At 39.2% G+C, this 144,179-nt stretch overlaps 1 protein-coding gene across 1 annotated transcript; it reads left to right on the forward strand.

Annotated features, from left to right (window-relative positions):
• Positions 1-10,838: 10,838 nt before the first annotated feature.
• Positions 10,839-103,233, forward strand: cntn3b (contactin 3b; the record flags this gene model as incomplete). Its single annotated transcript, XM_079840223.1, has 23 exons — positions 10,839-11,172; positions 33,071-33,208; positions 37,135-37,279; positions 47,765-47,940; positions 52,569-52,664; positions 57,794-57,997; positions 61,043-61,145; positions 63,424-63,608; positions 73,654-73,790; positions 76,314-76,443; positions 76,917-77,067; positions 77,165-77,292; positions 80,688-80,863; positions 88,167-88,284; positions 88,984-89,142; positions 91,319-91,468; positions 91,790-91,860; positions 92,928-93,162; positions 95,248-95,357; positions 98,094-98,280; positions 100,677-100,789; positions 102,249-102,414; positions 103,139-103,233. The coding sequence occupies exons 2-23, from the start codon at positions 33,154-33,156 to the stop codon at positions 103,231-103,233; spliced, it is 3,090 nt and encodes a 1,029-aa protein (XP_079696349.1). The 5' UTR covers positions 10,839-11,172; positions 33,071-33,153.
• Between the last annotated feature and the right edge of the window lie 40,946 nt (positions 103,234-144,179).

Here is a 144,179-nt window from a genome sequence, read left to right on the forward strand (position 1 = left end):
TTGAAATTATTTTACTTTGGAAACCATTCGTATTTACCTCTCAACCTGAATTTCGATTAATATTTTTCAATGCTCACAAATTCAGATACAAAAAAAACAATCAACTTGCAGAATTTCAGATAAAATAGATTCAGGTTGATTAAATTTGATTGCTCAAATTCAGATCTCAAATTTCAAGTTAATATTTTTCAAAGAAAACTTCAGTCTAATTCGACTGCCCAAATTCAGATAGAAAAATTCAAGTTAAATATTCACACGGTAACATCTGGGCTACCCAGGATAGGAAAAACAGTTGAGCGCCTATCAGAGCACGACGACCTGTCTGTCGTGATGACTCGTGATCCAATCATCCAAGAAGTCCATCGGCACGGAGGGTATTAAGATGTCTTCCAGGGAAAATGAAGTAAGTTTGTTGTTTATGTACAATCTGTCACATATCTGTGTTTCTGTCATGTTGTTTATTCTGGTCACATGTTCCTTTGTCTATGTTTCCCGCCACTTTCTCTGTTTCCTTAGTTACCCTCGTTAGTCTAGTTCTGTTCAGCTGTGTTTAGTTACCCTCATCTGTATCACCTGTGCCCCTCGTTAGTTAGTCATCTGTGTTTGTATTTAAGTTCCTCTTTGTTCATTCAGTCTTTGTCTGGTCACTGTTCATGTCTGTTTATGTAGAGCGGTTTATGTATGTTTATGTAAGGTGTGTTATACACTCTGTCAGTCTCCTGAGTATCCCAAGTATTAAACGTTGTTTGAGTATTCTACTTACCTGTCTTTGCCTTCCTGCCTGAGCACACCCGTAACACAATCAGACTCAGGGCTCGACAGAACAGAAGTATGTTGTTGCTAATTATGTTTGGAACACATAGCTATGGTTTGTCACTTCACGAGAATCTCACCAATTCTTTTGATAAAACTATCGTCATTCGTTTGTATCATATACACACCCGCTTCGGAGCTTTGGTGTCACTGTTAACATCACTTCAGTGTCCTGCAGGCTGTGTCCGAAACCTGGAAAATGCTGCCTTCGGAGGAAACATTTCAAGGCAGGAAGGCACCAAGGCACGTCCGAATCTAATGTTAGCTTCACTTCTTGTCTCCTGAGATACCTTCATCTGATCGATTTTTGAAGGCAGCATATTTGTATCCTTCGCTGCCTTTGATATCCCACAATCCTGTGCTTTCCATTCTGTGACAGTTGAACTGGAAAAAAAAGATGGCGTCCGGAAGTTGCGTTTGCTAGTCAGTTTGTGTGTAAATATACGGTTTCTTACCAACATTTTCCCCTTCTGATGTCATTTGTAGCCAGAAATGACTAATGTAGTAATTAAAAATGTTTAGTTCTCACCAAAGCTCTCTCTATTTTGCTGTAGATCATTAAACGGTTACACTGCCTAAGAAGTCTGTCCGAAATTAGTATTTTTTTCAGGGTTGGAGCTAAACTCTGCAAGAGAGTGGACCTCCAGCATCAGCATTCCCCACCCCTGCAATACTGACTACTCACCCGAGTTACTTGCCTGTTATTCGTCATCTTCAGTCTTCTGTCATCAGTCTTCCACCGCCATCCTCCTGGGTCTGGTTCTCCAGTTTCCAGTTCACGATCTCCATCTGCAAATACAAAGAACTCCATTATCCATCAGCTACGTCTTCTATGAACTATCCGACTGCTGATATACTCACCATTGCTTCAATGTCAATGTCTCTGCTTCAATAAAGAACTGTGATATTCACTTACCTTGTTTTTCTCCTTCAGTTGCATGGCAAAGAGTGTGCAAAGTAACATATTTAGCAACAGTGTTAAAGTGAAAAACACATAACAGACACAATACTGGTATAAACATGGGTGCAACGTGTCACATGACTAAAATTGCGTCATCGTTTTCAAATGCCTCAGTCCACACTACAATGCGAAAATTGCGTTTTCAGATGTATCCACTTTGGAGAACCTTTTCAAAAAGCGTTGTTTTCGTTGCCTCAATGTGGACGGAAGGCCAAAATGGAGAGAAAAAGAATGGTTTAATCAAACAATTTCAGACCTTTGTGCAAAACTGTTTGTCCATTTATATCATGGGTGGGCAATTCAGGCCCTCGAGATCAATTTTTTTTTTCTATTTAGTTCCAACACACCTGAAGCTAATCAAGGCCTGAATCCGAAATTGTCCCCTAAACCCTCAATCACTTTTCACTGTGTTAGTCCACTAATACAGTTCACTTGAAGGAGTGAATGAAAACGAGTGAGCAAATTCAGACAGCCGCAGAACGTACATTGGATGTACACTCATTATTGCGATGCAAATTGGGTATAGAACGAGTGCACTCGATAATGTCCATTATGGTTTCGGACACCACTACAAAGTGCTGTCCCTTCAAATAATGCCCTCTTTGAGGGTATAGGGGGGCAATTTTGGATTCAGCCATGGTCTTCTGGATTACAAGAAAGCTACAGGCAGGTGAGTTTAACCACGGTTGGAGCTAAACTTTGGGGCCAGATTTCGAGGGCCAGAGTTGCCCAACCCTGGATAAGATCAGTAGTGATTAATTTATGAATGTGGTATCACTGCTAGTTCCGATTCTAAACAGCTGATAGTAAATATGCATTTTTCTGAAATATTACAAAGGGAAATGATTCTACGGTCAGAATATATTAATCTCCAACATCAAACAGGAATTTTTTATCAGTAATATTCTACCGGCGTGCAGCGGTATTTCACTAAATGGCATATTGCTGAAGTATTTCAGTAAAAAGGATCTTGAGATTGTTTTATCTCAAGATGAAGTGGGATGCAATGGATTGAATAGCTGGCACTGGGTTTTTGAATGTGAACATGCTCAGTCAAGAGGAAAATTCATCTGCCAAAAGAACCAAACACAGACACTAAACAAGCTCAGACTGTGCAGAGATAAGATTGATATTGACAGCTGCTACACTCAAAAAGGCACAATGGATATTTCATATCTAAAAAACTCAACAAGCATTTTATGTGGCTTTGCTTATTGAGAGCCTGAGCCTGTTTATTTATTTCTTCCCCAGAAGGAACAGTCCGCCCAAAAATGAATGATCGGTCATAATTTACTCACCATCGTGTTTCAAACCTGTATGACTGACTTTGTTCTGTGGAACACATACACACATTTATTATTACAGCACTCGAGTCCATACTCTTCAGGTCCGAGTATGAGGAGTCAGATGATGCTGTATGGAGTCGGGAGGTGAACAAATAATTTATATTTTCTGTATTGGCTTTCACAGGACTAATGAATGAAAATCTGCTTGCACCAGAAGACTCTTCTTTTTACTGTTATTCTTTTTTTCTGAGAAATTGCACTTGGCTATGGTGAAATAATCACTCTCTGAAAAACAAAAAGCAGTTATTCCTGAGTGATATAAAACATTTCTTCAAAATTAAAGAATCATTCATGATTCATGATCAATCAATTAGAAAAAGCTGGAAAGATGCAGTTCCCATTCATTTTAATTGCACGGAAAAGAGCAATTAGCACAGTCTTTGAAATTTCTCCTTTTTGTCTTAAACAGAAGAAAGTGTGGAATCTTGGTTCTGCCACAGAATACCAAAAATGGTGCTTAATTGAGACTCTTTTTTCACAATTCTGCCTTTTTCCCTCTCAGAATTGTGTGATACAAGCAATTGCAAGAAAAGTTATAAACAGAATTGAGAAAAATAAAGTCCAAATTGCAAGAAATAAAAAAGCAAAAAAAAGGAAAAAAGTCGCAATTGCCTTTTAATTGCGGGAATATCACTCAAAATTATTTTTCACAGAACTGTCGCTATTCTGAGAAAAGGAACCCAATCTCACGAAAATGCGTATAAATAATACAAGTGCACGCAATGTCATGGAATGTATACGCCAAAATGAGTTTTGACGTGCATATGGTATGCCGTTTTTCACCTGCATGAACGCACTTTATGGCGTATTATGCGTACAAACCCCCACCCCACCACCCCCCTCCTACCCAAGAGTGTGTGATATACATGCTATAAAGTGCGTATCATATGCACGCGAAAAACTGCGAAGCATATGCACGCCAAAACTCATTTTGCCGTATACATTCCACGACATTGCACACTCGTACTATTGATACTCGTTGTCATGAGATCGTGTTGGAGAAAAAAGACTGAATTGTGAGATAAGTGAGATAAGTCGCAGCTGTCTTTTTTTTTTATTCCGTGTCGAAAAACAAGCTTCTGTAGTCACTGTTTACAACGTGGGGTAGAGTAAGATGTTTCAAGAGTCCACAGCCCTGCATTGTTAATAGTCATAACCACAGCCATGCTATAATTTACAACTTCAAATCATCACTCCGAAAACCATGTTGCCAAAAAGCCTTAGCCGAAGAGACTTTAGGAGGGCATCTAACTGGGAGCAATGTCTGTCGTGGGTCAGTGCTGAGCGGTAAAGATCTCCCTCTCTTTTTAATTAATACCAGTGGGCTGTCACAGCCTCCAAATGAGAAGTCATAAAAGATGAGTGTGCAGTCAACCATGCAGCCATTTTTAAGATAACCATATATTTTCTTAGTTTGAAGAATCGAAAGGATTTTTTTTTCGGTAAAAAGAACTGGTTACATTTTATATCAGGTGTCCTTAACTATGTACTGGCATCAAAACATGTACTTATTGCATACATCTTGTATTGCAAAACACTTTTGCTGCAATTGAGGTGGGATACGGGTAGGTTAGGATAGGTTTGGTGGTATGGGTATAGGTTTAAGGGTGGGTTAAAGTGTAAGAGAAGGGTCAACAGTGTAATTATAGATGTAAGTACAGAAATGAATTACAGCTGTAAGTACATGCATGTATTTTTAAATAAGTACATGCATGTATTTTTAAATAAGTACAATGTAAAAACATGTATGTACACAATAAGTGCATCATATCAAATGATTCATTTAAATGTTAGTACATAGTAGTTAAGGCCACCTTATATAAAGTAGGACCAAATAACCTATTGTGCAACGGAAAGCTTCCATGGATGTCAAAGGTTCTTTATGGAACCATAGATGCCAATAAAGAACCTTTATGCAACATAACCAAACATTGACCATCACGTCACTTCTTCATCATACCCGTGTCATTAAAGCTCAAGGCATAACAGTAAAACACAAAGGGTTAACATTTGATCACAAGATAAAAACCCCAGCTATCATTTTGGTTGACATTGTGTTGTTATCGAAACTGTTGAATGAATAAAATCATGCTGGGCTAAATCTTGAAAAACCCTAATTTTTGACTAGATGTTGATTAACATTCAACTTTACGCATTAGCAATGGTAAAATAATTGTTTATAATTGCGATTTACATAATATGGACCTCATTATTAAAATTCAATAACATTTTTGATAAATGGTGTATTCACTAACAGATGTTAATCATAGTTTTTGAGGGTGGGAATTTATTTTACTTTTTACAATTAAAATTTTTACATCCTTGACATGGTTCACCATGCCAGAAAAAGGTTTTAAAATGACCAACAGGATGTAATTTGACCAAGAAAATGCATTTAATCGGATTATACATTATAAACCACTTTATTGCCATTTAATGAGCTTGCAAAAGGGAAGGAAATGTGTTTGCTAACCTGAGGCAACATCATTCAGTAGAGGGTTAAAACTGAAGGATAATATGAACAGCAAGTTGTACTTTACTACAGCAGGGGCGTCCAAACTCAGTTCTGGAGGGCTACTGTCCTGCTGAGTTTAGCTCCAACTTGTCTCAAAACACCTGCCTGGAAGTTTCTAGTATGCCTTGATTAGCTGGTTCAGTTTTGAAGCTGAACTCTGCAGGACAGTGGCTCTCCAGGAGCAAGATTGGACACCCCTGACCCCTGTATATGATATAGTTTGAGGGGAGCACAGCACTCTGGAAATGAAGGTCAGTTACTTCAGTCGCCGCAGCCAACACGTGACACTAATGATTGCGTTTTTCTGATACTTTTAGTGTATTTCATCAAATTTAGCCTGAAAGAAAATTTGTGGTTGATGAGGGCCATAGGCAAAAATGTGAAAATTGAAACCATATATTAAATGGTTAAGATAAAATGGCACTTTTGCAAATGCATTTTCTTTTTTACAATATATTTTTAAATAAGATTTTTTTTTTTTTTATGAAAACTAACCAAATAAATAAATATATACAGTAGGTCAAGCATTCAGTTTAATTAAATTTCCCTCAACAGTTTGATTATGATTGATGGTTATGAAATTCATGATTGATGAAGTCATTAAAAGTTCCCTCAACTATTTGGTTATGATTAATGATGAGCCATGATTGACAGGTTATTCAGGAGTTCCATTACTAAATATATTTTTAAAAGCCAGAAATAACGATTTTCTTGGAATTCAGGGCATTGTAAAATGGCACTGCAAACAAATTAGCAGATGGAGATTAATGGATCCATTAATAAATAACACCAAAGCTAATACTCATCTTCTGATGAGATTGACTTTGATTTGGGGATTTATTCACCTCATTTAAACCCAATCCATTCATATGTGCGTTAAGAATAAACCATTTTAAAATCAACATCCACCTGGAAACAATGCATTCTAACAGTATTCATGTAGATTGAGCCGTAGATACCAGAAGAGAAATTGGAGCAAGCATATCTCAAGAAATTGAACAGCTCATGTGTTTCAAGAATGCCCAAGAAAGACATGCTGCACTGTCTAGAGACTACAATGAAAGAATCGTCATGCTGAATAAGCAGTGAGGTGCCCTTGATTTACTCAAAGCCTATAGGGGAACCAGATGGATCTGTGTCACCTGGCCAGCTTTGAAGTTCACAAACCCCTGCAGGATACCCACCAAATGAGGGATCAAATTCTGTTTGATGCCGTTTTTCCCTCTATTGGAAGATACAATAACGTGAGAAGATTTGTCTTTATTGCACATATCCAGTGTTGGATCATCAAGCCATGGATAATGAAATCTGAGGTTAGGGCTGCATTTAATAATAATGTTTGCTTAGATGTTTGGATTGCTGGTTCATCTAGGAGGCATCCTGTCTATTAAAGACCTACAATATTTATGTAAGCCAAAAAACAAATTGTACAAGTATTAATATCCTGCATCCTCGTTCATACTCATAAACCTTAAAGGAATAGTTACGGGTTGCACTTTATTTTAAGGTGCCGTAGATACACGATCAGGCATAACATTATGACAGGTGAAGTGAATAACACTGATTATCTCTTCATCACGGCACCTGTTAGTGGGTGGGATATAATAGGCAGCAAGTGAACATTTTGTCCTCATAGTTGATGTGTTAGAAGCGGGAAAAATGTAAGGATTTGAGCGAGTTTGACAAGGGCCAAATTGTGATGGCTAGATGACTGGGTCAGAGCATCTCCAAAACTGCATCTTTTGTGGGGTGTTCCCGGTCTGCAGAGGTCAGTATCTATCAAAAGTGGTCCAAGGAAGGAACAGTGGTGAACCGGCGACAGGGTCATGGGTGGCCAAGGCTCATTGATGCACATGGGGAGCGAAGGCTGGCCCGTTTGGTCCGATCAAACAGACGAGCTACTGGAGCTCAAACTGCTCAAGAACTTAATGCTGGTTCTGATAGAAAGGTGTCTGAATACACAGTGCATCACAGTTTGTTGCGTATGCGGCTACATAACCAAAGACCAGTCAGGGTGCCCATACTGACCCCTGTCCACCACCGAAATGGGAAGAAGGCAAGCCGGCAGAGGCAGTGTGATGCTTTGGGCAATGTTCTGCTGGGAAACCTTGGGTCCTGCCATCCATGTGGATGTTACTTTGACACGTACCACCTACCTAAGCATTGTTGCAGACCATGTTCACCCTTTCATGGAAACGGTATTCCCTGGTGGCTGTGACCTCTTTCAGCAGGATAATCCGCCCTGCCACAATGCAAAACTGGTTCAGGAATGGTTTGAGGAGCACAATGAGTTTGAGGTGTTGACTTGGCCTCCAAATTCCCCAGATCTCAATCCAATCAAGCATCTGTGGGATGTGCTGAACAAACAAGTCCGATCCATAGAGGCCCCACCTTGCAACTTACAGGATTTAAAAGGATCTGCTGCTAACATCTTGGTGCCAGATACCACAGCACACCTTCAGGGGTCTAGTGGAGTCCATGACTTGAAGGGCTGTTTTGGCAGCAAAAGGAGGACCAACACAATAGTAGGTCATAATGTTATGCCTGATTGGTGTATATTGTACTTACTCAAATAAGTAATATAAGTAATATTTCTTAATTATATTCTTAATAATAGTACTTCCTATAGAGTTATGGTTAGGGTTAGGGTTTGGTTTAGGTAATTATTCATCATTTACTATAGTAAGATGTAGTAACGTCACCTTAAAATAAAATGTTACCTAGTTCAGTCATTCAATTTCTCATGTATGTTATAATGTGTTTTTAAATGTTCACACAGCTCTTTTCTATGAACAAATCAAACGCTAAAAACAAAAGGTGTAGGATTTAACTTGAAACTGAAACTGTTATTACATTTCACAAATAATAAAAAAGTAGAAAAACTTGAATAGTGTTTTATATAATTTTTGTTTACAGCTTTTATTTTTACAGTGTACAAACTCCAAAAAGGACAAAGCACCAAAAAAAGTATTCCATGTGACCCATAGAGGATATTCCAAATCTTCTGAAACCATTTGATAACGTTGTGAGGAAAAGTCTTTATTCAATTATAATCACCCCCTTTTAAATAATATTTGTAAAATTGTGTTCCATTGAAATTGACATGACATGAGGGTGGGTGAGTTAAACAGACTTTTCATTATGGATGAATTATCCCTTTAATGTTTATGTGCTGTTAAATATCAGCTCATGCGCACCTCAAGCTAAATGTTGCGAGTGACATGCCATAACACTAGCCGGTGCAGTCAACCATTCGGCTTTACTGAGGGTCTCACAAAGCAACGGGTCATGCGGTTGTCAACCGAACATGTTTTCTTCCCTAGATGAGGAGCTCCTCAAGGTCCAGTGCACATAATTAAATGAAAAACTGCTATTATTTACCAGACATTTCTCAAAGACCTTTTGCTCCATATCTCATAACTGTCTCCTCTCTTTTTCGTTGATTCCTAGAAACCACGCTGCTCTTTGACACAGGGTCAAAGAAAAAAACGACATCTCTGTGCTACAAACCATGCCATGAATCAGTCTTCAGATACCTCATGCTTTATTGATTGACACTGTTAAGTGTTTGGTTCACTCTGTTCACTCATATGAGGTTTTATCCAGGTATTTTCAAAGAGTGTAAGAGTAACAGTAAATGGATTCTGCAATAGCTGCTGAGTTGTAGTAATAGTGCTGTAGTTATCGAGTCTGGACATAGACGCAAGTCCATATTTCAGGAGCATTTGGACTTAGACTCTAATAAATCGGTCTCAACTAGAAAATAAGGCCTTGGACTCAGGCTTAAGACGAACTTGATTCTAAGTCTGGACTTGATCAAAATCGAGTACTACTACAGCACTGCTTAGTTGGTTTTCAGTCTGGTTTAAGCTTGGTTCCCTGAGGTGGCCAAAACTCCCCAAAACCATTCAAACCAGTCTGGATAGCAGAAACCAGCCAGCTAGATCCAGCAAACCACCTCAGGCTGGATTAAGCTATTTTTTTCAGCGGTGTACAGCACTGAAGGACAAAGGTTGTGCAAGGTTCAGAAGAGGAAAAGTGACTGTGTTATGGAGGCATTCAGCAGTAGGGTGTGCTGTTTTGTAGCTGAATTCCAAATGACCTGGAATGGTAGGGTTATCTGACATTCACTGGTTTCATAGTCAGTTTAAATCATGGGAGACTGGGGCTAATTGTCACACATGGAAGTACTAAAGGGCTATACTGTATGTCAGTACCTATAAGGTTTTGGGGCAAAAGTCCAATTGTATCTTTGTATGTTGGTTTCATCTTGCAGTAAATTATAATAATTAAAGAATTATGTCATCCAAACAAAAATTACAATATCATCTTGTACACAAAATGAAAGCTCAAGGTTGGTTTTCGTTTTATTGGGGTAAGTTGTCACATATGTTTTACATGTTGTAATTTTATTATCTTTATTAATTAAAATGGCTGCTTTCAAGCCATTTTTTAATATATGAATTTTTGCTGTTTCTTAAATGTTTTTTTTTATAATGTGACAACCTGCCCCATCGGGTTGATTGATGTGTGTTCAATGAACTGTATCTTTTCATGGTGGGCATGTTTAATTGCTTTTCTATTTTTTTTTTTTCTTCTTTTTTTTTTTTTGCAACCAAGGCTTTAAGGTTTGTGTGTATAATTGATTTTCAAAAATAAACCTGCCCTGAGAAATAGTCACAGGAGTAAAACGTGAGACAACTAGCACCCATCTCAGTCGAGCTGTGAACTAACCGAAAATGCTACAGGGACGTTTTTTTTGTGGAACAAATTAATCTTTTTACATATTAGGTTTATCCTTAGCTGTCCTTGTCATATCTCAGCATAGCACACACACATACGCAAATGCAAATGTAAGGGGAATTTAAGCAGACCATTACTACAGTTCTAATATTGCAGGATTGCAAATGAAATTCTTAAGGGTCCAGTTTATGACATCCCATTTTTAATTACGATATCACAACGCAGAAACGGCACCGGGAGGTCAGGAGTTAGACAAGTGACGCAAAATGATCACTATCACATAAAAATCTTCCCTTTGAGGCACTTTGCTCATTGAATTTTGGGCGTGCTTACAGAGACACTCTCAGCTAGAGGTGCAGCAGCATGTTAGGTACCACAACTGCGCATTTCATCCACTGAGCGACTGCTGGAGGAGGAGATACGCATCGTATATACCTAACCAACCGTCTTTTGGATCACTCTGCTGGTCGGAACCGATCACGGGGCACGTGTGTGCAGTGGATAAGCCGGAGCGCTGTGATTCGTGGACTAATTGCGGGGCGCTTGCGGGAATACGAGGAGCATCTCTGTGCACGAGAGGGAATAAACCTCCTTCTCCTGACCGTCTCTACACAGTCTTCGATTTAGAGGGCATTTATTTGCTACTAAAAGTGAGAGAACGATATCAGGAAAGATGTTGCCGACGACATTAGGGGGTTAGAGGTGCCGAGGTTCATCCCATCACTGAATATGGAGTAAATTCCCACGTCTTCTCTAATTTTGACTCGGAATACAGTGAACGGGAGCGCATCACGGTGAGTTGATTCATTTGCTACACTTCTACAAGATTATTCAAAGTTAAACTGTATGCCCAAGTTTTATTCGAGAAGTCCCAATAATGTAAATTATGCATTATGGACATCGTTGTGAATAATGAAATAGCCTACATTAAATGCGAAAAGCAAGCGCAGTTTGACGACCCCAATGACTTCTAGTAGCCTATGAAATTTCACTGAAATGTCCAATTCCGAGATTTAGTAGCCTACTTTTAAGGAAAGCATGAGGGAAAAAAAAGAAAGAAATGCAACTATTAATGAATTTAGCCTACTCGGCAGTCGATGCGATCATTTCAGATTTCAAAAGAACAGATAATCTAAATATAAACAATACGTGCTATAGTCTATAATTATTTACAAGGCGTTTAAACGGATTTAGACTTCATAGCCTTTTTTTTAGAGTAATATCAAATATAAAACACAAAACGTGACATTTCATTCATTCAATCATTTGATACCACTAGAACATAACATATCTCATCAACAATGATTACATTTGAGCAGTGTTGCCACAGTTACTTTGAATAAGTAATCTGATTACTCCTTTAAAAAGTAACTTATACTTTACAGATTACTTGATTTTGAAAAAGCAACTGCAACTAAGTTAGATTACAAGTTACTTTATTAGTTACATTCAGCAGTTGCTGACAACACCCCTGCCGCCTCAACATACAAATGAAAACCATTTTTGCCAACACTCACTTTATTGGAAGTGCATTTTTAACAGTAACGTTCAAAAATGTATCTCCTGACATTTTAAGTTGAAATTAAAAAATATTTCCTGAAAAAAAAAAACGTTTTAATAAAAAATATAATAAAGACAGTCTTTCTTGACTTCACTTAACATAAATACTCTCCCCGAGACACAAGAAGAAAGCAAAAATATATAGCCTATTTTTACTAAGGAAAATGACAAAAATAGTAACCCTCAGTGACTTGGATAAATTACTTTAATCTGATTACTGGTTTGGAAAAGTAGTCAGATTAGAGTAACGCGTTACTGGCATCACTGCATTTGAGTCTCATACAACATAACAGTTCATAAAATGAATAACTTGCAAAGTTGCGATTCAGCGATTATAGTTCAACTCACGACAAAAGAATCAGATCATACGAGTCATTCGTTCAGGAATCAGACTACCCCGCTGCATGTTATTCACTGAAAAGAATGAATCTCTTTTGATTCACTAAAAAGACTGGACCACAAGAAAGTAATCTATTCAGGAATCATATACTACGCTCATCGCACGTTATGTTTTTGATTCACTAATCATAAACGCATCAAGTTCAAGAATAAATCAGACAACTGATCGTACACGTGTGTAGCTCTATTGCAGGACAATCTGTGTCCGAAACCTTCAAAGCAATACATTCAATAGAGGACTTCGCAGAGAGCAACATAGTGTCGGCCCAGATCTGGGCCACATCTGGTAAATGTGGATTACAAGTGTACCAGATGTGGGCCAGATATGGGTCGGATCCGGGCCGACACTATTTGCTGTCTGGGTTACTTCTGGATCGATGATGGGCGTTCTCCAGGTGCAGGTGTGTGGTAGCGATATATTCCCAGAGTACTATTCCTAGTAGCTACATCCGACATGTTGGCATGATGACCCATATGTTATTTGGCCTATGACATATCAACTACAGTGCAACATTTTTAAAATTGAATCAGCTGTTGTTTTATGTGAATTTTATTTTAATACTGAGCGCACCCTATGCTTCTGTAGTAGTTGCACATGTGATTTATTAGGTGAACTGCACACTGATCTCAGTCATGTAGGGCAGAAGATCACATGCGGCACAAACATCACTCTTACTGCAGATAACCTCATATCTCCTCAGTGTCAGGATACAATGCATAAGGGATAAAAATAAAAACTCCATTCTGATACTAGTCACCCGTAACAAAATTGTCTGAGCATCCCACACGGACGCAACATAGACCATGGAGAGAAATTTCAGAGAATAGTGCTTTCCAGGTCAAAAAAAAAAAAACTAAATCTAGTTTTGCTTTGTTCTAAATATGTAATTGGTTAGATATTGTTCTTTTTTTGTAAACAGTTGAATATAACTTGTCCGCAAGTCAGCATGAAACGTCTGTTGAGGGTCCTGTTTGGAGCCACTTGTACACTAGTTGTTTAATCGAATTCCATACAGTAACCAGGAATGACTGGAAACGTCAATGGAAATTAATTTGACAAAAAAATCTGAGAACCCTACATTTGTCAGTGAGGAGGTAAAAACACATACTTGTGTAATACTTTTATGATAGGGATCTGATCTGGGTTGGTTGTTTCTGAAGTAAACCCTCAAACAAGTGTTAGACGGATCAATAATCTATCAGGATCTCCTCAGACCAGGCAACACTGCCTCTATCGCCTGGTTTATAATCTCACAAAGGTGTGACTAAGCTCTGAGAACTTTAGTGCCATTATGTATCGCAGGAGTGAGACAGAGAGAGGAAGGACGCACAGGAGAAAATACACATTCGGCTCTCTATCCGCACCACATCTGCTATTCAGATAGGAATGGGCTCCTTCTCTCGTGTGTTCATGTTTATTTATGGATGCATCTGGGATGCATGGCTCATCTCATTTTGTTGCTAACAAGCATAGCCAAATTAGAGGTGAGAACACTGGGAAACAGCAGTGTGCAGAATTCAGTCGAACCACTCCACAGCACAGCTTGGCTTCCTCCGAGACTATCCATTTCACTCATTGTGGCGTATAAAGTTTATTTTAAAGACAGACTAAAGATAAATTTGAACATGTGGGAGGAATTCATTAGAGATGAAAGTAATGTTAGTTTATATAACAGTGTTTTTTTCCCCCCTTAATATTCTTAATATCCATCTTTCTTAATATCCATCTTTCAAATATGCTTTCTCCAGTCTGGATCACAAACTTCTATTTTTTTTTTCTCTCTTGTTATCTTTGTGCATTTTCCCTATCTTTTTTTGATCTCTCGTTGAGGCCTAAAGCAATAGTTCACCCCGAGAGGAAAAATGTCATCATGTTCTTCAAAGCTTTCTTACTTCTCTGGAAGTGAAATTTTCAGGAATTGACTTGTGGTCCATGTGACGCTGTATTCCAAGTCTTCTGAAGTCAAGTTAGTATTTTTTCACTAATAATCTTCCCCTCCAGTGAACTGTTAACTGATCAAATCATTGAGGTGAACTTCAGAACCGTATCAGTCTGAAAATCTTTTTTGTGAACCAGATCAAGCAATTAATTGATGATTTGACTCAAAAGAGCAATTTGTTTACAATTTAGATGTCACAAATTTTTTTTTCATGAAGAAGATTTTCAGCGAACAATCTTCGTTTCTTGCAAAGCTGCTGGAATGCACAATATATCGGTGCCTACCAAATGATCTGCCATTATATATTTACATATATTCAATGTTTAATTGTTTATGATAATTTCCTCAGTTTTTACAGTTAGACTACCTTTGCCATTATATATAATTAATCTTTAATCTCACTCATAATTTAATAACAGTGTTAAAAGTAATCTTTAGCCAATCTTAAAATGAATTTTTCATACTGTACATTATAAGATTGTGATACCTAAATTCACATGATTTTCATTTTTAATGCACTTTAACAAAATAGTAAATAATTTGAATGTCAGCTATTTTATGGCTCCCCTTCGAGGGAACTCGAACTGCATCATCGTGATGACACTTTGGGGAACGCCCCTCGCGTAAAGCGTCTGAAGAAACTGTAGAATCAGCCCAATCCGATTGGTGTTGCGTGATGACGTAGTATGTGACGGCATACACGGAAGATACAAAGAGACGTCTGAACGTAACAGAGATAGCTTTTTTGCTCTTCAGCGTTAGCGCTCTGTGTTACCAGTCTGAGAGTATTTGGTGTTGTTATCTACCAACGTTGTTTTCACAAGCATACAGGGCTCGCGAATTCCATTGATCTATCATGGACTCGCAGATGGGTCTGTCAGGGGAACTTGAGAGTGCTTATGCATCTTCTCCTTCCCGGTGACAGCTCCATTGTTCTCCTTCCCCGGGGTGGAGGACCCGATGCGTGAGCTGTCTGATTCTGAGGAATTAGATGGGCTCCGTATCGAGGCTCGCCTTTCCTAATGCAGATTCAACCTCGAGTTGCCGAGGCGGCGCGCAGGTTTGGGTCTGTTATTAGAGTGATACAACGTGACACGGTGAGAAGGGATACTGTGGGTGCGAGGCATGCAGTCAGCTCCTGAGGGGGCGGGCTGTTTTCATTCAGAAATATCTCGACGCGTACTGCCGTGCGCCTTCGGGTGTTTCAGCCTCGCGCCCGTTTGGCTTTTTTCTCGAGGGATGAAAGCCAGTTGTATTATAACGGCTTGAACCGCGTTGCTGAGGCAACGTGTGGTTTACGAGCCGTATATAATACAATTAAGCAGTATTGTCTGATAATTGTGGCTGCGTTTTATTCTGAGGAATTAAATGAAATATGATCTGACTTTGAGGAGTTAGATATTCAGCCTATTATTCAGACCTTGTTCACCGTATTTGTGAAATGTGATACTGTTTGGCTTTCTTCTCAAGGGAGGAAGGCCAATTGTATTATAACTGCTTGAGCCGCGTTGCTGAGGCAACGTGTGATTTTCGAGCAGTATACAATATAATCGAACAGTATTCGCTTTCACCTTACTATGGCTGCATTTAATTCCGAGGAATTAAATTAAAATATTATCTGACTATAGGAGTTAGATGTATTTTTTACTCAGCCTATCATTCAGACCAGGTTGCACGGTTTGGGTGATTATGATGACATTTAATTCTGAGGAATTGAGTGTCATGTTATCTGACTTTGTTAGTTAGATACTTAATCAGTCTGTCGCCCAAGCGTGTTTGACTTGTCTGGATATCCATCTAAGATTGGAGGTTGCGGCCCTGTCGAGCTGCTCCCTTAGATGAGGCCCCTGCTGGCCGGCCCCCTCTCCCGGGTAGGAGCGATCGAGGTCGCCTCCCCTGAGGAGCTTTTGGGAATCGATGTTGTGCTCCCGCCGTCTAGTACGTTTCGGGCCACATCGTTTCTCAGCGCACGCGCGCTGCACCAGCCGCCTCTACCAAGACCTGCGGCGGTCCAGCAAACGCGTACGCACACCGAAAATCTTCCTCGATTTCGCCCTGCCAGTTAGCCGCTTCAGGGGGTCGGGGAGGAGGCTCGGTTGACACCCGAGGCCGGCCTCGAGAGGCTGGTTCCCTTAGCAGATTATCTCGGCGCATGGTTATGCCTCTGAATATATCTGCATGGGCCCTGCGTACTGTAGAACGGGGTTACAGGCCGCAGTTCAGTTCCCTCCCCCGAAGTCTAACGGGGTGGTCTGGATTGTGGTCGGCCCAGAGCAGGTGCGGGTAATGGAAAAGGAAGTACACTCCCTGTCGGTTAAGGAGGCTTTGAACGTATTCCTCCACCAGTCAGGGAGTCCGGGTTCTACAGCCGGTACTTCATAGTTCCTAAGAAGGATGGCCAGTTGCGTCCAACTTTAGATCGGAGGTACTTGGATCGTTCTCCGAGGAGATTCAGATTCAAGATGCTTGAGTGTCGTGGTTCAGATCCAGTCTGAGGACTGGTCTGTCACGGTGGATCTAAAGAGGACACATACTTCCATGTTCCATCCTTCTGTGTCACGGGGGATTCCTGAGGTTCGCTTTCGGGGGCGAAGCGTATCATTGTCAGGTTCCTCCATTCGGGCATCACTGTACAGCAGTTTAGGACTGCTGGGACTTGCGGCAGCTGCGTCCAACAGAATTTCTCTTGGCCTGCTGCACGAGACCCCTACAGTGGTGGCTGGGAACCAGGGAGGTTTTCCTTGAGGGGAAGACCATTCTGTATGATCAGGGTAACGCGCAGATGCCTTAGTTCCCTCGTCATATGGAAGAGACCTTGGTTCCTGTCCCGGGGGCCAGTGCTGGGAGCATCATGTTGCCGGGAAACCGTTTCAACAGACGCATCCCTCACTGGTTGGGACACGGTCATGGAAGGCCGCTTTTTCAGAGGTCTGTTGGAGACCCGGCATTCTTCCTGGCACATCTACTGCCTGGAAATGCTGGCGGTCTACAAAGCTCTGAGGAGCTTCCTCCCGGACCTCCGCGGCCACCATGTCCTGATGCGGAAGTGAACCAGGGGGCTTTCCTTGAGGGGAAATTCATTCTGTATGATCAGGGTAACGCGCAGATGCCTTCGTTCCCTCGTCATATGGAAGAGACCTGGGTTCCTGTCCCGGGGGCCAGTGCTGGGAGCATCATGTTGCCGGGAAACCGTTTCAACAGACGCATCCCTCACTGGTTGGGACACGGTCATGGAAGGCCGCTTTTTCAGAGGTCTGTGGGAGACCCGGCATTCTTCCTGGCACATCAACTGCCTGGGAATGCTGGCGGTTTACTAAGCTCTGAGGAGCTTCCTCCCGGACCTCCGCGGCCACCATGTCCTGATGCGTAAGTGAACCAGGGGGCTTTCCTTGAGGGGAAATTCATTCTGTATGATCAGGGTAACGCGCAGATGCCTTCGTTCCCTTGTCATATGGAAGAGATCTTGGTTCCTGTCCCGGGGGCCAGTGCTGGGAGCATCATGTTGTCGGGAAACCATTTCAACAGACGCATCCCTCACTGGTTGGGACACGGTCATGGAAGGCCGCTTTTTCAGAGGTCTGTGGGAGACCCGGCATTTTTTCTGGCACATCAACTGCCTGGAAATGCTGGTGGTCTACAAAGCTCTGAGGAGCTTTCTCCCGGACCTCCGCGGCCACCATGTCCTGATACGATCCGACAATATGTCGGCAGTATCGTATCTAAACCACCAAGGGGGCCTGAGGTCGCGCCCTCTTTGCAGACTGGCGCATCAGGTTCTCCTGTGGTCCCAGGGGAGGTTGTCATCCCTCAGGGCGATGTACATCCCCGGGGACCAAAACTAGGGAGCAGACATCCTGTCGAGGCAGGGGCTGAGGCCCGGGGAATGGCGACTCCACCCCGAGGTGGTGGAGACTATGTGCAAGCGGTTGGGCCCGGTGGAAGTGGATCTATTCGCGTCTCAAGAGACGTCCCACTGCCCGCTGTGGTTCTCCCTCACTCATCCGGCCCTGCTGGGGCTGCATGCCATGGCACAGATGTGGCCGAGGCTACGTCTGTACGCTTTTCCCCCGATCACTCTGCTCCCGGGAGTACTGGAGCGTGTCCGCCGGGAGGGCATCAGCCTTCTCTTAGTAGCACCCACTTTAGTATGGTTCTCCGACATCATCTACCTGCGGGACGGTCCCCCATGGCAGGTCTCTCTGAGGAGGGACCTGCTATCTCAGGCCGAGGGCACGATTTAAGCCTACCCCCGGCCAGAGGTGTGGGGTCTCTGGGTCTGGCCCTTGAGGGGGCCCAGTACCTAGTAGAGGGCCTGTTGGCGGGTGTCGTAGAGACCCTACTCAGCTCCAGAGCTCCTTCCAGCAGGAGGTTGTACAGCCTGAAGTGGAATGCTTTCCACTTGGCGTAGAGAGCGGGAGGTGAACCCAGTTATCTGCCCGGTGGCTTCAGTGCTGGAGTTCCGTCAAGACCGCTTCTCCGCCGGTCTTTCCCCGTCCACACTTAAGGCGTATGTGGCTGCCATTGGGCTTTCCACGCACCTCTAAGTGATGGGCCATAGGGAAGGCACTATCTGGTTGTACGATTCCTCCGTGGGGCTCGGAGGATGAGGCCTGCGGCTCATTCCAGGGTCCCAACCTGGGACCTGGCGGTGGTGCTCGAGGGTTTGGCTGAGGCCTTTGAGCCGCCGGAGACGGCTGAGGCGAGAATACTGACCTTCAAGGTGGCTTTTTTCCTTGCCATCACTTCTCTGAGGAGAGTGGGGGACCTCCAGGCCTTGGCTATCACGCCGACTTGCCTGGAGTTTGCCCCTGGCATGGTAAAGGCCATCTTGCATCCCAGTCAGGGCTACGTGCCCAAGGTGCCATCTATTGTTGCACGGTCAGTGGTTCTCCAGGCTTTTCATCCTCCACCTCACGTGACGGCGGAAGAGAGCAGACTTCACCTCCTCTGCCCCGTGCGGGCATTGAGGATTTACTTGAAGAAGTCTGCTCAGTGGAGAAAGTCAGACCAGCTGTTGGTGTGTTTTGGTTCACCCAAGAAAGGGCTGCCTGCGTCAAAGCAGACGATCAGTAACTGGATTGTCCAGGCTATAGCCATGGCTTATCGGGTGCGCAACTTGCCTTCACCTTTAGCCGTGAGGGCCCATTCTATCAGGAGCATGTCCTCCTCGGTGGCCCTCCTTTCTGGAGCCTCTATGCAAAAGATCTGCGAGGCGGCTGGGAGGCCACCCCTCACACCTTCATTCGTTATTATAGTCTGCATCTCCCTGAGACGCCTGGCGCGAGAGTGCTCGCCCCCTAGTTGTGCCTGGTTTCCAGCTTCACACTGGGGTGGGTATGATTGGTGCGGGATAGTTGGTACTCGTTCCCCAAAGTGTCATCACAATGATGCAGTTCGAGTTCCCTCGAAGGGGAACGTCTCGGGTTATGACTATAACCCTTGTTCCCCGAGAAGGGAACGAGACACTGCGTCTCGTGTCCACCCAATCATCAGAGCGCTCGCTTCATCGCAAAGAACGCTATCTCTGTTACGTTCAGACGTCTCTTTGTATCTTCCGGGTATGCCGTCACATACTACGTCATCACGCAACACCAATCGGATTGGGCTGATCCTACAGTTTCTTCAGACGCTTTACGCGAGGGGCGTTCCCCAAAGTGTCATCACGATGATGCAGTGTCTCGTTCCCTTCTCGGGGAACAATGGTTATATTCATAACCCGAGACGTTATCATCAGCCAAAAAAATGTGAGAGTTTTATTATTGGTGGATCCCATCATTTATGTTGTTTTAGCAACCTCTTTGAAACTTCAAAGTTTGAGTCCCCCCATTCATTGTTTCACAACACAAAAAGAGAGACGTATTCTAGATTCATTCTATATTCTATATTCGGTGAAGTGCACTTTCTCTCCTTGCCCCACAAAATTGTTACTTAAAGGGAAACTTCAGGGATTTAACATTAGGCTTTGTATCAGTAGAAACCCGGTAATATAATCAAATCATGGTACTTTCCCCCCTCATATCCCCCTGAGACGAGAGAATTATGCATTTTATTTCTGGAAGAATTCCTCCGTTGACACAAATATCGTCATTTTGCGTCATCGGGTGATTTTTTGGCCAGAAGCTAAAGACTACAGGAGCTAGATGGAGCTGTTCCGCATGTTTTCAACCCGCCCATAGGGGAGAGATCTCACGCACAGAATGTAAGACACAGACAGACAATCATTCATAAAGGGGCGCGGTGCAGAGCAAAGTGAGTGTTTCAACTTTTCAATGAATTCCTGTAATAGTTTAGCTTCCGTATGCGATCTGAAAACGTGCCAGACTGGCGCTTAACGTTACCTCAGCTCTGCGTGAGCTCGAATGAAATCTGACACTACTGCGTGAATCTCGTTCTGCTCACTCACACTTTATTGAAAAGACACGTTCAGTTTTTAATTGTAGTGTTTATTCTCTAACTGAACGAAATGATTGTATTACTATGAAGATCAAAACGACGGTGTACGGTGTGGCCTCGTAGGGCAGCGAAGCAAGTGCATTCTGGGAGTTGTTGTCTTTCATCCACATGAGACAAAAATAAATTTTCTGTCTTTTCTCAGTCTAGAAGGCACCAAATTCAAAAATAATTTCACATTTCTACTGCATAAATGACCAGGTTCAAATACAAAGCTTAATGCTAAATCACTGAAGTTACCCTTTAAGTAAAAGTATTGCTACTTAAGAAATAATTCACTTAAGTAGACTTACTGAAAGTAGAAATTCAGTCAAGTAAGAGTAAGTAGTTTGTTAAAAAAACTACTCAAGTTACTACGTTACAAAGTACTTTAGTACTTAATGTGATTTTAAGCCACAAGAAGACTCAAAAGAGAACTAAATTTGCCACTTGTTCACTGTTTTGTTAGCTGCACACACATCCAAAGCAAGCATAGAGAGCCACCTCTCATATAGTGCGCAAATACTGAATTGATTTCTCTTTTACGTCTTCCTGCGATTGAACGGATCATAAATATACATAAAATTATTTACCCAGCACTTCATTTAGACCCTGGTCCCTGCGGTTGAAACCCACCGAGTACACACCAGAAGTCAATCCTAGCTTGCTTGGCAGTAAACAGCTGCCCAGAGCATTCACAGGTTTGCTGAAGCAAGAAATCCTGTATTTAAATGCAGAGACAAGTTTTTTTTACACATGGGAATGTATGAAGAAGCTCCATGTTTTTAGAGGTATATGCCAGGTATCCCTACAGTTAACCTGTGGCATCTCGGGGCTTTGCCTTCATTGATAAAAATAAGTCCTCTTCATCAGACTTTCACATCTCTGGGCCTGGGGCTCCTAGGGGGCACACAGCATGACATGTTGTCGAATTGTCTTATGTAAAATCCACAGATAACCTTATCAATTATTCTCAATCTTATTTAATACAAATATACTGTATGTAACATTGGGTTTAGTAAAAGAACAAGATTGAGAAGCTCACTGATGTGTACTGTAGACTATAACTAACTACAGAACCATGAAAAAGATATGCACAAGTTACAGATAGTCCCACAAAAGGTATTATACATAAATCATATTAGATATAAAAGTAACCTGAATATATTTAACATTTTGTTTTGTTAGTTATTCAAAGAGTAAAAATTAAGACCCTCCCCCCCTCCCTCCACACACACTTTAAATAAAAAAACACCATACAAACAAAAAAATGACCACCATACTGACTCATTTAATAAGTGTTTAGAGTGAAAGTTAAAAGAAAATGTGAGCAATGGTACAAACATGGTACACACTGTAACAAAGATCTAGCCTGGGGTGCGTTTCTCAAAAGCATCGTTAGCCAACTATGGTCGCAAGTTCCGTCGTTATCAACATAGTTCAACCAGTCGGTGTTTCCCGAAACCATCGTTCCAAAGAACGTACGCAAACAGCATCGCAAACTTGCGTGGTTGGAACGACAGCTCTCGACCTGTGGTTAGAAGCTTAGTTTCTTGTTTGCATGACATGTGGACTTAATAAATCCTTACCTTGAGCAAAGTAGGTACAACTCAGACACTCAGTACAACCTATATCTTTTATTTAGAATACATACAAATGTCAATTATGTCTTTTAGTTTGTCAAGAGATTTAAAGCACCGTTTTTGAAGAGTGCGCATGTGCGGACATGCTCTAGTATGTAAAATCGAGCTTGTGATTGAATCTGAAAATAAAGCAAAATAACTGAGAAAAAAAAGAATTCATCCTCAGATGCCATGTCTGTAATTTATAGCACAAAGTCTAGAATTAATTTGATCTCAAACTAATTAAATACAATAAGTTAATACTCCACCACCTGCGTGACATCATTAACCAACGTGGTTGAACGACAGATTTGCGACAATATGGTTTCGGGAAACAGTCGTGACTAGCTAGTTGATTTCTTCAACGATGCATCGTACTATGGTAGTTAAGCAGTGAGTTACATCGTTGTACGGGAAACGCACCCCTAGATGCCAGACGAACTTAGCCCCGCCCACAACATTTGAGGTCGGGAAGTTCGGTCTGGACTTGATCCGTTGTGGAGCAACTATGTTCGAATATCAACTATGCTCAGAGCTGTTCAGACCAATCAAATTGTCAGGGCGGTCTTTATGCGATGATGGACATGATAAACAGTAACATAATCATCCACGTCACCAAAGAGCGCTTGGGTTGAATTAATTCTAATCCTAAACGGAGAACTTGTTCGTATATGCATTCACCTTTACCATTTCTCTCAAAAATGATGATTGTGTTGGCAAGTGCTCCGTGTATCCTTAAATTCTTTTTTACAACACCAGCAAAGATCGTTTACACTCATCTTCTTCTTCTACTTCTTCCAGCGTGCGTGCAGTTGAGTTCTGTTGACAAATATGCGTCGCTCTGTTGCTCTGATTGGTTGTAAGTCTATCCAATTGAGAGCAGAGGCATTTTCTTTCCTGGTTCGGTTGAAACACGCCCCCATAATCACAGCCCAATGGAGCAGTATCAGACTCCTATTCTGACTAGAATCGGAGTATGACAACGTCAGGCTAACAAAGAACAGGCGCTAGGTGAAGTTATTGTAAAGTGCTGTTAGGTTATACCTGTAACAAAGAACAGGAGCTAGGTGAAGTTATTGTGAAGTGCTGTTAGGTTATCCTACCTCTTTCAATGATTTAGGTGTCAGATGTCCACGAAGTCTTGAATCTTGGCATAAGGATAGCAGCTGCGATTAGCTCAGGGTCATCCATCACTTCCCCAAATCTCAAGCATTACAAGGACTCTTTTGGAGTCCTTGTAATGCTTGCAGCAGTGACAATATAATTTACTGGAGGCCTCCATTCTCCTCAGCTTTGCCCTTAGTTGGAACTCAAACAACATCACATGTGGGTGTTGCTCTCAGACTGTAGGACAGTGAGAGCTGATGTCACAGGCTTCTTCACTGCTACATACTCAGCCAGAAAGGCAGTCTCAGCTGGATTCAACCTAAAAGATATAATATATTTATATGCAAACAAACCTCTAGTAATAACCTTGATTTATAAAGGCAAAATATTACGTAAAATAACTACAACGAGCACTTACATGTTTATTTTGAAGAACTTGGTATTATACGGACCACCCTTTCGACAGTCAGGTATAGTGAACATCATTGAGTTTGGTTTGTCTGAAGTGAAATTACCACTGCGGGTAGCACTCAGCGTCCACTACCTCAGAAGCTGTTGAAGATCTTGCAGTTTTGTTCCACATAGCAATGGCAAAAAGCAGAGTGTGATAGCTTTCTGTAGGTCACATTCTGAGTTTCAGCTGCAGAAGCATCTGCTGTTGCCACTATAGGTTTAACAGCTGACATGCACATCGCTGGTGTTTTGGAAGATGATATTCTAAACTCTGCTTCCTCTTCATGTTCAGTGTCATCATCAATGCCATCATCAGTCTCAGTGTCAGCTGCTGTCACGTCAGTATCTTCCTGAGCCCCAAAGACTCTGAAGGCCTTCCAAAGATTAGACCCCCTGTATGTAGTTGTTCTTACAATCTTGTCACGGATGTGATATTGGCTGTGGGTTTCATCAAGGGTAGATGCAAGTACATCAACTGTGTGGCTCCCTCTGATACATAGCAGATCTCCGGTCTAGTGTCTCCTCATCAAGCCAGTGAGCAGTGACCCTGATGTAGCTTCTCTCCCTCACACTCCAACAGTCTGTTGTTGTTGACACAAACTCACCGTTCCTAAGCTTAGCCGTTATGGCTTTTCTGACATTCATGCTTCCTGAATTCTCAAACTCACCGTTGGTCTTGACATCAAAGTCGCAGTGAAGTGAAGAGTGTTAAGCAGGGTCTTGAAGACAGTTTGTTCAACTACTGAGAATGGTCTTGAGACCGGTCGTGTCTGGCTTCCCCTGATAATGAAATGATCTGGTCAATACTGCATTGCTTACTTAGAAGATGGAGTCTCCTTTTTTCTCTTACTTCACTGAGCAATGCAGTTTTCCTAATCTTTCATTTTCTCTGGGTGCTTTCTCTGGAATGACACAAATAACTTTATTAAATTATATTATGTACATTTATAGCATGTTTCTCAATTAAGCTAATGATTTACAGGGAAACAATCATTTAAAATCTAGCCTACTTGTTGAAAGTTTTATTCCTCTGATTGATAACTAATAATAGTACAAGATAGGCTATTGCTTAAACTATGCTAGCTGTGTAGTTTTTCTTTTTCATTTCACACAAAATGCTGTGAAATTTGGCACATAGATAAAGGGCAGACATTAACCACAGCAATTTTGGAGTCTATACCTCAATCCCCCTAGCGCCACCAACTGTCCAAGGTCGCATTCTTGTTTATGCTAATAACTTTTGAAGCACAAGTTCTAGAAATTGATTACTCGTTTCCTTGGCTGAAGACGTTTCATTGCACCCTATGACGCCATTTTGCGTCAAAAAACATTTTTCAAACTCCTCCTAGACCATTGCTCTGATTTGCTCAAACCATGAAAAAAAAAAAAAAAAAACAATAACAAAAAACAAACAAACATGGAATTCAAGTTGATTAGTCAAACAAATTTCAAATAATGCGCAAATAAATTTGACAAAGAGCACGCCAGAATGAACTTGGGGCTATATTTCCACAATGCTTTAATGTATTTAGACCTAAATTGGTGTGTGTTATGACAACCATGACCTGATGATGCCTGCCCAGTTTCGGCACAGTGTCACTTAATGGTGAGGAGATTTGAAAAATAGCTATTTTTGTTTACAAAAATGTTATACGGTTTGGTCAAAAATCCCAAAGCTTCTCTTTAGATTGGGTGAAGAATGCCAAGTCAAACGATATCCTATTTTGGGCATTGGCCATTAGATTTTTGTTGTAAAATTCTATATTTTACGAACGCATTAGAATATCGTTACCAAACCGTGGTAAATGTCATTGACACCATGTCCTGATGGTACTCAAAATGTTTCGAGACAGTGCTACCTTGTCGTCAAAATTATAATTCACTAAAAATAAAGAAAATTCATTAAATTAGCCTATTTTATTGAAACTGGTTTTAATAGATTCCTTTGGTTATACTGAGAACATAGACGCAAATTCTGCCATAGTCGGCCAAACTTCCTGTCCACCATTTTAATTCTCTTTAAATAACTACTTTTTCAAACTCTTCCTAGACCATTTGTCCGATTTTCCCCAAATTCGAGTCAGATCATCCTCAGACCATGCTGGCAAAAAGTTATGGATTTCGTGTCGATAGATGATGTTTTCTTTTACTGCATCAACAAATTTGATGGTATAATTGCAAACTACATCTGAGGCTGTATCTCTGGAAAGATTTGACATATTGACACCAAACTCTGTGCGTAATTGTCACCCAGCACTGACCAGACTGGATCAATTTGGTGTCAGCGACACCTATTGATCAAAATTAATAAGCAATTATGTCACATTACAAGTGATTGTATTTATGGCCTTTAAACCAAGTTAGTATGATGCACACTGCTTTGATTTTTAGCTCTCCATTCTGCCTCTGTGGTGCTTGACCCTTAATTGCTGCCTGCAGCTATTTTATTAATATTTCAGTGTTTTAGTAACTTTAGTACTATAACAAACTTATTTTAGGCACTATTTTCTTTTCATGTAAGTTTTTTAAGTTAAAGTTTTTCATCTAATAGTTTTATTTTATTTTATTTCAGCTTTATTTAAATTAACTGAAACTGTTTTTAAATAGTTAACAATACCAACACTGGTTGTAGCAAATGGCTTTTCTATCTTGAATTGCTATGGCTTGATGGTCATGCATGGAACATGATTTATTACCATTGGCTTAAAGAAAATATACAGCCAACCACATTGTTACAAAAACTGATGATTTATAGCAGGAGTACTGTTACGACCCCTAAGATGGTCAATTAGCGGGGTACAAGGGGAGTAACATTAACGGAAAAGAATTCCACATCTGCTGGCATATAAAAAAACCAGTTGCGATGTAAAGGCACAAGTGACAACACCGAATGAATTTGCCAAGAGTTTATTTAGAAATGAAAACAAGTGAATAATAATAGTAATGATAACCCTAACAATAACAATAATTATGATAATATTAACAATAATAATAATAATAGAAATATGCACAAACTGAAACAAGCCAACAGAACAACTCGCAACCAAAATTCACAAAAAGACAAAGTGAGAGAATTGGAGAAGGAACGTGGGCGGTGTCCAAATAAACAAAATAAACAAAACAAAACACAATACTAACTTATGGCCCAGTCTCTAACCTAACTATCAAAAGGAAATATGACAAAAAATAACATCTTCACGTCTCAGACGCCTACCTGACCTATACTAGCTACCGAAACACAGAAATACAACGAGTGGAACTCGCCACTAACCTAGTGTGTCTAATACAGAGTAAATCCTATGTGCACAATGTATATTGCGCGACATTCTTACCTGTCCCTTTCTTCAACCTCGTACATATAGTACCAAAACAAAGGTAAAACCAATGGAGACGAGACAGAGGCCATGCTAAATCATTACACACGGGCAGTCACCACAAAACAACATTTCACGCGAATTGGGCCTCGCGAGTAGCGTCTTCTCTCCACTTTTATGCCACGGGCACCGGCCGGATTGGAGAGCTTGTCGGAGACGTCACAGGAACACGGGACCAGGTGAGCGTCGAGGGCCAATAGGACGGGACTAAGAAAGTGAAAGTAAAAAAGAAGAAAGACTCGGGAACAACAAACACAAGAACGTAACAAGTACGAAACCAGAACCTACACCAAATTTTACCACCAAGCAGTTGATCTACAGTAATTATAGTCTAAATGTACACATAAGGCAGGTTCAACTGACCCTTTTCCCCAAAGCATCTTAAAGCACACTTATTAAAGAGAAAATCCCCCTAGAGTAACCTGGGGTTAAGTGGCTTGCTCAAGAGCATGACGGCGATGGTTTCAGAACTTCAGTTTGTCAAGAGATGACTGAGTTTGCCAAGTAGGACATGTTCATTAATCAACATTAGTTTTTGGTTTTGGAACAACATTCCAGCCAAAAACCATAGTTTTCAGGGCTGTCTGAGTTGCAACTTAACAGTTGAGTACCACTAGCCTAAACCTAGCCCTAAAATCTGATGAACTAAAACTAATAAAATATTAATGTTAATAAAATGTTAATAAAATATTGTTCCAGGACCAACAAGGATGTGATCCAGGAACACACTAGGTCTTCCATTCTGCATCCTTCACATGTTGACAAGCTTTTTTTTTCTTAACACAAACCACTGAGCCATAACTCCGACCAAAGAGAGTATTTGGCAGAAGGACGAAGACAGCAATAAGACTATACATGAATTTTGTCTTATTTTATTATAAACTATCGTGAACCGGTTGAGTGAAGATCTGATGTGAGTACAGATTCATTATTGTTTTTATACTAAAGGTGGCTAATGTTATATAATACCCCTAGGCTAACTGTTAAAATTATTTTATTAATATATGTATGCACATACTGTTCAACAACAAAGATGAGGATGTTAAGGTTATAATGTTTCGCTATTTTACAACATGTTATTTTGCCTATGCTAAAAACAAAATGAAACCTGTTATGTCTTTCAATACGTTTAATAGACCTAATTGTTGCAAACATTGGGCTGTCAAATAATAAACACTTGTTTACACAAACTATTATTTTTATATGTCTTTTTTTTTAAACAGTAACATAAATCACAGGTATTCAGGTATTGAATCAGATTTACATGTAGAATTTATTGCATAACCAACCACAAAATCAACATCTATAGAATCTAGTTTATACTCAATGTATAGTTTTTATCATCAACCAGTGGGTTGCTAGCATATCATGCACCATAATGAGACCAACAGTGCTCTGCATATTTATCAACACACCCCATACCGTTGATCATCTATGGAATACATTGTGTTACCCGATTATATTTACATGTAGACCTCATGTTGCATGTTGGTCCAGTCCTCAGATCTTGACACGTATGAAATCAGCATGAATTACAATTCATTCTCTTGGGCAAAACATATGCCTTTATCCACTTTTTATATCAAATATATGCCAAAACAATATTCGTGCTATCCAAGAAGGGATCACATTTACTGGTGCAATAGAAGCATGCAATGGTTTGCAATTGCATAGCACTGTTGCTGAGGTGATGCCGCACTGCCTCATTACATTAGACAGTTGAATGCTCATCATTTTGCTTAATAAGATAGTTGGTGGAAGCTGGTGGAAAATGACACCACACAGCTCAGTTTTTGTGAAGCTCATGAGAGATTAGTTGTAATTGCAATTCATGCCCTCTCTCTTGTGTTGCTGGATGTGACGTGCACACAATTTGCAAAATACATTCATTTTTGTTAACCCACATTTTTCCAACAGAAATCTGTCCTTGAAAGCCTTGCTGTGGTGTGTGAGTCCTTTATTTTGTTGGTGTTCCTGTTAGCGTGCTTTTTTGTTGCATGCAGGCATAGGCGTAATTTGCACCCCACCACTTTTTGCCATGGTTCTATATTGTCCCCACCCCATTTTGAAACATCTTGCAGCACGGATGTTTGTAGTACAAAAGAAACATCTCTTGATTTGCAATTTGTCTGTTAGTGTTAAAAAAGAGGCGATCTGGCGCTGGAATGTGTTGTTTTTGAAATCATGCTGAGTGCTCGTTGCCGCTATTATCAGTGGCGGAAGATAACAGTGTTGTCTTGGCACTCGTGGACAGTCTTCACACAGACGAGTGCTTCAAACTATCGCTTAATGGCGTTGCGGAGACTCTCTACATCTTTGGTTTTAATGAGAAAAAATGTGAATGCAGAATCTCTGGCACGATACTGAAATTGAGTTTAATTTATCCCCCCTCCCCCGCCCCAGTCCCACACACACACACTCCTGTTCCACTCACTTTTTAAAACAAAGTAACGCCACTGCATTGAGGTTACATGCAGAGGTCACAATGAGAAACAATGACAACTGAAATGCTTTTCATGAGAGGACTATAGCTACGGTTTCTCTTCCCTCTTGTCCTGTGTAAAAAGCCGAGCTGTGTAATCCAATCTGACAGAGTTTCCTGCGGCATAATGCGCCCCCAAACTTAAAAGACACCAGGCAAATCCACCCAGAGACCCCCTGTCCCTGCAATTACGACAGACACCCAGCAGTTATCCCCACTAGGATACAGCGCTAAACAAGGGGCTCCTCTGAAGATTATGCAATTATTATGCATAGATAGCAGATTACCCTTCTTCTAAGCCTTCATGCGTTTATTGATGTAAAGGGCCAGGATACCAGAAATGAGTAAGCTTTATTAAACATAAGTATAAGAGATAAGTATGTATAGCTTCAACTGGTTTGAAACCTCAGGGTGTTTAATAAAGGCTGACTAACTGGTTCTGTAAAATGAATTTAAAAAAATCATATTGCCTCAGGCCATAGAGCTGGAACTGTGACAGTTAGGGATTTTCAAAGCAAAATAAAGCAAATAAAAGAAAATCTCCAATACTCGCAGGAGTGAGCTCCTTGTGAAATGTTATACAAATCCCAAAGTGCTTTCCAGCTTGTCTAGAAAACATCTATGAGTATTAATTAAACATAGTAAATGTAGCTTTTTGATCCAGAAGCCCATATGATAGCATATAAAAGGGCAGCATATAAAGCATCGCTACTGTACAGTGAACAATAAGTAAAAAAGATAAGTGATATACATTTTTAAATATAAAGGTTCTTTAGACATCTATGGTTCAATAAAGAACCTTTAACCCTCTGAAACCGAGAAACGTGCCCACGTTCAGCAACGTTCAGCAACGTTTTGCTGAATTTTTCCCCATGGCAGTGTAAAACAACTTCATTTTTGAAGTCATTCGTCATTTTTGGGCTCACAGACATGAACGATATGTCTTTACAAAGCTTAAATTGTCATTTTTTTAAGTACACTCAAAATAAAAACTAAATGCTGTGCTTTGGAAGCGTTCAATTTCACAAAGTTTTTTATAGTGAAAACAGGATTTTAAAATGATGAAATCACACTAAGAAAAATGGTTCTGTCAGGAACATCTGTTCGCCCATGGGCGTGCTGGTCTGAAAACAAGGTGTGTTCAGGCACATTGTTGGCATGTTGCTATGTTGAGGCAACTGTAAATGACTGTGCCATTGACCAACAAAAACCTGGTCTAAAGTCAATAGCGCAGTATTTTTTGTGTTACTTACACGTTAGTAATATGCGCCTATAGGCGGGTGCACAACACACGTACAGTCTGATTATTACACACACAGGGACGCGCAGCAGCACACAAACATTTTTAAATATTAAAAATAAAAGGATTCCTCTTCAAGCACAACTGGCTTTTAAAGGGAATGAGAGATTAGACTCTGAATGGTTTATTGCATGTTACGCCCAAAACATACCCATGACTCCTTAAGAGACCAGGTACAACCCTTTTGGACCATGCACCTGAATAAACATTGTGTCTTTTTGTTACATGTTACAGTCTTTTTTTTAAGGGATCATATAATGCCATTTTTACAAGTTAATATGATTCTTTAGTGTCTAAATGAAAAGTTTGTAATATACTTTAATTAAAAATTCTCATTAGTATTGTAAGAAAACACTAATTTTACCTGGTCAAAAACAGCTCTGTTTTCAGCAAGCCATTTCAGTGCATGTGACTTTAAATGATAATGAGCTTCGCTCACCCCACCCCTCTGTTCTGTGGGGCGTTCGACACAACACACGTGGAGTGTTGCCTTGACAATAGTTATAGGGTATATTTTTGAGAAAGAAAGGCAACGGGAGTCTCTGAGTCACATCTGTGCAACCGTATCAATTTGAACCAGAGTCTGACCTGGAACAAGATGACGGCCCCAACGAAGTTCGAACAGGACGTTTCTTATTGGTTGGTTAACGTAATGTCACTTTGATCTATCTTTGTATGTACTGGCATGGTAGCATAGTGAGATACGAATGCTATGTGTTTACTGATGTATAGTTAGTTCATTGTTACCATGTTAACTTTATCACCATTATAAACGTGGGATTATGAATTATATTGAGAATGTCATACATAGAGAGCATGCCGTAATGTAACTTAGCCTGTAAACTTTAGCCGCATTCATCGTGAAGCGTGCAAGCGTGCAAGCGGGCACTATGTGATGCCACACGGTCAGACGGCTCGATTTGAGACAGGGGAAAACATACTGTATAAGAAGATTTTTAAAAAATCATTAGATGGATTTTGTATCATTATAGGATGGTTGTGTACAGGCACTGCCAACACACATTTCCGTGCAATCAACTTGTAAAAGTGCATGTACCATTATATGACCCCTTTAATAGTTGGTTTTTGCACACATTGTGTCTTCAGCATCATGAAAGCAAAATTTTGATGATGTGTTAAGTTTAAAGTAGTTCAACTAAAAAAAATTAAAAAAATAGCACTTTGAGACCCCTGCTTTTTGTTCCATTTCGAATGCAAGAATATTTCCTGCAAGATGGCATCACATTGTAATTGAGATATGCATGAACCTCATATGTAAATGCCTGCATTTCTGGTAATCAAAATGAAAGGTCCTCTGAGAAGTCATTGCGAATTATTCTGTCAGATTCAACCCTACGCAGGGCCCCCGAAGATGTCATTTTGCCTGTATATGTGGGAGGAATGCTATGTGCTAGTGAAAGCGGCTAACAGTATTTAGGTTGGCTTCTAGCTCCTATTAATAGTCAAGAGAAAGTAGCTTTTGAGGTCAACAAATTCCAGCCCCCTGATTTCTCTGATGTTGCAGGTTTCTGTTTGTTTCTTCGGTATCATGAATAATAATGCATAATTTAGACTGCATCAGGCTACCCAACAAACTCAGACATTCTCAAAAGCAGTTGCTAGTTTCTTTTAAAATGTGGAATGAATATTTTGTTAGGAGTTAACAGTAGGGGGTTTCTAACTGTCTGCTTTCTTGTTTTATTCTTCCATCGGAGCGTCGCTTCCATCTGTCATTTACACTCAAAACATCATTGCATTGATTTTCTGCACATTTTGACTATAGTCTCCCAGGGCTTTTGTTTGCAGTGCTTTAATATTTTAGTTGCCGTCGGTCACATTGAAAACAACTCAGTTGTTAACTTTCTCTTTGATACAGCCACATTTTCCCAGCATTTGTCCCTACGGTCAAGGTGATCACTTCAAAAGGGGTGTAATATTTAAGATATGTCTATAGAAGCAGCGCATCTGTCATATTTGAATCAGAATGTCTTATTTTAATTATTTCTGTAATTACTTTCCCCCACAGATTATACGTCTCACATTCAAGGGAGAAATCATTCCATTCACAAGCAATTGGATGAGAGTCATACTTGCCCTTGGCAACTAAAGATGACGTTACTATGGAAACGACTTGTGGTGCTATCAATCATTGGCTGCCTCACAGGTAAATTATTGTCCTGCTGTTTTTTTCTTTCTTTCTGAATGTGTGCAATGGACTGTCATGAAAGAAACAATTTCATTATGATATTAAGCCCTTCGATTCATTCAGTCCTCGGTTGAGACAAGAAACTGAGGTTTGATGAGTATACACGCATTCATCTCGAGTATATTGTTGTTTTGAATATCATTGAATTGAATTATCATATTATGTCCAGAAAATAAATATACATATATTGAGAAAGTTATATTGTGCTTATTGTTTGAAGTATTAAAATCACCACTCATATAACAAAATTTAAATATAAATGAATAACACCTAACCCTAATTTTGAGCCCCAAGTTATTTGTCATTATATATGAAAATATTACTGTTCAAAAGTTTGGTGCTGATAAGAAACGTATTGTTTTTGTCTCCTTTGCTCACTTATTTAATTAAACATACAGTGATCACAGTAATATTAAGAAATATTATTACCATTTAAAGTTTTTCTATTCAAATACATTTTAAAATGCATTTGATTCTTATGATAGCAAAACTGAATGTTCAGCAGCCATTACTCCAGTCTTCAGTGTCACATGATCCTTCAGAAATCATTCATTATCGCTCAGAAATCAAACATTATTATCAATGTTGAAAACAATGCTTAATATTTTTGTGTAAATGTGATACATCTTTTTCAGGATTCTTTTTTAATACAAAGTTCAAATGTATTTATTTGAAATGTAATTTTTTTAACGTCTTTACGTTTACTTTTGATCATCTGAATAAAATATTAAAGGGGTCATGAACTGCACTTTTATTATTTTATAATGTTTTCTTGGGTGCACTCGTAATGTTAGTATGATTTTTACATTAAAAAAAAATCATAATATAGAAATAAAAGGCAATTTTCTACCCTGATTTGAGCCTTCTGATTTGAACTCTCTGGGCTGTGTTTGCTGTGAGATTTCAATGTAAATGCCCACTGCTGTGATTGGCTAACATCTTTGCATATAAAATAATTATTATATGTGGAACACATCGAAAACTTTTAACACGTTTTTACTAATACAGGCTGTTGAGATTAAAGGGGTCATGAATTGAGAAATCAACTTTTCATTCAGCCTTTGATATATAAAAGTTCATGGTGATATAAGAATATCCTGTAAGTTTCGGAGCTGAAAACTTCCTTGTTAGTCAAAGAAAAGCTTTTATTGACACCAGGCCCAGCAAACGCTCAATCTCAGAATGTGCCGACCTGCGACGTCAGAGTGTGGTGAAACGCCGCCTCAACAGAAGAAGATGTACGCCTGATTCTGTAGCCCCGCCCACCGATTTGTGCATGGCATGTTATAGATAAATAACATAGGCCTACGTGGAGCTAAACAGGATCGAACTTCCAAGCAATAAACATGCTGCATAAACTTCATTCGGATTCCAATATTATGAATGCATGGATGAACTTTATTTTGAATGAATATCCAGCTCACGTGGGGAAGACATTCCGCATTTGTTCCTTCATTTCACCACGGATTCGTTTGTAAACAAGAGACTGGATTTGCAGACAGGATGAGATTACATGAATGAATGAAGCAACACACTTTTGTGAGGAAAACTTTTTTTGTATGTGTCTAACTAAGCACGCTGTCACAGGGCTTGCAAAGCCTAATGTCCCGGGGCTATGTGTTTTCCAGACGGGCTACCAAAATGTATCACTGGCCTGCCGACGGGCTATCTTAAATAGTGATATAACATTCCGTTTTTGATGTGCGTGTTCACTCTCTTGACTTGATATTTGAAGGAAAAATACAATCGCGGAAGTTTTGATCATGCTGATTTGTCTGACTCTGCAGTAAGGCTTGTGCGTGCATGTGTGTGTGCGTGTGTGTTAGTGATACACAGTTCGCGGTTATATCCACCGATCGGGTGGGCCAAGAAACAAAAAATGACATTCCAATTAATTGTGGGTGGATGAGCGATAAATCTTTGTGTTTGTTTGATAAAGACATTTTGCGAGCCCTGTGGGCGAATCATCATTCCGGTTGCCGTTTTCCCACACGCTTTCAAAACAATTCTTCACGTGTACTCATGGGGGAGCTGATCGCTCATTATAATATGCAAAGCTTATCCAATCATAGCAGTGGGCGTTTACTTTCAAGTCTTCAATGCGGCATGCCCATAAAAACCGAGCCTTCCATGAGAGAGGCTCAAAACCAGGGTAAAAAATAGCCTTTTACTTATTCATTATGATGTTTTTGAATGTAAAAACCTTGCAAACGGCATAAGTTGACCTCAGACAACAGTATAAAAAAATTTAAAAAGCCAGTTCATGACCCCTTTAACTAATCGTTAAAAGTGTTGATTATAGCATTATGGGTGGGGCCAAAGATGCGATGATGTAGAAGTAGGTGTTGATCTAATTCTGCTTTCATTGCAATATTATGTTATAATGTGACAAAATCTACAGCGATTCGTCTTTGGAGCTTGGTTTCAATAAAAGCTGTTTTTAAACTAACAAGGAAGTTTTGAGTTTTGAAACTTACAGGATGTTTTTATAGTGCAATGATCTCTTACATGTCAAAAGATCAAGGGAAATTTTATTTCTCAATGCATGACCCCTTCAATTTCTCTTTACCCGGTCTTTTTATATCCATTTATGGTTGGTCTCAGCAAAGGCTGCAGTTAGGCTGTGGCCCAATACCTGTGTTTGTCAAAGATAAATATGGGATGGGAAGAGGCTTGTCTCATATTTGAAACTGCTGCCTCTTCCTTCCTCTCTGGATGCAGTGGATTACAAATGGAACACAGAGGCAACTTGTTCATTGATGGCAGAATTTATAACAGAAGGTTTGATTAATGAGAGTGCAGATGCTATTGTGTGGAGAAATAAAGACTAAATCATTTACTTTTCATCTTGTATTCATGAAACCGAAACACAGAACAATTATAACTGGTACATGCATCAAATAACCTATAGTAATGGTGTGTAATTTCAGAAATGAAACACACAACCTTTTTCGGTTGATATTTCCACAACAGCAGCTAACACAGGAGTGTATTTTCCTGTAGTATGGGGTTTCAGCATGTTTGCAGAATTCTCTGGCTGTCTCACAAAAATGGCTGCAGGGTGTATCCCTGTATAGTGTTAATTAATAGAGAAAAGAATGGCTGCAAGTGCTTTGAATCTATTTAGATAACATTATGACAATTGGGGTGTGATGTCACCTGAAGCACACTTCTAGAAAATATGTGTATGGAGCTGCAAAAGACGTGTGAATAATGGTATTTATTGCATATATAGTTCTGGATATTTTCAGTATTATCAAATGAAAGCAGCTGTCAAAACATGCACAATATAATCAAACAATATTGCCGTTTTGCATCAGTTTAAATTTAATATCTATTCAAGCACTATATTTTAGGCCAGGTTATGAAAATTTTAAGCTGTTGACCCTCTTTTGTAATATATATTATAATGCTTAGACCCCTGTTTTCACTTTGTGGTTAAAGACTAAAGTCGCAATGCACACCAGACTTGGATATTGAATGGATCATTGAGATCCATTTATGCATTGGATTGTTCACCCAAAAATGAAAATTCTGTTTTACTCACCCTCAAGTTGTTCCGAACCTGTATGATTGTATGAACACAAAATAAGATATTTTGAAGAATGACGCAAACCAGACAGTTGATGGGCCTCATTGACTTCCATAGTATTTTTTCCATACAATGGAAGTCAATGGGATCCATCAACTATTTAGTTACATCAATCATTTAGTGAGTAAATGATGACAGAATTTTCATTCTTGTGTGAACAATCCCTATACAATAAATGTATAAATAATCAACAATGCTAAACTTTATAATATACAGAGTAAAGTTGGACATTGGGGTCTAAAAGATGAACTTTTTAATTGAATGTAAAACAAATGGGATTCTTCTGTCTCAGTCTCAACAGCACAAGCAGAAGACACAAAGTTTCTTGGTCCGAGCTGGAAAACGGAACCAGAGGACCTGATACTACCCATCCATTCCACTGAACAGGAGGCTGTTTTAACCTGTGAGGCATCTGGAGTCCCTTCGCCTCAGTACAGGTAGGAATGAGCTCGATCTAGCATTCTATGCTAGCAGTTTATGCATCCTTTCATTGATATTACAAACCATTTAAGCAGTTGGTTTTGGCAAATTGGCAGCTTATTCCCGAAAGGATCAACTTGAAAAGGATTGGCACTGATTGCTATTGATTTTCCAGGTGAGAGGCAATTTATTTGTCCTTCGGGTTTGCCATTGCATAAATCCAGTAAACTACTGTATTTTTAGCAGCCTATCCTAGTGGCATCCGACTGTGACCCATTTTCATTTGCTTTCCAGAGTTTCACCAGTGTCAACCGTTTTAAATGTGCATCAGCAAGCTTCACTAAAGACTGATCTAAAAAGAAGTACAAAAAAGCAATTTAGCCTACTTACGAAGATACGTTCAAGATTCATTACTTCTGTGGTGTGTACACATCTCAGCAAGAGCTTTAGGAATTAGCATGCCAAATTTATCTTTCTGAGAGGGTAATGCATGCTACTGTAAGGACGGAAATTGGCTTTGAAAAGGGGAGGGGTCTAAGTGACTAATTTGTGCTAGCGATTCTGAGATACTGTCCCGCGTATTCCCCGGTGAGGAGTCTGCTCTGAAAATAGCAGCGTGCTCCAGCTCTGTGGTATATTGTGTTTCGTAGCTTGGGTCAGCATCATGTAAATGCTCAGGCAAGCACTAGGGAGGAAAGTAATAACCTTGTGAGTGACATTCGATTTAAACGCTTACATTTCCCTTTAGTGCATCTTTGAGGAAAACACCAGTTTAGCTGAACAATACGAGAGTATCAATGTACGTGAAGAAGAAGAGCACAGTGACAGTTTAAGTCATGATGCTTCCTCTCACTTTTGCACAAACAATACAGCGAGAGTCTCCAAGGTCAAATAAGTTTGACTTTCGACCCAGCTCTTGGTTTATTCATGCAGATATGTAACCATAAATAAATTCCGGTGGAAAGGAAATGAAGAGGCTTATGCATATATTCAACAACATGCAAAATGGTAATTTTCAGCTTTATCACTCTGAAATACACTGCACTCCCTTAATTCTTTAGTTCCTTTCTCACAAATATTAGGTATATTTGGTTTTGGATTGTCATGAAAATCATTTTCCTGAAACCAACTGACTGTGTGATTGCTTTTAAACATTGTACATGTAACTGTTTCATCCGTCCACGGTAAAAGAGAGGAAACAGCCTAGCAACCAGTGTTGGAAGCAGCTAAAAGTTGCAGCGCTACTAAATACAGTTGTCAGTAGCATGACAGTAGTTCAGTTGTTTTAACATAAAATCCTTTCTGGTAACAAAATACTTTTTTGAATGAGTAATAGTGTTGCACGACCAAATCTCTGATGGGAAATTCTATTTATTCTAGCAAATCAATTCACTCTCTCTCGTTGTCGGAAAGTTCAAATAAAAGTTATTCTCTCTTTTGATGTGTTGGAAAGTTGTAATAAATTAGTTCATATAGTTAAATGAAAAATTCACAGATGTTCCACCATTGTAGGTATTTTTAGTTCTTAATTTTTAAATCTTAATTAATTCTTAATTTAATATTTTTGCTTATTAATGCTATCTTTTCAACTTTCTCTGTATAGCCAGAAAAAAAAAAAAGTTTTTTTGAATTTAGTATTTTTTCATGTCATTACATTGTTTAGAGCATAAAAACCAAATGGAAAAAAAAAAACATTTTTGAAAATTTCTATTTTATTCATATATAATGATATGTCCTCTGTAGTTGACACCAGGACTCAGTTCTTTAAATATAAAATGACATGAAATTGCATGTATAGGCAAAAACAATGGGATTTATTTTTAATTTACCAATCAATTTTCAGGTTTCAGGATTTTTTTAACCAAGCTTTGTTTAAAGATGATTCTGAACTATTTTAAGAAAGATATAACGGTATGCATTGATAAACCATTTTACTTTATGCAATATGTGGGTAAAATGGCCATACTTGGATTTTCCCATTCAATACAATGTATCTACTGCATCTAATTTGCATATTAATGTGTTCTTGGTGCAACATGTAATGAAAATAGAAGTGTAATAATGGGAGTAATAATTGCTAACATTTTCATAATAATATCTAATATTTCATAGGAATATTGATATGTAATTTATTTCCCTATTCACTTGTTGTGTCTCCAAAATGCCTGATAAACATGATTTATGAAATCAATGCCCTGTTTTGTAACAGAAAGTCATATTTTGATTAGAAACCCCATAACATTCTCCTGAGATTATAACAGCCTATTTGAAAATTAATCCGATTTAAATTATAATTACAAAATATTATCATATTTCCATAAGAGTGCTAAACATTAATGTCAGCCATTTTTAAAGACCAAAAAGAAGTTGTCTTGGTGACCCCCCTAAACATTTGGTATCTCTGCAAAGCCTCGAATATGCTCTTTACAGGACATCCAGACTTAAAACTGTGACATATGGTGTCAGAGAAATTCACTAAAATATAATGTCCACTACAGTGGACAAAAGTCTATTCCTGGGTCCCAGGAGGATAGTATAACTTTTTAGCAGAATAAAAATTGAGATTTTTAATTGAGATGCCCTAATTTTTTGTACCATTTAAAAAAAAAATTGTTTATATTTTTAGTGTTTTTTTTTAAAGAACAGCGTTGCTATAGTTCAACTAATGTATTTATGAAAATATACTACATTTGGCAAGCTACCGTTTCAAAGTATTGTCTTGCTTTCTGGGGACATTTTCTCTTTCTGTGTTTGATAAAACCTACACCCATCATTCAGTGAACTTTACAACAATACATCCAGACACTGATACGATTGATAATACTCAAAAGATCATTTCTTGACCTAAAAAAAGAAACATTTGCTAAGTTCTCTCTGACAGTAAATGCTTCAAGGCTTGTCTTATAACATCCAATCTGGTCAAGAAGCCCCCGAAAAGTTCAGTCCACCCCAGCAGTCATTTCAAGTGTGTTAGCAAAGCAGTTGAGGCAGCTAATGTTGACTGAAGGGTGGCCAATTTTGCTGCAAAACAGTACGAGGAGGAAGAGTCTCCAAAGAACATCCCGCTACTTTCTTTGTCAAAAGAAATTGTCAGTGTTCCAACAGAGACTGGTGGTATTTCAGTGTCTGCAGGGGCCAGTGTGAACTTTGAGAACACAACGCGCCAGGCTATTTTGCATCTCGGTTTCAGATTCCATGGAAAAGTAACTCAGAGCTGAGTCAGAGAAGTGCACTTGGCTGGCTTCAGCTTTTGTCTCAAGGAAGCTTTTTAAAGAAAATTGAGTTGCTGTATTCTTTTACACTTATGGGATTATATCACTTACAAGAAATTATAAGTTTGGGTTGGTAAGATTTTTAAAAATGTTTTTGAAAGAAGTCCTTTATGCTCACCAAGGTTGCATTTATTTGATCAAAAATACAGTTAAAATCGTGTATAAATTGAGTAATATTGTGATTTTTTTTTTTTAAGTTAACGTATTCAAGTGATGGCAAAGCTGAATTTTCAGCATCATTAGCCTACTCAGTTTTCAGTGTCACATGATCTTTCAGTAATCATTCTAATATGCTTATTACATGCTGCTTAATATTTTTATTTAACCATTTCAGGATTCTTTGATGACTAGAAAGAACAGCATTTATTTGAAATAGAACTGTTCGTAACATTGTAAAAGTCTCTACTGTCACTTTTGATCAATTTAATGCTTAATAAAAGTATACATTTCCTTTAAAAAATCTTACTGACCCCAAAGTTTTGAACGGTAGTGTAGATTATGGTTATTAAGTTAAACCTAGTTCTGACTGTACCCTTGACTAGACCACAACTGAATTTGCTTCTAATGAAAATGTATGTTTTCCTGAAGGCCTAAAAGCTCCCCCCCCCCCCCCCCCCCCCCCCCTCTTAAATACCACAGTTCACAGTTGTAATACAAATGAAATAGATTTCCTCCTCATCCTAATAGACATTTCTGTAATAAACAGCACAGCTACTGTTACTAAGGTTAAAGCATGGCAAGTTTTTTTTTTAAGCGTGGTGATGTGTAGTTTGAAAAGCCTTCATTTCTGTTAGTGTTTCTCCACTTTTTTTTGACAGTGCTGTTTGCTAAGGCTGTCTAGCTGTTTGAGGTGTTTAGCAGAGTTGTTTGACTTCCCCAGTAACGCTTTAAAGATAACAATTCTCAGTGGAGCTCAAATGTGTCACACAGGTTTAGTGGCCTGTGTTGTGTTGCTCAAGTGATAATATTCTATCATATCTATAGAACATACTGCTGTGCTTCATGTGACACTTGCACGTAACAAGGCTTCATTCACCCCAGATTGGACCGTGCTGTGAAGAACATTTAGCGCTTATCATATAAAAGCACAGAGCAAAAGCATGCAACATTTAGCTGAAGAAAAAAAAAACTTGTATCACTCTAGTATTCTGTGGTTTGTTCTTTTTGGTCCAGCAAATGCGAATTTGCATTAATGTGGTAGTGTGGGTCCACAGGGAGGGATAAGGTAAGCTGTGAGGCAAATTGAGGCCATAGGACAGCCATGACTCCATTACACAATCCTGTGTGGGCTCTTGTGGTTGACAAGCACTCATACAGCAAGAATTTACTTGTAAGTTTTGCGTTAGTTTTAACAACTTGCATTCAGGGTATGCATTTTTATCGGCTTTCCTAGGGGAGTCAAACCCATGACCTTGGTGTTGTTAGTGCCAAAAAAAGTTCTGTTTTACTCACTTTAAGTCTCCCTTTGGTGCTGTTTTAAATCCTTTGAAAGAGCCCAGAATCTGTTTTCCCAACCTACACTTAACCTGACAGGATTTTCAACCTGCCTAGCGTGCTATTGAGATTGTAAGGATATGAAACCTGGTCCATGGAGCAGGCAGTCATCAGAGACGAGAATTTGAAGGAGAGCTGGTTAAAATGCGGAGATTACCCAGAGAAAAGTCAGAGGTGCTCCTGTGTCGGCCCTCATTAACTCGGCTCTAGCATGATCTTTGCAGGATGTAGGTTGCTTTCCCTGTTGTACGAAGCACTGCGGAGCATTCTTTTGGAAAGATAATTGGTGCTGACTGTTTCGTACATCACTGTTTTTATTTTTTTGCACTTTTCACGTCCCTTTTTTTCGTGATACTTTTTTTCCCTAATGACCAGGTGTAGGCTTTGTCTCTGGGCAGTTTGTTAATGTAGTCTGAAATAACATAGAGATTATGAGGATAATTACGATGAGGCGACGTTAATAGTGACAGTAATAATAGCAGTTAACGACAGTGATGCTGATGGAGGCTTGGACAGTTTGCTGTGCGGGGGCAGCATAATTGTCCATTAAACTTCTCAGAGAACTTTTTATACTCATTATCTGAAAATACTTTGGCTCCCTGTCACTACTAAGCCTTTTTGATTCTTGTTAAGGGGCTCCTTGGAGACTGGATTGTTTATAATGCTTTGTCTAGCCTTTAAAAACGATCATTCATGCACCAATTACCATCAGGCTGAATTCTGTTACCTTAACCTACCACTGTGATTGTGACCATTGCTGTCCTTTAGTATGACTTCAGATAGGGCTGAATACAAAAAGAGTACTTAGTACATGGAAAAGAAATAAATAATATTTGAGACTCAGAGTATATAAATGATGTTAGGGTATTTTGAATCTTTTAAGATAAACAAACTCAATGCACTGTGCATTCAAAAGGTACTGATTTGTACCCTTAAGGCAATGTGGACCCTTAAGGTACTAATATTCAATTCAAATTTATTTGTATAGCGCTTTTCATATATCGTTATATTTAGGAATTATTGATTTCTAACACGTGCTGAGATGTTGTATGAGTATGTAAGGTCACTTTTCAATGATGACAAATAATATAATGCTAATAAAAATATCATGCCCTCTTCCAAACTTTCTTCCCCCTTCTCTTCTTCTTATGTAAAGTGATCATATAAATCTTTTTTTTTTTTCAAAATTGCTACTCATTTTATTAACTATAAAAATTTTATTGATATCGATATGGCATTATAACGCTGTCCTTCTCCGCGCGTTACGCTGGCACCAAATATTGATATTTTAATTAACCCTCTATGGCATAGTGACTGGAGTATTATCCATACATATCGTTTCAAAGCAGCTTCACAGAAAATGCATCTACATTAAATTTAAATTGATTTGTACATGTTATGCATTTCTGAAATGCATATTATACAAAGCACACAGATTAGCTAACTATCTATTATTAATCAATATAATAACCCTTTACACAATAATATATACCCTTTATAGGTAGATATGAGAGTACTTTTGAGGTACTGCCCCAGCAACAATGTATTACCCTTGAAGTCTATTTTCTAAATTTTTTTATTTATTTTTTGTATCTTGTGGAGAAATGACAATCTTCTCTCTGGTAATGTGCTGGACTTATGTTTTTATCGTCATAAACCCCACCCTTTTATTACAAATTCATCTCTGTGTTTATCCAATTAACAACTGATGAATCAGGGCTGGGATTAGGGCTGGGCGTACAAACTATATCGAGTTTGTACGATATATCAATATATTTTTTAGAAACTATGGAATGAGGCAATACCGTTTATATCAACATACAGTAGATTAATATGAGTGAATCTGAAAAATTGTACGCAGAATGAGCTGATGCAGGGAAAATGCATGATACAATTTATCCTCAACATGACACATGCTTTATATTAAGGGCTTCGAAATAACTGGTAGGATATAGTTAACACATATAGTTTTAAGCAGCTTGCCCTGTCAGATGCTCTGAGAGATTGGGCTACTTGTGCTGACAGATAGATAAATACTTGCAGTGCGTTTGAAATGTGTGCGTTTTCCTCAGTGCATAACTTACATTTCACAGGTATATTCTCCATCTGTAAATGTTAGAAAGTCGTGCATGCGCGGCAAACAGAGCGCAATAAAATAGGAATGCAATAATCCTAACTAAAATATACTTATTTCTAAAATATTGGCTGTTGGACAATAAATGTGCCATCTAGAATTTTAAACCTACAGTACAAGTAAGTATATATTTATGAAAGTATTATAATCGGGTAATCAAATGTAGGCTAAATGCTTTTGTTTTTATTTTCATTTTTAGTTTAGTGAATTATTAATTTTGTTTTTGGATTGTAATGTTACAATGTTAGAATGTAATGTGATTTTAACCCCCTTTTTGCACATATTGCATAGCCTACAATACATTCACTGTACCTATTTGTTTATACCCTTCAATATCAACATCTATTTTAAGACATCATTGGGCAGGATGTGAATTTTTTTTTTTTATTATTCAAATAAATACAGTTTGTGTTTTTTTCAAATAGAAAAACATAGAAATTACCGGGATATATAATGTGTATCGCCATTCAACCAAAAAATACACAGATATGATTTTTGGCCATATCACACAGCCCTACGATGAATTGAAGTCCCCGACCCCAACTTTTTTTTTTTCGATAAACCGTTTCACACGGACACACTTTACAATACAGAATAAAAGATCTGACTCTACTTACATTGCATTGTGACTTTAAAGATACAACATTTTTCCAGAGTAAAGGTACACTATCATTTTCCCCTCAATTATAGGGGTGGGAATCACGATACGATACATGGCTCACGATACGATACATGGCTCACGATACAGCAATTCTGCGATAATCAATATATTGCTAGGCAGTCCTATGATGATACATCACGATATCTGTCTACCTAAGAAAACAAAATGCCATTTTTTTGGACTTTGGCTGGGGGATCTATTATTTTAGTCACACTGCTGTCCGCCATCCCGTTAAAAAACTCTTTTTCTTACGCTAATTAAAATATGTTCACGTTTCTCTCATTCATGTGTTGAGCGCCACCTCGAGGAGCCATGAAGTGGCGAAGCTGGGAGCAGGGAAATCTATTTAGAGGCCCTTATTTTATTAATTAAAATATCGATATTTGGTGCCAGCGTAACGCGCGGAGATGGACAGCGTTATTATGCCATATCGATATCAATAAAAATGTTATAGTTAATAAAATGAGTAGCAATTTTGAAAAAAAAAAGATTTATATGATCACTTTACATAAGAAGAAGAGAAGGGGGAAGAAAGTTTGGAAGAGGGCATGATATTTTTATTAGCATTATATTATTTGTCATCATTGAAAAGTGACCTTACATACTCATACATACATACATACTCATACAACATCTCAGCACGTGTTAGAAATCAATAATTCCTATTTATATATTATTCTAAAGCTATTGATCCATCAGAAGTCGCTCCCTTCTGATGGCTGAGATCTAAACAATCCTCTAGTTTGAAAAAATAAATAAATATTCAAACTGTTATAGCTGAGGCAATGAAACAAACAGAGCCAAGACTATACCACTTATAACGAGTGGAAAATTTGCATATGAAAACATGCACATGCATTATAATCCTTTATTAAATGTTAATATTGTTGCATATTGTGTTTTTGAAATGCTACTCTTGTAGGGTTCTTGCATATATCTGCAAAATGGCTGGTCAAGACACAAGTGACGGTTTTACAGCATCATAATTCATCTTAAATATTTATATTAGTTAAAATATGGTGTTTTGATGAAAAGCATTTCTTAAGTATGCGATGGCAAATATTCAGTTCCCTTTCAGTCGGTCACGTTCAACGTACGTCTCCGTTCCCTCCTTCAGGGAAAGAGGGTTACATACGTAACTGAGACGTTTTTGAAAGAATTAGAGAGATTGTTGTTGGTCTGTGAATGTTCTTGTTTGATCAAAGTTGCCTAAAATGTTTGCGAACCAAAGAAATAGATGACAACATAATTTGTGCAGGCGAATATCCACCAACACAGATGATATTAGATCGTATCAGGATAATAGACCGGTTATTTCATTCATTTTATACACAGAGGGCCCCACCGTATGTGGGATGCAAGAGCTTTGTTGATTTATCATGATATTGAAAGTGTAATAGAAAACTAGATTAGTTTGATGTTATAATGTAATATTTGACTACTTTGTGAGAACACAAATATTGTCTATTTACAACAAGCAGCCCCGCAGTAATCAACTGTGTAAGCCCGCAGGCCGAATGTCACATGAATGATATCAAATACAGTGGCTATGGTATTAGACTCACAAATGATGACTAAAGGAGGCAGATTAACTGGACTGCCACACTGAGATCAATAAATAATGCAGTAGAAATGGGCTTAGAAGAGCTGCAGTAGATCTACGCTTTGTTGTCTGTCAGATCTGGGAGAGACTTGAGTCAAAAGTTATTTTAAAACCGCGTTTTCCACCTCACTCATTATTTTTTCACACGAGTGGAATAATGTCAATCCTGATTTAGCACAACTATGGGTGATTTTTAAGGTTCTAGATATCGAATCACTTGAAAAGGTATGAATTGATAATTCTTTCAATGTTAGATAAGTTAATATACATTTTATGATTGCGTGCGTTGATTATTTTGGTTTTCTGATGGGAAACATGCCTCAGCTTACACTTTATTTTAAGGTGACGTAGTTACATTGTACTTATAAGTATGGAGTAATATTAATTAACTACATGTACTTACTTTAGAGTTATGGTTAGGGTTAGTTACTTGTAATTCTGCATAATTTACTGTTGTTATTATTATAGTATGTAGCATCTACATCACCTTAAATTAGTGTTAAGTGTTACTGAAAATCATATAAACCCACAAATTACACCCTTCTTGGATGTACAGTGGCCCAGAAAGTAGGAATGTCATTGCATTAGATGATACAATATTAAACCAATTGGCATTTATTTTAAAGAAATACCACTCAAGCATACTTTTCAAGCATATTATCTTAGAAAAAGATGTTGTTAAAAATGAACATGAAATGTATTTGTTTTCTGAATGTTTTAAATGTCCATAGTCCAACATGTCTGCTGCAATCGAGGGTGAACTAACTTTCAAAATTGGGATCAGATGGATAAGGGTTCATGCAGTTTGTGTGTCAAATGAAATAAAATAAAAATTATTCAGCAACCTGCAATGATTCCTGCATTCCGAATAAGTCTTAAGAGTTGCAGCCATCACATTATTATAAGTAGTCAGAGTTGCTAATTTGCCCTATTTCCTCACTATCCATGTTGAAAATGTTATATTACACATGCAAGTGAAGCTAATTAACTGAAATCCCAATTGAAAAAAAAATGAATCTTTCATAGTTGAGTGTGAAAGCTTTATTTTATAATTAGAGAGTGAAACCTACTCGTGACTACACATTGCACATCTTCAAGGTCAATAAATAATTAGGCATTTCTGATTCTTGAGTGCTGTTTTGTTTGCTTTCATCAGTTATTAGTCTGACTGTACTTCAGAAGAACAAAGAAGGAAAACAAATGTCAGCAATGAGCTTTGTTTCATGCTGAATCTGGCTGTATAATGAAGCTGGCTTCATCAGATCGATGCATGTGATGAATATTGGTTAGTTAGCTTCTCTGGAGACCACACTCCTGATTGTGTTTGCGTCTCTCCAGATGGTCTCTAAATGGAACGTTCATTGATCTTCATGGTGACGAGAGGCGTCGCCTGTCTGGAGGTAACCTGATCATTACTGGCCTGGATCGAGACCAAGACAGCGGTGTCTACCAATGCACTGCCTCCAACGCCCGGGGAACCATTCTCAGCCAGAGAGCCACACTGCAATTTGCATGTGAGTTATGTAAATGCATATTTCTTTTATTGTTCAAATAGGGTTGTCAGTCAAATGATCAGTTTATGTATTCAACAGATGCATTTTTCCAATGCCGCAATAAATAAATACATACAGGACAAACATACATACATACATACACTACCATTCAAAAGATTGGAGTCAGTTGTTATTTTCTTTAAGAAATTAAACTTTTATATTGATCAAAAGTGAATGAATGCCAACTTCTATTTATCAAGGAATCCTGAGAAAAACGTATCACAAATTCCGCAAACATTTTTAGCAGCACAACTGTTTTCAAATGTGTCTTGAACAGCAAATCTGTCACGCATATGAACACGTCTTGTCTGTATTAGTTCTCATTAGTTCCCATTGTGTCTGATTAGTCCAACTGTTCCTGTTTAGTGTCCTTATTTGCCACGTGTATTTATTCTCCCATTTCTGCTCAGTCCCTGGTCGGTTCTCGTTGATGTTTAACGTGGTTGTTTATGTTCTGCCTGGGTTTACTAAATAAAGACCCTCACCCTCACCTTCGTTGTGTGCTTTCCACAACCACCAGCGTTACAAAATCAGCATATTAGAATGATTTTCGAAGGATCATGTGACACTGAAGACTGGAGTAATGGCTGCTGAAAATTAAGCATTGCCATCACAGGAATAAATAATCATATTTTTCAAGTACAGAACATTTATTTTAAATTGTAATAATACTTCACATTCTTACTGTTTTTACTGTATTCAAATAATTAGGACATTTGTCAAGTAAAAATAAACAAAATAAGAACAAATAACCAAACTACAAGCAACAGCACAAATACATACTATGAATCGAAATAGCGCTTAATAGGGGAATCGCGCTTCAGAGTGCACACACACAAATATTCACTCTGCGCACGCAAGTTCTCTTTCGTGTCTTGCTCTTGAATGTTTAAATTGGCAAGGCTAAAATGAGTTTAGTTTAAACACAACGTGTGCTGTTCAGGTCTCACCTGCGCTTACGCGCTATCAACACCCGAGGATGCACGAGTGACTGTTTTGTCCACGCTTTTGATCATTGCTGTTATGTATTAGGAAGCCAGAATGTCTATCCTTTGACAGAAACATACATTAGCCGAACTCTGTCTGTCTGTTTTATTTATTTTCAACAAACCATATTATAGTTGCATTTTCAGATTTGAGATGAACCGTGGTCCAAGTGTGTGCCGAACCGTAGGTGGAGAACAGGATGATTTTTTTACCGAGAACTGTTACACCCCTAGTAAATGTGCTGTTCACACAAACAAGGGCATTCCATCTTTTTACCAGAAAGATACCATTCACACATCAATACCGAAATACAGGTAAACTCTGTGAAATTGACTCTGGATCGTCAGTATTTGAATCTCAATAGAACGCACGCTCCGTGGGCGTGGTCGCATTACCGGATAATGAAGTGGCTCGTGGGTGACTGACATGTATCTCTTTTTTAACAGATTACATAAACACAGAATATTTGTTTTCAATTTGGTTTACATGATTTAAAACCTGACATTTCAATGTTTCTTTAGACATATGTCTCATGTTTGTGAGACAAGTATTCACTAAGATAGAGGTCATATTCTGAAGACTGAATGAACATATCTGAATGAACGTCTTTGAGAGAGAGGCTACAGATCGCCCATCATGTTTGTTTTCTTTATTTTGCAAAAAGCAAAACGTGTTTTTATTGTGACTGTACACAAAAATTTTTTTTAAAAGAAACTTAACAGATTATAATGATGTATAACACTTGCCTGAATGATAAAAAACGACAGAGTTATTTGAGTCTTTTTGGCACTGATAAGAAAAAAGCATTGTACGCAATAGTAACTTAATAGAAGATTAATAGAAAAAATGGCAGAATCTCGAGAGGGAGATGCGGCGCAACAGTCCATCTTACCGTAAACAGCTCCGACAGAACATTATGATTGGCCCAAAGCAAGCTCCTTAAATCAGCGCGTTCTGACCTTGTAAGATACATGTTCATAATCCCGTTCTTTGTTCACACACACCATCTTAATTTACTGTTAATGTTACAACTTCTTATTCCGGGAAATTTCCAGAACTGTTTTACAGGTATTTTTTAAAAAGGTCCTGTTCACACATGATCTCTTAACAGTAATTTACCAGAAAAGACTGCATGTGTGAAAGGGGCTTATATACATTAGCTCAACCAATGCAATTTAGATGCAGGATTAACAATTTGTCCAAACAATGGCAAATGGGAGGAGCGCTTGGCTTGGCACTTGGCTGTATATAAACGACTTTGTAAAAGCACCCGCTTTGGTATTTGGTATTCACATGGCATTGCTGAAAAAAGAGCAATCAAACGAGCTGTCAAATGTGACAATTTCACAGGGTGAAGCGCCATTTCATCGACTTCAAACTCCATCACTCGTTCTCATTAGTCACCAGCTTCAACAGCATCTTTGTAGGCTACGTATTGACTAGCCATATTAATAGCCGTACTGTCTGCGCCACAAAGTAAACTGCCAAGGATGAGAATAGCCATCTTAGCCACCTGGCCTCTGTGCCGTTGATTTAAAACGCTGTCCTTGTGCATGCTCAAAGAAATCACATCCTCAAATCAGCTTTCCTCAAAGACGAGGGAAGGATTGTTTGAGATGAGAACACACCTGGCCATGGGCTTCTTTTGTCTGACGGTGAAGACTCTTCATTCTCACACCATCTACCTATTGATCCACACAGAGCATCATACGTCCCCCTAAGGAGACAGATTCCCATCTTTATGGGTGGGAGAATGAATCTCACTTTAGGGGACTGGTTAACAGGACTTGCTTGACATTTATTTCCTATATTGATCATTGGTTAGTCAAAGGGGAATTATGATTTTAATAAGATGATAATGCCGCTGGCTTTGATAATATGTCATTGTGGCATTTCTTATCTTTCAGACAGCTGTTGAAAACTGCATCCCATCGCGTTGCAAGCCAGTTTGAAATGCATGCTTAACTGTAAAATGTGTCTTTAGGAGATTTATTCCATGGTGGCTTTCTATTGGCTGTGTATTGGGGTAATCCTCTCCTGGGGCGAGTTTGGAATGAGTACCTTTCTCAAGGGTGCAATAGCAGCAGTGCAGATTTGTGACCTGACAAACCCTGGCTCACACAAGCACTCTAGAATTTAAAGCCTAGTTGTAACAACAGGGATTAGTCAGATCATTAACTAGTAGCCTCTCATTTATATTGTGATGGGGGATCATATACATGTTTAATTTGTGTTTTATCCATGCACATTTCGCTCCCCATTGACTACCCTACCATAGTATTTTTGTCTATGGTTTTCAATTTTTTCGAGATCTCTGGATACAAACATTCTTCCAAATATCTTCCTTTGTGTACTAAAGAAATGTATACAGGTTTGGAACAACTTGAGGGTGAGTAAATTATGACAGAATTAAAATTTTTGGGTGAGCTATTTAAATTAGTTATGTTGTTATGACTGGAATTACTGATGACTCGTTTCGGCAGTTCAGAATCGATTCTTTGAGAAGACAATAACTTTATTTGTAGTGAACTTTGATCTTTAAAACTTTGCAGACTTTTTACATTCACAAACAGCTATGTTACACACTGCATGAAAGGTAACATACGAAAAAGTATAATAGCGTCACTTTAAAAGGCTTCTCGATGTTGAATGTTCCACCATCTCATAAGAAAGTTCTGAAAATGAATCCACAAACACTCACATCCTTGACCTTCACATCCAGATATGAATGTTTTCCATTTATGAAGCAACGGCATTCACTGTGGACATACCACACAGTAGACTACAGCCATCACATGAGTCCAGCCTTATAGATTTTAACACAAGATACCATTAATCAGCATCTGTGGCTCTGCCACTCAGGCTCTAAAGCCATTCATCCTGTTACATTGAGCCGAGCAAGTCCTGCTCTTTCCTCTTCCACCACAGCTCAGTACTGTGTGAAACTTCTTTTCAGTTAGCGGGGAATCTCTCATTAATCTTCCCCACTGTTTTCCACCACCTCTCCCTAAACCTGATGTTTTCTTCTGCTTGTTTTGTTTATCAGTTTTTTTCCCCTACTCTGTAATTTGTATTATCGGTCACATTGACTCTGTATTCTTTGTGTTGGGAGCCTGGCTCTTGGCTTGTTTGCTTAAGGGTGTGGAATTGGCACAGCAGGCCACAGTTACAGAAGGCCTTCCCTGTCACGAAACAAGGAGAAGGTTTTTATCTTGCCAGGTATATGAGCTGGCTGCCAACTTCCTCTCCTCCTGTTAATTTGTGAGGATGAATCGTGTGGACATGTATTGACAGGGAAGCTAGCTTCTGCCTCAGTGGGTGAGATTAAGATATCTCTGGTAATGATGCTGGTAGGTAGAGGCAACCCTAGCATTCCTTTTTTTTCATACATCCTCATACTTTTTCACTAGACAGCATTGTTAGACACCCAATGTATGCTTTGGACTTTTCTCAAATGATTTGGTTTCCTTCTTTTTGGTTTCTCAAATATTACGTGCTACTAAACGATTGTTTTTCCATTTGTTTTTCTATGATAGGAAGTTCTGTTTTCATTAAGCGTGCAAAAACATGACCTCAGACAAATGTATTTTATTCTTTTACAGATCTGGAAAACTTCAAAACGCAGACAAGAAGTGCTGTCAATGTGAGGGAAGGCCAAGGGGTTGTTTTGTTATGTGGCACACCTTTGCATTCTGGAGGTAAGTCTCTATATCTTGCCATTTAAAGCTATTTGAACAATCTGTCTTATTGTGAACGTTTGATTGGTTAGTCAAGCAAAGGGTCTGTTTTCATAATCTTTAATCAAAATGCTCCTCCTTTTGCAATCACATTGCTTTTCCTTTGGCGTCACTTTTAGCATTATTTATATACTATAATAGTATTTATTAATATTTTCAGTTACTTCATAGTTTTGTAAAATGTTTGTATTTTTGTTATCTTGTTATATTTCTTACGGTGACGCATTGCTGCCACATACATATTTTTTCTACTCAATTATGTCGTAATAACGAGAAATGTCGTTTTAACGACATCTTTTCTAGAAATAACGAGATGTTATGTCGTTTTAACAACATCTTTTCTCGTAATAATGAGATGTTATGTCATTTTAACGACATCTTTTCTCGTAATAACGAGATGTTATGTCATTAAAACAACAACATTTTCTCGTAATAACGAGATGTTATGTCGTTAAAACGTATTTTCTCCTAATAAGGACGTGTTGTATAGTGATGTGTGTATATATGTCTTTATCCACATTAGAGAATTCATATAGCCTAGGTGCCTTTGTCACACTTCCATGTTTTAAAAGCAGAAGTAAGCTCAGCGTAAAATAGGCTCTTTCACTGCCTGTATCAATGGCAGTGCCCATAGCTTTTGGCCGTATAGCTTTTGGTCGTTTTAATGAGAAAAATATGTTGTTTTAACAACATAACATCTCATTATTACGAGGAAAGATGTCGTTAAAACGACATAACATCTCGTTATTATGACACTGGGTCGCACAGGTTATTAGAAAATATTTACCAATAGCCAAAAGGATTTTTAGGCCTTTTTTGGCCAAATCTGTCTGGCTACATTCTGGTGTGGGACATTCACTCACCATCCAATCAGTTCCTCATGCCTGATGCCATACATTTTTTTTCTCTCAATTTTTTTCTAAAATATCAAAATATGGAAGTAAAATGGATTGCAAATGGTAATTCGCTTTCGACTTTTAAAAAAGTAGTCAGAATCTGTGAAGTGCTGTGTGCATACATACACCGATTAGGCATACCATTATGACCACCTTCCTAATATTGTGTTGGTCCCCCTTTTGAATTTGGAGTCAACACCTCAAACCATTCCTGGACCATTTTTGCTTTGTGATAGGGTGCATTATCCTGCTGAAAGCATGAAAACATGAAAGGGTGTACATGGTCTGAAACAATGCTTAGGTAGGTGGTACGTGTCAAAGTAACATCCACGTGGATGGCATGACCCAAGGTTTCACTGCAGAACATTGCCCAAAGCATCACAGTGCCTTCACCGGCTTGCCTTCTTCCCATAGTGCATCCTGGTGCCATGTGTTCCACAAGTAAGCGATGCACACGCACCCGGCAATCCCTGTGATGCACCTACACCTTCTTCCATTGCTTCGTGGTCCAGTTCTGATACTCACTGTTGGCTCTTTTGATGGTAGACAGGGGTCAGCATGGGCACTCTGACTGGTCTGTGGCTATGCAGCCCTATACACAACAAACTGCGATGCACTGTGTATTGTGACACCTTTCTATCAGAACCAGCATTAACTTGAGCAATTCGAGCTACAGTAGCTCGTCTGTTGGATCGGACCACACAGGCCAGCCTTCTCTCCCCATGTGCATCAATGAGCCATGGCTGCCCATGACCCTGTAGCCGGTTCCCCACTGCTCCTTCCTTGGACCACTTTTGATAGATACTGACCACTGCAGACCGGGAACACCCCACACGAGCTGCAGTTTTGGAGATGCTCTGACCCAGTCTTCTAGCCATCACAATTTGGCCCTTGTCAGACTCGCTCAAATCCTTATGCTTGCCAATTTTTCCTGCTTCTAACACATGAACTTTGAGGACAAAATGTTTACTTGCTGCCTAATATATCCCACCCACTAACAGGTGCCGTGATGAAGAGATCATCAGTGTTATTCACTTCACCATAATATTATGCCTGATCGGTGTATGTACTTGCTTTTAAAAACATAAAATGCTTCCTTTCATCCCACTGAATAACAAGAAACCCTTTTTTTCCTTGTTTTATCAGCCCTGGGAGATTATATAAAACTTGTATAGGGCTTTTTTAGATGAACTATTGGTGATAAATAAAATGTTTTAAAAAAAAACTATTTGTTTCATGTTGCCTCCTTTGATACAGGCTGTTTTTACTTTTCTATTTGAGAAGTATAATACAATCCAGTAGAAACTCAAACTCCAATGTTGTTTGTTTCTGGAACCAGAAGTGGCGGAAATGCATGTTTGCATGGTAATTGTGCTTCACTTAGGCCTATATGCTCCTATCCTTAGACAAGGCTGAGGTTGTAATTCAACCAGCTGTAATTGGACAGAAGTCATTAGACCCCAAGTGCAAACAAGAACCAGGCAGTGAGAGACATCAATATCAATTAGAGGTCGTGACTATTACTGCGACAAATGAGATGTCAGAAATTAGAAGATGTGAATTTATTTGATAGGCTGGCAATTATAGTTTGCCGAGATAAATCTGTAATTAAGCATTTGTTTAATTAGAGAACCCCGAAGAAGAGCATTTCATATGAGAATACTCTAATGTTTGGCTTTAATGTCACAAGCGATTGAAAACATAGGCTAACTATGACTAAGAAGCCAGAAATAAATAATTCAAAAGAGCTGAAGAGCTAGAGAAGGAAGAAATTTAATCAACTCACTTTGTTGCGAAGCAGACCCGTTTCTGAACCACTGATGATCACTTTACTTGGAGTAAGCATGCTGGTTAGCATTAGGCCTTCTAAAGAAACTCATTTACTATGGATCGCAGATCTTGCCATTGTTTGTTTGGCTTCAATTTGTTTTTTTCATTTGGATCACTTTCTTTTCAATCAGACCTGAATCTGGAGGCAAATGGAAATAAAGACCTGAAATTGAAGTCTCAACCCAATTAGTAGGAAATATGTTTTTTTTTTTCTTAGATGAATGCATTTTCTGTACAGAGTAGGCAATCAATTGTTTATTACTGAAAAATGCAAACAAGAATGCTAAGCTTTGCAAATTTCCAACTGATTCTATTATAAAAGTTTTTGCTGTGCATAAGTTGAAGAATTACAATATAGCTGCTCTTTATCTGTTTAGATTTAGGCTGCGCATTGAACTCAAAAGACAAATGGGTTATTATTACCAACCTGTTTTATTGTGGAAGAAGCTATATTATTTTACACTAGTAATATTTGAAACATCTAAGCTATTTTCCCCAAGAGCAATGCTGAAGATTTTTATTGTTGTAAAAGCATGTGATCAAACACAGCATGTGATCAAACATTTTAAAAGCAAGTTATCTCTGCTCCACATTTGCAGTTTCCTGCTAGATCAAAATGCCTTGTTATCAAAGTAGCCGTGATCTAGCTGTCTATTGAGGTACTGAACTCAGAAAAACAAATGAGTTATTATTACCAACCTGTTTTATAATAGTGGAGAAAGCTTTATTGTTCTACACTAGTAATATTAAAATCACTTTTTTTCCCAGGGCAAGTGTTTTGTTTAAATTTAGTGTGTGATCAAACCATTTTCTCTGCTCTACATTTGCTAAATCAAATGGCACAATATCAATACACATACACTACCATGCAAATGCTCAAGGTCAGTAAGTTTTTCTTAACGAAATTGGTAATTTATTCAGCAATGTAAAAACTGCTCAAAAGTGGCAGTAAAAACAATGTTATAAAAGACTTCTCTTTCAAATAATTTTTTTTTTTTTTTTAGAACACAGGGGGGGTTCATGGTTTCCACAGAAATATTAAGCTGCACAACTGTTTTCAACATTGATAATAATAATGATGATAATAATAACAATATTTCTTGAGCACCAAATCAGCATATTAGAATAATCTCGGATGACTGGAGTAATGATGCTGAAAGTGAGAATTCAGCTTTGCCATCACAGCCATGAATTGCATTTTAATATATATTCAAATAGAAATCAGTAATTTCAAATTGTAATAATATTGGACAATATTGCTGTTTTTATTGTATATTTGATCAAATAAATTCCAAAAACATTCTTATCTACCTCAAACTTTTGAATGGTAGCATTCGATTTAGCTGTTTACGGATTGCTTATAAATTACATGTATAGACATACATATTTTGTATGAATATTAGAGCATTCAGAGCATGTATCTCTTGACTTTGACCTTGTCCGTCATTATTTTCAAGCTGTAGGCAATTTTTCCGGCATTTCTATTATGCCTCACTTCCTTACATTGTCAAAACAGAGCATAGACAGCTCTTATATTGTATATCAAAATGCAGAGGGCATGTTATGTTCCCCATGATTGCCTTATTTTTCCCAGTGGTGGGCTCCTCCATTGTAGTTCTGAACAGCATGTTTGTGTTTTAACTTACAAATATCTTTTTGAGAATTTCGAGATCAGCGCATTTGACAAAGGCTATCATTTATTATTAAGCTAACAGAGCTCTGATGCTAGGATTCCCGGGCCAACCTGATCATAAAGAATTTCCTTTAACTTCACAACAACCAGCCTGCCAGCGTGTTTCCCCGTCTTAGGATGGGTGGCGCGTTCTCGGGGGACACTTTTTGATTGGCAGCCGTCCTGTACACCTTTCCAACAGTTGCATCATGTGCACAAGCCTCTCTTTCCTATGTCCTTCCCCCTCTTAGTCTCCTGTAGATGACACGCTAATGCACTGTGGCAGGGCCTTCGGTCTTTTCTGGTTCAGCCTTTTTCAGTAAGAGCCAGCCATGCATGAATGACGCCAGAAGAGAAGCCTTTGTCCCCAGCCACGGTGAAGCCGGACAGGGCATGTGTCATAAGAGTGCCAGTGAGGCGCTTTAATCTAGTTTGTTTCGCTCCCTTTCCTGCCGCCTCACAAAGGAAGAGCTGCTCTGTTTAGTGAGCCTCACCTGCCCTAAGGAGGTCAGCCCGAGGCAAAGCGTGTGGTGTAATACAGACACTTTGTACGCCTTTCTAGCCAAGATTCTAGTTTACAGACACTTTGTACGCCTTTCTAGCCGAGATTGTAGTCAAAGTGACTCAACACCTTTCTGAAAATATAAATGTCTGTGTCAGAATCTAACGCTCTGTTTCTGACATCTTTCTAGACCTCACGTTCACCTGGGTCTTCAACGAGTACCCTCACTTCGTCCAGCAAGACAGCCGGCGCTTTGTGTCCCAGGAGACGGGGAATCTCTACATAGCTAAAGTGGAACCATCTGACGTAGGGAATTACACCTGCGTGGTTAATAACACCATTACCAAGGAGAGGGTGTTCAGTTCGCCGACACCTTTAGTGCTGAGAAACGATGGTAAGAGGGGTGTCTGTCAAATACTGTACAGTTACCTACAGGAGCATACTGTAAACATTTTTTGCAAGTTTTAACGATAAAAGACTCGACTACTCGAAACCCTGTTACTTGGTTAACGGTAAAGGACCCTATATATTTCAAGCGATATCAAAGAACGAACTGGTTTTAGGTAATTTCAAACAAAATCAGGCACAATCGATCGTTTGTTTCGGGAGTTTGAAAAAGCTTGCAGAAAAGTTTGCTACTGCTGGTAAACACCTTTGTACTACCATTGGTCCATGGCAATTATATTATGTTGGTGTGCCCTGAGGCTCCGCTTTCTTTGACATAGAAATCTTATCTGGTTCATTTGTTATAAGAAAGCTGCTCTATAGTAGAAAATGAAGATGCAATTCTAATTCAAAAGCAACACTGTCACAGTTTTTTCATGTTTAATACTGTAATGCTGCTTGCTTTAATCCAATCTATTGTATAAAGTGCTATATAAGTAGGCATGACGTGACTTGACTGGAGTGCCGAATTGCAGAGCTGGTGCAAACATATCCACATCGCTATGTTCAGATACTTTCTTAACTCACTGCTGTTGTTTTTGTTGTGTTCATTTTGTTATTGGGAGAAAAGCGCGCAGCATGTATTAACATTCATCTAAATCTCAGCAGCTTGGACAGCATAAGGATGCTCGCGGACATTATACCGCTGGTCACGTATTTCAAACTACTTTTTAACCCTAAAGGCTTGTTCCCAGACGATTATTGCGCACTTTTATTGCCTTGACTAAACAAAGGACAATGTGAGTGTGCACACCGACGTGCAAAAAAAAACGCATCTGTCTCCTTTTTTTAGTTTTTTTTTGTTAAAAACTGGCCTACCAATGAGATTGGCGCTTTTGTTCACGTGCCTGGATCTGCTGAAGTGACAGTAAAACACTACTTGGTGGCTCAAGCACAAAACGGTCTCGCCGAGCACACATTGATACGATGAAGAGGAAGTAAGGAGACAACAAAGAAGATGAGCTGCTAATCCTGCTTGCCAGTTAGCAAAAAGTGTGTGAATGGTTTTGGCAGGCACGTAAAAACTGTCTCTCTTCTTCTTCTGTGTGACAAGCAAGTGTCAAGCGTAAAGTGGCGCAGCCCCACCTTGTGTACCGGGAGCGCCATCTACTGAATTTGCAGGTTCACTCAGCGCAGCGCCAGTGGAAATCACTTGGGTGCGAACACAAAGACGCGTCGAAAAACGCCTCGAAAAATGCGCGATAATCGTCCTGGTGTGCACAGGCCTTACGGCTATGTGTCTGCCAAAGTGTTTTTTTTTTTTTCAGATCTTACCCAATTTTTCAATTGTTTTCGATGGGAGCGCCACGTTTTTTAAAATGGCAGGAGCGTAACAAGAAGTTGAGCGTCTATTTCATGCTGAATCGCAGAGAGTTGAAGAATGTTCAACTCTGGGCAAAACACAGTGCTCATCACTGTCACTTTTTACCCAGCTGACCAATCACAGTGGAGGAGGGGCGGGACAAATACAACACAGTCCAACCGCCACATTCTGCTTGTACAACGTCGACAGATGACAACAACAAGCATAATAACGGAGAAAAAAAGAAAAAGAAAAAAAAGAGCCAGGACAAATACTTTACATTTTATCAACATTTTTAGATAGAAACAATACAGAAACAAACTATCTGTGAAATGAGATACTAGTAACACTTCCATGGATATTCTGTATCATAGCTTGCTTGCAAAGAGTCTCAACAAAAAAAAAAAAACCTTGTGTTGCCAAAATGCTCTCAAGCACCAACAGCCATGCATTTTCAGCAGAGCGCCTAGCATTTTCAGCTGGCTAAAATCATTTTGGTGGACATGCGACCTAAACAAAAAACGATAAAGAACTTTGCCATATGTATCGGGCCTTAAGAACCCTTACTCTATATTGTGAAAAACTGTAATAGATATAATGGGACATTTCTTAGTTTTTGTCTTTCAGTTATGTACATTAAATGGATAGTTCAACCAAAAATGAAAATTCTGTCATCATTTACTCACCCTCTAGTTGTTTCAAACCTGTATGAATTTATTTCTTCTTATGAACACAAAAGAAGATATTTTTAAGAATATGGTTAAGCAAACAATTGATGGGCCCCCTTGACTTCCATAGTATGGATATTTTTTTTAAAAAGTACCATGGAAGTCAGTGGGGACCAGCAACTGTTTCTTCAAAATAACTTTTATGTTTATCAGAAGAAAGAAACTCATTCAGGTTTGAAACATATTGAGGGTGAGTAAATGATGACAGAATTTTCATTTATGGGTGAACTATCACTTTAAGGTCTTATGTTACATCTTCATATAAATTCATATTTATTGCATTATTTTAGTGTGTTACCATGATGACAATTTGTGTTAGAGTGTATGGCACTGTGCATCTTCTATATAAGTATTTACCTCAGCTTGTGGTGAAGCTTTCTCTTTACCACCTGTCTTTTAAGGTGGTTGGCAGTAGTTTATAAAGGTAAAAAACTGATTTTAGTATTTGGTATATCAACATTACTTCAGTTAATGAAACATAAGTTTTTTTAACGTATATTTGTTCAGTCTGTAAAACTTAAAATGTTGCTACCATGGTAAAGTTCTAGCAACCACAGATTTCACAGATTTTTTTTTTGCAGTATATCTTACTTGGGTCAAAGCAGCATGTGACATTTTTAGAGAGATCTTCATTCGTATATGTGAGAGGTGTATTTATGCCACTGTCTTGAAAGCTAAACTGCCTCTTTTAAGAACACTAACCTGCACCCTTGACAGTGCCTCAAAGGAGGCCACACTTCCATTTGAGATGGATCCTGTTTTTATTATGTGTGTTCCATAAATCTTTAATAACGTGTCTCTGTATTTTTGGCACAATCTTCTCGGCTCCCTAGCTCATTGACAGGTCTTTGTGTTTTGCCATTTGTTGTTGTTTTGCTTGTATTCTGAAGTACAAAGCTTGTATATCATAAATCATGAATGACAAAGCCGTTTGCATCTGTGGTGTATTGTCTGCCCATGGCAGGAGCGATGGGAGAGTACGAGCCCAAAATAGAGCTTCATTTCCCAGACACCATTCCAGCTGCTAAAGGATCCACGCTGAAGCTAGAATGCTTCGCCCTGGGAAAGTAAGTCCGACATGCACACACCTGCGTCTGTCTGTGTCCTCTCTCTGCAAACTGTTGCCCTGAGTTCACAGCCTTGCTTAGCGCTGTTTAATTTTATCCTGCGTTATAAAATACACTGCATTTGTGATCAGCACTTCAGGTTCATTCTTAATGCGATTTGCAATCTGTCACGGAAGCTTTTTACAGAGACCTTTTTCACTATAATGGCCTGCTTTGCAGAGAGCAATGACCTGCAAGATTTTGTCCTTAAATAGTGTGGAAATAGAGCTTCAAGCTTCTTTTCAAACGAAGAGCAGAAGGGTTGTCGTTTAGAAAGGGGGGTAATGCAGGTTTTCAAAAAGCGGGAGATGATGGCTTTTCACACTATACAAGGAGTGCGTCACCCTTGATTCAATTCTAAATCAGATCCATTCGCACTATATATCTTTGAAGAAGTGAGGGGGGAAATGGATTTTCTTTTGCCAAACATTATGGAATTTCACTTTTTCAAATGATGCTAGCAATGCCAGTGTTATTGAACTGATCAAAGATTCAATTGAGTTTAATATGGATAAAAGCATCTTCCAAATGCATATATGCCACTACCACTTTCCAAAGTTTGGGTTTGGTAAGATTTGTTAACATTTTTTGATTTTTTGATGGCTGAGGCCCCCTTCGAACCATTGGAGTCGGCTGGACCAAAGGATCGGACTCTTAAGGTGGCTTTTCTCCTTGCCATTACCTCTCTCAGGAGAGTGGGAGATCTCCAGGCCTTGGCGGTAACGCCGACCTGCCTGGAGTTTGCCCCGGGAGGAGTAAAGGCCATCTTACACCCTAGGCCGGGCTACGTGCCTAAGGTGCCATCAAGGGTGGTCAGGTCATTGGTCCTGCAGGCATTTCATCCTCCGCCTCATGTGACGGCGGAAGAGGGGAGACTTCACCTACTCTGCCCGGTTAGGGCGCTCAGAGTTTATTTGGCGAAGTCTGCACAGTGGAGGAGATCACAACAACTGTTGGTGTGTTTTGGCTCACCTAAGAAGGGATTGCCTGCGTCTACTCAGACAATCAGTAATTGGATTGTCCAGGCGATTACCATGGCCTATCAGGTGCGCAGTTTGCCTTCACCTGTGGCTGTGAGGGCTCATTCCACCAGAGGCATGGCCTCTTCGGTGGCCCTTCTTTCTGGGGTCCCCTTGCAGGATATCTGCGAGGCGGCCGGGTGGGCTACCCCACACACTTTTATCAGGTTTTATAGCCTGGATCTCCCTACGACGCCTGGTGCTAGGGTGCTCCAGTCCTAGCTGTGCCCGGTTTCCGGCTTCACACTAGGGCAGGCGCTACCCTTCGGTGTGGCCTAGTGGGTACTCGTTCCCCAAAGCGTCGTCCCGATGCAGTGCGAGTTCCCTCGAAAGGGAACTGCTCGGGTTATGTATATAACCCTTGTTCCCTGAGAAGGGGAACGAGCACTGCATCCCGACGCCACACCTCGGCGCGCCTGGAGCGCATGCTTCAGAGCAATTACTACCGCCATTACGTTCCAGCTCCCCTTTTATACTTCCGGGTATGCCGTCACAATGACGTCATCACGCACGCCAATCGGATTGGCCTAGTTGGCATTCTGGTTTCAGATTCGCTGATGCTAAGGGAGCATCCCCAAAGCGTCGTCCCGATGCAGTGCTCGTTCCCCTTCTCAGGGAACAAGGGTTATATACATAACCCGAGCAGTTTTTAGAGTGTAGAAACCATAATATTGTGCAATTGTATTACCATTTAAAACCATTGATTTCTATTTTAATATATTTTAAATTGTAGTTTATTCCTGTGATGGCAAAGCTGAATTTTCAGCAAAATCATTCTAATATGCTGATTTGGTGTTTAAGAGACATGGTGCTGCTTAATGTTAGGAAACCGTGATGCAGTTTTTAGGATTTTCTTTATGATAGTTCAAAAGAACAGAATTTATTCTAAATATAAATATTTTGTAACAATACAAAAGTCTTAATTGTTAGTTTTGATTAATTAATGCATCCTTGCTGAATAAAAGTAAAAAAAAAAAAACTTGCATACTGATAATAAATATTATTGCATTGCTAGAATTCATTTTATGACATTTTAGATAAAAGCATTTCACTTGTAGAAGATCGCTTGTTAGAAAGTTTTTCCATAGCAATGCCAAGGTCATGGATTTGATTTCCAGGGAATTAACATAATGATTAAAAAAGTATATTTGCTTTTGGTGAAAATACCTTTCAAATGAATGTGTCTAACTACTAATGATGGCTTTGTTCCGGTTTCACAGTCCAGTTCCTAAGATCAGCTGGAGAAGAACCAGTGACATTTCATTCCCAAACAAAGTCAAACTGAAAAATTCTAACGCCATTCTGGAGATTCCGAGTTTTCAACAAGAGGACACAGGGACGTATGAGTGCATAGCGGAAAACAGTCGTGGAAAGAATGCTGCAAGGGGTCGCGTGTCTTTCCATGGTGAGTTGATCTCATTCACCCTCGATTTCTAGTTATTCTTTATATGTATGTGTCATTTAATATTTCTTTCTCTTTTCATCATATCACATACTTTTCCTTAAATTTATTGTTATACATGTGTGTGTATTTTTTCTACCTCTTGAATTTGTTATGTGATAACGATAAATAGATGCGTCTGTTGACAGATCAACTATGCCTCATCAAGATTTACAGTAATTTGACAAAATATGACTATTGGCAGTTCTGTTCCACCTTGAAACTGCATTAATAAATCAGTAGACAGTGGCATCAGTTATACTGCAGTTATTAATTCATTTGGAGGTGTTTTAAGTATAATTATATTCATGCAATTAGAACATTATGATTTATGTTTCACCTTTTTTTGAGAAAAATTAACACAGGATAAATTATTATGGTTCACTTAATTTGAGTTTGTAGGAGATATTGTTTACAACTTTATTTATTTAAAATAATTTATTTGTATTTTATTTAAAAAAATCTTTACTTTTGTTATTGGAGCTATTTTAAGGCAACAACAAAAATATCAAATGTAACAATTTTAACCAGAAAGAAAGCAAAGCTATTGTAAGTTTGATATGATTCTATAACCGTTTTATAAGGTTCTATACTACCTGGAGTGGCATAATTATGACATTTTCCACCGTCATTATGGCACGTTAAACTGTACACAACCTCGCTATGCCATATATGTCATAACTCACAGTGAAGACATGTCATAACAAGTGTCTCATTTGACTTGTGGCCTTGAGAGACATGACATTTCATGATTCATGTGATTGTGACCTTCTGCAATGAGCACCTCATTGTAGAAGGGCGCAGTGGTATTCCATGAAAAGTCAAGCTTAATTTGAAATGTATGGCATTGTTGTATTAATAATTGTATACCCTTTACCTTCACCCTCTCCTTGGGTCATTTTGACCTGAAATTCATTTTCTTTCAATAAAAACAAAATAAAAAAATGAGTGTTCACCGAAGTGGTACAAGACCTCATCAGTTTTGTCACACTTCAAGTTGAAATACACAAAATTGACTGGATTCAAGGAGTTTTTGTGGTTGTAATAAAAATAGTAACAAATCCTTCCCCCTGACCCCCATAGGAACGATTGGGAAATGGGGAAAATGTTTTTTTATTTGTAAAAAAAAAAAAGTTCACTATCTAGAATACACACACTATGGGTTGCACAGACTAGTCGACTTTAATGCTCTGTCGTGACGTTTTAAGCTTGAAGTTGACTAGTCGCTGGCCTATAGAGGGATAAGCCATTTCCTGACACGCACGCTCCCTTTCCAAACAGTTAAAATGACAAATAAATGCATAGCCTACTCCGACAGCTCTCCACAAGACATGTTTGATTATGCCATCTGGATGCTAAAAATTGATCGGGAGAATGCACGCTTATTGTACACGTTAATCAATGTTCTAAACTAATGCGTGCTGCATAACGCGCACACATAGCTCGCACATCTCACGGAGATCGCGTGTGCCTCACACAAAATCATAGAGTAGTGAAGAAATGTATTGTCAGCACTGTTCTGTGATTTATCAATAAAATAGCGTAGAAAAAGTTGACATATATTTCTTAGTAACTAAAACTCACAGCTTCACTATTAGTAGAGACACTGACAGGTAGAATTAATTCACACGCAAATGCTCTCTCACTGATGCATTCATATAAATGTAATCTTTACTGTGCTACTTTATCTGTATCTGATTCAGAACCAGCAGAAATCTGTGAGAAATTTAACGACCCGAAGAGATCTGATAAAAAAAGCTGTTATGTAGGAGCGTCTCAGCTCGAGGTTCAGGCTTATTTGGTAATTGATGACGTCATCAGCAACTAGTCGACGTCGACTCGCCTTTCAGCACAAAAATGTTGACTTTAAAAAATCTGAAGTCGTTTAACCCCTGACACACACAAATACATACACAAGTGAAGGGATAAGACCATAGAAAAGCCCAAATGCAGAACACACTCCCATTTTCTCAGAACTGTAAGATATAAACTCGCAATTGCGAGTTATAAAGTCAAATTCTGAGGGGAAAAACTCAGCTCACAATTCTGTCATTTTCTCGCAATTGTGAGTTTTTATTGCGAGTTTTGTGAGTTTAAATCTTGCAATTATCCGAAAGAAAAGTCGGAATTGGGAGATATAAACTCACAATTGTGAGGAAAAAAGTTATAAAGTCCAAATTGCAAGATATAAACTCGCAATTCTGAGAAATAAAGTTAAATAAAATAAAAGTTATAGAAATAAAATTGCGAGTTAATATCCTAATTCTGACTATAACTTGCAATTGCAAGTTTATATCTCACAATTCTGAAAAAAAGTCATAATTGTGAGATAAAAAGTGCAATTACCTTTAGCATTTTTTTATTCCGTGGCAGAAAGAAGCTTCCATAGGTCACACACTCTGAAGTCTTTTTGGATTTTCTGTCTTTGTAATAACTGCATGAATGTATGCATCTGAATGTATGATGTGAAACTGAAATACAATTCTGTAGGATAAATGAAAACGGGAGTTTGCCTTGCCAAAGAAGATTTTCTGTTCCACTATTTGACTTTGTGCAGAAAACAAGCAGTTTGAAAAGCACTGGATTGGTGTCGGTCTTAAAGGATTCGTAGGTCTTATCCTGGGTTTTTTAAATTAACATTTGTGGAGAGAAATACAATCATACAAATTTGTTAATTGAACTCAAGACTCTGCATGGCACTGGAGTGTTTGCCAGACGAAAGGATAATAAAGCTTCCAGAACGAGGTCAAAGGATTTGTAGCACGGAACGGAGCATGTGCCCGTTGTGTGATTGAATTGACTTATTCACTGCGCATCCCACTTCAGTAGTTAGATTCATATTCACATGGCTCTTGTGAAATGGGTCGTCTATTGTTTGTTTTTATAGGAGCGTCAGGCATGCAGTCAGTATTATACAGACTAGCGAATGGGTGTGTGATGAGCCTTTTTGGAGGCGGTGAAGCGGCTTACGTGATTCTCATATTGCAGCCTTTTCTGATAATGATAATTAATAATTGAGGGGTCACACTGTGTGATTCGAGGAATCACACAATAGAATGGGATTTACTGGCTGTAAGTCAACAAACTTTGAAGGAATAGATCCTAAAATTATGGCACACAAAATGAGTTATATCCTTGTATACATCGGTAGATTATATACACTACCATTTAGGGTTTCAGGGTCATTTTTTTTTAAAGAATTGAACACTTTTTTTCAGACATAATGCATTACATTTATCCAAAATGAATACGAAAAAAAAATGCTGTTCTTTTAAACTTTCTATTTATCAAAATAATCCACAAAAATATTAAGCAGCACAATTGTTTTCAACATTTTTTTAAATAATAATAAATTAGCATATTAGAACTATTTCTGAAGGATCATCTGACACTGAAGACTAGAGTAATGATGCTGAAAATTCAGCTTTTCCATCACAGGAATACATTTACATTTTAAAATATATTAAAATAGAAAACAGTTAATTTAAATTGCAATAATATTTCACAATATTACAGTTTTTACTGTATTTTTGATCAAATGACTTCTTTCAAAACAACCTTAAACTTTTGAACGGTAGTGTATATTTGGTTCCCATTCAGTCGGTCACGTTCGACGTACGTCGGACGTACCGACGAATTGGGATCACTTCAGGGAGCCCCTATCAGCTTCGAGATATAGAGAACAGGCCAATGGGCCATTGGCGTGCGAGATTTGCATCTCGCGCTCCGCCCCGCGCCGCGGGTATAAACAGGAAGCGAGAGCGAATGCACGCTGTCATTCACTTCGGAGCCGAACGGCGTTGATGAAGCAAGACTGCTTTTCTAAAAGAGAGCCTATCTGCAAGAGAGATGCTCCAGAGAACGAAAAGGACGCTCTGTGTTGGCGAAAAGGCACAATCAGCGCGACCGCATGTTCACCGCTGCATCAGCATAACAAACTGCTGTTCTCACAGCAACTGTCGGTTTGGTGAGGGCGTTTGTTTCAGTGAGTGCACCATAGGACTGCACTTACCACCTGTGTGTTGCCGCGGTCTTCCCCTGGGTGCTTCAGCACTGTTTAAAGAGCGTTTCCTCACAAAAGAGCAACACGGGTGTGACACTGCGTCTTTTTCAAGACGTCATTCCACTCGTGCGTTTCTGGATGCGGTTGTTTCCTGTCCTGACAGCCACGATCCCTCTCGCATAAACATGTTGAGACTGTGTCGTGGGTGATCCATGTTCTCTCAGGGGAACGGGATCACGTCGACGCGCTGGTCATCTCACCTTCCGCGTGAGGGTTTGAGTGTTCAGCGCGCTGTGTGCCGTCTGGCTGCCGGGTGACAGCGCGGGTTGCCACGGCAACTCTGCGCGCGTCACTCGGCGCCTCCGATGCGCGGTCGAGACTATGATGCCTCAAACGGGGTTGAGTCCCTTCGCTTATACCCCGATCTAGTCTCTTTTCTGGTGCACCAGAGGGGGGACTATTTTGGCTGATAAGCCTGGGTGGCCTGAGGATTACAGTGAGGCTTCCCCGCCGCGTACATCTCTGTGGGCCCCTCACTCCTCTATCGCATCGCAAGCATGTTGAGACTGTGTTCGTGGGTGGTCTATGCTCTCTCATGAGAGCATAACCACATCGGCGCGCTGTTCGTCTTGCCTTTTTCATAAGGGCTTGAGTGTTCAGCGCGCCGTGTGCCGTCTCACGGCCACGCCCACTGTCTCACGTGTCTGCTGGTAGCTTACAGATGGGATTGCTGGTCCTTGAAAGGGGACCTAGCGTTTCATTTGGGGCTCTAGCAGAGGACAGATGTCAATCGCTGCATCGGAGAGAGGGCTGTTATGTGTTGAAAATGAAGATGATGCTGAGATTCCCACCGTAATAGTGGGCGCTCGTGCTGAATCAGATTCATACTTGACAGCCATGCTTTCCCGGATGGCTGAGGCATAGTGCAACGCGTAAATCGCCTTGCCTGCCCCTTGCCTTTTTTCGGATGTGCATTGGAAGGCTTTGGCATTGTGGAACTATTGGTGCCAAAATATGGAACACCAATAGGGCCATAATCTGTATAAAGTTTTCCTCTCTCTCACTACCCTCATCGGTGGGGTGGCAGTGCCACTGGCAGGCCACCTCCGCCCTGCTTAGTGCACGAGGGTAGTTCTGAGCCGAGGTTGAGCTGCGCACAGCGCTGGCCCTTGGCTAGACAATGTCCACCCTGGTCCAGAAACACAATTGACCCGGATTTGGTCTGGAACTGTTCTTCCTCGGAGGAGGGCCGGGTGGAAAACCATTAGTAATTCTGTTCCGCCACTGATGTTAAAAATAGCCAGTGGTACCCAAAAAAAAAAAAAAAAAAAAGAGCAGTTCCAATACCTCTGGGTCTCGGGAGTTCAGGAATGGCAGTGTGTGACGCTACAGAGCCTCGCCGCTTTCATTCCCCTCCCCACAAGAGGGCGAGAATGGCAGTGTGTGACGCTACAAAGCCTCGCCACTCTCATTCCCCTCTTCTCAGCGGTGCGTGGACAACAGTGCGCGACGCTATGCCTCGCCACTCTTGTTCCCCGCTGAGGAAGGAGGTGAGGCAGACCGTGCGCAACGCCACAAAGCCTAGCCACGCTCAGCCCCTCCTTCATTTGGGAGCGGTGGTCGAATCTCCCATGCCTCGCCACCCTCAGACGCCTCTCCCTTCGCCAGCAGGGGGCGCCGGCTGTGGGAACGCACTCAAGCGGCCTCCCCACACTCGCACGCCCCCTCCGCGGACGCAGGTAAGTGTTGCACAGCACACTCAGATCCCACTTTGGGCCGCTCCATGCCGTCCGAGTCGGATCCCTGCATTCCGCGTCGCTGCCCCGCTGCGGGTACGTCTGTGGTTAATCCCCTTGCTCGGTGTCTGGAAGCCTGGCTAGAGCTTCCCAGCTCGTCTCGGGGCCGTACCATCAGACTCGGCAATGCGATTCAGTTCGCCAGGCGTCCCCCTAAGTTTGGGGGCGTTCACTTCCCAGTAGCGAAGGAGAACGCCCCCGTGCTCCGGGCGGAGATCGCAGTCCTACTGGCGAAGGACGCGATGGAGCCGGTCCCTCCAGCCGATATGAGGTCCGGGTTCTACAGCCCGTACTTCATTGTACCCAAGAAAGGCGGCGGGTTATGGCCGGTCTTGGACCTGCGATTCTTGAACCGGTCCCTTCACAGGCTGCCGTTCAGAATGCTAACGCAGAAGCACATCTTCAGGTGCGTCCGTCCCCAAGATTGGTTTGCAGCGATCGACCTGAAGGACGCGTACTTTCATTCTCGTTTCCCCTCGACCGGCCCTTTCTGCGCTTCGTGTTCGAGGGACGGACATGTCAGTACCGCGTCTTGCCCTTCGGCCGGTCCCTGTCGCCCGCGTCTTTACGAAGGTTGCGGAGGTGGCCATTGCCCCCATGAGAGAGCATGGTGTTCGCATTCTCAACTACCTCGACGACTGGCTGATCCTTGCCCAGTCGTGAGAGCAGTTGTGCGAACACAGGGACAAGGTGCTTAGTCACCTCAGCCAGTTGGGACTTCGGGTCAACTGGGAGAAGAGCAAACTCTGTCCCACACAGAGGATCTCTTTTCTCGGTATGGAGATAGACTCGGTCGCCATGACAGCGCGCCTCACCGAGCGCGCGTCCAGTCAGTGTTGAACTGCTTGAATTCGTTCAAAGGCAGGACAGCGGTACCACTGAAACATTTTCAGAGGCTCCTGGGGCATATGGCATCCGCAGCCGCAGTAACGCCGCTCGGATTGCTTCATATGAGACCGCTTCAACGCTGGCTACACGATCGAGTCCTGAGATGGGCGTGGCACAGCGGTTCCCTCCGTGTCCAAGTGACTCCGAGGTGCCGCCAAACCTTCGGCCCATGGTCGGACCCTTTGTTTCTACGGGCGGGAGTTCCCCTAGAACAAGTGTCCAGGCACTCCGTTGTCTCCACGGATGCCTCATCCACGGGTTGGGGTGCCACGTACAACGTGCTTGCAGTTTCAGGTCTGTGGACGGGGCCTCAACTGCAATGGCATATCAATTGCCTCGAGTTGTTTGCAGTTCGTCTTGCACTCAGCCGCTTCAAAGTTCCGCTCAGAGGCAAGCATGTTCTGGTCCGTACGGACAACACTGCGACCGTTGCGTACGTCAAAAAACAGGGTGGTCTATGCTCTCGTCGCATATCACAACTCGCCTGCCATCTCCCCTTATGAAGTCAGAAGCATCTGAGGTCGCTTCGTGCCATTCACATTCCGGGCCTGCTCAATCATGCAGCCGACGAGCTGTCACGTCAGCCGGTGCTTCCGGGAGAATGGCGACTCCATCCCCAGGCGGTCCAGCTAATCTGGAGTCATTTCGGGGCCGCACAGGTAGACCTGTTTGCCTCCCCAGAGACGACCCACTGTCAGTGGTTTTATTCCTTGACCGAGGGAACCCTCGGGTCGGATGCCCTGGCCCACAGCTGGCCCCGGGAAGAACGCAAGTATGCGTTTCCCCCAGTGAGCCTTCTTGCGCAGACACTGTGCAAAGTCAGGGAGGACAAGGAGCAAGTCCTGTTGGTCGCTCTATATTGGCCCAACCGGACTTGGTTCCCGGAACTAGTGCTCCTTGCGACAGCACCTCCCTGGCCCATTCCTCTGAGGAAGGACCTCCTGACTCAGAGACGGGGCACCCTATGGCACCTGCGTCCAGACCTCTGGAAATTCCATGTCTGGTCCCTGGACGGGACGCAGAGGTTCTAGGTGACCTACCGCAAGCGGTAGTTGACACCATCACTTCCGCTAGAGCCCCCCTACGAGGCGCCTCTATGCGTTGAAGTGGAACCTGTTCGTCGATTGGTGCTCTTCTCGCCGAGAAGACCCCCGAAGATGTTCGATCGGATCTGTGCTTGCCTTTCTACAAGATGGGTTGGAGTGAAGGCTGTCTCCCTCCACCCTCAAAGTCTATGTTGCCGCTATCGCCGCTAATCATGAGCTAGTAGATGAAAAATCTCTAGGTAAGCACGATCTGGTCGACAGGTTCCTTAGGGGGGCGAGGATGTTAAATCCGCCTCGTCCTCCCTCCATACCCTCTTGGGACTTAACTCTGGTGCTAACTGCACTACAGAGAGAACCCTTTGAGCCTCTGCAGTCAGCTGAGTTGAAAATTCTGTCGTTAAAGACAATACTCCTGACTGCGTTGGCCTCCATCAAGAGGGTAGGGGACCTGCAGGCATTTTCGGTCGACGAATCGTGCCTGGAAGTCGGGCCCGGTAACTCTCATGTGATCATGAGACCCCGGCCTGGATATGTGCCCAAAGTTCCCACTACTCCCTTCCGGGACCAAGTGGTGAGCCTGCAAGCGCTGCCTTCGGAGGAGGCAGATCCAGCCCTAGCTTTTCTCTGTCCCGTCCGTGCTCTCCGGACTTACGTGGATAGAACGCAAAGCTTCAGGACCTCAGAGCAGCTCTTCGTCTGTTACGGAGGACAGCAGAAGGGAAAGGCTGTCTCCAAGCAGAGGATGGCCCACTGGATAGTGGATGCCATCGTCTTGGCTTATCAGTCCCAAGACGTGCCCTGCCCGCTCGGGTTAAGAGCCCACTCCACTAGGGGTGTTGCCTCTTCCTGGGCGCTGGCTCGTGGCGCCTCGCTGACAGATATTTGTAGAGCTGTGGGCTGGGCGACACCTAACACGTTTGCTAGATTCTATAGCCTCCGTGTAGAGCCGGTTTCTTCCTGTGTGCTCACTTCCCATAGTCAGTAACACCGAAGTGCCCATTCTAGTGTCGGCTTGCTGCGCCATTCCCTCCCCTATGGTAGACGGATGCGTGCGCTTATTCTGCTCCAGTCGAGTTCCCCGGATCGGCGAACCCTGTTGAGTCCTCCGCAACCCGCGGCAGTCGGACGTGGCGGAGCGTTCGACGCCAGGTCTAACACTCGTATGCATTGGTGGAACTTGTGTTAGGCTGGGTTCCATATGTAGTGACCCCCACGGCGGTCCCATGTGTGTATTCTTCCACGGTACGGCTCCCTACGGCGAGCCCGTGTCTTTCCCTCGGCAGAGTGTCCTCTGCCGTTCCAGGTACGTGTTGTCCCCCTCCACGAATTGGCCGGGGCCACCCCTGGGACTTCCGTATGTTGTGCTGCCCACGGCCAGCCCATACGTGTATTCTCCACATGTTAACTCCCTCTGGGCATGATGTGGCTTCCGCAGCTGCCTTCACAGGCACGCTTTCCCAGCGTTATCCAATACAGTCAGCTGAATGGGTCTTGCGGAACAGCAGCTTGGACTCTCCCTGCGTGAACTTTCCCGCCCGCATCAGATCGGGGTCTGAGGGGCTCATCGCTGGGCGCTGGAAGTGGTAGTAACTGTGGCGTTTTCCATAGGGGATCCCAATTCGTCGGTACGTCCGACGTACGTCGAACGTGACTGACTGAATGGGAACGTCTCGGTTACGTATGGTAACCCTCGTTCCCTGAAGGAGGGAACGGAGACGTACGTCCCGTCGCCACAGTTGCTGTACCATCACTGCAGGTTGAGCCACTAAGTTCGGCTCCTCAGTGAAAAACAGCGTGCATTCGCTCTCGCTTCCTGTTTATACCTGCGGTGCGGGGCGGAGCGCGAGATGCAAATCTCGCACGCCAATGGCCCATTGGCCTGTTCTCTATATCTCGAAGCTGATAGGGGCTCCCTGAAGTGATCCCAATTCGTCGGTACGTCCGACGTACGTCTCCGTTCCCTCCTTCAGGGAACGAGGGTTACCATACGTAACAGAGACGTTCTATACTTTCTTTGTATGGAAAAAAAGCGCCCAGGAGCTTTTTGTGCAGACGAAAGAAAGTCATACAAGTTTGAAATGACCTGTAGGGTGAGAAAAAGATGATGCATTTTTATTGAATTGTCTCTGTCATCAAGGCCTTTGAATTCATCAGCCTTGGGGAATGTGGGTGGTTTTAATATGCAAGTGTAACATTTCATTGATGTGTATTGTTGAATATGCCCATCATGACCCTTTATCCATTATATGATTTATCAATGTGCTCTCTTTCCACAGCCACACCTCATTGGCTGCAAACGATGACAGACACAGCATTGTCCATTGAGCAGAATCTGTTTTGGGAGTGCAAAGCCAATGGGAAACCAAAGCCCTCCTACAGCTGGCTGAAGAACGGAGAAACTCTTATATCTGAGGTACTTTAGGTCTTCTGAAAGACCCCTAATGAGACTGAAAGCTTTATCTGCTCTTACTGTGCCGTAGTTCAAGGTCAATGCAAACATAAATTCTCAATGCTGACATAAAAGCCAGGTATAAAAAAGCCAACGTCTGTTTAAGTAGGAGAGACTCCCATCAACACACACAAGCAGTTATAAGGCAGCAGAGAGACTCCATTAGATGTGACCTGCATTCAAGCCGAGAGTGACCCGCACCTCCTCCCCTCCCTTCCATCACACATCACGTCAATCTCTCCTTGTGACTCTTTGTGCTGAGTTCAGCCCTTAAAAACAGCCGATAGGCTTAAATGTCTGCTATGCCATTAGCAGAACCATCAGCTCAACACCTCCCTTCCTGTCTCACATACTTTTCCGACTGGGCACCCATGCCAAATGAATTGGCCATTAGTATTTTACTGTTATGTTCAACGTTTCTTTTCTGTTCATTGGAGCAGAGGGTCAGCATTTTTTTCCTCTTTCTCCTTTGTAACCTCCTCCACCCTCTCCAAACACATCGGATGTAAAAACCCATCCGACTTTCAGCGTTAAACTGCAGCAATGTTGTAAAAAAGCCATCATTCAAGTCAATGACATTGTAGGGATGCACAATATATTGGTTACTGGTCAATATTAGAGTTTTTTTTTATTATTGGTTGATATTAATATACATTGGCTGATATTGGATTTGTCTTGCTCAAATTAGCCCAGCCTCCACTCAGTCACAAGAGCTCAGAATATCTGATCCACTCAGTCAACTTTATTTTAGTAAACGCTGCACAATGGCAAGTGGAAATACTGGTTTAATTCAGCCATCTGTTGGAACCAGAGACTGATTCAGAAGAAGTGGAAGAGTGAATTATACGAGTCGTCTACAAGTTGATGAATCAGAATGGTAATGTGTTTTATGTATTGCGTTCTCTCTACAACGTCGGACTCATAACGGTAATTAATATGATTAGCCGTTTGCTTGATTACATAATCAAACAGCTAATAATGTGTTGCTAATGCTACACAAACCATGTTCCCGTTCTCCATCTCAGTCTGGCTTCTAAAAATCAGTATCCTTAGAAACGTTTTGAACAACTTCAGTGGAGAAAGGCATATAGTTCATCACAACATCGTAATATACATCATATACATAATTCATTATTGCTAAATGTACAAGATTTTACATATAAACAGAAATATATATCAGGATAACCTGGCTTTTCTTGTGACGTAAGAAACACCAGAGATTTCAAACCGCGTTTCAAACCACTTTTTTTCACTGTAGTTTGTAGTTGGAGTTGACTTATGAATTTGCACATGGTTTGTCTTAAAGCATATTAAATACAACACATAGACATATAAACAACATTAAAAACATGATTTTCACCACAAGGGGTCTTTAATTTTTAGTTTTACTTATTTTAGTACCTGAAAATGAAAGGTTTCATTTGCAATTAGTTTAATTTTTTCAGTTAATGTTTGTTTCATTCCTAGTAGTATTTTTTTTAAATGGTTTTAGTTAAAGGATTAGTTCACTTTTAAATAAACTTTTGCTTATAATTTACTCACCCCATGTCATCCAAGATGTCCATGTCTTTCTTTCTTCAGTCAAAAAGAAATTAAGGTTTTGAATGAAAACATTCCAGGATTTTTCTCCATATAATGGACTTCAAGGGGGTCCAAATGGTTCAAGGTCCAAATGACAGTTTCAGTACAGCTACAAAGGACTTTAAACGATACCAAACAATACCAGACGATGAATAAGGGTCTTATCTAGCGAAACGATTACTTTCTGCGAGAAACCTAGCAGTATTTATGCTATCATTTTACCTCTTAACAGACAAATGTGATCGTCTCTGAGCTCTGCCATAACTTCCGCTGAGTGAGGTCAAAATACGAGCATGGTCATAGATGTATACGTAGATGCCTCATTAGCGCCTGCACGGATCAGTAGAATGAGGCATCTATGATCAATATATCTATGACCACGTTCGTATTTTGACCTCACTTAGCGGAAGTTATGGCGGAGCTCAGCGAAGATTACGTTCATCTGATAAGAGGTAAAATAATAGCATAAATACTGCTCGATTTCTCACAGAAACTGATCGTTTCGCTAGATAAGACCCTTATTCATCATTTGGTATCGTTTAAAGCCCTTTGAAGCTGTACTGAAACTGTCATTTGGACCTTGAACCGTTTGGGGCCCATTGAAGTCCATTATATGGAGAAAAACCCTGTAATGTTTTCATCCAAAAGCTTAATTTCTTTTCGACTGCAGAAAGAAAGAAAATCTTGGATGACTTGGGGGTGAGTAAATTATAAGCAAAAGTTTATTTAAAAGTGAACTAATCCTTTAACTGTAATATCCCTGCTTTGAAGGAGGGACCCAAACCATATCTAGCGACCCGAATATCAGAATCTTTTGACTTGGGCTAGTAAGAAACCATGCAATCAAGCAACCCAGCGACCACATAGCAACCATTTTACTGTGATTGTTTGTGTTTGTGTCTACAGGACCGAGTGCAAATAGAGAACGGCGCTCTCTCCATCTCCTCGCTAAACCTCTCAGATGGCGGGATGTATCAGTGTGTGGCAGAGAACAAGCACGGCATCATTTATTCCTGCGCCGAACTGATGGTGCTTGGTACGACCTCTGCGTTTCCACTGCCTGCTCTCCATCCTTCATTTGAATGATAAAACTTTGTGTAGTCACAGCCCAAGCTCCAATTACGAGGCGGCACTGAAAACATCCGTGTGATTAAGTGCTCCATTGTAACACTCATATTTCTCCTATATTGATTCTGAAATTTATCCATTTTAGTCAGAACACATTGGTCAGTATTGTTCGTACAAGGCCAGTGTAAAATAAATGCCTTATTTTGATTATACAGCACAGAATAGCACAGTAAAATGTAGGTTTAGTTAAAGACAAATGGCCTGGAAGCAGCCAGTAGAAGCAGACAGCTTGATTTGTTAAGTCCTTCAGACTTTTCAAAAAGGCTTTCTTTCTTCCTTTTTTTTTTTTTTTTTGCCAGAGGCTTTTTGAACGTCAATTGCTGTTCATCACAGATTCTATTGAGTGTGAGTTTGAGGACCAAATCTCTCTGTCTCCTACAGCCTCTGCTCCCAGCTTCTCCCAGAATCCTTTGAGCCGAGTGCTTAAAGCTCGCTCGGGTAGTGACGTTAGCCTAGATTGCAGACCACATGCTTCGCCCAGAGCCATTAGCCTGTGGAAAAAAGGGACTGAGATACTGCAAAGGAACGAACGGTATTTAACTTTAGAGTTTATATTTTATCACATTGAAGACTTTGGCCATGTGATTTTTTGTGTGTGTGATGTTAATCAATTATCCATTACTCCCAAGGATTTCCCTCTTCCCCAATGGAACTCTTAAGATTGCCAACGTAACTAAGCGAGATGGAGGCAGTTACACGTGCATCGCTAAAAATCAGTTTGGCACAGCTAGCACAACAGGAAAACTGATAATCACAGGTGAGTCGTTGTATTTTATATTCTAGATCAAAGATCTAGATCATTTTCCAGATCCGGTTTCTCCACCGTTTCACTTGCCCTACTATTTACTGCCCCATTTCTATTCTCCATTACAATAAAAAAAATAGCCAAAAAAGGCCAAAAAAGCAAAGACATAATGTAATTTATTTGTTGTAAAAAAAAAAAACAAAGAAAAGCTGATTCATTTCTCTCAACATGTTGCAGGGTTCTTTTGATAAGCATACATTTAGTTTTGGACTCTAAAGTAGCTTTGGATGAGTAACAGCTTTATTTTTGCTGTGCAGACAAAACACAGTCCAGTTCACTCTTATTGTTGACTCAGATACTGTATTCTTGATCGTTTAACTATGATTGGCTTTGAATGAAATGCCACATCTGGCACATATCATGATGCATTGCTTCAGCTGTTTCAAGCAATGTATTAGCCAACTGACAACTCCATTCTTCTAAGTTTCCATTGTCACCGCTGTCAGCCTTTCAAGTCAAAAAATCACAAAGCATAAGATTTGTTTTATATAATCAAGCAGACTGAGAAGTCTTACACAATGCTGGCTATACTGTATTTCAAGACAAATAGCTTTTGTTATCAAGTCTCTATATCTAAAAGTTTTAAGAGATCTTTGAATTGTCCTATTTAAAGAAGTAGTTCACCCAAAAATGTTAATTCTATCATCATTTACTCATCGTCATGTTGTTCAGAACTCGTAGGACTTACGAGTGTATGTCGACAGTATGTACGACAGTATGTCTTTCACAACTGATCTTCCCCTACATTGAGCTATGAACTGCCAAACAGGTAATTGACTGTTGAGTCGAACTCGAGAGAGTTTGGTTTTGTGAACTGCATAAACTGATTAATTGATAAGATTTGTCTCAAAAGAATCATTCATTCACAAATCGAACATCGATACTTGAATGAATCATTTAAAGTAGAGTTCCAGTAGAGCATGGTGCTGACAACACCAAATGTATGAGTTCGATTTCTAAGTCATATACACCACTTAAAGGTGCAGTCAGCGATTTCTGAGAAACGCTGTTGAAAGTGGATTAGACAGAGCACCACAACACACTTGTAGCCAATCAGTAGTAGGGAGGCATGTACACTCTTGCTTTGCGTGCCCATGGATTTTGGGGGCGGAGCAATGAAGGGAAGGGTGTGTTTGTTTGGGTTGATTTCAAACAGTGTTTCTCAAATCACTTACTGTACCTTTAATGCTTTTGTGGCCTTTCCTTGTTTACTGTAATTGCATGAAAATTAAATGGATGTCTTGATTTCTTCAGTCAATCACAGAAGGAGAAATTAAGTCATACAGGTTTGGAACAACATGCAGCTGAATATATTAAATGTTCTGTTTTGGGTGATCTGGCCCAAAGAGTAGATCACTTGCAGAATTAAAAACCCCTTGTCATCCAAGAAGATCATGTCTTTCTTTATTCAGTCGAAAAGAAATGAAGGTTTTTGAGGAAACCATCCCAGGATTTTTCTCCATGTAGTGGACTTCAATGGGGTACAATGGGTTGAAGGTCCAAATTCCAGTTTCAGTGTAGCTTCAAAGGGCTCGACACGATCCCAGCCGAGTCTTATCTAGCGAAATGATTGGTCATTTAAAAAAATATATATATATACTTTTTTTTAACAACAAATGTTTGTCTCTGCGATGCGCCATGTATTACGTTATAATGTTGGAAAAAGTAGGTGAAAGTACCGCAGAGAAAAATCATGGAATATTTTTCCTCAAAAACCTTAATTTCTTTTTGACCGAAGAAAGAAAGACATGTACATCTTGGATGATGTGGGGATGAGTAAATTATTAGGAAATTGTAATTCTGAAGTGAACTACTCCTTTAAGGTTGCCATCTATATTGTGGAGGTATTTCATTCTCTTCTCTAGCATATTTCATATGTCCTCTAGCTTCAATCTTCTGCACAGTCCTGTCCATGTTACGCTAATTGCTCATTGTTAAGGTCCTCCTTAATTGCTGTGGCCATTATCCATGTGGATTGTTATCTCCTCATTAAGCTATAGGATGAATGTTATTTCTCCCTTTTGTTCTTCGTTACATAGGTTACGGGTTTAATCAGCAGTATTTTCATGGCAAATCAGAAGAAACTCATTAGCTATGTACCATTGAGACCTCTGTGTGAGCCCATACGTCTTTTGTAGGGTTTTTCTTTCTTCTCCACTTGTATTTTTCTCTCATTATGTTTTTGTCATGCACCAGCAGTTGACCCCTTAATGTAATTTAATTAAAATGACCTTTCCCTTACAAAGTGACTTCACCCAACTGTATTCTGCTCATAGTAGACATGCTGCCAATTCATTTGGCTCTTATTAAAATTCACTTTATGTTCTTCTCAAATTAATAGTCCCCATATGGAAAGACAGCAGCCAAAAATCTAAGTATAGCACCTAGAAATTAAGATTATTTATTACAGCAATAAACCACCGCAGGCTGTGGTAAAATTGCTAACCCCCAGCCTCGAGTGCATGGCTTACTGCTCATCAGGACAATAGCAATGTACACTGATGTTCAATTCACACTGTATATTAATAATAATAATCATAATAGAGTCATTCTTACCATGCAGATCATTTTTATGTCCACATCATACGGTATTTAAATTAATAATATTATATAGGTAAATATTGTAACAATTTAATCACAACATATTATCATTTCATAAATAATGTTGGTGTCTCATTTTTTCAATTTCTAAATGGCAAAAACTGAAGATTTAAGATTTTTTCTCCTTTCTGTAGATTAAATGTTTATGCATATGTATGGAAGCTCACAGAATAAAACATTTTAAAAGATAATTGTGACTTTTTATCTCACAATTGTGAGTTTACATTTTGCAATTCTGACTTAAGTGCGAGTTATAAAGTCAGAATTCTGACTTCTATACTTTTTATTCTTTTGAACAGTTCAAATGTGGCTCATCCAATAAAGCCTTGTAATATAAATTAAGGAATTTATAAGTGTATTATTTGCATACAATGTTTGGTTAACTACTTTAAACTATTATTTATTGATGCATTTCATTATTTTGTGAAATATAAGTATATTTATAATTGACATTTGTCTCAATTCGTTCAGCATCTTGAAATTATTATTTTTATTATTATTTTTACAGAGACTGTTGCAGTGCATTTTAGTGTTTATAATGCAGAATAATTATGCAGCCTACCCTTTTGGAACAGCCTTTGGGTTGGAAGCATGATGCCTAAAAATGCTGCTTTCAGAGGCAGCTCACTAGGTTTTTGGAAATGAGTGATTGTCTTGTTATTTGCCTAGTCACAGAAGAAGCTTTCTCTCTTTAGTTTGTGTCCCAGAGCTAAACTGACAGACTGTGTTGGCAATCTAACTAACAGAGCCTACGAGGATCAGCCAGGGCCCCAGCAGCACGGAAATTACTGTGGGGGAGAGCATCGTGCTGCCCTGCCAGGTGACTACCGATCCAGCCTTGGACGTGGCCTTCTCCTGGGCCTTCAACGGTCAGCCCATCGATTTCCATCAAGACGTGGACCACTTTGAACGAGTGGGAGGGGTGAGTATTGTGGTTTTAGGGCATTATTGCAACCTCAGCAACCTCATCCCACACCACCACCTCCAAGCATGAAACATTTATAGGGAACATATCTTGGAAAACAGGATTTTCCTTGCTTGTTTTGAAAAAAAGGGTTTGAGACTGTGTAGACATAATCTAACATTCACAAATCATTTATGGAGACTTGACTGCAGAAAAGTCTTAAAGGTACAACAGCAAACGGGTCTTTTCCGAAATTCCGAGAATTTCAAAGATGAAATTCTGTCTAAGTGTATTTCATAAAAAATAAATATGTGTAGAATGGTGTCCTTTTAATAAAGTCCAAGGAATTTGGCATGAGAAATCTATACAATAAATTGTTCTGTAATTTCTTAACAAATTCGAAGTAAGATGAGTTTGATCGTTTATTTGAGTAGGAGGAGAAAAATTTGTTTTAAAAATATTTGTGTGTGTGTGCTCATCAGTTGAATCAAACCAAAGAACTCAGCATGTAATGCAGTCCATTGTATTGAATATATCTCAAACACAAGCACTTGGACTACTGTAACTGGGTTTTAATCTAATCATTGTGCTGGACAGGAACAAGCTATTGGGACTTCGAATGCTCTCTCTCAAAGAGATTTGCCAGCCATTATGTCTGTAGTTTGAAATTGGATTCTTGAGATGAATTTTGCCTTCTTGTTCTGGGTCATTCTGTTGTTGACCTACATTGAATGTGAATGATTCAACATGTATAATACAAAACAGCTGGTCTTTACAAACTGAAACAGGGAAAGAGGCCAGATCAATTTAGAGTCTCATTCCCATTTTACCCTTCCAGTTTCACAAGACGTTTTACATCTCAGGGGAGACAATTCCTTATTGCATCAGGACTCCAATGAATTAAAATCCTGCCTTATAAGAAATGCTTTATGTTGTGTCACATTCCATTTTGCTGTTTTAGTTTAGATTTTTCCTTGGTTGGCTAGAGGTTTGAACAGAATAATAAACAGATTTTCTTTCAAGGATTTGAAATGAGTGACTAAGGTTCTTGAAAGCTTGTCCGAGAGGGCTTTGGTTCATAACTTCCTGAATTATATTATATTATATTAATTATATTATATTATATTATATTATATTATATTATATTATATTATATTATATTATATTATATTATATTATATTATATTATATTATATTATATTATATTAATTATATTAATTATATTATATTATATTATATTATATTATATTATATTATATTAATTATATAATATTAATTATATAGGGCTGGAAAGATTTTACCTAAAATCTAAATCTCGATTAATTGAACATTTTACCTCGATTACGAATAATGAACGATTACTGATTTTGGTTTTATTTTATTTTATGCTTTTAATTTTTTGCCCTCATAGTTCACTAATAAGGTTTGGACTGTAAATATGTTCAACTATTAAAGGTGGGTTATTTTTTTTTTTCGAATGAAAAAGTGCATTTCTTTGTGATTTTAAAATACTTGAAGGAAACAGCTCACTTTCAGCAGTTATTGTCTATGGGTCGTAACATTTCTTTCAGATTTCTGTTTGTTGTACATTAGATACAGATCAATTAGCACAGTAGGCCTACATTTCATTTATTTGAATGCATTAATGAGAGAGTGACTGTGTGTGTGAATTAGTCATACCATCGCTATTAATTATGAAGCTGTGGTTTGTAGTTACTTCAAAGGTCTTCACGTGATGTGCAGTGCGAGCTACTGTCTGTATGAGTGTTTGTGTGTCACATAAGCACATTCGTTCAATATAATGACATACATCCGATGGTCTAAAATTGCTTGAATGTTCAAACTGGCAGGCCTTAAAACACATAAAATTGACAAAGGCCGCATTTACACTGCAGGTCTTGATGCACAATTCCGATTTGGTGACTATATATCCAATGTTTTTGACGCCTCGCTTACATCATCTTTTAAAAGCGACACGTATCCGATATGTGCTTTACACCAGTGTTTCCCAGGGTGCCGTCTGACGAGAGCAGGGGTGCCATGTAAAAGTCCTTCAAATATATATATGAAGACTTCAGATGCAAAAGCCTCTAAGTCCGTCTGACGTTTTTCTTTAAAATAAGCATTTTTGTCAGGGTTCTATGTATAGGTATCTGCCTAAGTACTGGTACTTCTGAATGGGCTGAGGCTGGGATTTAGTGGGTCTGAAGTGAAAGTATTTTATGAACGTATACTATATGCGGAGAGCATTCACTCAGTATCGCTATCTCATTTTTGACCGAAGTGGCTTTTAGAGGCTTTTGCATCTGAACTCTTCATATATATATTTTTTTCTCAAATTTTTCAAATAATTCTCTCTTTGTAAACTTTGTTCAATGCATGCGAGTGCTGCCGTATGTTCGAATATGACCCGTCATTTTCGCCGTCATCACCCGGGTGTAGTGCCAGAAGACACGAATGAGAAGTCGTGCACGCTGTGAGACACATTTTCTCACAGCGCGCAAATATTGAGTTCTCTTTCAAGTCTTGCTCTTGAACGGACAAACTCACACAAAAAGTATGTCAACATGTCCATCTTGATGAGTATTCTAGCAGACATAGTCTGTATATGCCTTGAGTAAACTTTATACAGTCGAGAAAGACGACTTAAAGGTCTTAAAGGGGCAGTAGCCTTTACTGCTGTCTGTTTAATGTCAAACAACAAAAGACAAGGACATCACTCACTGCTCTTAAATGAATAGTTTTTGTAAGTTTAATAGGATTAATCTTTAATTTATACAGTCAAATATGCAATGTTATTTTACATTTGATCAATTTCTGTACCTGAAAACTAATGTTAGATGTACCTGAAAAACCTGAAAAGCATAGTTTATTTTATTAGTATCTTTGCTCAATAGTATTTATTTGTGCTGCTGCTTGTATTTAAATTATGTGTTCTTATTATTTTCTTTATTTTTATTTGACAGTAGTCATTTTTTCCCTGAACATAGCAAATACTGAACTGTACCGAAACGGTGAACCTAAAACAGTGATATAAACCGAACTGTGAGCAATCTGTAGCGTTACACCCCTAGCGTAATGTATGCGAGGGGGTGCCACAAAATGGAGAACATTTTCAAAGGGTGCCATGACTGAAAAAAGGTTGGGAAACACTGCTTTACACTATACACTGGTGAAACAGCCCAAGACGTTCTGACCCGGAAAAGGAAGTAAAACGGCGCAAAATGCAATGGACGCAGACGAAATGATTATTCAATGTTTTGCTTTCCGCACTATCTTTAAAGGTCAGCAAAACATTGCTCTCGTCTTCCATCGCGCCATTAGTGTCATGTGATCGCGGTTTGTGTCCACCTGAGTTGACGTCATTCGCCTCCGTCCCTTTTTCAATGATGTGCGACTCGTATTTATTGGGGAATATCCGATTTGACCGCTTACATGGCAGACGCAAATGCACGTATCCGAATTATATCAGATTTATTACCACATGAGTGAGGCCTGAATTCGATCGGAGGATATCCGAATTCATGCGGTTTTTTTTCCTGCTTACACGTTCACATGTAATATCCGATCTGTGCCAAATGAGAGGGAAAAATCGGAATTGGGTCACTTGAACCATGCAGTGTAAATGGGGCCATAATAGTGTTGTGAGGACGCAAGTAAAAGTGATCTGGCTTCAGGGCTCTCTGTGTCACAGAAAAAAGCTCATGAACAAAAAAGCACTGAACGGAGATGTTTTCCATATTGTTGTTCTTGAATAGTGCACAATCACTTGAATGTTCAAACTGGCAAGCCTTTAAACGGATTTAATTGACAAACTTGTATCTGATCTTGAGTGATCTGGCTTCGGGGCTTGCGCGTGCCGTCTGTGTGTGTGTATCAGCGCATATAAGAGTTGCGATTAACTTACCTATAAACTGTGTAAAACATGCAATTACCATAGTAATACTGAGCATCTAGATTGTATAAACAAAGATAACTGCTCCTGAATCTTTCCGTGTGCCTGCAAACTGCACTTGATGTGACTGACGGGGCGGAGTCACGTGACTAAAACCGAAATAACCATCATGGGAAAATTATGTCGGATAGAGGTTCTGAATTTCGGTTTCGATTACTTTTCGATTAATCGTCCAGCCCTAATATTATATTATATTATATTATATTATATTATATTATATTATATTATATTATATTATATTATATTATATTATATTATATTATATTATATTATATTATATTATATTATATTATATTAATTATATTATATTAATTATATTATATTATATTAATTATTATTTTATGGTTCTATAACTTATTAAACTTATTCAAATGATATGTTAATTTTTAAATGTTAAATATTATAAAAATAAATGATTAAATATTATTATTTATTATAAAATAAATACAAAAATAAAATATTGGGTTTCAATGCTTTTCTCTTTTTTTTTCACATCCCTTGGGTCCATTATCGTGATCTTGATTAGGGCACCTCAAACCCACAGCCAGGCCCTTCCTTTCATTGTCATGTGATGGTGACTGGGTAAAGTTCATACATGGGCTTCTCTCAAGGGCAATTACAAATGACATTGACATATGCAGATTGTGGGTTATAATGAGATATGGCTTTCACGGATTCACACTTTCTCTACTCCCAAAGATTACGCCTTCCATCTCAGCAGCCTCTGATGAGTGCATTACCATAATTAAACATAACCCGCTCTGCAGTCTTCCCATCCATTCCTGAAATTGTGGAGTGCAACCATTGAATGGACTCTCTTGTTGATATTGGTTGAGTTTAAGTTATTTGATTTTTTTTTCATTGGCATTGAACTTGGTTGAAAGGAAACCACAGTCAAACATAAGTGCTGGTCCTGTTTTGAAAGCGTGGAGTGCATCAGACACCTTCATGTACTATTACAGTAGAGTAGTGGTCTGTGGTTTGGGAATGGTAGACCAGTAGGGACATCAATGTGATATGCAGGATTTAGCTTCTATGAACTTCTGGGCATACTTTATTTAAAAGTCAGGGAGAAACACAGAGATAAATTGTTTCTGCAGTCTTGGGCAAGCGTGAGAGCGCAATTCCAAAAAAGCGCCGATGGGAGTGGAAAGTTTTGCATGTGATCTACTGACAAGCAAATGAAAGAACACAGACGCAGCCGGATCATTTACATAATAACCAACGCAATCTACATGTTTTTTTGGGGTGGTGAATAATACCAGTAAATTGACTAGTGCAATCCTTAGTAAATCACCTTGCATGATTCATTTAAATACTCTCCTCCCATAAATTTTGAGTCTTAAAGGGAAACTCCTACAATTGCAAATGCAATAAGGTCAGGTGCAAAAATAACCCTGCATGTCTTTAATAAATCTTGACAGTAGTTCTAGTTTTAACACCCAAAGAGAGTTCGCGCTGGCTCAAGCTGTTAGTAAATTTGGCCCTTGGAGTTTTGTCTTTTTTTTGTCTTTTTTTTTTATTGTTTTATTTTATTTTAAAGCTGCTGTCCGTAACTTTTTTTGTGTTCAAGATTTACAAAAATTATATAATGAGAATGTATAACATAATTCCGTTTTCCAAACCGTGTTTTTGTCTTACCCTGAATCATTATGGTACACTTATAATAAGTGTTTATATTGGGACTATTTCAGACCAGACTGGTAGGAACTGCCGCGGAGGAGCACAGTCCCTGCGTTATTAACCGCTAGAGTGCAAAAAGTTACGGACTGCAGCTTTAAATATCAAGCATACTGCGTTAGTTCAGGCAGGCCACGTAGTCAAGCGCCGCTATCAGCTGATTGGAAAAATTCCAACTCCGCCCCTATCAGCTGATCCGGTTCCTATGCACTCAATTGGCAACTCTCAAACAGGGCGCCTTACTTAGGCGTAGCTTCACTTCAATTTGCCTACTTGGCCGCTTCTGCTGCACGCTGCTTTGCAACCTACCTCCTCCCCAGCTCCTCCTTAAACTGTGTTTAACTTAATCAATGTCATTCTGTTGTCATTGATGCATACTCTGTTCTAAATGGGGGATTTACTCTGCCCTCCCAGTTTAAAATGGGAGGTTGTCCCCAGAATCTGCTGCTGTCCCCTGTCTTGGCTTTTCATGGAGCTCATGAAAAGGATGGGGAATTTAGAACAGAACCATATCGCCAAAAGTAAATTTTTGCTAAATATGCCAATACAAAGTTGACTAAAAGTTTGTCTATGGTGTTTTTGACTTAAGTGGACCTGACTGAAATATAGTTATTATCATATTAAACAGGAAAAATAGTAAATCAAATGTAAAAAAAAAAATATTGTATTATTATTATTATTATTTAATTTAATGTCGGTTCATCAAAACCACAGCATTCAATCAGAAAACCCTGTTCTTTAAGTCTTAATTTAATTTGCTTCTTTCGCACACTTCTTTGCTGTGTCTGTACCAGAAATGCAGTCTTTATGACTTTAATGTGCCGTATGCTTATCTGGAACAATATTCACTCTCACTCTGCATGTGCTTTGTTCATTTACCTGGTCCTGGCTTATGTAACTGTGGAATAATTAGTATCGTCTTGCCAATTAGCCACAGTGTGTGTGTTTTACTGAGCTCCTGTGTGGCTGAGCGAGCTGGATCTGAGTGAATCCCGAGGGCTAGTCAACGAGACTGTTTATGTAGGTCCACACGTATCTCAACAGCACAGCAGCCATTTTAAAGGGATGGACGAGTGTCTGAGTATGCAGAAATCTGCAGATAGCATGACAGGAAACTTTCGTACACCTGCCTCAGCTTTATTTTGGTGATAATAATAAAATGGTAGCACATATTGCTGTTGTACTCAAGCTATGATAACACTGCAGTTGCAAGTGTCCCAAATATGTGTGTGACGCAGATCTGTTTTGTTGGATGACCTTGTAAACAGTAAAATCACTAGACAAGACTTTTTGTCTTCTTTTATTTGCAGTTTGACTTTAGTGTGAACACTTGGTTCATGCATTGTTTACTTTGTTTGATCAATCTAATGGCAATTTCAACTTTATTTTATGCTTGATTTACCTTTGGTGTGAATCATAAAATGATGTATATTGAATCTTGTTTTATTTGTAATACCTGCTCCCTTTCTCTCATTTTTGGAAATAGTGCCATGATTTAATGATAAAAATTTAAGTGTTTTAGGTTATGTTTTGAATCATGAAATACAGTATGTTATGAATAATAATGCACCACACTTTTAGAAACTAGTTTCATCAGTAGAGAGTGGATTTAGTGTCTTGTGCTATAACAACATGATTAATTATTAAAGCTGTGATCTTTAAATTGTGTTTCCACTTTTCCAACAGAGTTTTTCCGGTGATCTTATGATTAGAAACATCCAGCTTAATCATGGTGGGAAATACGTTTGCCTTGTTGACACAGATGTCGAGAGCTTGTCTGCTGACGCAATATTGGTTGTTAAAGGTAGGAACAAACTGTCTTCGGTTTATATGTCTACATGCACAATATTTGCCTTCTGCACGTATTGTTTTATACAGTATATTTACTACAGTCTTCCACAGTGAAGCGTTTCCTGCGAGGTGTGTATTTCAATGAAAGGGCACTGCTAATGTAGCAAGAGTTCAGAGAGTGCTAAATGTGTCACTTGGGATGTTTTATGGAGCCTCGTCTTCGCTGCTGCGTTTTTTGTGAGTCACATTGGTATTCATGGTCATTACACATCACGGTTCTGTCCCAGGTGTTTGGAGAGGAGCTGTTTATCATAGAGGATGTCTTTAATTGGCTCATTTACACATCGGCTAAGCAGCACGACGGGCCCCAGAATGCAGTGCAAATGAAGAGAAAACATTTAAATGGCAAAGAGTTATTTGGAGCAGAAATGTGAATCATTTAGTTGTGCATATACAAGCGTACACACATACAGACAACTTGTTGCCCTTGCTAAAACTCGTGCAAACATGCACAAGCACAAACCGCTTGCCATGTCTAACACCTTAGAGCACACAATCCTAAGCAAATAGTCTTCTTCTTATTAGAGTGAGGCGGTTTCTAAGTCATCAATATGCACAGTGCATGCGCTGAATGTAACATTTGAGCAGGTGTGGAGTATAATCAAATGCTCTTAATTAATTCAATTCCTTATGGGCTATGTGATTGAGTCAGGTCCCCCCAGCCCCCCTGACTTGGTTGTGGTGGAGGAGGTCACAGACAGCACAGCCCAGCTGTCCTGGAGCCCAGGCCAGGACAACGGAAGTCCCATTACAGGATATGTCATCCAGGGCAGGACTCCCTTTACTGTCGGCTGGCAAGCTGTCGACACAGGTACATCGCCCATCTCAGACACATGCCATTGTGTTTGTGCGTGAGCTGCTGATCAGCACAGATCTTGACCAAATAATGATGCACCTCTTGATGGAAATAACATCATTTATAATAACATACGTTTTTGGTCAAGATCTTGTATTGACAATGCAAGAGTCAAGCACTCTCTCAAGTCTTTTCCAGCACATCCCAGAGACTTTCAATGAATTTAAGGTCTGAACTCAGAGGTGCCAATTCATGTGTGAAAATGATTCTTCATGCTCGATCCCAATCATTCATTCACAATTGATGTGCCCATGATGTGTCTTCCTACATGGTTGTTTAAGAAATGAAAGGCTACACACTCCATCAATTAGGGCTAGAAGAACTGTTGCCAAACATATAACATGCTAGAAATTAATGAAATTAATGATCCAATCGTTGACTCTTAGGGTGCATTCACACTTGTCATGTTTGGTTCGATTAAAACGATTCATTTGAACATATGTGAACGCTGCTATCCGAACCCTGGTGCGCACCAAACAAGTGGACCGAGACCGCTAAAAAGATGGATCTCGGTCCGCTTCCAAACGAACTCTGGTGCGGTTCGATTGATATATGAACGCAACACGGACCAAAGACATGTAAACGAACCAAAAACAGGACGTGATGTCACAAGATGTGATGCTACAAGTCAGCTGATTTGATGATGCGGAAAGATTGGTGTATCCAAAATGAGTAGAGGGCAAACGTGGAGCAACGAAAAGTGCCTCATCAATATATGCAGACCTTCGTTTCTGCATACAATGGAGGAAATCCTGGTGCTGTTTTGAATGTTTTGAATATTTTATGAGCTCTTCGTGAGTTCTCAGCTGGTAAAAATAAAACCATATGTACACGCATAAAATGATCGCGTTTAATCCAGCACACAGCATTGCTTTGAATGTTTGGTAAGCAAGCTCCATCATGAAATATATGTCATAAAAGGTTGTGACCGTATGCCTTTGGTTCGGTAACTTTAGGTTCGCTGTTAAAAATGCCAGTGTGAATGCTAAGTGGACCAGGGGCCTATACTATGAAGCCGGTTTAGCTGGCTAGCCAGATATGTTTAAGCTTAGTTTGTGCCAATCCTGGGTTTAAGGTACCATTAAAGTGGTTTGGCTTTTAGCAGTGTTCATCTCCATAGTAACTTACGCTCCACGGCTAACCTGCTCCAGGGCAGGTTATGTTCTGGATAAGAGATCTCCAACTGAAATTGGACCAATCAGCTGTGAGCAAAGTGTCACATATCTGATGCAATAAAGTCACTCCCCCTTTTTCTACTCCAAATTAAAGGTCACTACATAGCAAATGGCTATTAAAGACTTAAACCTCTGGCTTTTAACAATGCTTATTTATAATAATAATAATTTTGAATTATTTAAAAATAATTTATGTAGTTATTATACCCTTAATCAATTACACATGTATAATTTTAGTAAATCAATCATTAATATGCATTTTGTTAATATTAAAATAAATAGCCTATATAAAGGTCATACAAATAAGCTTTAAATTCAATAACTAAATCTATAAAAAAATACAAGTGAGCATAAATGTTCAATTCTCTCTATATGTCAACTAAACTAACTTCATAACTTTTACTTGCATAGACGTATAAGATTTTTCTTAAAGTTGTCCTCGACAGCTCTTTTCTTCTGTGTAAATTTGTTTAAATTCTTAATATTTTTCAATCATGTATATTCTGCAGAAGAGTGAAGTGAATCACACTGCTTCTCTCGTGAGAAGTGAATCTCAGTTTTACTGATCCACAGCATGTGATTGGCTGTTCACTGCTGATGTCACAGCTAAACTCCTAAACTCAGGATCAAAGCCTGAGTTGACAGAGAAAGTTGATGATCAGCATCATGGGACCAGCAAAGCCTAAATAGATTGGTTTGGTTTTGTCAACTCGAAACTAATCCTGTAACCCTGAGTTTGTTAAACTACCATCATGGTACAGGCCCCAGGACTATATGTTTTGGTTTTGTTTTTTGGTCCGGACCAAACGAACCGAACTACAAGTGTGAATGCACCCTTAAGCATTTGCCTATTTAAATCCAAACAGTGACTTTAATTTATGTTAGTAATTTTAGTGCTTAAACTTATTTTACTTCAGTTAGTTGGTATTGTATTTTACTGTTCTTCTTATCCTTAGTTCCTGAGGTGATCAATGGGAACACTTTGACTGCAACCGTTGTGGGTTTGAACGCCTGGGTGGAATATGAGTTCAGAGTGCTGGCCAGTAACAGTGTCGGGATGGGAGAGCCCAGTCCCCCATCTACCAAGATCAGAACAGAAGATGCTAGTGAGTATGCTAGAGTGAGACTCCACTGGATCTCTTTGCCTTATTTCAGACAGGCACTGAAATCGAAAGCACTGGAGCAAACCATACATCCTCAATTCTCCCGTCATCTGTCACATCCATCACTTTTATTCCACACGCAACACTCATTCACAAATTTCTGAGGGATGGTTTAAAGAAGGTAGAACCTCTGTAAGAGTGAAAGTTTAGAGTCTTTATGTGATGAAAATGTAAATACACTTTTAATGCTCAATCTTGCAATGAAAAATCCCAATCAGAGCTCTGCGCAACGTTTTAATCTCTTCCTTGGGTTTTTGCCCTCAGTGCCTGACACAGCTCCCACTGATGTCGGAGGCGGAGGAGGTACCAAATCGGAATTAGTGATAACATGGGAGGTAAGTCATTTGTCAGATTTTACTGCTACCTCGGCCAGCCTGGGCTAAATGCCGGTGCTTAATTGTGTAGAATGAAATGTAGCCATTTTATGATCGTTGCTGCACACTTCCCCCTCCTTCCTGGCCTCTGGACTCCAGACTTTACTACTTCTCCTCCAAATGGAAGTTAAATCAGGGCCAGAGAGTTTCTTTGAAGTTTATTTCATCTGCAAAAAGGCTTCATTCTGTTCAGATACATCATGGAGGAAGTAAGGGTTTAGCAGCGGAAAAGTCTGACATTATTTTGCTGTTGGGCATTTGAAATTCTGCAGGAATTTTCTTCTGCATTTGACTTTCATTTGCATTTAAGTGCATTTAAGCTAACCTAAATACTAACACATGTTGGAGGGCCATTTTTGCATACTTTTCTGTAACTATTCTGGTCCAACAGTGAGTGGAGTGGCTCAATAGCAGTTTTGGCAAAAGTGGAGTAGTACAAACAGTAAAACACATTTGGAATGCTGCTTAACCAATCAAGTTAGACATCTAAATGTTGTTGAATACGTTTTTCAAAAGTCAGTAAGATTAATAATTTTTAGATTAAGAAAGAAGTTAATACTTTTATTCAGCAAAGGATGCATTAAATCGAAAGTGACAGTAATAAATTCATAATGTAAAAAAAATATTTAAAATAAATTATGTTCTTTGATCTTTCTATTCAACAAATAACCCTAAAAAAAAGTGATGTGATGTGATGATACACACGGCAACTTTTTGAGCAATGTTGCCGAGCGATGTTGCTTGGGCACTTTCCCATTGAGAATGGGAAACAAATTTCTATCTGGAGACTTTAGGAGGCCCTGTGTCTCACCTGGTTGCCCGTTAACAGCAACATTGCCCAGCAAAATTGCTCAAAAAGTTGCCAGTGTATCACCACCATATGAGGTCACGCAACTTTACAATCAATACTTGAGAAAGAAAGTGCTCTTTAAACTGAGTGCTAATAAAGCCCTGTTGTCATGTGGGTCAGCTGGTGTGTTGATCTCAATTTGTTTTAATATCACTATAGTTTTGTGTTCCACTTTAAGCCTGTTCCAGAGGAGTTGCAGAATGGAGAGGGTTTCGGTTATATCATTGCTTTCCGGCCAGTGGGCATGGTGACTTGGACCCGCGCCGTCATCTCGGCACCCAGCGTCACCCGCTACGTTTTCCGCAATGACACCATTCCACCATTCTCGCCATTCAATGTCAAAGTGGGAGCGTTCAACAACCGCGGAGAAGGACCTTTCAGCACAATTGCAACAGTGTTCTCCGCAGAAGAAGGTAGAGCTGGATATGTGTTTACACTCACAAACACGTGCATGGAATAACTTCATTCTTAACCATATTTTTACAGATGTGAAGTGATAAAAACTGATAATTACTTATAAGGTATTTTAATTATATATTAATGACTGATAACAATGTAATGGGCAATATTATAATTATTATTTGTCCAGCCTCTTTTACAGAGAATAGTGTTTACATTACGTAGAATTTACTTAAAGGGTTAGTTCACCCAAAAACCTGTCACTTATTACCCTCATGTTGTTCCAAACCCATAAGACTTTCGTTCATCTTCGGAACACAAATGAAGATCTTTTTGATGAAATCTGAGAACTTTCTGTCCCTCCATTGACAGCTACGCAACTTACACTTTCATAAAGAGATTGTAAAACTAATCCATATGAGACTTTCTGAAGAGACTTGGTAGCTTTATATGATAAACAGATTCAATTTAGGCTTTAATTAACATTTAACCCTTTGACACATACACCGTTGTGATCAGTCTTGGCTGGTCCCTGGAGCATATGATCACACCGGTGTGATTAGAACGTTCAGTGCATCGCATGAACAACTGCTCAATTCAAATGTGCTTTCACACTTTGGCTGGCACTGAGTCAGAGACGATTGCGCTCAGCTTTGTCATATATCACAACTATTCAGTGTTTTCAACTACATAAGGTTTATTTTAGGTTTCAGACATCTAAATACACACAAATGCTAGCAAAACAATGCATTTGTAGTTGTAAAATACACACTGATGTCTATGGAAGCGTCAATAATAATCCTTTGTATTATAATTTGACAAAGTGTTTTAGTTTGTATCAGATACACATTGTATAGGTAACTATATAGTTTACTCTATTCTTTTCCCAGTTCACTGGTCACTTACTTTCATGTATTTCGGTGAGAAATGGATGAATTTACATGATGTAAATCTGACAGATATGATTCTCTAAAGTGGCGCCCAGAATATAATATCGTAATATCAGTTATGGGAAACGGAAGCTCAAGCTTGTTCGCTTGACGTTTGAGCTTCAGCAAGAACCAATGAGGTTTGTTCTCGTCTGTCAAGCTGGTTAGGTTGAGCTTCTGTTTATGTTAGCTGATGTTTAAATGTGAATAAAAGCAAAATAGCTAAATTCAATCTGTTCATCATATGAAATTTTGGATTAAACCGCTCCATATGTATTATTTTTGCTATCTCTTTATGAACTTTTTGAAGTGTCAAAGTGGTAGTTGCGTAGCTGTCTATGGAGGGATAGAAAGTGCTCAGATTTCATCAAAAAGATCTTAATTTGTGTTCTGAAGATGAACAAAAGTACAAAATTGGAAAGACATGAGGGTGGGTAATTAATAACAGAATTAAAATTTTGGGGTGAACTATCCCTTTAAGGTAAAATTGTAAATTGAAACATTTACCAACAGCAGTAAGCTAAGAGAGGAAGTGTATTACATTAATTCTACCATTATTTAAATAGTAAATAGTAATATTTACTGTAGAAAATAAAAGCAAAATGGTACAACTAGCCCAAATCTCTAGTCCTACATATAAGCCGTAGTCTAAACCCTGATGTTATCTGCTTTCAATACTGGCCTAATCAACCGGAAATAGTAATATAGGCCGTACATCAACTGAACATTGTGTGGGCCTGTGGAGCTAAAATATTAGGAACACATTCTGACTCAGCAGTAGTCCCTTCACGTTCTCAAACACTCTCAGTTCCCTCCCTTCGTGCATACAGGTGTGACCTTGAATGAGAATGATGGAATAAGTTGATTGAGACAGCTTTCGCCCCTCCTCCCTCGTTCAAGCTGCGAATGACAACCTTATATTAGTTATTGCTGCAATAGGTTACAACAAATCCTGCTAGACACTTACAGGCCTATTCATGTGCTAGAGTGTTAATTGAATTTTCCTAGCAGATTGTCTCCTTCTCTGTCAGTCACAGTTCCCATTAAAATGAAGTAGGGCCTCTCTCAGGTGAGACCAGGGCTTCATTCTCTGACTTAATCCAATTTTACCTTGTTGGCTGTGTAAAGCTTTTTGAATAAGAGCCTCAGTATTTCTCTGTGCCTTCGCAGTGCCGAGCGTAGCGCCAGAGAGAGTGTCAGCAAAAAGTCTGTCTGCGGCCGACATCGAAGTTACCTGGGAGCCGATTCCATCCACCCCTGAAAGAGTTCTCGGATATGAGGTTTGATTCAATTGTTTTGCCGTTCTCTACGTTGAATGTCATGTTTTTCCTGTAATAATGCAATCCGGATCTCAAGCAATTACTAAAAGTGCTTCTCACCTCTCCCATGCCACCTCAAACATTGAGAATGCCAGTGTTTAGACAGCGTCGCCGCTTTGTTAAATGTCTGCGTCTCTCAGAAGCTGGATGAAAGCTCTCCACTGGCCTTTCAAGAATGCAAAGAGAGTCTCGCTTTCTCACAAGCAACTCTCTCCATCTCTGTCACCCATGCCCTGAGGCACAAAACCGCCACGTTGCCATGGTAGCTGCCATATTGTCTGGAAAGAATAGAACTATCATGTCACTGGATTCTTGATGAGGGGCGGGGGGGGGAGAGAAAACTTTTTAGGTTTTATTTTTGTCTCTTCTTTGGTTAGTGAGGACTGAAAGACCAAATCAAAGCAGTATGGATCAAGGAACTGCGCTGCACGTATATACCATTTATTTGTGCTCACAGTCCTTTGAAGCACCTGCAATATTTGAAATGGAAAATTCCTGTTTAAACCATCACTGCATTTTCTCTTTCACAAAACCAAACAGTGAGCTCCAAAAGTCTGAGACCACTAATGCAAATGTATCTATTTTTTCATTTAATGCTACTTTTCAATTCATGACTTCATTAATTTCAGTCACACCCACAGGAAGCTAAATTGGAATTTACTTTGTAAACTTTGATTTACTTTGAATCGCAAATCAGTAATTCAACAAAGGAAATGCATTCTAGGAAGTGTTCTTCTTCCCTGATCTACAAAAATGTATGAAATATGATAAAATATATACTCCACCGTTCCAATTATTGGGGTCAGTTTTTTTTTTTTTTGAAAGTTTACAAACGCCTAAAAAAAGCACCCAAAGTAAATTGCATGCTGTTCTTGAACCATTTAGAGTATATTCATAGTTGTGGTCTCTTTTGGAAGGTGACAATCTAAGGTTTGTTCCTGAACAGTCATCACTGTATCACTGTAAGTCATACTGGTATTGAGTAATAGAACGTTAAACGTTAGAAAATTCCGGCAACATTTTTTTTGTAAAAAGATGGCTGCAGATGACTATAGTGAAGTGAAGTGACGTGTGGCCAAGTATGGTGGCCCATACTTGGAATTTGTGCTCTGCATTTAACCCATCCAAGTGCACACACACACACCGTGAACACACACCCAGAGCAGTGGGCAGCCATATTGCTGCGGCGCCCAGGGAGCAGTTGGGGGTTCGGTGCCTTGCTCAAGGGTCTCACCTCAGTCGTGGTATTGAGGGTGGAGGAGAGCGCTGGTTATTTGCTCCCCCCACCGACAATTCCTGCCGGACCTGAGACCCGAACCCGCAACCTCGGGTTACAAGTCTGACTCTCTAACCATTAGGCCACGACTAATGGAGAGATAGCTGGGAGGTATTAGCTGGAAATCACAATGGGATCACAGCATGAAGCCTTACCAAGTCCAATTTCACATTTGATAACTATACCTTTAGAAAATGAGTGTTTTGCACAACCCTAGCCTGACAGGCCAGACCCACATCAAGATGTTGGGTCTGGGAACATACCATTGGCAACCCTCAATCCGAGGGGCGGGATAAATGGTTGACTTGGTTGAAGGTGAAGCGGAGCTAGTTGATAGATTAAACTTTTGTCCGATCGGCAAAATTCTGAACACATATTCCTTTCTTAAGAATTACTTCAGTGCTGTTCTTTGGTCTTTACTCAAAGAAAAGCTTAACTCCAAGTCTTCCAGAGTCGCGGCCAAAGCCGATTCGAAAGATCACTGTTCGCCAGCATTTTTGTTTACAAGTAGCACTCGGAACCGCGTAAACTCTGCCGCCATTGTGTTAAGCCCGCCAACCGACTCTATACACGATATGATTGGCCTTTTTTCCAGCTTGCACGCCAACAGCTAGACTACCCTGGCTGCAAATTAGATTTGCTGCCGCTAGGGTGCGTCTAGATTTCTAGGCTAGCACAACCGTGCTGGATGTACAACATTCTGCAAATACACTTCTAGAGAGCAAAAAGTAGAAAATAAATCATTTAGAAAAATTCCTCCCTTGGCTGGATCTCATTATTATCTAATCAAATACTTAATGCCTCAATATTGATATTACATATGACTCGAGGTTAATAATTGATTATTTCATTTCCACTGTCTAATTGTTTTTCACCTAGCACACAGCTAAAAGTTAATTGAAATTTCATATCCTCAAGAGAATCTCCATACAATTTTACAAAAATATCATATTTCCAGACAGCCAGAGATATGTTCACAAGCTTGTAAGCTGCAGACAAGACGCAAATGATCAGCTGAAAGAAGTGAATGGTGAAGATCAAATATCGTGAAGTCTCGTAAAAACCATGTCATGTTGAAAGACTCATTAGAAATCTCATGCCAAGTGTAATTACTGTAATGAATTTTGTGCACATCACGTCTCACCTTTTTTGGCAGCAGATTAAAAAAATAGTGGCATTTACATTTTCCTCAAATATTTAACACTGTAAACCCAATTAACATATTTCAGGTTATAATTTAGCAATCGTTTGAGTTAAACGAACATGCCAAAAACCTGCGTAGTTGCACTTTGTGAAAAATCTGCATGTTTAGGGTCACAGTGCTGCAAGAGTGAGTAACTGTATTGGCAGAGAGCTGTTAACATGTAAAATCATAGTCAAGGATACATAAAAATGCCCTTGTTGTGTGTCCTGGCAAACAGGTGGTGTACTGGGAAGATGACACCAAGCCGGATACAGTGGGTAAAGTGCGGATCACTGGAAATTACACAGCATTGAATGTCAGCGGCCTGCAGGGGAACACTCAGTATTATCTAGCGGTGTGTGCCTTCAATACTGCAGGAACCGGCCCCCAGTCTGTACCTGTCAATGTTACCACCAAAAAACCACGTGAGTACTCTGTCCATCTCAAACACTTTTAGACATTTATTCAATGTATGTGTTTTTAATTGGAAGATGTAATGTACTCGTAAAATGTTGCATGTTCAATGGAAGCCTGTTTCGATCTCAGAATAAAAACAATGGTCAACACTTTAGTTTAGAGTCCAATCCTCTCTATTAACTAACTATTAACTACGAATTTGCCTCAATAAACTCCTAATTATGGCTTATTAATAGTAAGTAAGGTAGTTGTTACATTTAGGTATTGGGTAGGATTAAGGGATGTAGAATATGGTCAAGCAGAATAAGGCATTAATATGTGCTTTATAAGTAGGGCTTGGCATTAACACCCTCCAAATGTGGGTGGATTTCGGCATTGGCGTGTAACGCAGTTACTCCTACTAGCCACTTTGGCGAGTTGAATTTATATAATATACATTTTTCAATTGTAATCTTTAAAAAAGGCATCTGAAATAATAAACTAAATGCAATGTAGTGTTGTCAAAAATATACAAAAAAATTATACATATCGATACTGAAATATCTGAAACTTTTCCAATACTCACTTTCCGCAGAAAACACGATACCAGCTGCACACCAAAAGCGAGTTGACACACAAACCCCCCTCCCCTCACTCACTCATTTCATCTGCTCTGGATGAATATTTTTGGTGTTACAGGGCTTGAATTTCGACATGGGATTGCGTGTATTGTGCATCATTTTACTCATTCCCGCAAATGTTGAACTCACAGCCAAAGTGTGCACACATAAAGCCACCTCTCAGTAATAAATTGAATTCTTTTTCGCTGCTTATTGCGCTTAACAGTCAAATACACACAAAATAATGTCAAAATGTCAGTCTTAGCGAGTATTCGCAGAAACACAGTCAGTTTTGTTTTACGTGAACGTAAACAGTTGAGAAAGAAAATGCACGTGTAACAGTATAATGGATCCATGTGTCAGGTCTTTAAGTGACAGCGGCCTAATATACCTGCTGCCAAATTATGAGATAATATAAATATATCTATAGGCCTATAGCTGATTTTCCCCATGGTATAAATGTCAAAATTGTAACCATTGAAAATGCTGAGTGGCTAGTAACTTTGGAAAACCACTAGCCACAGTGGCCGGTGAGCAAGAAAGTTAATGTCAAGCCCTGTTTATAAGTAATAATAAACAGCTAATATCATAGTAATATGTATGCTAACTAGTTAATAGTGAGAATTGGACCCTAAAATAGTTACAGAGTTACAATCTTTATATCAGTGTGCACTGTTTCTGAATTGTAGTTTTGAGTTTTCTTCCAGAAACATATACGTCACACCATTCTTCATTTAAATAATACCCGCCAAAGACATACGGAAAAAGGCGTGACATTTCTGAAACACGCTCAAAGCAGTTGACCAATCCCAGCACTGGGATTGGTCAGACACTGGTCCAGCCAACCAATCAGAGCATAGCGCTTTTCAGAAGGAGGGGCTTCATAGAGACAAGAACTAAATGGAGCGTTACTTACAGACTGGGAAGTGAGGTGCAACAATGAAATAAGCTGTTTTTTTGAACATTCAAGCATGAAAACCTATTCAGTAGAACCAAAAAACTAAATCAAGACTTCGAAAAGGGGGCATAATAGGTCCCCTTTTTAAACTTCTCACAATTAACTTTTTATTTATTTACTCTGCTGCTGGAAAGAACTCCCATAACATTCAACAGAACTTTTTTTAAGCATCATCAAATCTTTTAAACTTGTCAAAGACATTTTTGCCTGAGGCACCGAGTAGTAGATAAACTAGCAATTCTGTTATGTTTGTGAAATATTCATAACTTATAACTTTTAGACAGATCACTGTATTCACTTTATTTTGTGCTGTTGTTGAAACCGTTCACAGAAACTGATTTGACATGACTTGAAGGTGTTTTTTTCCCAACTGAAGGGGTTTTCAACCATCTATTTTTGTAGTAGTCAAATTAAGTCAAGTCATGTTTATTTATAAATCATTTAAAAGCAGCAGAAATTGACCCAAAGGGCTGAACAGCTCTCTCAAAACTTGGAAGCTAAATTAAAACCAGTAGTAGACAATAGGAAGAACATACAAAAAAAAAAAAAAAAATATATATATATATATATATATATATATATATATATATATATATATATATATATCTCAGACAGTATCAAACTGTTTAGGCTTAAAATTAAAATCAATTATATCTAATTGGTATGAATCAATCTGTCTATGAAAGAAACTGTTTTAACTTAGCAATGGATTTGGGCTGAAATAACTTCCCTTGCTGAAGGTACTAATCTGTTTGTCAAACATTTTTATGTTATGGAATGCAATAACACAATTGATTGCACATTGTGAACCTTTTTGTTCTCCTTCTGTCCATATCTTTCACCTCAGCGCCTGGACAGCCCCCTCAGAATGTAGAGTGGAACCTGATTGGCTCTCAGCTTGTACTTCAGTGGGATCCCGTCATCGCACTCGAAACTGAATCTGAGGTCACCGGATACATAGTGAGTGACATTATCCCTTTGCACCTGAAAAAAATGCATTAGGATATTTGATGAGAGTTTTACTGGAGGTAATTCATTGCTTTCCCTTTAGCATGCAGGCATCTCCTTTGGTACATTGTGAGCTAAACAATAACGGCAGGAAGTACAATGCCTATTTGCATCTGATACTATTGATATACATAATAAGGGTTGTTGGGTGCAGTAATTTAGCTACAAAGATATGGCGGTTACATGCCCTAAAACCATTCATTTGTGTGTTTTTATAGATAAGGGCACAGCCTATGCTATTTCATGTCTCATTCCACCTCTCTCTTAATTACACATGCATGCAATTAACAGCTCTCACAGTGCTAATTTCCCCACAAGGGAAAACAGTCATGAAGCTCAGAGGAAAAGCACTAGCCATTAGCATCAGTAAACATTATCTAGAATAACAGGGCATCACCTATGTTTAACTCCTTTCATGGCAAACATCACTGCTATTGATTATACTTGGGGATAGAGATTTGAACGAACCACTAAATATTAAACTGCATGATTTTGATGCCTCAAATCATGCAGCTTTTTGATAAGCAAGCAACTCATTTTTAAAGTCATGTAATTTAAGTTGAAATCACTTAAACATCCAAGTTGATTGTACTTAAAAATTTGAGGTGTTCAAAGCGATCTGATTATGTCAGTGATGAAATAGGCTTGCATTTTTGGGACCAAAATATACAGGTGTGGGTGTGTGTTGCATGGGAAAGCACTATATTATCCAGATAATTCACCCTTCGCCGGAGTTTGATTGACAGGCGATCTGACCAATCACAATCCGCTGATTCCGGCATTTTTGTCCGACAAAGCAGACAAGAGAGTTCGTAGATTAACGTCGATGGACTTGAACTTAAAAACAGTGTACACTGACATATTTCCACGGTTAAAACCACATTCTTTCTGAAGTTGATTCATGTTTATTTGATACTATAAATTAACTAGAATGAAGAGATGATCGGTTCACGAGCAGCTTTAACTGAAGCACTATAGCGACCTGTCACCACACATTAAAGAGCGACAAAACGCTATTTATTGTTTACATTTCATACTCTGCAATGTTTTTTTCACTGCGTGAGAACATGATGTGTGGTGTGAGAGCGCGGCTTGTCGGACATAGCAACAGTAACTAAAGGGGGCGGGTCTGTGCGAACTGTCAATACATTTTTTTTTTTACATTTTTATTACAACTTTCTAGTTGATGCATTAATTCAGTATAATTAATTAAAAAATAAGCACTTTTATAAGTTTGGAATGTCTGTTATAATGCCACAATAATGTAATATCTTAGAATTATATTCATTTGGGGCTTTTCTCAGCAAATATGTGACTAAATGCAATAGATGTAATTGATGGGCATAACGTAATTAATTTTTTTTTTTAAAAAGATTACACTTTGATTGATTGGGGTTGCCATCATCTGCAGGTGCTGTACAGAAGACACCGGAATAACGACATGTACTCTGTCATCACCAACAAAACCTCGGTTGAGTTGACCCTCAATCCAAATGACAACTACGTCATTCAGATCAAGACCCTCAGTGAAGGGGGCTTGGGAGAAGGAAGCGAGCCTATCCACATCCACCAACTCAGTAAGTCTCTTTTTTCCTGTTGCCGTCTTTTATTTCGTCTTCCGCTGCCATTGATAAGCTCTTAATGGGGATTCAGTCGGTTTGGACGCCTAAATATTTTGCTCTGTTCGCTTCAGTCTTTCATTGTGTCATAGAATCTGACCTTTTAAGAAATGCACACTCCTCTGCTATCTATCTCTGTCACTGCAGAGCCCAGGCGGCATATAAATGAGTGAGAATCCCCCAATTCCTTCCTTCCCTCAAATGGGCAGCAATCAAAACTGCTCTACTTCCCTTCCCCTTCTTACAGAGATCTGCTTTCAGATTCAATTCAAGCATTACCATCATTTTCCTCAATAATGGCTCTTTCCATGAACAGGGTATGAATTGATATGATGAGCATTAGAGGCAGCAATCTTGTGTTTTTATTGTTGTGGTTAGAAATATTAGATATGCTAGATAAACTATCATCTAGATAAAGTATCATGTTTCATTTAATTTGTCATGGTCAACCATTCAATCCAACTATTATTATATATATTATATTATTATATATAATGGACTGTCAGAACGTATTTTGTTCTTGAAAATAGTCTAATAATTTAAATAGTGGAGCTGACCTTATATACAATTGCTCTTTGATACAGGAAGGAGCTGTCAGAGAATTGAAGCAACAATGCTCTCTTTCTCTCCTTTGGGAGGTTAAATAGCGTTTCTTAATGGTTGTGTTTGCATTTGCTTACAGGCATGGGTGCACGTGGATCCAGAGCGGGAAGGCTGTGCACACTTTCTCTCTCTCCGCTCCTAATCTGCGCTCTGTCGACGCTCAGTGCCTCCTGATGTTCGCCTCCCATGAGCACCAGACCCAGCTGCACCAAGAAAAACATAATTTCTGCTCTTCGCTCGTACACGGCTTTTGTTTCCCATCACAGTCTGACTTGATGGGATTCCCCAGCTCCGGCAACATGTATGAAAGAGCCGGATATTGAAATGTCATGGGAATCTTGGGAAATTCATCATTAGTAAACATGGCAGAGCTCTGCAAGAGAGTCATAAGGGTTTTTGGGATAAGCAAACAGCAAAAAAACATTTTCTTAATGATTTTTTTTGTTGGGGGGGGGGGGGGGGGTCCCCTGTAAAAATATCTAAACATACTTCAAAAGATAAATTAATCAGAGAAAAAACTACATCAAATATTAAGACTTGTTTTCAGAGAATATAGCTTGTTTATTTGAATTTTTTTACCCCCACTGGCAATTTTTTTTAATGCTATCATAATTTAAATATTTTATGGTGGTAAGAAAAGAGTGTTTTTTTTTTAATTATTATATTAATTATATTATATTAATGCAATGTAATTAATATTATGATATTATACTTGTTGTTTTAAACAACTAAAATAATCTTGTTTTCAGAGTGTTTAGATATCTTTATAATTGGACAAAAGATACAGTTTAAGAAAATGATTTTTTGCATATAATATGATATGTTTCTTTGGCACTCTGCAACCAGGAAAAAAAAAAACACAAAATGCTTTTGTTTTTTGTATAAAACGCTTCTTTATGCAGTGTGCCAATGTGTGCAACATCTTTTCCTCTGATCTTTAAGAACAATCAATGCCTTAAATCCATGTACACACCAAAGTAGATGAAAATAGTTTTGCAGTTGAGGACAAGGGCTAAGAACCCCGTGTTGGTGGAAGTTGCTCTAATATAATGCAGATTTTCGGATCTGTTTGTGGCTTCTTTTGTGCTAACTAAGTTCTGGGTCTGGGTTAACAAAGCTGTGCATTGATTTGTCCTAATGGAAATACTCCATTAGTAAAGAAATGAGCGTGGCTGTCCCGCCCCGATTACAGTGCCATCGACTCCAAAGGCTCCCTCTCAGTCTCTTTGATGGGTATTAGCATTTTGTTCGACACTTCATGACAGTTAAATTATTGATGCATTAAGCATTAGACACTCTGCACGATTAAGGCTTGCTTTTCCTATGAGAATTTGCTTTGTATACGTCATCCAGCTGAACCAGTTTCACACTTTAATTTCCTTTTGTTAGTGCCGCCACACTACATCATGCTATTCGCAACCCATTCATGCCTTTTGAAGTGTCCCTATTATGCTATTTTAAGGTTCCTAATTTTGTTTTGGAGGTCTCCTACAATAGGTTTACATGTCTCCAAGGTCAAAAAAACACTTTCATTTTCTCATAATATACACTGTAGCATCACCTCTTTCCTCACAGTGTCTGAAATGGTTCGATAAAGGATTCTGTCTCTTCCACCTTTCTGCTCTGATTGGTTAGTTGGCCTAGTAAGTTGTGATTGATCTACAGCTTGCAGTGCGTGTCGGAAATGAAACAACAATTATCTGAATTTCTGAGCCGGAGGCTTCCGCTACACTTGTATACACAGTTATAGGAACAGTAATGATGGGGTCTGTTTTACCGTATCTATTCGAGCCCGAGTCCTGATCCTTTTTGAAGTGGATTTGCTTTCACAAAAAAAACTTTTCCAGGCTTCAGCTACAACTATAGTGTTTGAGGACAGGTTAAAGTAGATGTTGTTCACGGGCAGCCAATGAAGACAATAGGCTGGGATTATGCAAAATTGTTAAGGAAGTAAGACTGGAATTACTGGCGACTCGTTTCAGTCGGTTCAGAATCGTTTCTGTTTTTCGGGGGAGACAATAACTCCATTTATCCTGCACTTTTTACATTCACAAACAGCTATATAACACAATACACGAAAGGTAATATGGGAACTTTAATATATACTGTAACAAATTGCAAAAAAAATAGTGAAAAGCAAGCTTTTGAAAGGCACTCATACATGTCTGTACTTGTGTCTGTGCATGTTAGTAAACTGGCACATAAACTGCAAAACAAGTTGGCGAAAAAAACTAAGTGACAAGATGTGGAACACTGCTGGAAGTGGGACTCGTATCAAATTTTTATAGCTCTAATGGCCTTGCGGATGTGAAAAGATTGTAAACAAGTACAATGTGTGATAGCCTCCAGAGGTCCCTACCAAGGTGGTTCTCCTTCCTGAGCCTGTATTATTGTTCAAAAGTCACATTATGATATTGCATTACCAATATATGGAGATCATATCTCATGTTGATGCCCATATAATGCGCCTTGAATTCTGAATATTTCATTTTTTACCCTCAATGAGACGAAGGGTGACCTTTTAATGCAGAGGAATAGTGCCTTCGCTGGACATTATGTTCCTGGCTCTGTCATGGCGGTTTCAGGCTGTAGAGTCCATAATTTGCACTTGTTCTTCTCAAAGTCAGAAGAAAGCACAAGGTAGTGAACCAAGGTGACACAGCCTTCCTGTCCAAGACTCCAGAACAGGTGCGGAACAGCCAATGAAGACATGTTTAAAAAGTTAGCGAGGGAGATTAAAAAAAAAAGAAAAAAGGCTGAGTCCAAATCAGGACAGCCTATCTGTTCTCCTTCAAGCTTTCATAAAGGTCTGGGCACCTTGATTAGGCTGCAGCGGCCCAGTCAATGGGATATTGATTTTTCTGCTCTGTCACAATGCAGACTCTTGATTGACTGATGTCGGTGTTCCTGTCAGCCATCTTGTGTGGAGTTTGAGCTTTGAGTGTCTGAGATGTCCTTGCTCTCTTCTCCCATTCAGTGCTTGGATTGACTGAATGAGAGACGGAAATTTAGCAAAAAGTGCTAAAGAGAAAGAGAAAAGTAAAGATATGCAGACATACACTACCATTCAAAAGTTTGGGTTTTTGAAAGACGATCACCAAGGCTGTATTTAGTTGACCAGAAAATACAGTAAAAACAGTAATATTGTGAAATGTTATTACAATTTAAAATAACTCTTTATTATTGTAATATATTTTGAAATGTAAATGATTCCGGTGATAGCTGAATTTTCAGTAGCCATTACTCCTGTCTTCAGTGACACATGATCCTTCAGAAATCATTCTAATATGCTGATTTGATGTTCAAGATACATGTCTTATCTATGTTGAAAACAGTTGTGCTGCTTAATATTTTTGTTGAAACCGTGATACGTTTTTTTTTAATGAATTAGAAAGTTCAAAATAAATATTTTGTAAGTTTTGATCAATGTAATGCATCCTTGCTGAATATTATTTCTTTAAAAAAAAAAACTACTGACACCAAACGTTTGAATGGCAGTATACATTTAAGCATTTCTTAATACACATTCCTGGTTTCATTGTAACTTATTTTCAAATGGGCTCTGCCCCGAAACAACTTTCCATTTCGATTGGTCACCAAGTTCTCTTATTCTTCAAGATCTTTCATATGAGATAGCTTTTGGTCTAAGTTATCCCGGTTGGATAAATGCCATACAATTCTACCCTATGTTACATTACAGAAGTAAAGTGGGTTACAAACACTTTTCGTTTTAAACCCAGTATCATGAACAGTTTTACATTTATTTTATGGTCAAGTGTTCTTTATAGTTCAGAGTTCTCTTTGGAATTACGATTGTCTATTATTTCAGACATAGCATTCATTGTTCTTTTTTTCAGCATAGGAAAATGAAAATAGATATTTGAAATGTACTATAAGTATTTCATATTAGAGCAATTAAAAAAAAATAACGATGCTTATGACACCCTCTTCACAAATAACATGCTAGTTTTTCCATTCACTGTTTTTCTCCAACTATGTTCTAATGTGCCCCATCAACCCTCAGTTACAGTATCTGCGTAATGATGCATATAAACACTGAAACAATAATTGTTGTTTAATAGCATTGATATTCTTTGGTACTCTTAAAATTGTGACGTCTAATTTGCCTAATTTTGTGTACGCCGTATAATCAGTGAGTTGTGTTTCTTCACATTATGGTTTCCCTTTGGCAAAACTTTGATATGATATGAAAATCTGAGCTGTTAATGACAGATCTTATCGCTTCAATCCAATTATGTTTCTAAGTAATCTGAAATGAAAAATGACGATACCTTGGCCTGATGTAAATAGTGACTATATATTTTTAGAGTCGGCCAGCATTGATAACCTGACGTTTCTACTGCACACGGCCCTGGGAATTTAATACTGATGTATTAGTGAATAATCTCTGTGAGATGACTTACATATACTGTAACATGACGTTTTCATATTGAAAAGTAACCGTTTTGTCTTGTATACTAAAACTGTGCATGTGGAAAAATGTTTGGTGCATATGTGTTGAATTTTATAATCCTGTTAAAAACTTAATAAAAATGTCAAAAGCCTGGCTCGCTGACATATCTCATTGGGGGCTTTAAGCGGCTAGAATTACATTGCAAGGCAAGAAGATGGTGTAGTTTTACAAGCCACAAAAAATGTCAAACTAATGTTTCGAAAGAACAGTTTCTAGTTTGTAGCTTGTAGTGTACAGTACTGTAGCCACTGTACTTTTTCACAACAGTAGCTCAACTGAGTTCACCCAAAAAATTATTACTCACCTTTATGTCGTTCCAAACCCGTAAGACTTTCGTTCATCTTCAAAACACAAATGAAGATCTTTTTAATAAAATCTGAGAGCTTTCTGTCCCTCGATTGACAGCCTATGCAACTGCCACTTTCAAGCCATAGAAAGTTAGTAAAGACATCGTAAAAGTAATCCATGTGACTCCAGTGGTTTAACCTCCAATTTATGAAGCAAAAAAACATATTTTACCACTTTATTTAAAAAATACGAATCTCCAACACACGCAATGGCTGCTCTCGCGTCAACACATCACACATGCGTTGTGGTGCTCTCATGAACGTGCACTGGAGATTAATATTTTGTTAATAAAGTGGTCAATTATGTTGTTGTTTTTTTGCACACACGAAGCACACTTCATAAAATTGTGGTTAAGCCAGTGAAGTCTCATGGATTACTTTAATGATGTCTTAACTACATTTCTGGGCCTTGAAAATAGTAGTCAAGTCAACTTTATTTATATAGCGCTTTTTTACAATGCAGATTGTGTCAAAACAGCTTCACAGTGTTAAACAGGAAAATAATGCAACAGAATTTGATGCAATAAGGCAACTTTACAGGTCAGAGGTCATATTAGATCGAAATATTCTAAAGATCGGCGTCATCATGCCGGAGACGGGTTTATTGAGGATGACGTGTCGATTAAACAATTATTAAATAGGAATATTCGAAAGATCGGAGTCATCACGCCGGAGACGGGTTTATTGAGGATGACATGTCGATTAAACAATTATTAAATAGGAATATTCGAAAGATCGGAGTCATCACGCCGGAGAATGGTTTATTGAGGATGACATGTTGATTAAACATTTATTAAATAGGAATATTCGAAAGATCAGGGTCATCACGCCGGAGAATAGTTTATTGAGGATGACGCGTTGATTAAACAATTATTAAATAGGAATATTCGAAAGATCGGAGTCATCACGCCGGAGACAGGTTTATTGAGGATGACATGTCGATTAAACAATTATTAAATAGGAATATTCGAAAGATCGGAGTCATCACGCCGGAGAATGGTTTATTGAGGATGACGTGTTGATTAAACATTTATTAAATAGGAATATTCGAAAGATCAGGGTCATCACGCCGGAGAATGGTTTATTGAGGATGACGTGTTGATTAAACAATTATTAAATAGGAATATTCGAAAGATCGGAGTCATCACGCCGGAGACGGGTTTATTGATGATGTCGATTAAACAATTGTGAAATAGGAATATTCGAAAGATCGGAGTCATCACGCCGGAGACAGGTTTATTGAGGATGACATGTCGATTAAACATTTATTAAATAGGAATATCGAAAGATCAGAGTCATCACGCCGGAGACGGGTTTATATAGGATAACGTGTCGATTAAACAATTATTAAATAGGAATATTTGAAAGATCGGAGTCATCACGCCGGAGACGGGTTTATTGATGATGTCGATTAAACAATTATTAAATAGGAATATTCGAAAGATCAGGGTCATCACGCCGGAGAATGGTTTATTGAGGATGACGTGTTGGTTAAACATTTATTAAATAGGAATATTCGAAAGATCAGGGTCATCACGCTGGAGAATGGTTTATTGAGGATGACGTGTTGATTAAACAATTATTAAATAGGAATATTTGAAAGATCGGAGTCATCACGCCGGAGACGGGTTTATTGATGATGTCGATTAAACAATTATTAAATAGGAATATTCGAAAGATCAGGGTCATCACGCCGGAGAATGGTTTATTGAGGATGACGTGTTGGTTAAACATTTATTAAATAGGAATATTCGAAAGATCAGGGTCATCACGCCGGAGAATGGTTTATTGAGGATGACGTGTTGGTTAAACATTTATTAAATAGGAATATTCGAAAGATCAGGGTCATCACGCCGGAGACGGGTTTATTGAGGATGACATGTCGATTAAACAATTATTAAATAGGAATATCGAAAGATCAGAGTCATCACGCCAGAGACGGGTTTATTGATGATGTCGATTAAACAATTGTTAAATAGGAATATTCGAAAGATCGGAGTCATCACGCCGGAGACAGGTTTATTGAGGATGACATGTCGATTAAACAATTATTAAATAGGAATATCGAAATATCAGAGTCATCACGCCGGAGACGGGTTTATTGAGGATAACGTGTCGATTAAACAATTATTAAATAGGAATATTTGAAAGATCGGAGTCATCACGCCGGAGACGGGTTTATTGATAATGTCGATTAAACAATTATTAAATAGGAATATTCGAAAGATCAGAGTCATCACGCCGGAGAATGGTTTATTGAGGATGATGTGTCGATTAAACAGTTATTAAATAGGAATATTCAAAAGATCAGAGTCATCACGCCGGAGATGGTTTATTGAGGATGACGTGTCGATTAAAATATTATTAAACAGGAATATTCGAAAGATCAGAGTCATCACGCCAGAGACGGGTTTATTGAGGATGACATGTCGATTAAACAATTATTAAATAGGAATATTCGAAAGATCGGAGTCATCCCCCCGGAGATGGGTTTATTGAGGATGACATGTCGATTAAACAATTATTAGGAATATTCGAAAGATCGAGTCATCATGCCGGAGACGGGTTTATTGATGATGTCGATTAAACAATTATTAAATATGAATATTTGTTAGTAGTTGCAAAGGCTGTCAATGAAGGGACTGAAAGCTCTCAGATATCATTAAAAAAAGATCTTCATTTTGTTCCGAAGATGAACAAAAGTTTTACGGGTTTTGAACAATATGAGGGTAATTAATGACAGAATTAAATTTTCGGGTGAACTAAGATGATTGGTTCCTGCTGTATCAGCAGCCAATGAGCCCTCTGCTCAACATTTGCTTTCAGTGCTTTCAGAAACCCTCCACCTTCCCTAGCTCCACCTGTATAGATCTGTTACTGGTAATTCATATACAGCAGCAGCGGGTCGTGTATGTATTGGCAGTAGCAAGTCCAGTATTTGCTCTGCAGCAGCAGCGTACATGGTCCTCTTTTTTAAAAGAGGATTTCATTTAATTGGTTATTATATCCATTATTTTGCAATCAGAACAGTATATCTTGCATAAATACAATGAGGATCTCAATACAACCAATAAAACAGATAACTATAATTTACCTGAAACAGTAACTACAAGCAACATTTGATTTAATATTCTATTATTTTTTTAAATAATAATAATGTATAATATTATTTGTTACATTTTAATTTTAAAATTATTTTGTATATTCCTACAAAAAAAAGACATACAATTTTGAGTATACATTCAAATAATACAACAATTATTTTTAATTGAAAAGTAAAACATTTCATCAAGGGAAAATCCATTCAAGTGCTGATGTCATGTCTGTATTCGCCCTATTTCCTTTGCAGGACAGAGAAATCAATGTCTAATTATCTCATATGTAGCTTCTTAGATGTAATCTAATGCAAGATTGTTTAATTCAGAGCGTCTTTGCTGGGCCAGCCTCGAATTCCACATGAATAATCACTGGCCGTTTTTTAATCTGCGGGATTTAAACTGGATTAAGTTTTGCAATGGCTGCTTGTACAACATAGTAGAACAAAGAGTCATGTGATCGCTTATATTCATTGTAAATGTCAAGAGTTTAATAGCTCCTTTGAGAAGCGATATTATCCTGATAATAGTAGCCTACTAATGGTAATTTAATTAGCTTGACGTGCTAATCAATATTTGAAGCTTAACCTTCGCTGCAGATAAAGCTGAGTAACACTGACTTATTTTCGACCAGTTATCGCCGCTTTGTTTGATATGCAGTGATGTATCACACCCTAAACATGCCTAATTTCAGATGAGTATGGAAAGGGTTGGTCTGGGTCATCTCCAGCAGCTGGATGAATGGTGTGTAATTAAAGGTTCAGCAGACCAGAGTGTTTTCCTAATTAAGTATAAATGCCAAGCTCGTCAGGAAGACGCCCAGGCCCCATCTTAATGCCAGCGAGAGATTTTATTACTGAACAGCATGTCTGGAGGAAGTCGGCATCTCTTCCCTAATTGCAAATACACACTGACGTGACACATACACATACCACTGTGGTTGGTCAAGACTAGTATTAATAAGAAATAGTGGTTTTAGCTCATTCCTTTAAAACTGTTTGTTTCAGTGACCCAGATTTTTATGTCATGCTCCTTTATATCCTTTATCCTTAAATTATTTTTCAACTAAATTTCACTATAACCGAAAAGTTACACTTTACTTTTCCTTGCTCATTTCAAGTCAAACATTACGGTCAAATCATTGACTGTCTATGAACTGGATCAGTACAATTTCTGAACAAAAAAGCAGTCAGTTTAACAGAATCTGCTCAACAGAACGATAGTCAGACATCACTGATCAGAAAGTCATTCACTTCAGATATGGATGGCAAAATCTATATTTGAATCATCATTTACATACAAAAAGATGATAACAAAATGCAAAGTGGTAATCAAAAGTTTGTGAACTATATGAAAAATAGAAGGACATTTAAAAGTTTCCTGTTAGGAAATAAATTAAAAACCATTCAATGAAAATTGTAGTTTTGTGGCTTTTTGTCTATTATTTGTATGTTAAAATGCATTCTCTTAACCCAGTTTATTGTTAATTGACTACTATTAGTATGCCGTTCATGGGTTTATCTCCCCCAAAAGTGTAAAGTGTAACTGAACAGTTTATGAGGGACCCCCTTCCTAAAATCCATCTATATATTTTTATGTATGGAAAAAATATTTAAATTGTTAGATAAATAGTTAGTGTGACATTATTAATTCAACATATTGTTTCCCAACTTAAATTGGGTATACTTAAGGTTGGATGTATAAACCTGAAGAAGAACATTTTCAATTAAAAATTAATTGTATAAACAACTTTCAAAATAAATGTATGTAAGCAGCGTACATACTGTGTTAAAAATACTGCCTTAGAAACCCCAGTGAACAAGATAAAGGAGACTATAGAGAGAAAATCTCACTAAAGATACAAAGCAAACATATTAAATTCTGGAAAGTATGTATACAGCAAGAGAGGGAGATACACATTTAGAACTGAAACAGTTGAAATGTTTGGTAGACTTTATCTATTTTTACTTTGGCTTTTTATTACCCCTTAGAACCTTCTGGAGGACCCCTGGGGGTCCCCGGACCCCAGTTTGAAAACCCCTGCCCTAGGTCAATCACTTTCCAACTCAACATATAGCATGAGTTTGGGGCATGGCTACTGTAGCAGGTGGAGCCAGAGGATGATTACCCGGTGTGGGACCATGGCTGATGGATCTGAAAAGACATTCAGCTTTGGTGCATTTAGACCTTCAAAGATTAAACAGGTCATGAATGCATCAAAGCGAATGAGGCAATGCGACATGCTACGAAGTAACTGCTAATAATGCACCCGTTCATTTTCTAGTTTATAATGTTTACTTTGACGTGTCCAGTGTAGACAGCCTCGAACAGTTGTGGAGTGTCATTTCATAAAATGCACCTGGTGCAGATACGTTAGGTTTATTATAAGCGAGACACTCGCGTTAGCTCTAGAGTCTAGGCAGAGTGTTAGCCTACTCAAATGCTTACTCAGTCATGACACATAGCAACACAGCTAAAAGTATTCCTTATATGTTGGACCTTTATTGAAAGTAGCCTACTTTTACCTGTGGCAACATGTCTTCACAAACACCCGTAAGAGTTTGGGATGTTTACGTTGGGGGAGGCGTGATGCGTGAAAGGGGCATTTGCAAAATATGCTGTATTTGTTTAATTCCCCTAGGTGTCACTAGTGTCACAGAAATTACATACTTTGGTGACTGAGAGAGCTCAGTGCGCTGCAACTGAAGAAAACACATGCAAATAGAAAATACACCAGCAAATTAAGAAAACATTTTTATCAGTTTTATAACACGTGTTGCAAATACTCACAACCCAACCAAATACAGAAACACGCTACTATTACTCACAATGCCACCGAATACAGAAGCACGCTGCAAATACTCACAACCCAACCAAATACAGAAACATGCTGCAAATACTCACAACCCAAACAAATACAGAAACACGCTGCAAATAATCACAACTCAACCAAACGTTCTGCAAATACTCACAACCCAAACAAATACAAAAACACGCTGCAAATACTCACAACCCAACCAAATACAGAAACAAGCTGCAAATACTCACAACTCAACCAAACACTCTGCAAATACTCACAACTCAAGAAAACACTCTGCAAATACACACAACCCAACCAAATACAGAAACAAGCTGCAAATACTCACAACGCAACCAAACACTCTGCAAATACACACAACCCAACCAAATACAGAAACGCTGCAAATACTCACAACGTAACCAAATACAGAAACACTCTGCTAATACTCACAACCCAACCAAATACAGAAACACATTGCAAATACTCACAACGTAACCAAATACAAAAAAACATGGCAAATATGCACAATGCAACCAAATACAGAAACATGCTGCAAATACTCACAATGCAACCAAATACAGAAACACATTGCAAATACTTACAACTACAACCAAATACAGAAACGCGATGCAAATACTCACAACGCAACCGAATACAGAAACATGCTGCAAATACTCACAACGCAACCAAATACAGAAACACATTGCAAATACTCACAACGTAACCAAATAAAAAAACACATTGCAAATATGCACAACACAACCAAATACAGAAACATGCTGCAAATACTCACAACGCAACCAAATACAGAAACACATTGCAAATACTCAAAACTACAACCAAATACAGAAACGCGATGCAAATACTCACATCGCAACCGAATACAGAAACACACTGCAAATACTCACAACGCAACCAAATACAGAAACACGCTGCAAATACTCACAACTGCAACCAAATACAGAAACATGCTGCAAATACTCACAGTGCAACCAAATACAGAAACATGCTGCAAATACTCACAACGCAACCGAATACAGAAACACGCTGCAAATACTCACAACTCAACCAATTACAGAAACACGCTGCAAATACTCACAATTGCAACCAAATACAGAAACGCGCTGCAAATAATCACAACTTCAACCAAATACAAAATCCCGCAGCAGATACTCTTTCAGAAAACATCTTCATCAGTTTGACAACACGTGTTGTAAATACTCACAACGCAACTAAATACAGAAACGCGCTGCAAATACTCACAGTGCAACCAAATACAGAAACACATTGCAAATACTCACAATGCAACCGAATACAGAAACACGCTGCAAATACTCACAACCCAACCAAATACAGAAACACGCTGCAAATACTCACAACTGCAACCAAATACAAAAACACGCTGCAAATAATCACAACTTCAGCCAAATACAAAATCACGCAGCAGATACTCTTTAAGAAAACATCTTCATCAGTTTGACAAACATGTGTTGCTAATATTCACAACGCAACTAAATACAGAAACGCGCTGCAAATACTCACAGTGCAACCAAATACAGAAACACATTGCAAATACTCACAACGCAACCAAATACAGAAACTCACTGCAAGTACTTAAGCATGCTGCAAATACTCACAACAATTTCACAACGTTAAAATAAACTAAAAGCTCACCTTCTGTCAGGACCACTATCGTCAAAGATGACTGATGATTAGCATACAGTTTAGATTGGTGGTATGGTTCTATTCTGGGCAAGAACTCCCTGGTTACATTAACACTAGCACTTTATTTCCCATCCACTGATCAGTTGCGTAGGAAGTGGCTGGAATTGATTTAAACTGAAAGTGTCTTTATTGCTTTCATAGTCGGAACAAGCTGTCAAGTCCAGTTTTGATGGGCTGTGACAAACTAATACGAGCCCTTCAGTGTGTCCCGTTCCAGCCCCCTACAAAAATGTTAACAAAGAAAACTAATTTAGGGTTTTGATGAATAGAAATTCAACAATGAACTGTTGCTACGCATATGATAATGGATGTTTCACTCCATGGCTTATTTTAAAATTACTTTACATGATATGTACACTTAATTTATTCATCTCAAAACTATCACAAGTTTGTGTTAGATGAGAAAGAAAGCACATTGAGTGGTTCATCATGCTGCTGTCAAAGTGAGTTGCCCAAAGGTCCTTATTATCCAGATAATATCTCTCTAGTAAGTCTCTTGCTGTCTGTCTCAACGGACAGATATATTCACTCATTAGCCTTAAGGTCTTCAGGCATGCACTCCGCTTGCAGTATACATCCAGCATATGATTCATAACATATTCTATCATATGCTGGCACCAGTTTCTCTTGGAAAAAGCCTGACATGTTGGCGTTTTGAGAGCTGCTTTAGGGCTCTGCTCGGGTGAGGGCTAACATTCTTAATGAACATGGTCTGCTGGCACAGACGTAGATCATTTGAAGTAGTCGTATGAGAGAGGACGTGAGGCGATGCTCCTCATTATCATGGCATACTGGTTTGTATCTGGCGTGAGACACTCTTTAGTGTGGGTTTTAAGAAGACTGTATCTCTAGTTTGGCACTGCAAGACAAGATCTGCTTGCGTTCCTCATGTGCATTGAGACAACTGGCTGTCATTTGTTCAGAAGACCCATCACTCAAATTAATTACTTAAAATTCTTTTCATGTTTGCTGCTGAATTTTGGACATGGGAACCCTCAAATCTGCTGGCGATTTGGAAGAAAAGATCATTTCAGATTTATATAGTTTCCTGATTAATAATGGAAAAATTTTTGGTAGGTTTTTGCTATACATATATATGGAGGTGTTACTTATTGGTCCAAAAAACTGCCCACAAAACCTCTCGCAATACAATTTTACCTTGGAAGGATGTCCTGTCACTTTATCCACTACAGTAAAAGACCTGGGTGTTATATTAGACCGCAACCTAACATTCGAAAATCATATTTCATATGTTACAAGAACGGCATTTTTCCATCTTAGAAACATTGCTAAGCTACGTAACATGCTATCTATTTCTGATGCAGAAAAGTTAGTTCATGCATTCATGACCTCGAGATTAGATTACTGTAATGCTTTATTAGCTGGTTGTCCTGCATCCTCAATAAACAAACTACAGTTAGTCCAAAACGCGGCTGCTAGAGTTCTTACTAGGTCAAGAAAATATGATCATATAACACCAATTTTATCATCTCTACACTGGTTACCTGTGAAGTTCCGTATCAATTACAAACTATTGCTACTAACCTATAAAGCCCTAAATGGTTTAGCTCCAGTGTATCTAACGGATCTTCTATCGCCCTACAATCCATCGCGCTCTTTAAGATCACTAAACTCTAGGCTTCTGGTCATTCCTAGGATATCTAAGTCCACTAAAGGAGGGAGGGCTTTTTCACATTTAGCTCCTAAACTCTGGAATAGTCTTCCTGATATTGTTCGAGGTTCAGACTCGCTGTCCAAGTTTAAAACTAGATTAAAGACGCATCTCTTTAGCCAAGCATTCACATTATAATTATCTTTTTATACTACAGTTAAATCGGATCAAAAGCATTAATATAATATTCTGAACAGCAGCTACGCTAATCATTTCCCATCTGCTTTTCTGTTGTTATCTCGGGACACTAGTCCCGAGGTAAATAGTTCATCAGCTCCAGTTTGTATCCAGCCTCTCATGGAGACTTCGGATGCCCCGACACCTGTGATGAGACGACTCTACGCCTGTGAAGAGACGACTCAACGCCAGCGTTGTTATGGCCTAAATTAATACACGATTGATTAACTTTTTCGAACATTATTCTTTAACATTGTCTTTCTAACATTTTTACTGTACATCTATGAAATGCACTTTCTGTAAAGCTGCTTTGAAACAATGTGTATTGTGAAAAGCGCTATACAAATAAATTTGAATTGAATTGAGTATAATATACAGTAAATTAATAGATCCAAAGTGATACTGCTTTATAGGAACAGTATGAAAGAAATATTTTTTCACAATAACAGACCTGCAATTTACTGTACTCCATTGTTGCCATCAGAACTTACCAAATTCTTGTTGCATTCAAGTAATTTGTTGTCTGAGTGAACAGGAATCATAGAGGACACCAGGTTTATTCTTGCCTATTTATTAGGAAAATCTTTTTAAAACCAACATCATATGTGGGCCTGTCGCAATAATCAATATAACAATATATCGCACAATACATGTACATGACCTCAATAATTTTTGTGATGCAATATATCGCCCCATTATGTTTACATGATAATGAACGTCACCAACATTTTTTCTCGATTGTGCTGTCATCTTGTATTTTTTCCGTGACGGAGGCGAAAGTGGTTCTTGGGCAGTTCCTTCATACACAGAGAGGTTATCGACAGGTGAGAAAAAGGCGCCATTTGAGGCGTTATAGTGTTTTCCTGACAACTACTGACAGTTTGGAAGAATAAGCCCAAATGCATTGACTCGATTTCAAAGCCGCAATCCCCTGTTCCGTTGCATATATATATATATATATATGTCAACGCAGAATGATGAGTGTTAAAGCCGTTTCCCAAGGGAAAATGTTTATGTACTATTTATTCAATGTTTTTCATTTTTATTTAGGATAATATATTTTTTACCCTTAATTTCCATGATATAAAGAATTAAAAGGTTGTCATTTGAAAGTGTGTAGGTCTACTTGCATTATTATGCTGTTATATTAGGATTATTCAGTGCCATAAAATAGTCTTAAAATGACAATAATATCGTTTATCGCAATTATTTCTGGGACGATATATCGCGAAACAAAAAGTAGTTATCGTGACAGCCCTAATCATATGTAGTGTGATTTAAAACCAACATCATATGTATCTCGGGAATTTGGCTATCAAAATTATTTCCGAACTTCCCAGTGGTAAACGCAACATCAGAGGGCGTTAATGTGCAATTTTTACCTTGGAAACTCGTATTTCCGTAAAGGCAGCATAACAACTGCTCAAGTATGGTTATGCTAATACTACTAATTGTATTCCCTTTATTTTCTTTCAACCAGTGTTATTATTAGGGGGGGTAGATTAAATCTTATTAAGAAGAACTTTCCTTAGAGTTACTGAGGAAACATTTACTTATGCATCGGTTTGTGACTTCACCTGGTTGTCTTCCTCTTGATTTACTTTGTCAAGCCTTTTATTACTGGGCAACAACAACACAGAAAATAACAGGACCTGACCAAGCATTCTTGGAGTGTTTCTTTTTCAATCATTCTCATAGCAAAGCCTCAAGTAGTGATCAGCAGTTATAGTGCTCTCTGATGCGACCTGTCCATAACAACAGCAAAGGCTTAATACAGATCATAGGTTTTGGTTCGAAGCATCAATAAATATACTGATTTAGCATTGTACATGTGATTCTGGCTGACATGAAGGAGGCAGTTTACCATATTGAGTGTTGTAAGACTCCCCACCAGGGTAATTATCTTGCAGATTGCTTCTCGCTAGACATCCTTATACCCTTTCTTGACAACATGCTGGCACCATTAAATCAAGAGAGAGAACAATTCTCTCACATTGAACTCATACTGACAAGGATGAAAACTTGATGTTGCTTAAGGTCGATACATGCTATGCATACATCTAAATGGGACCAGAACCAATTTTAGCCATTCAGATGCTGAGCATCTCTTTGAGTTAATTTTATCCCCTACGAAATCGCTCAGGGTCTGTTACAATCTGCTTGAGGGCAAAAGGGATTCGAGGATGAAGGTCGTACGTGTGCACCACCTTAAAGAAGTCTACAACATAGCAACACTCAAATGAATAAATAAATAAATAAATAATGCACAATGCACCAAAAAATATTGTTTACCAGAAAATAAGTATGACTAGGCAGCACAGAACAGAAAATATTGAACAAGGGCAAACATAGACTGCCTTTCCATCCTTAGCCATGACATGTTAACTCAATAAAACAATCCAAGGACAATTCCCAACTGAAAAAAATGTACAACTCATGGCTTGTCTTGTTCTCAGGGCATGATTTTGAAGAACATCATTTTGCCCTGTATAAAGAGCTGCCTTGTTTTAAAAATGGTCGCGCCTGTTATCCCATTGAGTATTCTGTGATGGTAACCGCGGGGCGAAGTAAGCCACACAGGTGTAAGTACCGAGGTTAATAGGCAGCAAGCACCTCTCATCTCTTCTTTTTGTATATCATTTAAGTGCACTGCTAATGCTAGTCATTTGATGCTGATGTTCATGGATAATTCTAACTGAATTATAAGGATAAACTAGACATTTTAATGAAGTGAATATTTTGTGAATATTTTCACAATGAAAACAATAAACTCTTTTATTAGCTGTTTTTGAAATGATGCATCTTTTTTTCTCTACAGATTTTCTTTTTTCTCACTTGGTACTTTTAAAGCAAAGTATTTGTAATGACCCATAATGAATTTACTTCCAATATCTTTTATTAATAAAACAAATGGAAGTGATTTTACGAGTCAACAGAAAGGTTACATTTGCCAGAATATGTCCCAACATTGCGAAAAAAAACCCAACAGGAAAAGTGTCTGTAGCAGCATACTTGTAGTAAATTAATACAGACTTAAGCATATTCTGAAAGACTAACATTTAAAGTAATAACCAATCACTAACATAAAGTAATAACCTCATGTTATGTGCAATGAGCAATATAATCCTTCAGACAATAAAATAAACATTTTGCTGTACCAAAATCACAGCTTTAATACAAAAATATAGAATTCTGTACCAGCAGCTCTCATACAAAAGTTGTGCTTGTTGACTTTAGCATATTCTGAATAACTAGTAATATATTACAGCTGCTCTTATACACAAATAAATAATAGAGTCTGGCCCCGTCCACACGGAGACGCGCTTAGCTGTATACGTTAACATGTTGTACCGTATCAGTATTTCGTCCACACGGATCCGGTGTTTTGAGAGCATGAAACTGATCTTTTTTAAACCGGGTCCCAGAGTGGATAAATCTGAAAACGAAACCCTTGCATTTTCGTGTGTACAGCCAATCTGTATATTTTGTGAAACGATGATGTCATCACACCACGTCCCACGCGGGAAAGACTAGAAAGGGATACAAATACGGTCACATCAATACTGCGTAATTTTATTACTGTATTTGCATTATTGTAAGGGTAGGTTTAGGGTGTAGGCATTAATAAAACTAGCACATTTATTTATTGTTATTTTATTGTAAGATTTTGCCTCACTCCCTACCATTGCTGTACCCCTTCTAGCCACAAGGGGCAGCCATTTGGGGCAGTCATGGCCCAATGGTCGTGGCCCAATGGCCCAATGGTTAGAGATTTGGACTTGTAACCCAAAGGTCTGGCAGGAATTGTCGGTGGGGGGAGTGAATAACCAGCGCTCTCCTCCACCCTCAATACCACGACTGAGGTGAGACTTGAGCAAGGCACCGAACCCCCTACTGCTCCCCGTGCGCCGCAGCAATATGGCTGCCCACTGCTCCGGTTGTGTGTTCACGGTGTGTGTGTGTGTGTGTGTGTGTGTGTGTTCACTACTGTGTGTGTGCACTTGGATGGGTTAAATGCAGAGCACAAATTCCAAGCATGGGCAACCATACTTCGCCACACATCACGTCACTTCACTTCACAACTCTTCTTCTCCGGTTTTAGTTTATTACTGGCCTGGCTTGTATACTACATCGTTTTGAGTCTTTTTCATTGCTCTCCTGTGTACACAGATATTTTGAGGGGTGGGGTGGGGGGGGATTGGATAGGGAAAGCTTTGGCTTCGTGTGGACGCAGCCTAAGACATATAACTTAAATGGTAAACGGACTGCATTTATATAGCGCTTTCAACAGACCCATGGCCATCCAAAGCGCTTTACATATTGCTTCACATTCACCCATTCACTCACTCATTCATACACCAACGCAAGGCGCCATCCAGCTCATCAGGAGCAGCTGGGGTTAGGTGTCTTGCTCATGGACACCTCGACACTTGTTTAGGTGGAACCGGGGATTGAAACACCAACCTTCCGTTTTGTAGACAACCTACATGAACCACTGAGCCACTGCCGCCCCCTTAAAACGAAATCCTGAGCACACACAATTTTTTTGCTGTATACCACAATCGAAAACAGATTTTATTAAATGAACATCTGAACACTAAATTAACATCTGCAGAGAATACGGACGTAAATCCTTGACCATAAAATTTGCGATAGAGTTCGTGGTCCTCTGGTTGGCAACAACTACCAGTACAACCGAATGTTGGAAACATGTTATATGGTTACTCATGTTTGTCGAAAATATTTTAGTTTAGTTTGACACAACTTGCATATAGTGTGGCTCTTGTCCAGGTAATTTTCCCCTTCAACTTCATAGAAGTGCTTCCATAGGCTAGCTTTTAATGCAAAGAGTGTCGGATTTCTCGCTCAGCCATCATGCGTCTTTGTTATGTGCACGCCAGAGTTGCCCCTTTTGTGCTCCGTCAACATTATGTTATCAACATTTAGAAAATCTATTTTTTTTACATTTGTGAATCGATTCTGAATCCGCATCGCGATGCATCTAAGAAAAAAACATTTCCCCCACCCCTAATGCAAGTACAGCTCCTATATCTTTGCAAGGGGAAACATACATTTTTACAAATCTGTTCACCAACCTTACGATTAAATTGTATATTTGAAATCACCAATCAAATCTGACAACAACTGTCTAATAAATGTTGTTTCTTATGCTCAAATAGCATTGAAAAAGCTTGTTTCAGACTGGTCCTGCTAATACACATGTGCAGTCCTAAGCGTGCGTCCCAGAACACTCACAGCTATGGCAAGCGGAGCTTCTAATGCTAGCAGCTGTGAAGCAGTGGCTTTAACAATTAGCAATTGGCTCTTTTATTTAGAAAACTGAACTTTTCCGGCATATTATGCATTGCACTTTCTCTCATTCATAGTAATATGAGTGCACCATCTTACACATTTGACTGGATTGCTTTTGTAGTCTGAATGTCTCGGTTACAACTGTAAGAAGGGAACGAGACGCTGCCTCTGATGACAACGCTATGGGAATACGTTTGCGTGATTGCGTCTGAAGCACAAAGATCTGTCATGAAACTCTAGATAGTGCAGGATAGGTCCTTTACTCAATCTGCTTGCAATCTCATCATTCTCTATAGGGCACAGCTGATTGGACCCTGCTGTATAAGTTGCCAATGAGCTTGCTGCTCAACCTTTAAATACTTGGTCAGCATTTGCTATAGAAGTGCAGTACACTTTCAGAAACCCTCCACCTTCCCCAGCTCCACCTGAACAGATTTACGACAGTTAATTAATGTATGCTATATTTTAAAGAAGCAGCATATCTTACTTGCTCACAGCAGCATGTTGTGTGTGTATTAGTCGCAGCAAGTCCCGTACTTGCTCTGCCGCAGCAGCGTAGCAGATCTATTCCTGAAGTAAATCGCTCACAGGCATGCAGGAAGTATGGCAAAGTGACGCAGCATCTCATTCCCTTCTCCGGGAACCAGGGTTACAGTCATAACTGAGGCGTTCCCTTTCGAGGGAAGCCTATTCTGCATCTGATGACGACACTATGGGAATGTTAATACCCACTACGCCATACTGATAAGTCCCTGTCCTAGTGTGAATCATGGTGAGCACAAGCTTAGGACATCAGCACTCACGAACCTGGTGTGGAGTCAAAGTCCACATAACCCATCCTGGGGTGATGAAAGGCTTTAACAATGCCTGTGGGCAAACTCTAAACATGAAGGGGCGATTGACAGAGCCTGAAGATCTCCTACTCTCTTTAGAGATGTAATAGCAAGCAGGAAGGCCGTTTTAAGAGTCAGGAACTTTTACAAAACTAATTCAATGGGCTCAAAGGGTGCCAAACCTTCTATCACGGCCAAATCCTAAGCCGGAAGCCTTACATGACTTACAGGCCTCAGCCTCAAAGTACCATGTAGGAAACGAGAGAAGCAGAGTATATTTGGTCCCTCATCTACTTGTGATCTTAATACCAGGTGTAAACAGGGCCTAGAAAACAGCCGTGTATAGTTTACAGCATTAGCAGAGATACATTTTCTATAAGAATATTTAAGCAGACTGGACACAACTGAAATATACCCAAATGAATTGGAATCTAATCAAAATTGATCTAATCCAAATAAATTGGAATCAAAATAACTCCTGTAAAGTGGATCAGTGTAATTTTAGTATTATTTAGTTACTAGTACAAAGGCAAGTCCAATTGTTAAGTAGAAAAAAAATTCAGACTTTGATTTTTTTAAACATTATACAGTATATTTTTGTTCTGTGTACCTTTAGCTGATGTGGTAGAACATGGCATGAGTAAAGCCAAGCTTATGGGTTAGGCTGAACTAAATGTTTACCTTCAATTCACTGCAATTTGCTTTGCATAAAATAGTCGGCCAAATGAATAAATGTAAATGTAAGCAGTGAAATCAGTTAAATGATATTCATACTGAGCCAGGGGTAAAATGACCACTACACAGCAGGACTGGTTTGGGCATGCATGGGACATTTTGCATTCTATTTGCAAGGTCAGTGCTGCTTGTCTCCTGTCATTTGTGTTAAACAAGACACAAGAAGTGATGACATTGGATTTTCAGCTAAGGGTCACAGACTACCAATATCTTTCAAAATTCTGTGACCCCAAAGGGACATAAACAAACCCTGGGTCGATAAAAAGGAAGGGTTCTCGCTGGGGGGAACGTAAGTGTCAATAAGAAACAAATTGAATCACCTTCATAAATTTGGTCCCCATGGCGCTGATCATATTTAAAATTCTTTATTCAGCCACTGTGGAAAAAGTACAACCTACAAACACATATTCCTCCCCTGCTGCTTAGCTGTACCAGCAAAGGCTAGATGGCACAGGTCAAAGAACAAAAGGACAGTGTAATAAATTGAGGTGCAGCATAGCAAGATTATACATTAAAACAGTATAGTGTTGGTGTTTTGATCAATAGACAATAGACTATAGGAAAGATGAATGCATAACTGATATGTGGTGTGATGAAGGGCTGTGGTATCCTAGACTATACTACAACAATTTAAGCTATTTTACACAACAGTTTGTTTCGATCTTGGAATATGACACGCTATCAGTAATGGAGACACCTAATATGTCCTACAGCAGCAGTGAGGCTTTTGGATTATCGCAGAAAAACAAGCTCTGTGATCAACAAAAGTTCATGATACTTACACGTTTTGTCCATCGAGATAATTATCACAGATGAACACAATTTTTTATTAATTTTGAAGCCTAAATGCAGTTGCCAAAAGAAAAAAGCTAAAGGTAGGCTATAAACGGACTACACCGCGGTCGCTCGACTTCAACGACATCACTAAGCTTCCGACAACTCTTTCAGTTTTTATCTCAAAACATTTTACCAGAACATTTGAGTTAAAATAGTTTATAAGAGCACAATTATAAGCATATCAGGGCTGTAAAATTGGACTGAGCTTACCTTTTTGGCGTGATGACGTGGTCCGGTGGGTTAAACCATGGAACTGATACGCAGAAGGTTGCTGGTTCGATCCCAGCGGTCACCACCAGTGTGTCCTTGAGCAAGGCACTTTACTCCATGTTGCTCCAGGGATTGTCCCTGTAATAAGGGCTGTAAGTGTAATAATGTAGTAAGTTGGCGTCTGCCAAGTGCATAAATGTAAATGTAAATGACGTTTAATCTCCCTGACAGCCTCTGTAGTCCCATTTAGCCACTTGTTAGCAACTTTTCAAGGCATGTAACAGTTTCAAAACAATCACGAGTGGGGTAATATCGATGTATTTTATGTCACTTTTTTTATGCTTCAAATCAGTTTGTAATGTTATGATTCACCTCTGGTTGCCTTGGATCATGGCTTTTAACGCTTTAACAAAGACTTTTTTGAAATCCCTAAGGGAGAAATGGGTGGAAAAAATTTTTCTGGAACCAACGCAGCTGAAAAAGTAGGGCTGGCAGAGCAAGACAAAGTGACAAGCATAATATTATTTCTAAAATGTAAATTACTCGCTATATTGAATGAAGCAATATAAAACTCAAAACACATTATGGAAGCTTGTTTCTGCTACGGATTAAAAAAATAAAAAAGGAAATTGTGACTTTTTTCAATTGCATACATTCTTGCTCGTGTGATACTGCTTAAATACTAAACAATATCTAAATATGATGAGTGGTATTACTTCATGTAAAAAAAATATATATAATTTTTTTGCAAACACTGTCAAAACCAGGAATCTATAAAGGATACCCGGACCAAACATCGCCAGCTTCTGTTTGACTGAAGTTAGTCGCTCACAGGCATGCAGGAGGTATGGCAAGTTTTTTTTTTTTTTTTTTTTTGACAAGTTTCGCCATACTGTATAGTAAAAAAAATGTTTTGTTTGTTTCTTTTTTATTTGTGTCTGTTTTTCCCTACTGCTTCTGCTTATTTCTTTAGGGTAGTTATTACCAAGCTCATCTCTGTTTTTCTTCTTTCACAGCAGGTGGGATACATCTACACCATTGAAGTCTCAACAGTGGGTAAGCCAACATATTTAAAATAATGACATCTTTTCAAAAAGCTCAACGACATGTAAAGATAAATCACACTGAGGCCCACCATAGATCAAAGCATGGTGTAACTGTGTAGTACAGTTTAACAAAGCACCCGTAACCCAGCTGCTCACTGAGAAACGGCTGTTTTTTTTCTGGTGCGTAGGAACATGTGGGTGGACAAAGAAGTTTATATGGAGAACGTTGTGCATATTTATTGTTTTTTATCCATTGTGTTCGAGCTATAATTGAAAACTGAGGATAATGAAGGCGATGATGATATTATAATTATATATTAATGAACAAGACAATAGTGAAGCTTCCCATTTCTTTTGATGTGGACGTCAAAGTCTGTGTGTAGCGTTTGTCCAGTCAAACTCTAACAATAGACAGCCTAATTTGGCAGATGGGCAGGTTGCGTCACATGCGCTCATCTTCAGGCCCATGAACAAATCTACAAACCAGGAAAAACTAATATATAATACATTAATACCCAGATATGTTTAAATGCAGGTTCACTTGCAGTGAGGATAAACTGATAATCTGTATGGTATAGTTCACTGGAATCCTAAGAAAATCCTAAGAAAGTTTGGGTGGGGATATATATTTTTAATGAAACACATCTGAGGCCTCCATTAAATCTCTTGTGCTTTTTGCAACCTCTGAGATATATCCTTAAAGTTCTTCAGGTATGCTAGAATACTGTTAATTAACTTAACCTGGTTGGACAGATCAATACAGACTTCTGCTCTTGTTTAATTGGTCCACATCTTTTGGCACATGTCCACCATACATGTTAATGTTTCTGGGCATGATTTCAGAGTGTGAAGAAACACCAGCTGTTCATGCTAATAAAGACTGAGAGAAAAAAGACATGATGCAGAGAGAGTAAGATGAGTAGGTGAGAGAGAGAGAGAGAGAGAGAGAGAGAGAGAGAGAGAGAGAGAGAGAGAGGGGGGGGGGTAGAAGAAATAGCTGCCATTTTACAGAAGCTATTTTAAGATTTTGCAACAAGGGACGTATTTTAATACTGGATGGCATTTCAGCAAATCATTCTGATGAATATTTTCACAACCTTTCTCATTGTGAGAGTCCCTCAGGCACAGACGAGACACACTTATGATGTCTTGTCAGAGGGCAGTGTTTTTATACAATGCAATTATTTTCTCATTCACTGGTCAGACAAGGGCACAACTTAGGGATCAAATGAGTGTGACAATATGATGTACGCATACTTCATTTGAATGTGTCCCCACAACATTGTCGCCAAACCTGAAAAACCTACACTGTAAAAAATTTCAGGTCTCCAATTGAAAATTTTCTAGTGACCGGTCACATCTAAATTTTTGCCAATTTGAATTTCTGTGAATAAAATTGTATCAATTCACAGAAATTCAATTTGGCCAACTGAGAAATTTAGATGTGACCAGTCAATAGAAAATGTTCAATTGGAGAGGCCTGAAATTTTTTTTACAGTGTACAAATGTTGTTCTACACTCACCTTTAGACATATAAAGTTCTCTTACGCCATCAGATATTCACTCTCTTCAAAATCCTATGAGCTGCTTACCTTGACAGCATTTTATGCATCACAGGCACACTCCCGAGAGTTTGAAAAAGTAGGCAGTACATCGTTTCTAGACACGTCCTAAGGCAACATATGCATCCTTCACAAATAAATCTGTGGATTGAGTGGGGATGAGCTCAGTGAAAAAAATATATATATCAAAAGACATTGAGAGAATTAATAAATGTTCTCTGTTTTCACTGAAAAGTATATATACAATAGTTCACTCTAATTAAAACATGTACATGTTGTTGTTCCATTGCCCTCAGTCAGTATTTCAAAATGTTGATTAAAAAGAAAAAGGTTATACCTTTGAGCTCATATCGAACATTTTAGACATATTATTTTATATAAAACATTTTAGACATGTATATCAAATGCATGTATTCATCTTTAAAAAATACACCATAATTACATGATACACGTTATATATTAATAGTGTATTACACTGTAAACCCGAATAATTTGGCAAAACTCTTAGAACAATTTTAAGATAAGAAATTTAAAGTTTAAGCAGAACTTGCTGAATTTTATTTAGTACTCATACATTTTAATTGTTCCTAACTTGAAATATTTGAGTAAGCTAATTCATACATTTAACTTAAAATGATATATAAGTAAATCATGGGCTAATTTTCATTTTTGGGTGAACTAACCCTTTAAGTTCGTATAAATGAAAAGAAACAAGTTCATTATATTCTAAACAACGAAGCAATTCAGATTAGTTAAAATGTGTCAATTTTGTGAACTCAAAAGGAAAAGGAAGTTCTAAATACTCAAAAAAGTTCATTTGATTGAATTAATTTCTTTCATTTACGTTGGCTCTACTCAAACCAAGTAATTATTCTGAGCATTAGGTTTACAATGTATTTTATCATTAGTTTAAATTAATATATTCAAGCTTGCATAATTTAAGGTAGGACTGCTAAGTTAAGAAAGTTAGATAAGTTCGGACTTATATTTGACACAGATTTACTACCATAGTGTTCCAAATCAGCGACCATTTCAGTTAGGATGATGCCGTAGGGGCTGTTCACGCACACAACGCACTCTTGCATTGAAAAACACTCAACAGAGCGCAACCACGTGGAACAGAATGCAGATGTCAAGTTTCGAAAAACATGGTGCTCTTGACACAAAACACTTAAACAGTAATTGACTTTATTTAGATTTATAAATAAAATACCGTAACCAACATTGGGCCTTTGTTCATTGTATATTGGACAAAGGGGGGATATTGTATTGGACATTGTATTTGGCTTCAAGTCAAAAGTTTGAGATCCACTGATCAAATGTATGTGTTCATAGTGTAGAAAAAAGCATTAAAAAAACATCAAAAAATGTACACAAGCATACATGTTCTGTAGGCAGAACACAAAAGGCAGCTTGATAGGTTTTGGGACCAAGCTTGTGTGAACTGAGATTCTTATAATCAGGTGCCAAGACACTTTAATACAGAGAGGACAGCTGGCTGTCAAGTTTGGTGGACACACTGGTGGCTAGCAGTGTGATTAGTTCCATTGTGTTAATCATGGCTCTCAGAGCATCTGTCTGATGACCATCAAAGCAGAAAAAAATGAAAGCCGTTCAGTGAATTGCAACAACAACGCAGAAAATAACAGGACCTGGCCAAGCATTCTTGGAGTGTTTCTTTTTCAGTCATTCTCATTGGCTATTGCAAAGCCTCAAGTAGGGATCTGACATCCTTGTCCCTGTTTTTTTTTTCTTTCTAATATTTTATAGATATCACATGATTGTTAAAAAGAATGTGTATTTGCATTGAATAATATTGACCCCAAATACACACTGAGAAATGAGAAGTGAATTACACTAAATGTATTTACAATTTACAAACCCTTTATACACATTTAGCCCAATAAATAGGCCAGCATAATGTCAAATGCATAAGCATGTTTATGTAATGTAAATGCCATTTTATGAAGCTTTGAGTTATGATCATTGATAATTACATCTATTAAATAAATGCACGTTCATCACTGAGCAAACTGATGGGAAAACATATCAGCCACGGACATTACACTGAATACAAATCTGCTAAACGCTGTGGATGTATTCACAGGCTACATAATTATATTGTTTGCTCATAAATTAAAAATGGCTTTTAACATTTAAGAGGAGCACTGGCAGGGGTTTGCATTGAAATGAATGGCACAAGCCCAGATCCCATGGGTTGACATATGTTAATATGTTCTTTGGCTACACTCTAATTCGCTGTTCTGCACATAAGCCTCAAGCGAACAAAACTCAAGACGTGAATTATACATGAATTATACATATTCAACACAAAAAAAATGCAAAGTCATTGGCATTCAAGTCACAGGCACTGAAATGCTGGGTTTTATGAATCTGTTTGAATTCAGAGACAAAAATGTTAGAGCGTACACAGAGCATGTTTTATTGGAGTGATCGCAAAAGGTCACACGTGTCCACTACAAAATACCATCCTGCCAGCATGTCATGCATTTAATCAAATTCTGTTAGAAAGAAATACGGTATTTAGTTGCCACTGTGGGTGGTGAATAAAGTAGCAAAGAATACACTTTCCGAAGATTCAGAGAATGTCTCATAAATGTGCCATATGTGCATTGCTTTACTTAATCCAGTATTTAGGTTTCCGTTTTCCATTTCATTGATCAGTATAGGACGTACTATAGTGTTTCATTCAGGAATGAAGCTTGACAGACTTGTACTGACTCATTGCATCATTCATTAAAACGATTCATTCACAAATGAATTAATTCAGAAACTAAATTATTCACTTTATGAACAATTCACTGGATCTTTAAATTAAAAGAATTTACTACAAACAACTACTGTGTGTTGCAGTGGTTCCACTGTTGCTTTGTTTGTAACTATTTTCGCTGGCAGTGCAAAAAAAGACAAAATAACAGACAAAATAACTGCCTATATTGTGTCTAAATATATTGTGTCTATATATATATATATATATATATATATATATATATATATATATATATATATATATATATATATATATATATATATATATATATATATATATATATATATATATATATATATATATATATATATATATATATATATATATATATAGTGTATATACATACATACACTACACACACACATATACATTCTTTGGCCACATTATTGGGTACACCTTTTCAACTGCTTGTTAAAGCAAGTATCTAATCAGCCAATCACATGGCAGCAACACAATGCATTTAGGCATGTAGACATGGTCAAAACGATCTACTGAAGTTCAAACTGGACATCAGTATGGGGAAGAAAGGTGGTTTAAGATACTTTGAACATTGTTTTTGTGCCAGGTGGGCTGGTCTGAGTATTTCAGAAACCACTGATCTACTGGGATTTTCATGCACAACCATCTCAACCATCTCTTTACAGAGAATGGTCCAAAAAAAGAAAATATCCAGTGAGCAGACGTTTTGTGGGCTTGATGCCAGAGGTCAGAGGAGAATGGTTAGACTGGTTCGAGCTGATAGATAGGCAACAGTAACTCAAAGAACTTGTTTCAACTGAGGTCTGCAGAAGAGAACACACAACATGTTGAACCTTGAAGCAGATGGGCTACAGCAGTAGAAGACACACCGGGTGTCAGTCTTCAGTGTCACATGATCCTTCTATCATTCTAATATGTTGATTTGATGCTCACAAAACATTTCTTATCAATGTTAAAAACCATTGTGCTGCTTAATATACCCAGAAAAAAAGAGAAATATCCTCCCACTTTCAACAGTTTTTTTCCCCCCAGCAAATTATGTGTAAATATTTGTACGAACATGAAAAAGCTTTAACAACTGAGGCATAAACAGAACAGATTTCAAAGACATTGAATAATGACTCCCTGAACAGAGCGGGGCAGGGGTCAATATAAAAAGTCGCAGTCAATACGTGGTGTGGCCACCAACTGCTTCAACTACAGTGCATCTCATCTGCGATTATTGTTTGAGTTTAACACTTTTAAAATATTTCACGAGTTCAAACTTACAAATGATTAGAGTAATAGAGTATGCTTATTTGGCGTGCTGTCCAGGGGAGGGCTCCAAGATTAGAATTTGAGTACTCCCCCATATCTCTGGTTAGGATGGTAACCAGGTGAGTGTGAGGAGACGATGGAGGGACGCAGAAAAACTGTCGAGGAACATAGGTGAGTCAGCTCCTTATTTATAGGCCTCCTCTTACTGATTGGGTAGATCATTTGAACGTGCTCCTCCCGAACTTTGTTAATAAAAACTAATTTAATGCAATTAACGCAGCATCTGTTTTTTTCCTTTGGCTGCGCTACAGTATATGATCACGCTATCATTTATTCAAGGGCTATATAACCATTCAAGTGCGATAAGACATTAAAAAAAAGAACTCAAATCTGTATTGGCACTCCTCTCTGTGAACAAACACCCAATAACGTTTGTAGCTTTAATAAGGATTAATCTACATTTAATTTATAATTTATGCAGTGAAGTCTGTGAAGTGTTTGATAACTTTATTCAATTTCTCTATATTTCCTACCTGTTAGACCTACTTGAAAGTCCTAAAGCACTGTTTACATGGTTACATGGGTCGAAAACTATAAAAACAATAACTTTTTTGTGCATTTTAACAGGGCAGGTAAATGCCATGAACCAATCTGAACTATCCCGCCTGGAAAAAAAACCTTTGTCTTGAACCCTGATATATGAAAGCCACGGCTAAATTTGACATTTATTACAATAGGTTTATGTTAAGATTGTTTAAAGTTCACTTAAATAAAAATGTAAGTCCATGTAATTCATGTAATAGAGACATCAGTAGCGGTACCAGTGATACAAAGATGCCATTAAACAGATATTTAAAATATACTGTCATTATGTTGTTTCTACATTACTTTGGAGATTAAGTATGACAGTATTACAACATAAAACTATATTAAATTGCCTATTAATAGAAAAATGTGTGATTCGTTAGTTAATGTTTTTTAATGAATTGACAGCCCGAATCAGGCAGTCACTGAAAGGATGTGGGTGGCCAGTGTGTGTGCCTTTTTATGATCTGACCAAGGTCTCTGACTAAGAACTAGAAAGCATGAGACTGGGTTGCTTTTAAAAGGTATGTACGGGTAGCTATAGCAACAGAAAATTCCTTGTGCAGTGGTTGAGACCTCTTGCGACAGGCCCAATGCTTATTGGGTGATTGGATAACCTGTGAAGCCTGTTTGTTTGGAAATCAGCAAAGGCGACAAAACTCCTGAGAGTACAGTAGAATACAGTTTGGCAGTAAACTACCAAAACATTGTCATTTAAATCCCTTTGTCTACATCATGTGCAGTTTGCTCCAATTTGAGCTGCCATTTCAGTCGTTTAGGCTTGAATTCTGTAGCAGGTTAATGATGAAAGCTGACAGACAAGAAGAAAATTCACAGCAAGCAGTGTAGGCAACCTATTACCGAACACCATAACTGACGTAAAGCTACCCGTTCAAAACACCATTAAAACATCTCACAGATTGAATGCAGCCATTGTTGGCTCTAAGTGTCATCATTACCCGGCGTAAGGCACCAGAGAGCTTGGGATCAGAAGTGTCTATCATGATCCACAGCTTCAGGGCGCCAAACGCACTGTGACTCAGAAAAGATCAGTCCTCTAAGCTCACTGTAGCACTGCGGCCTGCTCATAACATACTAATTAACCCACTCGGAGCGGCCGCGTATGCGAGCGTTGATAATGATGATGCACATGACTTCCCCCTTTTGGGCTCATGGGATTGCTGTTTTTCCCAGGCAACAGGCGAGACATCATTAGAGTCAATGTGCATGGTTACATATGCCGAGGTCATGATGAATCTTTAATGGAGTAACGTTTACGGCATAAGATGTGCTGCACAAGATATTTACTGTTCAAGACATGCAGTAGGTGAAGGTTCCATGGTAATTTCATGTGGAAATGCATTCCTCTTCATCCAAGATTTTTATACTCTACACACTTCAGCTGCACTGCAATCACACTGTCCGCAGTGTGTCATGAAGCCAGATTTCCTAGTTTCTGATTGGCATGAGAGTGAGACTGATAAGTTCTAATGAGAATGTAGTGAGATTCTTATGGTTGTTTCAATGATGGACACTTTTGGCCCTGTGGACTTAAAGGGATAGTTCACCCCAAAATGAAAATCTGATGTTTATCTGCTAACCCCCAGGGCATCCAAGATAAAGGTGACTTTGTTTCTTCAGTAGAACACAAATGAAGATTTTTAGCTCCAACTGTTGCAGTCTGTCAGTCTGATAATGCATGTGAATGGTAACAAAATCTATGAGAGTAAAAAATCTATGAGAGCGAGGTCTGTCCATGATATGTTGCGTAAACTACGCCAGATTGTGTAAAGACCTCACACACCGGAAGTGAGAGCGCACTCAAGGCTGTTGGACATTAGAGTGGTGTATTAGAGGTAAAAAAAATTACATTTATACTTTTCGGTTTCTCGCACAAACGGATCGTTTCCTGTCTTAAGATGTGTCGTCACGAGCCGCAGGGTTTAATTTGGATAAACAGATAATTTGTATAAGCAGATAAACATTTTTGGGGTTAACTATTCTATTTAATTAGTCTACTTGTGTTCAACAGTAGATATGCATCAAAGATGAATTCTTCCATTTTCCCCAAAACATCATATTTTTTAATCAACAAATGTAATTTCCACCCCAACTCAAATTATGTGTATGGTGCAATTTCCTTCACAGAACATTTTAAATATTTTGCAATAAAATGCCATACTTTTTTCTTGCAAAGTCTAATTTAATAGCATTTTATGCATCATAGATACACACAACAAAAACACTTTTTTGTGCATAATTTGACAATTACAGCTTGATTGGAAATTATTTTAAACCGAAAGTGATATATAGGTTTTACTTCATTTTCATAATGTGATATACATTTCAGAATGTATGTTGTCATTGGTACAGAAGTAAAATAACTTTATAATTAATATTATTACAAAAAAAAACGTTTGATTGTGATGAAAATTAAGCTAAACATGTGGGACAGTTAAAATTTGTATAAAACAATCACTGTTGCTCCATAGTATATTAGAATTTAAAACTCAGCACCAGTGTTGGTCAAGTTACTTGGAGATAGTAATTAGTTACTGATTACTGATTACTTCTCCAAGAAAGTAATCCAGTTACTTTACTGATTACTTATTTTCAAAAGTAATTAATTACTTTACTAGTTACTTTACTAAGTTATTTTTCAAAACATGATGCACGACCTGAATACGCTATAAAGCAATAGACATTTCAGCCTAATACTATTCTTTCTGCATATTCCATCATCTTAAATTGAATCAAATGAAACATCCATTTTTTAACTTGTTTTATTAGTTTCAATATTTAAACTTTATGCATATTGCATCAAGCAAAAATTAAATTAAATGCAACAGTCTCAGACTTGAAGAAAATTGTTGAACATTTAAACCTATTTTCTGCACATTCCACCATATTTTAATGAAATAAAGTCCTTCTTCTGTTAACTTATATTTCTGCATAAAAAATAAAAATATTTTTTTTTTTGTAAAATCGTTTCTTAGATGTAAATAAAATACAGCAATAAAATAATTAAAATGAAAGTCTCTCCTGACTGTATTACAAATTATTAACATTCACATCTTTTAACAGTAAAGTGCAGAGAGGACTAAAAATGAGTTTACCAAAACAGAAAATGCTGTTGCATGCCACATTTAGGCTGTTAGTCCAGTCTCATTTTATGGCTACCCTGACAAGGCCCTATGTTTGTTTGTTTTTTATTTCGGAGTGAAACAGTGGTTATATCGCATCAGCAGAAGCTTCTCAAACCTCCTATCACACAGTCTGTTCCTTTTCGGGGAAAGCACCAATCCACCTAAACTGAACAGCCGTTCCACTGGTGCACTGGATGGAGTTGGAGTGTTGTATTTCATGTACATCTTTTTGAGGTTTGGGAACTGATTCAGAATCTCAAGCTCATACCCTGACCTTAAATAGTCAGTTACTTCATTCTCTGCTGAGAAGCTTTCTGTGGGCTGGTTCTCAAAATCAAAAAAGTCCATTTCAGCTGGGCTGGCTGCCAGTTGGGCCACATTAGCATTGTCAGCTGCAGGAGCAGCTTTACGACACTCTGTTGTCAGAAGCTCCTTCAAATGGTCTCTCCTATGCTCATCTTTCAGCCATCGAAGTTTGAACTTGGGACAAGTGGCCGCTGCAAGAAGTCCTTCTCGGCTATCCAGTACAGCATCAAAACGAATCTTGATGGCCTGTAAAATACAATATATATATAACTTAACTAATATATTTATTTTACTATATAAATTGGCAATTTTAACTATTTTGTGGGCTCTACTGACCTAAACCATCTCATGTGCTATCAATACTGTATGAGATTTAATTTTGGTTGAGGCTATTTTGACCCCTTTATTTCAATCTTCTATTGATGTTAAGATTAATATTCATGATTAATGATGATCAATATCCCTGATATTGAACAGGGGATGAATAATTTATATTTTATTATATTCTATAATTTTAATAATTGTACTCACTGCTTAAAACAAAATGTGTTAAATCTGCCCACCATGAACGGTATAATAAATTCAACAAATCCAACCAAATCAATTATCAAATAATAATCTTACCTTTAAAATAACATCTGGAAGGCTGGCTGTCATTCTAGAGAGGTCATCTTTCAGGGCAAGTGTCTTTGACATCAGGCTTGTGAGTGTTGGTAGTAAAGCCCCATAGGTGCACTCATCCCCTTGTAAGATGTCTAGTGCTACGGTCAGGGGCTTCATCACGGTGCAGTACTCTTGTAAGAATAGGTACTCCCTTTCATTAAGGCACTTGATTCCCAGTTTTACGCACAGGGGATTCAGCTCATTCATTGGAATTGTGATGATTCTGGAAATGGCCTCGTACAGGGAATTCCACCTTTTGGATGTGGGTACCATTAGTTTCCTGCGGCTGACTTCCTCCACCTATTCAGAGGCTAATGTTGATCGACTTGCTTTAGTCCAAAGAGCAGAGCATTTTGCAATACTACTCCTATATACAGCCTTGGTGTCTGCACAGGAATTCAGATGTTTGTCAACATCGCTTGTTGAAATGAGGTTAATTGTGTGTGATGCACACCTGTAGTGTGGAGGGAGGCTAAACTGTCCATCACCAGATGCGGTTGAAAGAGCTTCTATGACATCTGTAAAAGTCGGTTCCTCATCATCACCTTCTTCATTTTCAGATTCAGACTCCAAATTACAGGGCTGACACACTCTGAATGCTTTGGCAAAATTAGATGCATTATCAGTTACAGTGGCAACAACTTTGCCATGCAGTCCATATGATGAATGGATTTCTTCAATCTCTGCTCCAATTACATCATAGGTGTGCCTGCCTCTAATTCTCTTACATGCTAGGGCGGCCTTGTTGTGCTGAAAAGTGGAATTAATCCAGTGAACTGTTACACCCATAAAACTTTTGTTATTCACCGTCCAGATGTCAGCAGTGGTGAAAACAAATTCTACATCTCCGAGTGCAGCCTTCAAATTAGCGTCCATTATGTCGTATTCTCTCTCAAGGTATGCTGCAAATGACTTTCTCTGCGGCAGCTTAATACCGTGTTTGGTCTGTATTTTTTCTATGATGCGTCGGAACGATTCAGAGTCAACAGTGGAAATTGGCAGCATGTCCTCGACAATATAGCCAGCGACAAGCTTCTTCAGTTCATCGGCATTAAGTGCTGTTGCTTTTAGATTTAAGTCTAGTTTCACCTGTTTAGCACGAGAGGGGCCGTCGGAGGTTCGCCCGGTTGAATTGGATGTTGCCGCGGTGGTCATGTCATTTGGGGGTTCATGGGTTTTTTCAGTAAGATTTAACATTTCTGTGCCGGCTTGCTAGGTGCTTGCTCAGATTTGAGGTAGAATTTTTCGCTGTGGATAAAAGTTTTCTTCCCACGCAGAGTGTACAGCGGACGCTGATGTTTTTGTCACCTTTATCCGGGTCAAACTCAAAGTAATGTCGGTACTTCCAAGCATTAAACGCTGAATGGTCCTGCTCTCTCCCGCGCTCCATGTTGTCTTGTTCAACACTACACATGTCGCTGTTACCACTGACGTAGCGGCGCTCACACGTCATTGTCACGACTCACGCCACGGGACAGTCTCATGAAACACAATCACGGTTAACGCAGTAACGCAGCCTGCTTACGGGAAAGTAACAGTAGGCTAATCTAATTACTGTTTTTGCAATTTTAATCCCTTACTTTACTCGTTACTTGAAAAAAGTAATCGGATTACAGTAATGCGTTACTTCTAACGCGTTACTGCCCATCACTGCTCAGCACACATTGTGACATTTTTAACAGTACATTAATTTAGTGTTATTTTAGTCGTGCACCTGGACTAAAGAAAAAAATGTTTTTTTTTCAACCATTGGACGGGATTTACACCAAAAGACATGAATGTATTTTTTTTTATTCCATTATTAAAATATCAAGTTTAACTAGTCTTTTAGATTGAACTGAACTTTGCAGGATCTTCATTTATATCACTTAGTAGGCGCTGCTATCCCAGATTATTTCCAACACCCCCCACTGGAGAAATTCAGCACTCCGAACCCCCCTACCTCCCTCCCCCCATGACAGAGAAATTGGGTAATACGAACACCACAAGTTTTAACCCTTAGATGAGGTGGCCGTCCAGGACGCATCTGAGCATGTTAGCTATTACACTACAAATGCAATGGGGTTATTTCTGACTACCTCTGAATGTGGTTTGAGTGATCAAATCACAAAATACTTTGGAGCCTGTTTACACCTCTAATTAGAGCCGTTGGCTTGTGATCAGATGTTAATACCGGGTCCAAAAAGGGCCAAAGGTAATGGAGCACCACAAAATCTTTGTTGTTCTGAACTCTGTATTGACAAATGGTTAGCGGTCCAATAGATTGCAGTGTGCCAGAGAAACTAAATTCTCTGAGCCTTGTAAACTCTCACAATGCCTCTTAATTTCAGAGCATCTTATCTTTAAATGGCTTTCTTTATCTCACCACAATATCAGAGCTAAGATTTCATACTCCACCAGAACACTGTTTTGGCTCTTAAAGTCATCATGGATGCAGTTGGGTGTACCTGTGCAGAGAGTGGAGGGCTGTGATGGTGGATTCATCCCTAGTGACAGGTGTTTGATTGCAGGCCATGATTGGAAGCAGCTCTGCCTTTGAGAGAGCTCCCCGTTCTCAGCTGACAATATGAATTAGGAAGTCCAGCACCTCCGAGCCTCTGAACACAGAGCACACACACATAAACCCGAGCTTAAGTGGGAGCGCACCTGCATGCAGATCCATATGCGTCTGCATACTCAGAGCCTCTTCACTGCCACTGTCAATGCTCTCAACATCATAATCAGGAGCTAAAGTCATGAAACTAAGAGGGGGGTCTGGAGCTTCATTGTATATGAGTGAAAGAATGTTTTGTTTTACTTTTTCATGATTTTTTGCTTTAAATGTATGTGATGTACTAGTGAGCATTTTTTTTATCTAAAAAGGCTATTTATATAGTTGGCTTATATATGACTGTAACAAGCAGGACAAGGCCGAGAGCTGTAGGAACGGGGCAAGGCGGGAGGCGTGAGTGTTAATGAGCGTCATCTGTGAGCCGCACCGGCCTCAAGTTTCTCACGGAGAACAGTGATGGACGAGAAAGGACCAGGCCTGGACTATTTTACGTTACGGTTTGTTAATGTATTTGTCTTGTCTTTACTTTAGTTTTGAGGTTTGTTTATTTTGATGTATTATAGGGTTTAAACGTTTGCTGGTTCCCGTCTCCTTCTTCCCTTATCAACTAACCTCGTTACATTGGTGCCGAAATTCGGAAGGAAGGAGGAGCGCGCTGGCATAGAGCTCTCGCCGCTGTGGGTAATCTGCGGTGCCATCAAGCATGAGTGAGCAGAGTTTGCCGCCATTGACGCTCGAGGCGGTGGGTTGGAGTGAGTTTCCGGGGACTGGGGGGGACTAACTAGCCTGGGTTCTGGAGGGGCGGCTGCCGTCTGAGAGGGAGCGCCATAGGCCGGAGTCTGCTGCTGTCCACCATGAAGGGGAGGAGCAGTGAACGGGGGACTTGCTGCCAACTGCCCTAACACTGCGCCTGGCATGACTTGCCGGGGGGCGGGGGGGGACTTGTGTGTGTAAAAAACAACGCGTAAAACAGACAGACAGTGTTCCGCTAATGTATGTTGTCACTTTGTTCTATGTGAGTGCCGTATGCTCGAACATGCACTCATTTACACCGTCATCACCCTGGTGTTGATGGCACGCGAGCGCAGGTGAGACCTGAACAGCTGATGTTGCTATCTGTGTTTGAACTAAAGTCATTTAAGCCTTGTTAATTTAAACATTCAAGCGCAAGAAGACACGAAAAAGAACTTGCGAGCGCGCTGTGAGAAAATTTGTGTGTGCACTCACCTAAAGTGTGCACATGGAAAGCCTCTTATACCCCTTTTCCACCAAAGCAGAGCTAGAGCTAGATCGGAGCCAGAGCCTAGTTTCAAATCGGTTCTTTGTGTTTCCACACCCAAAGCCCCAGCTCAGAGCCAGGAAATGTGGTTCTTAAGTAGCACCAAAACATTGCTGGGCTAGAACAGGGCAAGAAGTATGAACCGATTACGTCAGGCGCTGGGGGCGGGGTCAACAAGGCCAACACAAACTTGAGATCCTCCATTTTTTAAATAGCAGCTAATGGAGCTAACAGCTGCTGCTCGTTTGTAATCTCTGTCTATACAAATTACGGCGAACTGCATGAATGCGTTGGATTCGCTGTGTTTTCGTGCCGATGTAGGATCGTAAAGCCATGTGAATCAATAGTAACGCAACGTTTGCTTTGTTGATGGAAGGCTTGTTCGCAGCGGTGCTGACCGATCGCTGTATGATAACGAGTCCAACGAGAGCACACGACTCCTTATGCTTTTGATTCACTCATGCGTTTTTTTTTATATATATATATATGATACGTGGATCAGTCTGCGCAACACCGATGCATCTCGAACAAGCCTGGTGTGTGTGTGTGTGTTTCCCGCTGCCCAGGGTTGCCAGGTTTTCACAACCAAACCCGCCCAATTGCTACTCAAAACAAGCCCAATCGCGTTTCAGGGGGGCTTCCCCAGTAAAAATCACATTTGGGGGTAAAATATGTGTTTTTTGGCATGGTTGCCTACTAAAATTCGCATTCCCGGGGCTAAATATCACATAATTGGGGTCGCTTCATCCCGCGGACATGAAAAAACAGCCCGCGGCAAAACCACAGACTTGGCAACACCTCGCTAGCGTTGCTGAGAGAGATGAGACGTATACAGTGATGCAAGACCTGGCTCTGTTGTGGCTCTCAGCCCGTGGGAAAGCAAACGGTTCTTAGAAGGCTCCTCAGTCGAACCAACTATGAACTGGGACTAGCTCTGGCTCTGAATTAGCTCTAGCACTGCCTTGGTGGAAAAGGGGTATTATATTCTCAGCCTCAAGGCCTGTACACACCGGGACGAATATCGCGCGCGCTTATCGCCAGCGTTTCCCGTGACGTTTTTCGGCACTTCCTGAGTGTTCACACCCAAGCGATTTTCACTAGCGATGCGCCGAATGAACGGGCACATTCAGTAGATGCGCTCCCGGTACATAAGGTGGTGCTGCGGAACTTTACACTTCTGACACTCGCTTGTCACACATAAGAAGAAGAGAGACAGTATTTACGTGCTTGCCAAAACCACAGATATATTATGTCTATGGCCAAAACCATTCACACACTTTTTGCTAACTGGCAGGCAGCATTAGCAGCTCATCATCTTCTTCTTTGTCTAATTACTACTTCTTCGTCGTTTCAATGTGTGCTCGGCAAGACCGTTTTGTGCTTGAGCGCCACCAAGTCGTGTTTTACTGTCACTTCAGCAGCTCCAGGCACGTGAACAAAAGCGCTGATCTCATTGGTCGGCCAGTTTTTAACGCGCCGCGTCAAAATAAAAAAACGAACCTGAGGCGTTTTTTTTTTTTAAATGACGCTTTTACGCCTGCCGTTTTGCCCGTCGGTGTGCACACTCACATTGGTGCCCTTTGTTTAGTCATGAGGCGTTAAACGTCGGCAATAAACGTGCGCAAAAATCGTCCCGGTGTGAACAGGCCTTAAGACATCGCGCCCACGAACCGTTGGTTGAATGTCTGATGCATGTGGCACACTTTTCTGAGAACACTTCAGAAGTTTCGAAGTCGTCGTCCGGTTGGTTGAATTCTACAGGATGTCCACGAGACGTGTGTTGCGTTCTATAACGGTCCGTCTGGAAACAAATACCGTGACGCCAAACTCCCTCGTGGAAGAATGCTGTCATGAATACAACTGTGACAATAAGCACTTAACAGGATCAGCTAATGCTGGATTTTCAAAAGTATGTGAAGTTTGAGGCTCCATTTTTGCAGTAAACTTGCACAATGTTCTTGAATGAATAATTTATAGATGCACGCCGGTCTGTCATTGCAGGGACATCGACTTTACATTTTCACACCCCTAAACATGACGCGGAACGAAACAAACTGTGACTGGTTGCATTACATGTCAGTCAAACGTCCTCTTGGGCGGTCTTTAGCCAATGAAAGCTACAAAAAAGTCCAGACTGACGTCAGTCTGAAGTTCAGGCTACACGAGTCTACCGTGTTTCGGACAGCGAGCAAATATTAAATTCTCTTCCAAGCCTTGTGCTTAAATGGACAAATTCACTCAAAAAATGTCAACATGCCTGTTTTAGCGAGTATCATGTTTTAAGTGAAAGTAAACATTAGAGAAAGACAATGCATCAGTACAGTATCAGTGTACTGAATATGCATCAGATCTTAAAGTGACAGCAGCCTAATATTCATGCTGTCAGTGTATTTAATGTTAATCAAGCAACACAAGACAAGGAAATCACTTCCTGCTCTTGACTGAATAGCTTTTGTAACTTTAATAAGGGTTAGTATTTAATTTAGTTAATCTTTAATATTTTAAGTCAAATATGCATTTTTATTTTACATTTGTTTACTTGATTACTAATGTTAGACCTACCTGAAAAACCTGACCTTTGCTGTATTGTATTTATTTGTGCTGTTGATTGTAGTTAGATTATTTGTTCTTATTTTCTTTTTTTTTTCTTTGACAGTAGTCCTTTTTTCCCTGAACATAGCACATACTGAACCGCACCGAAACAGTGACCCTAAAATCGAGATAAAACCCGACCCATTTGAACCATTACACCCTAATGGTAACTGCTCTCTCAGGCTCAGCAGCAGCACCTTTGTGTGAAAAGATATCATTGAGGAATGAGATTGCATAGGTGTTTGAATCAAGAACGTGAATAGAGGTGGATTTCAACGTAGACTTCAACTTCAGAGCTATTTTTGTGCTCTAAAGTGTCTCATTAGTGTATTTTACAAAGAGTTCATTTCGTGAATGAACTGTCAAGATGATTCAGAGTAAATCACTAACCAATTCAGAGTGTTTTACTAAACTGTGTCCTGAATCATTAAAAAATAGTTGACCCAACAAAGTGATTAATTTGCACATCGAGAATCACTGTAGCTGACAAAATTACAGGGCATTAAGCTTAGTTTCTGATATATTGTCTGGGAAAAAAGCTACGTTCTCATTAAAAAAACATGAATTGCTATTGCTAGATAGTCCAGTAATCAGGAAAAGGATATTCTCATTCTAGAGAGTATTTTATTGGCATATGCCCCTTTGATACATGATGAGTCATCAATATTTTTGGTTCAATTTCCATGAAAAGAAATACTGTAAGTCTTAAATGCATTGACTGAAAACTACTCATTCCAAGGTTGATTTAATTGGGTATAAAAATCAATGTACAATTCAGTTCAGTTCAAATTTATTTGAATAGTACTTTGCATTACAAATGATTCAAAAGCAGATTTACAAAGCAGAATCCCAAGTGAGCAAAGCCAAAGTCAACTATAGCAAGAAAAAGATGTTTAATTAAGGAAGAAAACTTGTGAGGAACCAGTGTAGAATCTCTCTCACCATAATTTAAATGCTACTTTTTAGAGGATTTCATATTTCTAATCTGACTTGCAGATTTTGTATATAATATGACTCCCAGTAGGTTGGGACTTTTTTTTTTCTCAAATTCTGGTCATTAGTTTGGGCACAGCAGCGTCCTCCTGCAACCTCCTGCAGTTATATTTTCTGCTTTCAAGGCATCCTCAATTTGCCTCAGAAGACAC

The sequence above is a fragment of the Gobio gobio genome (genome assembly GCF_949357685.1).
Source record: "Gobio gobio genome assembly, chromosome: 17".
NCBI lineage: Eukaryota > Metazoa > Chordata > Actinopteri > Cypriniformes > Gobionidae > Gobio > Gobio gobio.